Source organism: Petromyzon marinus, chromosome 18 (genome assembly GCF_048934315.1).
Source record: "Petromyzon marinus isolate PM22_M1 ecotype Great Lakes invasive population chromosome 18, UKy_Petmar_22M1.pri1.0, whole genome shotgun sequence".
In the NCBI taxonomy this organism is placed as follows: Eukaryota; Metazoa; Chordata; class Hyperoartia; order Petromyzontiformes; family Petromyzontidae; genus Petromyzon; species Petromyzon marinus.
In genome coordinates this window covers 3,096,185-3,218,080 of record NC_133684.1, presented here as the reverse complement: position 1 = coordinate 3,218,080, position 121,896 = coordinate 3,096,185, and the positions used below count along the sequence as shown (strand labels likewise).

The 121,896-nt window shown below is 47.1% G+C and overlaps 4 protein-coding genes across 10 annotated transcripts; 2 read left to right on the top strand and 2 right to left on the bottom strand.

Moving 5' to 3' along the window:
- Positions 1-9,123: 9,123 nt before the first annotated feature.
- Positions 9,124-59,931, top strand: LOC116943459 (ligand of Numb protein X 2). 2 transcript variants are annotated; one of them, XM_076067793.1, is made up of 11 exons: positions 9,124-9,629; positions 20,139-20,443; positions 25,704-25,817; positions 32,671-32,873; positions 33,687-34,202; positions 43,493-43,654; positions 45,672-45,809; positions 48,173-48,350; positions 51,918-52,212; positions 54,462-54,620; positions 56,139-59,931. In XM_076067793.1, the coding sequence occupies exons 1-11, from the start codon at positions 9,421-9,423 to the stop codon at positions 56,272-56,274; spliced, it is 2,415 nt and encodes an 804-aa protein (XP_075923908.1). In that variant the 5' UTR covers positions 9,124-9,420; the 3' UTR covers positions 56,275-59,931. The 2 variants fall into 2 exon arrangements, with proteins under 2 accessions (XP_075923908.1, XP_075923909.1); XM_076067794.1 differs by lacking the exon at positions 25,704-25,817.
- LOC116943568 (uncharacterized) lies at positions 59,932-100,359 on the bottom strand. Of its 5 annotated transcripts, none has more exons than XM_076067796.1 (15): positions 99,789-100,359; positions 91,927-91,978; positions 88,002-88,050; positions 84,936-85,099; positions 81,347-81,420; positions 80,128-80,238; positions 74,547-74,680; positions 71,613-71,722; positions 70,134-70,242; positions 69,352-69,526; positions 67,830-67,893; positions 67,496-67,542; positions 65,924-66,095; positions 62,725-62,880; positions 59,932-61,994 (listed from the first exon to the last, which is right to left on the bottom strand). In XM_076067796.1, the coding sequence occupies exons 1-15, from the start codon at positions 99,829-99,831 to the stop codon at positions 61,868-61,870; spliced, it is 1,587 nt and encodes a 528-aa protein (XP_075923911.1). In that variant the 5' UTR covers positions 99,832-100,359; the 3' UTR covers positions 59,932-61,867. The 5 variants fall into 5 exon arrangements, with proteins under 5 accessions (XP_075923911.1, XP_075923913.1, XP_075923912.1 ...); XM_076067798.1 differs by having other exon boundaries at positions 88,007-88,050; XM_076067797.1 differs by lacking the exon at positions 99,789-100,359 and adding an exon at positions 98,979-99,498 and having other exon boundaries at positions 88,007-88,050.
- An 893-nt stretch (positions 100,360-101,252) lies between these two features.
- MTIF3 (mitochondrial translational initiation factor 3) lies at positions 101,253-114,084 on the top strand. Its single transcript, XM_076067799.1, has 6 exons — positions 101,253-101,346; positions 102,695-102,994; positions 107,221-107,541; positions 111,669-111,826; positions 112,337-112,723; positions 113,691-114,084. Exons 2-5 carry the CDS (start codon positions 102,742-102,744, stop codon positions 112,700-112,702), a joined length of 1,098 nt encoding a protein of 365 aa, XP_075923914.1. The 5' UTR covers positions 101,253-101,346; positions 102,695-102,741; the 3' UTR covers positions 112,703-112,723; positions 113,691-114,084.
- On the bottom strand, positions 113,051-120,161 carry LOC116943569 (transcription factor IIIA-like). 2 transcript variants are annotated; one of them, XM_032956507.2, is made up of 10 exons: positions 119,902-120,161; positions 118,588-118,659; positions 117,901-118,001; positions 116,230-116,326; positions 116,026-116,114; positions 115,474-115,547; positions 115,296-115,379; positions 114,526-114,755; positions 114,090-114,143; positions 113,051-113,985 (listed from the first exon to the last, which is right to left on the bottom strand). In XM_032956507.2, the coding sequence occupies exons 1-10, from the start codon at positions 120,016-120,018 to the stop codon at positions 113,497-113,499; spliced, it is 1,407 nt and encodes a 468-aa protein (XP_032812398.1). In that variant the 5' UTR covers positions 120,019-120,161; the 3' UTR covers positions 113,051-113,496. The 2 variants fall into 2 exon arrangements, with proteins under 2 accessions (XP_032812398.1, XP_032812399.1); XM_032956508.2 differs by lacking the exon at positions 118,588-118,659 and having other exon boundaries at positions 119,902-120,160.
- Between the last annotated feature and the right edge of the window lie 1,735 nt (positions 120,162-121,896).

The window sequence follows — 121,896 nt, the reverse complement described above, 5'->3', positions numbered from 1 at the left end:
TGCTCACTCACCCACCAGCCCACTCACTCTCCTGCTCACTCACCCACCAGCCCACTCACTCTCCTGCTCACTCACCCACCAGCCCACTCACTCTCCCGCTCACTCACCCACCAGCCCACTCACTCTCCCGCTCACTCACCCACCAGCCCACTCACTCTCCTGCTCACTCACCCACCAGCCCACTCATTCACCCACCAGCCCACTCATTCACCCGCTCACTCTCCCGCCCACTCGTCCACCAGCCCACTCTCTATCCCTCTCACCAGCTCGCTCACTCTCCCACTTACTCGCCCACCCACTCATCCGCCAGCCCACCCTCTCTCCCTCTCACTAGCTCGCTCACTCTCCCGGCTCACTCGCCCGCTAGCCTACTGACTCTCACGGTCGCCAGCCCACTCACTCTCCCGCTCGCCCAACCTCAAGCATCCTTGTAGCTCTTAAATACATTGATCTCATTCCTCCATCGCCATGATGGACATCCTGTTGGGCGCGTTTCATCTGATGGTTGCCACTCTCTTATTTGTTTTGACCACCGGCTATCATCCATTGCCGTGATGTGTCCTGCCCATGATATCTTAATAAATAGACAATGCTCCTGCCTCTTTCGCATATATGCCCCTCCATGTAAACAAAATCGAAGTATTTTTTTTTAATTCTACATCCCATCAGCTACACAGTCTTCTTGGAGAACACAATTTCAGCAGCATTGGTTTAACACACTCATTTGTCTCAATGGCAGAGTTATGTCTTTAAATTATTTACGTTCGTCCTCTGATCCACATGTTCCTCCTTCCGTCTCTTAAGTGTGATTCCAAGCAAGCGCCTCTCAATTTTCCTCTTCACACTCATCAGCTTTTGTTCCATTTCTATGGACAATGTCCACATTATACAGCTGGTAATATACGCTGATTTAAAAAAAAAAACTGGACAGTGTTTTTTTCCCTGATTAAATGACATTATTATTATAAATTTACACAAACTCATTAATGTGAAGAATTGTGGGTAACAACAAATACAAATATATGGTCGGTCTGCTTCTGAAGATCCAAATACCTAATCTGTTGTCATTGCCCTATTAGCATTTGTTGAAGCAGGAAAATCCTGGACAAAAACGGGCCCAGAGTTCGTTTGCTTCGACAAATGCTTTTGGGCAATATTGGTCTAGGAAGCCAATAGACCGATGACTAAAACACATTGCATTCGTATATGTGGAGACGCAGAAGGAAGGTGCGTTATCCATTATTGTTTTCATTATAGCCCCACACACACACACACTGACTCACCCTGACCCAAAGCGGCACGGAGATCTCCGGTGCCGCGCTCAATCACAGAGCATGGCGAGCACGTGACGTCTCACCGAACAGCGCAGGATCTCGCTGCCGTCTGCTCAAAATGCGTCGTCGCACCCAGGGTTGTCACACAGAGTATCCCCCCCCCCCGCCCCGTCACCGCGTCCCCACGGGAACGTACGCGGAGTGCCGCTTTTCACGGAATGAAAAAAAGTTCAAATGTCCTGGCGACACGCCGGAGAAGGGGCTTACGGTTAAAGGCGGGGGTCAAGGTCAGAGTTTGTGCGAGGAGACGGTTGGCTCGCTTGTTAGGGCGAGGGCACGTGATTGGTCGGCTATTGTGCTGAGTTCCCTCGCAAGTTGCCACCGCCGCCCATTGCGAAATGCGGTCCCGTTTTGAAGTTCGCGTTCACCTCTCAGGTGCCGTGATTGCAGTGATGCGTTACACTTAAGCAAAAACAACTGGGACGATTATTCGATGAAACGTATTCATCGAGAGCAAATTGAAAAATGTGTCACCTGTTTTTTCGCGGGTCGATTATTCGGGACCCTTTAAATATGGCGGGCCGCCCCGACATCCTGTCTCACGAAGGAGGGAAACCCCCCTTGCAAGCCACGCCCCAACAAGGACTCGGCTGAACATGCCGATGAAGTCACCAAGCCCCGCCCATCTCATCCCGCCCAGCGGCACACGTGGGGACAGTAGCAAGACCCGATTCCCCCAACTATTTTAGTGTTATCCGACTAGTAGAGTAATCTAACCGATAATCGGTGGAGTAATCGATTATAGTAATACCCCCATCTAGATCCCCCCTCTTACGTTGTTTAGCAAATACGTCATCACTTTATTCTTAAAACCGCTACTTGATTTCCGTTGCCTCCATCCACACTTACGTCGATGATAGCATCTTGGCGTCGTTTCTCGTATCTGTCGCTTCTCAGCCTTCACCACCACCACCACCTACCCTGTAAATCGCAGTGATTCACGTCATTTCAATATTCGTCGTCGCACATCTCAGGAACGCATCCGCGATGTAACCCGGGCTATTGCTGTACTTACATAATTGGACAGCCCAGCTGTGTTGCCCTTACTTCTCCTGTACTGCAATACTGGAGCGGCCGACACATTTATTATGTTACGTCTAACCCTGTTGCACTGACAAAAACTGCACTGAGACGCATTCCATAGTCACACTGGAATTAACGCAGGTGACGCCAAAACCCGCACTGGTCAGCATGGTGAAATATGGTGAAACAACTCGCTTAACCGACATGACATGGGGAGACCTACATCCACCGGTTGATTGACAAAAGGCTGAAAATGAATATTATCATTATTTATTATTTCATTCTAACTAAAATCAGGCCATCCCTCCATTCCGCCATCACCTCCCCTGCAACCAAATAAGCATAAATAATAATAATGAGTTTCTGTCCTACGTTGTTATTTGCGCGAATATTTTGACTCAATTCCGGCCGTTAGTGCTGTGCACATCAGGAGGCTGCTTGACTTGTACCGAGTCCAGCAGACTTTGCCCACTCCATTATGGAACATCGTGTGTGCCTCTATTAAGCTCCAAGCAGGTTGCAGTCTGGTGCGATTGGTGGACTAACAGATGCGAGAGGGCTCACACAAGCCCGTCGCTTATTTAATCGTGGCAGAGAGGTGGCTCGGTGCAAGGGGCATTTGTTTCGTGCACAGGAGGGTCCTGTCCGTTAACTGGCGTATTTGTTATCGGAACGTTTATATATCGCCCGTAGATCGCTGGGCTCCATTGCAAGGGGGCGATACGACACCAAGCTATATATAGACATTAAAAAAACATTCAATTAGTGCGCAATTGATTTTGTTAACAGTTGTGTCCTATTATTAATGGACAAAAATAAATAGGTTAAGAGGTCACTGGATGGCTCAGGGGGATGATGCCCATGTCCCCGAAGTGAGCCAACAAATCTGGAGATCCTGTATTGAAACTCGAGGATGGACACACGTGTTAAAAAGATAATGAAACAGCACAGGCCCCCAGGTCTACTCGGCGCAATGCTCACGAGCGGAGATTGCAACGGTCTCGGCACGGGCGCGGATGGCTAGGGACCAGCACTGACCCGAAACCGATGTCTGCAATCGGTTTATTCTGCATCGGCTTCAGAGAGCCAACGCAGCCTCACCGCGATTTTTGGGGATTAGCGACTGGTTCAGCGGCGGACGCGCCACGTCACTGGCAGCCAGGGATGAGGCTCGCCGAGCAGCCTTCAAAGGAAGCCCCTGAAAGTGCTGGTGGCCGCATAGCAACGCTAGCTCCAACCAAGTTAGGAAGGAATCATGCGTACACACGGATTATATGCATTACTTTCCAACATGTGTTTGTCTTTGTATGTACAGCAATATTTGCATGCATGTTGAACCTCTTTCGTGCCGTATGTAGTCAACCGCGCTAATCGGAGGTGCAGGGGAAGGACAACAAACTAAACACAAAAAGCAGTTCTAAAGAAATGAGCTTTCAATCTAAATGATTTAAAAGTGCATAGCTCCAGTGGCTTCCTAATATCGGAAGAGCATTCCAGACGGCCGCAGAAGTGCATCTGAAGACGCGCGTTGCAGTGACCATCTTTGTTTGATGGCGAGACAAAAGCAGCTTCTGCAAAGATGACCGGACGACATTATTACGGTCATATTACAACAATACCGCTTGCGTTTATTGCACCCATAGTGCAACAAAACGTCTCACGGTGCAGATTTTTAGCCGAGGGGACCCCCCTTCATGGTAGCTTGTCCCTGTGTAGCACAAGGTGACTCAGCACCTGGTCTGCAAGCGGTCATTAGTCTGCGTTTAGGGGGCGATGATAGCTATGGGTAATCCCGACGGAGTAATTTGCAGGTAATCTTTTGAAAACCTGGCAAAGTGGGATGACGGTGCTGGCACACAAGTCACGGGATCTTTAACCTTATCCCATTTCTGATCAGTTTTTTTTTTCCGATTCCGTTCCGACTCCATACGTGTACGTCATCGGAACAGGAATCGATTCCGAACGGAATCGGAAGTAAAAGGCCAAGCGGCAGTTTGGCGCCAGCTATCATAGAGTGCGGTTGTGTCCAGGGGTGGAGCCACAGGGGGGGCTGGGGGGGGCCCTGCCCCCCCTGAAATTTTGGGAAAGTCGGTAATCGGGATAACCGGATATCTGGCTGCTGCAAAATGCTGCAGGTTGCCACCTTGTGCTGCTGCCCTGCAGGCTGCCACCTTGTGTGCTGCCCTGCAGGCTGCCACCTCGTGCTGCCCTGCAGGCTGTCACCTCGTGCTGCCCTGCAGGCTGTCACCTCGTGCTGCCCTGCAGGCTGCCACCTCGTGCTGCCCTGCAGGCTGCCACCTTGTGCTGCCCTGCAGGCTGCCACCTCGTGTGCTGCCCTGCAGGCTGCCACCTTGTGCTGCCCTGCAGGCTGCCACCTTGTGTGCTGCCCTGCAGGCTGCCACCTTGTGTGCTGCCACCTCGTGTGCTGCCCTGCAGGCTGCCACCTTGTGCTACTCTGCAGGCTGCTACCTCGTGTGCTGCCCTGCAGGCTGCTTGAGCGGCAGCCTTTCGAACTTATCGAACTTTTTATCCACATCAGCGGCTCCGACCTATTAATAAACTCCGTGTTCAAATCCAATAAATTTGTTTTATACATTTGTGACGCGCATTGGAAAACATAAACACACTGGATATCTCAGAATATTGAAGTCAGCCCTCCCCAAAGTCAAAATCCTGGCTCCGCCCCTGATCGTGTCGCTAGTTCTCTGTGTGCGGTGAGTGTTAGTTCATTTTTAGTTCATTTATTTGGTATAGCCCTGTGAGCCATTCGGCTCTTGAATCGGGTGCAACCGCAACAAACAAAAACATGAACAAGAAAAACATCTTAAAGTGACTATGTGACTGTGCAAACAGAAAATCCAGGAAAAAAAAACATCAAAATATTCCTGAAATAGCACCGTACACCAACGCTGTGTGCAAAAAATCTCAGTGGGATGCAAGTCAAACAACAACAACAACCACAAGACAACTTAGATTAAGGTCATCAGTCTAACTCCGTACTACAATAAAAAAAACATGGCAGTACAATGTCTGTAAAAACTAACGGCGCCATGCGTCTCTAAATAAAATTAGCGCTGAACCGCTTGCATAGTTCCGAGATTGAGCGGTGAACGGGACACCCACCACCTACCCACCACCCACCCTGCAACTTGCAGACGTCTCGGACCGGGAAAGGGTTAATGTGCACCGTGAAGGCGACGGTGCTTCATTTGTACGGCCGATACAGCCAAAGAGTGTTAACCAGGGCCGCCTGCCGTATTCCAAACTGCGAACCTCTTACACTGGTGCACGCGCCACCACTCAGCCAATGGCACCCGCCACAGTGCGGAAGCCGGCGGGGTAGCTGTCGTTCTTCACTCGAGTTTGTTGTGTTTTCCGGGTTTTTAGGAAAATCTTCCTTGCAATTTGGCCGGTTTTCAATGGGCCGACATCCGACTAGGAATACCATGAGTCCACCAGACGGAGGGTCGAGGCGACACAACCCTCTTTATTTCCCACGCGCTCACTCTGCGCGCCAATTACTACGCTCCAAATACCGCCGAGAAGCGCCCCGATCGCCCCGCCCCATCCGGTGACGTCACAAACCTCCCTCCTCCTGGGCGTTCCCTTCTCGCTCGCTCTGTCTCTCATGCCCCGCCTTCTCTGTCTTATCCTTCCCCGATCGCCCCGCCCCATCCGGTGACGTCACAAACCCCCCTCCTCCTGGGCGTTCCCTTCTCTCTGGCTCTGTCTCTCATGCCCCGCCTTCTCTGTCTTATCCTTCCCCGATCGCCCCGCCCCATCCGGCGACGTCACAAACCTGGGCGTTCCCTTCTCTCTGGCTCTGTCTCTCATGCCCCGCTTTCTCTGTCTTATCCTTCGTGACGTCATTGCGAACGGTCACCTGGGATCCCGTGAGTATTTCTACCCGCAGGTAGTGTTAAGTATTTGCCCTACAAGAAGACGACTTTACAACCAAAGCTACAACCCAAATTTGGATCATCCTCATGAGAGTTACAGTGTTAGGGACGGATGCACAAACAGAGCCGATGCTTTCACACTCGCAAGGTCTGAAAGAATTTGGATGTAAAACAAAAAAATCCGATTATCCAATTTGATGCTATACTCTGTAGACATTTTCATGCGGATTACATCGAAAGATGTCTTCCTACAAAAACGCCAGCACTTTGGTTAATTTGTCTACTTTGAGTTTATCCTGACTAACAGGCAAGTTCAGTAACATCACTTCGAGTGTTACTCAAGACCACAGCGGACGTTAATGGTTTGGACAGGATAATCCAAGTCATCGAGTTATATTCTTTGGGTCTTTCGATAAAGTGACGTTGATAGGTTCAAAGATCGCAACACAAGGTTCAAAGATCGCAATACCCTTGTGTTGCGATCTTTTAACCTATATACGTGACTTTACTTTACCGAAATACCCAATTCCTGCAGTCAAGAAAGCTTTAAGTCAAGATCATCATAGTTCATAGTTCATTTATTTGGTATAGCCCTGTGAGCCATTCGGCTCTTGAATCGGGTGCAACCGCAACAAACAAAAAACATGAACAAGAAACATCTTAAAGTGATTATGTGTGACTGTGCAAACAGAAAATACAGGAAAAAAATATCAAAATATTCCTGAAATAGCACCGTACACCAACGCTGTGTGCAAAAATCCCAGTGGGATGCAAGTCAAATAACAACAACAACCACAAGACAACTAAGATTAAGGCCATCAGTCTAACTCCGTACTACAATAAAACAAAAACATGGCCAAAACAAAAAAAAACCGTTTTCGAAATCACCAAAATAAAGGCCATGAATGTAATGTAACAGTGATCATAGGGACTGTGACCGAATTTTTAACAATAAACTACATAAAAAAATTATAACACCAAAATCTAGAGCCATATTTTAGGCCACTGAATAGCAGTGGCAGCTAGGGTTGTACAACTCCTCTCTAGAGCATCGAGTTAGTCTTTACATTTTGGATACATAAATGGAACCCATTATGTTTTGGGCCACATAGGCCTCACGGAATGTGTTGTGTGCCCTTAATCGAAAGGTTTGCAAGTTCATATTCTGGTTGGGGTTTGACTAAGCCCATCATCCCTCCACGGTCAATAAAGTGGTAACCACTTTGTGGGGAAGTCAACAGTGGTTGTCCTATGGATAGCCTCACCCCCACCATAGGGACGTGGAATTTCCACCACTGGCTTTGTGGTGTAAACAGGAGATGAGCACCGCCTCATTGCTCATCTGAGCAAAAAAAAACGACTGACTTCACGCAACTTCACGTGTTACTTTGTTTGCCTCGAACGTCAGGCGACTCAGCAGCATGTGTTTAACTGGCAACGCCCTGCTGATGAGACCCCAAACGTCGAAAGCAGTTCTGGGTTCGCCTCCCTAAACAAAACCTGCTGGGAAACGTTATTTTGGAAGCGTAATAGGCCAATTGATCAATATTTAATCGTATTAAACGTTTTCCATGGACGTACAGACTCTTGTTTATGTATAGATATATCTGTATTAAGAGCTGGTCGATCAGCAGGTCACGTGGGGTGGGGTAGAGTATGGTTACTACCACCTCTTCCAAAACATCTGACTAGGATGGAAGAGTAGGCCCAATACACTCGGGGGGGGGGGGGGGGAGGGTGGAGGGGTCTCTCGAGAGCTGCCTTCTAGTGGAGACCTTCCACCAGCAGGTAATTGCAGGGCTGCACCTTTACCCATCGACGCTTCACTTTGCCGCAATGTGAAACTGCACAGAAGCTGCCATTTACGTCTCGCTTGAGAGCGCCTGAGAGGGAGACAGGGTTGCGGATAGCCGGTGGTTTCGCACCGACCCCAAACGCTGCCCCGGATAATAGGACTCACGGGCAATAGGGCTGTGAATTCGAGGAGTTGTCCCGGATTCATTGCCAGGGTATCTCGGGCATCACCGGAGGAGCAAAGCCTACAGAGAGAGGGGCACGGGGCGAGTTCCGTTTGTGGGTCACGCAGGGTCAATCATCACAGTCTGGGTCTCGTGTACAGGTTACGCGTCCGTGCCTGTACGACGTAGAATTTGTAAGGCAACTCGTGACTTATTTAATACATTATGACGACATTCATTTACAACCCTTTGTCAGTTCACTGCTCACCATGCCATTTTCGGTCATGGGGGTTGTTTGACCATACTTCACCACGCTGGTCAATGTGGGTTGGTGAAGGAGTGGTTCAGTTATCACTCACCACTGATGTTAGCCATGGCCCTCAATCGAACTCAGATCTTTAGTAAAATAAAATAACACAATAATATTCTCAATTTATTATTTTATTATCATTCTACGTGACTTTACCGAAAGAACCAAAGAAGATGAATCATTGCAGTCACGAAAGCTTTAAATCGAAAAAAATCAGATCTTTAGGTTCAGAGCGCAGCGCGCTAGTCACCGTGCCACCGGTCCACCCGGTATATAATAATGTTAAGAATGTTTCACGTGTTAATCCTATTGATAAGTAAAACTGATCTTAATTGAAAATAATGAAGGCTTAAATGCTCCAGTGGCATGATTGACCTCTGACCACATTTTTTTGATTGCATACCAACGTACTTAAAGTGGTGGAGAACCAAAGCGGACTTTTACGGAAACCTCTTCGGTACGACTTGAATCCAACAACATCTGCAACCGCCGTCCCTCTCAGAAGGTGCTCGAAGTGGATCGGTCGTTCGGTCAGTCGGTCGGTCGGTCGATCAGTCGGTCGGTTGGTCGGTCATCCGGTCGGCTGGCCGGTCAGTCGGTCGGTCGCTCAGTCGGTCAATCGGTCGGTCGATCGGTCGGTCAGTCGGTCGGTCAGTTGGTCAGTCGGTCGGTCGATCGGTCGGTCAGTTGGTCGGTCGGTCGGTCAGTCGGTCAGTCGTTCGTCCGGCCCTGAACGTTCCATTTAGCTTGTCGGGCCGTGCTGGCGGTCGGTGAAGTTTGCTGCACTGCCTGAACTCTTAAAGGGATTTGTACGGTCGAGTGCTAATCCACGGGGTGTCAAAGCGGCCCACGCTTACCCCCCCACCCCACCCCCACACAGCCATTCTCCAAGTCATATGACCATGGCGCCCGTAATAAGCGGGGTGCGTGGGCACCGCCGCTCTCACGCAAAAAAGGGGGCGAACGGAGCCGGTGAGCGCACGGAGGCAAACGCCATGCTCGCCAACTACGCCAGCGCGTTCCTGCAGCACATTCTGTGCAAGACGGCCAGGAACGATCGCGATCGCGCTGCGGACAACTCGCACGGTCGGCGGGAGGAGCCGAGGTTCGTGAAAGGGAAATGACTCGGTTTGCCGCTTTGCTTTTTTGGCTTTATCTTCTGCTCTTCCTATTTTTAGTGTTGGGTCGATCTCCCCGGTGCATTCTTGTCAGCTTAAAGCTAATGTCACAAGTCTCCTGTTTTTTTTACATTTTTGTGAGTGCGAGGTGCGTGTGTGTGTGTGGGTGCCGTACACCGGTGTCTGTGAGTTGGCCATGGCTCGTGCGTCGTTACAGTAATTATCATCTCCCGTGAACTGGTGGCGAGACAGCGATAAAATAAATAAAAAAATTTAACAGCGAGAGAGGGGAGGAAGGAGAATCAATTTCACAGTTATTACAACGAAGGGAACATTTTTCTATTTTTAAACGCTCTGTTTACGGCAGCTGATAATGGTTGTTATACGTTGTGTGTGTGTGACGCTATAATGATTACCGTTAAACCAATGGTAACGCGAACCCACCATGTGTAAACATGCCTAATGACCAGATCCTTCCCTTTTTATACGGTGCGATTCCTTTTTCTTAATTACACAATGTAGTTATTGATGTGTATCACTATTATTATTATGAAAGACATCTTCAACACATGACGGTATTATCCGGTTGATACTTGGCGACTCGTTTGGCGATGCCAGTACCTGTAAGAGTTAACCGCGGTTCTAATAAAGCATCAGTGTAGTGGTGGCTCAGTGGATAGCTCACGATGATCCCAGAGACCTTACTTACGATTCCGATGTGTCTATCATCAGTGGTGGGTGATGTCCGAATGCGTCCCTGGGGCTCCCTCCTTCAGCAAAACCCCGCACTTTCCAACGTGGTGAAGTATGGTTAAACAATCCGCGTAGACCAACACGGCGTGCGGAAGCCTTCATCCAGCAGTGGATCGCCAACAGGGCATGCACGTGTCCAGATAAATAGGCACGTACGTTTCGTTGAACTTCTTTCGAACCGTGCTCGTCGGCGGTGCGGGGGAAGGACAACTAACACACACACACAAATCAGTTCTAAAGAAATGGAAAGGTGACCTCACCCTAAATTAATAAGTTAATAATAACAAACAATTCATGAAAAATAAATGTTTGTGGACTAAACACATACCTTGGATGAAACACATGCACCTATTTACGTCAATTGCCATTCTATTACGAATACAGTAATGACATAACCCTTTTTAACATTCTGAGCTGCACAGCCACGCTTCCAGGTAGATGGGACAGTGGCATGAATTGTGTCCAGTTAAGCAAAAACTGTTTGAACTGCACCCAATAACCCAAACAACGTTGCTCACGTCAGTCTTGGAAGCTGTCAACATCTCTCGAGAAACTATTAATTGCATTAATTGCTTCCTCCGAAAACTTTCCGATTGTTGCAAGTTTTAATTGGTGATTAGGCGACTAACATATAATTAAGCCATGCAATTACTGCTTACGACATTTAATATTTCGATTTTTTTTTGCAAGAAAATGTAAAGTTTGTAAAAAAAAGAGGATGGGTTTTCTGCTGCTGAAAATATCACTGATTTCACCACTCATGTAGAAAACTCTGTCTACCAGACTGATTAAAGTCTCATCCACACTGTACTCAACCACTCACTCACTGACTCACCCACTCACTGAGTCACCCACTCACCCACTGACTCACCCACTCACTGACTCACCCACTCACCCACCCACTCACCCACTCACCGACTCACCCACTGAGTCACCCACTCACTGACTCACCCACCCACTCACTAAGTCACCCACTCACCCACTGAGTCACCCACTCACTGACTCACCCACCCACTCACTGAGTCACCCACTCACCCACTGAGTCACCCACTCACCCACTGAGTCACCCACTCACCCACTGAGTCACCCACTCACCGACCCACCCACTCACCCACCCACTCACCGACCCACCCACTCACCCACTGAGTCACCCACTCACCGACCCACCCACTCACCCATTCACCCACCCACTCACCGACTCACTCACCCACGCACCCACCCACTCACCGACTCACTCACCCACTGAGTCACCCACTCACCCACTGAGTCACCCACTGAGTCACCCACTCACCCACCCACTCAGCGACTCACTCACCCACTGAGTCACCCACTCACTAATTCACCCACTGAGTCACCCACTCACCCACTAAGTCACCCACTCACCCACTAAGTCACCCACTCACCCACTAAGTCACCCACTCACCCACTGAGTCACCCACTCACCCACCCACTCACCGACTCACTCACCCACTGAGTCACCCACTCACCGACCCACCCACTCACCAACCCACTCACCCACTGAGTCACCCACTCACCCACTGAGTCACCCACTCACCCACTCACCCACTCACCCACCCACTCAGCGACTCACTCACCCACTGAGTCACCCACTCACTAATTCACCCACTGAGTCACCCACTCACCCACTAAGTCACCCACTTACCCACTAATTCACCCACTCACCCACTAAGTCACCCACTCACCGACTCACTGAGTCACCCACTCACCGACTCACCCACTAAGTCACCCACTCACCTACTCAGCCACTAAGTCACCCACTCACCCACCCACTGAGTCACCCACTCACCGACTCACTCACCCACTGAGTCACCCACTCACCAACTCACCCACTCACTCATTCACTCGCCACATTGCAGGTGAAAGTGCTCTCTGATTCTTCTCTCGCGTGGCTCAACCATGAAATCCCTTCGCATCCCCCCCCCCTCCCCCAAGTTCTTGCATCTTTGCTCAATTCAAGAAACACGTCGATTCTCATCGATTACACCTTCGGCGTTGCTGTTTGTTTCTGGCCTCTTGGCGTTTTAGGCCTTTGGGCCCTGTACTCAACAACCGTGATATGTACAGGGTGCTTAAAAAAATGTTAACACTTACATGAGACTATCGTTCTTAATGGAAAAAGAACGGATAATATACTGTAACATGAAAGCAAATGTAATGTTAATAGTTTCAAAAAGTCAAAGAGTCTCCACTTAGTTCGCCTTCGTTGTCAACACGTGGCCTGGAATCTTCTCCAGGTGGTCTCCAGAGCCTGGAAGCAGCGGCACATGTCACGTGGTGTTGTTGCAAATTCTCGGAAGTGTTAACATTTATTTGAAGCGCGCTGCCTTTGGGACAGTAAAGGTAGTGGCACGTGTTGCAAAGTTCTGCGTGGGAAGTGCTCTCAAGAAGACGCCTTCTGCCAGGTTTTATTTCGGGATGAACGCGGTGGTGTTAGGCAGGGAGTAAATAATGGCTCCTGGAAATCCCGGAAAATGCAGTGAGCTTGAAAATAGAGACATCAAGGCAATCGACGCTTTTACCAATAGTTCCACCACCACATTCCATGGTGCCTGAACTATTTATTTGCCGCCCCCGTAAACGAACGCTCAAGACAAGACAATTACCAATCGTGGTGATGACCCATAAGCCAAATAATCTGGCCAATTCCCCCCCTCCCCTTGCCGCTTTATTGGCAGTAAATCAAAGCAATCACAGACACACCCATTGATCAACACAGCGAGGCAGTGCTGCTGAATTTGTTTAAATTATATCTACAATTGTTCGCTTTCATTGCAAATGCAAACGAATTCATTTTCTTTGAGTAGCGCTCAATCAAACACGTAAATTGTTATAAGGGGAATTTTTTTTTTAATAAAAAAAATCTAATTATAAGGGATTCCTCACGCGGAGTGCCTCCCGTTTCTTATTCCTAAATACGTGTTTTTCTTGGTGAAACACATGCAACGTTTGAGATATTTGTGGGATTGTCTTGAACGTTTGAATAACGTTCAGCTTGGACTGCATCATCCATTTAGGATCGTGTAACGGGTAGAACACTGGACTTTCGCCATCAGTGGCATCGGCGGACATTTTGCACGGCTGCACCTTTTTTACCTTTAATCCTTTTTACCTAGAGAGAGAGAGAGACAGAGCGGGAGCCTCTGCTGAGATTTATCAGAGAGTATATTTTGCCCCTTCTGAGGCACGGAGAGGCGGTTTCCCGCATTCAAGAGGAAGCCTTATCAGTTGCGATCCAGTGCTGCATTCAATAGAGGACCCTGGGAATGGTGTGATGCTGCACACAGTTTAACCGTCGCTCGCCGGCTAGCAACAGCCTGTGGTGTCAAGATCATAATAGCGCGGTGAACATGAGTAGAATTGAAGTCGACTGCCGTTCCTGTGACCAGTGTTCGCTTAGCAGGGTGGCCAATCCTTGTGTCGATACGTTGAAAGCTAAAAGCCATCACATCGCTAGGCGTCGGCCCTCCAAGCGCCAATGGGCCTCGAATGAATTGTGAATATGTAACCAGTGAATTACCACCAGCCCACCAGCCAAAAGTATATTTCAGTGATGTGTGGCCTTTCGCGAGAGGTCAATTGAATGGAATTAATTTCAGGAATAGATGCGTGCGATTGATCACACTTGGGAAACTATGGGTGTGTGTGTGTGTGTCTTCGTTTTTTTTTTGTCTGGGCGATAATATTCTGGTGTCTCGGTGAAACTCGGTGCGGTGTTTCCACGATTGTGAACAACCTGACCCAAGGTGTGCTGGGTGGTTCTCGGCACACCCCGCAATGCCTCACCCATTGCCCCAATGTGGCAAGGCCAATTCAGCTCCCCTCTGCTCATTGGCTCGTAATTCTCGGTGGGTTTTCAGCGGTGTTTTGTTTTTACCATGGGCAGAGTTTGCAGGAGAGGGGGGGGACATTTTTATTCATTTATTCCCAGAAGTTTACAATTACGATTTCAAATTAATTAATTATATGCACCCGCGATTCCTAATATTAGGCACGAAGCAAACTCCTGACCCTCCCCCCACCCCCCCCCCCCTCCAAAACAGAGGGTGCTTGAAAAAATGTAAACGCTTCTGAGAATGTGCAACAATGCCACGAGAAAATGTGCTGCTGCCTCCTGACTCAGGAGACCAACCTGGAGAAGATTCCAGGCACGCGTTGACAACGATGGCGACTTTTTTTAAAAAAACTATTAACATTACATTTGTTATCACGTTACAGTGTATAATCCGTTTATTTTTTTTCCATTAAAAACAATCGTCCCGCAAAAAGCGTTAACATGTTTTTTTAAGCACCCTGTAATAGAAGTCAAACTCCGCCAAATGGTTTTTGCCTTCCTCTTTTTTTACGAAATGTAACGGGGCACGGCCCCGCAATGTCTTTCCCACGCCACCGGTAGCAGAAGGGCCTCCCCCGCGGCCAGAGCCGCAGAGAGGATACGCCACCTTCATGGAGTTTCCGGCCTGCTCTTCCAAAGCTGGCCAGATGTCTTGGAAGAGGTGGAAGTGCCCACACTTTACCCCACCACATGCAAGCGGCCAATCAACTGTCTTGTACCCATTTACAGCACTGGGTGGAGAGAGGCGGGGTGGGGGTGGGGGGATGTAGAACAAAAAACCTGCCAATTATTCTTAACTGCCATGACGGGAGATTGAATCGGCGACCTCTGGATTGCGAGCCATTACACACCATCCTAATTTATTGGTTGAACCTTGACTTAAAGCTTTCGTGACTGCAGGATTTCATATTCTTTGGGTCTTTCGGTAAAGTCACGTAGATGGGTACAAATTAATGGAAATAATAAATATAAAATGAACAAAAAACTACGACGTTTTGATCACAACACAAACGATCGTCATCAGGAGGAAAGAGAGGGAAAGCTGCTGAATGCAGACTGTTTTATAGGTATAGGGTGTAGGAGTTAGTGATGTTAATGTGAGAGATCAGCGTGTTAATGTGACAGATTAGCGTGTTAATGTAAGAGATTAGCAAGTTAATGTGAGAGATTAGCGTGTTAATGTGAGAGATTAGCTTGTTAATGTGAGAGATTAGCGTATTAACGTGAGAGATCAGCGTGTTAACGTGAGAGATTAGCATGTTAATGTGAGAGATTAGCGTGTTAACGTGAGAGATTAGCGTGTTAATGTGAGAGATTAGCGTGTTAATGTGAGAGATTAGCATGTTAATATGAGAGATTAGCGTGTTAATGTGAGAGATTAGCATGTTAATGTGAGAGATTAGCGTGTTAACGTGAGAAATTCAACCTGTTAATGTGAAATCGGAGAGCCGAAGCCACGGGGGAAAAAATAAAATTTAACATCAGAAGGGGCAGGATGAAAAAATCTCGGCCAGTTAAGACTTATGCTAGTTGATGACGGTCTTTCCGATGATTGCTGAGTTTGTACCCATCCTCTCGGTTGAAATTGTGTCTGTATATATGGATGGCTTCATGAACGAATCTTTGTTGATAGCCAGTTGGCTTACTAAGACGAGGGTACTAATTATCTTTCAGAGAGAATTAGATTGCTCCGAATTGAACTAGACCATGTAGATAAGACACTTGAAATCACACTTAACATTGGCAGAAAACATTTCTACATCTGATTGGGAATATGTAGATAACATGAAAGCTTCGTCAGCCGCTGCAATGTCAGCTAAATGTAAAGATAACCTGATTTCCAAGTTCCACCTCCTTTCCAAGAAGAAGCCAGATCAACACATTAAAAATATAGACGTTGACAAGGTTGTTACTAATCTGAGTAATAATCCAATTTCCCACGGCCTAAAATTGGTTTTGCCTAAAGGGTTGAACTTTGCAGTGACCCCTAAACACATCCCAGTGGATGATATAATTGCCCATGTCGATGTAGCCCTTAAGGGTTTGGGACACATCGCTGCAGACGTAGCCAAATTGGAAATTGCGGCAATCCTCAAAGACGCCAAGCCACCAATTATCAACATCAGTAGGATGAACGTTTTGAACTATCTCAATTAAAAAAGAGGGATGCCATGGTCATCCTCTCAGCCAACAAGTGCAATGCCACGGTCATCATGTACAAAACCACATACAATAACAAAATTCAGGACCTACTTAATGATGGTGGGTACACAAATATTGAAAGAGATCTCACCAACAGCTTCGTCACAAAAAACAACAACATCATCACTGATTCGGCTTCAATAATTGAAATAACCAAACGGGTTTCCTTAAAACCCTCTGCTGCTAGACCTCCCAGATTGTATGGCTTACCAAAAATGCATAATGAAGGTACACCCCTTTGTCCCATCGTCTCCACCAGTGACCCACCCACCTACAAACTGGCCTGGTTTCTGTCTGAGACCTTGCAACAATTCATCTCATCTGTACTTAACTCAGCTCACTTGGTATCCTTAATTAAAAACATCTCACTATCTCCAGGTAATTTGGTCGTTAGTTTCGATGTAGTTTCTTTGTTCACCAAAGTTCCTGTGCCCGACACCATTGCAATCATCGAAGATTTATTCCAACAAGGATTGAATGCTGATGTACCGGCCCTGGTTAGACACTGCCTCACCAATACATACTTCACCTGGAATGGAACATTTTACAAACAAGTTTAAGGCACTCCAATGGGTTCTCCCTTATCTCCGGTTGTAGCGAATGTTTTCATGGAAAAATATGAGAAAGACGCCATCCAGGCATCCACTCTACATCTGTCCTTGTGTAAGAGGTACGTAGATGACACGTTCATCATCTGGCCACATGGCCGACCAGCTCTGAACCAATTCCTCAACCACATTAATTCCATACACCCAGCCATCAAATTCACCATGGAGGTGGAAAAGGATGGCAAGCTACCATTTTTGGATGTTCTAATCGAAAAGAGACCAAATGGCTCAATGTGACACTCTGTCTACTGAAAAGTAACCCATACTGACACCTACCAAAAACCTGACTCCCACCACCATCCAACCCAGAAGAATTCCCTCATCAAAACTCTACACTATAGAGCTCGATGCGTCTCCGACCATCATCATCTAGCTAGTGAACTGAAACACGTGCACCCAGCTCTCAAGATAAATGGATATTCGGACCACAAAATCCGTAAAGCTGTCACCCCAACGATTGGGAAAGAACCATCTGAGGACCCAATCAAACCATCACTTTGCCATACATAGCAGGGGTCACCAAAAGGATCTCCAAAATCTTGAGCAAACACAAGATCCAGGCTCGATTTAACACAGTACATAAAATTTGTGAACTGATCGCAATCTGTGAAGGATAGGATCCCTGATATGCAATATCCTGGCGTTTATGAACTAAGCTGTGTCTGTGGCAGTAGTCACATTGGGGAAACAAAGCGACATGTCTCAGACCGTGTTCGTGAGCATAAGGCAAATCTAAAACACGGTAGGACCAACGCATTGGCCGTGGCTGATCATTGTTTAAATGCGGTTGGCTCACACGAAATAGATTTCTCTAAGACGATGGTACTTTGTAAGCCCACTGGCTATCAACAAAGATTCGTTCATGAAGCCATCCACATATACATACACAAACACAATTTCAACCGAGAGGATGGGTACAAACTCAGCAATCATTGGAAAGACATCATCAACTAGTATAAGTCTTAACTGGCTGTGATTTTCCCATCTTGCCACCTTCTGATGTTATTTTTTTTATTTTTCCCCCGTGTCTTTGGCTCTCCGATTTCACATTAACATGCTAAACTCTCACATTAACTTGCTAATCTCTCATGTTAACACGCTAATCTCTCACATTAACATGCTAATCTCTCACATTAACATGATAATTTTTCACATGAACACGCTAATCTCTCACATTAACATGCTAATCTCTCACATTAACTTTCTAATCACTCACATTAACATGATAATCTCTCACATTAACTTGCTAATCTCTCAAATTAACATGCTAATCTCTCACGTTTACACGCTAATCTATCACATCAACACGCTAATCTTTCACATGAACACGCTAATCTCTCACATTAACACGCTAATATTTCACATGAACACGCTAATCTGTCACATTAACACGCTGATCTCTCACATTAACATCACTAACCCCACCCACGTCGTTTATGACCCTAGGACTACACCCTATAAAACAGTCTGCAGTCAACAGCTTTCCCTCTCTTTACTCCTGATGAACGATCGCTTGTGTTGTGATCAAAACGTCGTCGTTTTTTGTTCATTTTATATTCATTATTTGTATTAATTTGTACCCATATACATGACTTTACCAAAAGAACCAAATAATTATTGGTTAAACATTCGCAGGTCACAGGTACCGGAGTGCCAACACCCAACCGTATACTAGCTTTGCTTTCAATGCATCGACAGGAGGGTTGGCCACCCTGCTAAGCGAACACTGGTCACAGGAACGGCAGTCGCCTTCAATTCTACTCATGTTCACCGCACTATTGTGTTCTTGACACGCAGGCTGTTGCTAGCCGGCGAAAAAACGGTTACGCTGCGTGACGAATCAAACCATTTTCAAGGTCCTTGATTGAACGTAGCACTGGATCGCAGCCGATAAGCCTTCACTTTCGAATCCTCGAAACCGCCTCGCGATACCTCACAGAGCCAAAACGTACCCGCTGATAAATGACGACAGAGGCTCGATCGGCCTCGGGTAAAACGATAAAAGGTAATGGTGCAGCCATGAAATTCCTTTCTGCCGGCAGAATGGCCTGCTACTCGGCAAAGCTGTAGAGAGTAGAGAACACCTCCGGAAGGTATTTGGCCTACTCTTTCATGCTAGCCAGACACCTTGGAAGCGTTGGGAGCACCCACACGCGAGCCCACAACACGTGACCTGCCCATTGACTGCGGTGAACCCACTCATACAGCTGGGTGGACAGAGGCACCCGGGTGGACTTAAGAAACGTGCCCATCCCTTTCGAGGTTGACTAAAAGGGGGTGACCCCTGGATTACACGACTGGCAGTAACCAGATCAGCTGCACATGAGCTAAATTCGGTCTCTGTGGAAACAGTGGCCGTTGTGTTGAAGAAACGGCCGTACTGGAGCAACCCACCTTCGAGTTAGCCCGCACACACTGGAAATCCCCGTTAAGCGACTTTTCCGCGTATTACTCGGCCCTATTTCCCTCCGCAGTGCACTGTGGTTGCTGCCTCGAACTAGTGGTTGTCCCGAGAATGGACTCAGCCCCGCCATAAGATCGTGGAAACGTCACCACTTGAAAAGTGCTATGAACAGGATATTGAGCACCGCTTCAATGATCTTTGATGAATAATTAACTTTTTAATTGTATGTATGTATGTCAAACTTCTTTCACACCGTGTGTAGTCAACCATGCTAATCGGATGTGCGGGGGAAGGACAATAAACTAAACACAAAAATGGGTTCTAAAGTAAAAAAAAAAAATGTCAAATCTCAATTGAAAAGTGCATAGCTCCAGTGGCTTCATACTATCGGAAGAGCGTTCCAGACGGCCACAGAAGCACATCTGAAAGCGCGCGATGCGTTGACCGTCTTTGTTCCATGGCCAGCCGAAAGCCGCTGCTGCGAGGATGACGGGAGTTCGCGTGATGACCGTATGTGGGCCTTGACGAGACCATCAAGGCATTTGTGGTTCATGTGCGGCGAGCACTTCGTGGGCCTTGACGAGACCATCAAGGCATTTGTGGTTCATGTGCGGCGAGCACTTCGTGCGCGACTTCGTAATGATCCTCTCCGGCGCGCTGCTCACCATGCGCGCAGGTGCGTGGGCATGAGCCAGCACCACGCGGCCGAGGAGGGGCTGAGTCGGCGTGGCGCCATCTGCCCTGGCGCGCTCCACGCCGGCGGGCCGGACAGCGAGGCCCAGGCGGGCGGCACAGAGGGCTCCTCCTCCTCCTCCTCCTCCGCCGCCGCCGCCGCCGCCGCCGCCGCCGCGTCCTCGTCCCCGTTGGGGCCCGACGAGCCAGGGTCGCTCGGCGGCTCCAACTGCAGCGTGAGCGGCGGCAGCGGCGTGAGCGAGAGCGGCCTGGACAACCCCGCGTTCGAGGAGAGCACGGACGAAGAGAGTGAGTGACGGCGACCGTGCGGGCGACGACGCGTGGCTCAACCCCGTGCCTCAGGGGTGGGAGGGGGGGGGGCTGGAGGGTGGCTGTCCCTCCCCCCCACCCCCTCTTCCACCACCCCCCCCCCCATCCCCCCACTGAAAACTCAGCCCGCCCCCATTATATACGTATTATCTATTTTTAAATTTTCTAAAATGATATATCCCGATAATGCTATCGGTGGAATGGCACCAAGAGGCGAAGTTTCCTTTCGGATGTCTCGAAGAGCAGTGCAACCCCTCGAGTTGGCGAATGGCCATGGCACTAGACATCGCAGAGCTCGCTCTGAGATGTCGCAGCATCCCTTCCAACTTATTTAGTCACACACGTTGGGGGTGAGAGCTCGAGTGGAATGTATGGTATACAATATCAGATCGTATTGCTATTCGGGTTGAGGGTCCCAACGTTTGTTTAAAGTTTGTTTACTAGTGACTGTGATTTCGTGCCCCCCCCCCACCCTGGTACCCGATTAGTAATGTTAATATGCTTGAAGTGATGGACAAATATCATTGTGGACCGTTTTAAAGTGGCAGACGTTATGTCACTACGGGGCGTATGTGTGTATGTTGAATCTCTTTCGTACCGTACATCGCCGGCCGTGATAATCAGAAGCGTGAATTTGTGGGTTGCATCCAGGCCATGCCTCTCTAGGTCCCCCATCCCTGATGTATGGAGAGTGTCTGTATTCTGAATTGATTATCCTTAACATTCAATACCAAACTTTACAACAGTTACTTTTTATTTTCTTGTGTCTTGTTCTCAAGTGTTGCGACTGTCGATTTAACTTTATTTCGCGCGTGCAATTTCGCCAAACAATTGCAGAGTCCCTTCCGGGCGTAATTGTTTGGTCGCCTCCTTTCATCAGGCGTCGTCCGCATTTGCAGTGCTTTCAGAAGGGAAACAAAGTCACACGATACTTTGTTGATCCAAATTATGCAAATGCCCTCTAAATACAATTCTGCTGGGATATCTCAGAAGAGCAGACCCAGAGGAAACAATGTAAACAGTACATTTTTCGAATCCTTGCACTGCTCTTGGCCACTTTAAGACGTTCCATTTTGTTTGCAACTCTCCCCTTCAAATGGCTTTCTTTTCAGTCGTCTGCAAATGCGTTCATTGTTGGAGAGCACTGGACAGTCGCAAATGTTCCAGCAGTGAAGCATTCAAAGCACAGCCGTCTGCATGGGCAACTCTGTGGTGATAGCGGCAGAGAAGAAATTAATACAATGCCAAAGCGGTTACAAGGAGGAACACAAATCGGCCCATGTTGAGAATATCAATGGGTTTAAATTCAAGCCGGTTAAGTGTGTGTATTAACGCAGGGCGTGTGTGTGTGAGCGTTGTGGTTAGCGCGCTGCGCTTCGAACCCAGCAAACCAAGTTCGAATCCTGCTCACGGCCAACACCAGTGACGATTATTTAAACTGGCCATGGGCCTCCCATTAGTCGGCTCAGCCTCAAATGAGTACCTTGGTTCGCTGTGTAAACATCGCCACTGGGGAGACAAAGGCGGATGGGCGCGGTGTTGGCCACCCACCCCCTAGCTGCTCGCTAACAGCACTTGCGCCAACAGTCTCTACAGCTGTAAGGTCGGGGGGGCGGGGCGAGTGTGGGGGATCTTTGTCTCCATGTGTTTGAATCCATGTATGCGCATGCCAATTCTGCATATGACAATACTGCGCATTCATGATGGGAGTTTGGGACCAAATCATCTGCACTAAACCTGGCTGGTCTCAACCGATGCCCACCCCGGGTGCCGTGTTTGCCCATTTTCAGGGCCCGCCTCCAGTTCTATCCACTTGTACACAGTTCCTACCCTGACCTTGCTTTGCCCCCAACGCCAGCTGATGTTACACAGCGTCTTGAGATGCGCCCGAGCTTAGGTGCTCGATTAAAACTATGATTATTCTTATTCTGCAAAAAAAAAACGGTACCTGGAACCCGCATCATTGCGCCATTGCATCCAGAGATTACGGTATTATGCGATTATAAAACAACAGCATTCGGTTTTTTTTTGGTTTGTATTGACAGGATCAACCTGTAAATACAAACCAACCGGTCAATACTAACCAAAAACAAATGCCAATATCTTTACAACTGCTTTTATTGTTTAGTTTGTTGTTCTTCCCTGCACCTCCGGTTAGCACGGTTGGCTACGTACGGTGCCAAAGGAGTCCAACATACATACACTGGGTTCCCTACCTGTCACGTGGTGGTACGCGTGGCCGCGTCTATGAAGTCGACGATTCGTGTGAACGTTCACACGGTGGCTCAGCGGTAGAGCCAATGGCTTGCGATCAGAAGGGTGCGAGTTCAAATCCGGGCTGGAGAGGTTGACTCGGCCCATCTATCCCTCCAGGGTTGATACAATGAGTAACGCTTTGTGGAGTGGTCAACGGTGGTTGTCCTCATAGATGGACTTCACCTCCACGAAGAGGCGGTGAGGACCACCTCAATGCTTATTCGAGCAGAAAATGTTCTTGACTTTTGACGAAGGGAATGGTCATCCATCCGCATCCAGTGAAACTCAGCCAACCCCCCTCCACTTCATCGCGATGTTAATTGGCTCGAATCAAACTGTACGGGATTTTTTTTTATTTCGTGAAAGTGTAAGTATTAATATTCTTGGTTCTTTCGTTAAAGTCACGTAGAAGGGAAACGATAAAATAATAAAAATATAAAACAATACAATTATATCGGTTTTTATTGTTTTATATTTTTATTATTTTATTGTTTCCCTTCTACGTGACTTTACCGAAAGAACCAATAATATGAATCCCTGCAGTCACGAAAGCTTTAAATCAAAATGTAAATATTAAATTATACATATTTAGTTGTTATTAAGTTATTCGGTGCTAATAATACGCACGAGGTTATAATTCAACGTAATTAAAATGTAGATTTTTTTTCTTCTATTCTTTAAATTGTATTTACAACGGATATGTTGGTAGGCGTAGGGCTATGCAGACAGCTGATGGTGCTGGTGGGGTGTGCGTGACAAGCTAAAGGTTGGGAATGACGAGAGAAAGAGAGAGAGCGAGAGAGAAAGTGAGCGAGTGAGCGAGTGAGACGAGGCGCACAGCTTCGAATTGCGCGCAAATATTTCTGAAAGAGCATTCACGTGTGCCCAAAATGCACTCGGCGTAATTACTGCGGAGCACGCGGCGTGAGGATAAAGCGCAGATGACATTTTATGGATGAGCGCCTCCAGACTCGTGATGCACATGCTATACCACGCCGGGTAAATCTCTGCACCAAACAGCAGCAGCAGCAAAAAAAACCAACCCCACACACAAATTGTACTTCCTTCTCAAACAGATGCCAACACCTGCGGGTTTAAATGCAATGCTTGTGAGTGAACACAATCTTGCTTTTGGCTGGTCATCTAACAAAAGATGGTCACCGCATTTGGGTGCTTTCAGATGCACGTTGCGACCGTCTGGAACGCTCTTCCCGACGATGTTGGGACGCCACTGGAGCCGTTGCACTTTTCAATGTAGATTGTTGCCTTAACCCCCCGCCCCTCCCCACCTCCGATTATCACGGTTGGCTACGTACGGTGCGAAAGTTCAACATACGTACGTACGATCTAAAAAAAAAGAATGGGAGAACCAAGCAAAAAAATCAGACATTGCTTTTAACGGTGAATGCATTGAGCATGTGCGAGTGTGTAGAAGTACCGTGGGCACCTTGTGTCGAGGCGTACCCTCTCGTTCGAGGCCTCATCAGTTATGTGTTGACACAGAATATGCATCCTCGCCGCCTGCATTATTCCTGTTTTGGCACGGCCGCGCGTACATTTTTCACGGGGTCCGACTGCGTTCCGTCTGACAACGTTTGAATTAAGAGCAGAGTACAACTACACTCGCACGATGCGGGGTGTCCATAAAAGTATCGACCGTTTTTGAAGAATTGTAATGAGACAGCAGTGTGAAACTGCGTGGTTAAACGGTGGAATTACATGAAATACAAAAAGTGTTTGCCACGAGAGAAACGACTGAGCGATCTTCAGCAGCTCCACGACAGAAGCGATTGAAGTAATCGCGGCAGTGATGTTGGCAGACACTTATGGCTCTCAAATCTCGATGCAAAGGCCATCGCCGATGCTTTTTTTTCCGAACACGTGGGAGGATGAGCCCCGGACGGCAAAAAAAATAAAAAAAATCTTCACACGACCGGATTGTTGAATTGACCCAGCTCACACTGCGGTCCCAACTGAAATCTATTAATAATTGATGATACCTTTATGGACACCGTGTGTTGCATAGTTTGCCAAGGAACATAATTAGCAAAAAAAAGACACTGTAAGGCTCGCAGCATGTAGAGCACTCGTCAGCTCGAGCAAAATCAAACTAAAAGACTTTCTCCTTTCTGTTCACACTGCGAATGCAGTCCCACCAAGCCAATTGTCAACCCTAACACTAACGCAAGCACATGGTTGTACCCAGCATCTTAGGCTAAGCGCTAAATCACACACAAGCCGTGGCTGCTGGCCCAAAGCCAGCAACTACCAATTCAAAATACAAGGCTCTCTCCGCAGCCAATCAATCACACCTGTGGTCTCTGCGCCAGTCCTTCCCAAATCGCACGTTGGATATTAGACTGTGGTGAAATATCCACATGTGTACGATGTCCCCCTCCCTCCATTCACACCTGCGAAGAGTCGGACCCCTGCCAAGGAGCACGGTCAAACACAATGGACTGGGAGGTGACCAGGTGGCGCAATTGTCAGAGTGCTAACCTGGCACTGCTCTGAGATCCTCGGTTCAAATCCAGGCAGCCGCCTGTGATTAAGCCGGGTCCTCAAATGTAGCGGGCTGGTGGTGCAAACGCGCAAAAAATATCACCACATTAAATTCGGTTCTGCACTTTATTTGGCCAAATCCCATCTCTGAGAATTGAAATATCAACGATATTGCAGAGTGTGTGGGAAGCACTTCCCTCCGCTGTGTGTGGATCCCATTATCACTTGAAAAAGGGATTTCAGAGGTAACTCTGCGATATCCACTTCCACGGGCCGTTCTCTAACACTAAGGGTTGCACTGCGTAGCAAGAATTCGGGAATGGTACTTTGTCTACTAAAATATAAAACTAGCGAGGGGGGGGGGGATGGAAATTACTGAAAACAAAAGATGACATTTCATGGATGAGCGCCCCCAGACTTGTGATGCGCATCACCGCGGACCGCGTAACCTCGTCGCCGCTTGCGTCCCCCCGTCCCGCAGTCGCGCTGGAGCACCCCCTGTCCCGCATGCGCCGCCCGCTGTCCCGAGCCCTCAGCCACCTGAGGAGAACAAACAGCGGCAGCTCCGTGGGGCGGGAAGACCAAGCCGACGACGGTACCGGCATCGGCCCTCATCGGCGGCGTAGCCGTGGGGCGTGGCAGGCGGTCCAGCGGCAGCAGGGCCCGCAGGTTCCGGCGGCCCAGGCGCTGGGCTATGAGTGCGGAGAGGAGGGGGGGGGGTGGTGCGGGAGGCGTAGAATTGGACAGAGGGTGACCTCATTTCGTTTCCTACACCTAGACCTATGCACATCGTGCCAAGCCACCGCGTCTACGATCACCATGGTTGGCTACGTAAGGTGCGAAAGAAGTTCAACGTACAGTGCACATGCATACATAGACCCCCACAGTCCAACCCTATTTGGACCTTCCTTGTCGTCAGCCACGATCAATCCACTGCTGCATTAGCCACCCGAAACGTTACTTGGTTTTGCGATATAGCACGTGCTGATTTTGTCGCTTTATCACGGGCAAATTTCCCTCCCTTGACTGCCATTCCGATGTTAGTCTTGACCACTCTTCGTCATCCCTTGAAGCGATGTGTACTGCTCAAGCCCTTGGACCACCAACACATTCTTGTCTTGGTGGTCAACAGAAATATATTGTGAATGCTTGCCAGGTTTAGGGGCACACGCACTTAATCGTCTGTCTTATAGGCAGGGTTGGTGGGTCACGCACAGATGGAGCCTGAGTAACACATCTACTGTAGTCGTATTGTGCTTTCATAATAATAATAAACTCAGTTTTCCAGAGCGCTATTCGCACAAAGAGCTTGTATGTTATGCACTGACCGCTGACCTCTTGCAAAAAAACCCCAAAATTGAGCCAACTTGCCAAACATCTTGAAGCACAACCCTCCTGAAAAAAAAATATTGATACTTAATTCGGCTTTCCTGGGTAAATAAACCACATTCTTGCAAAAAAATAATTCAGTGGCTTGGTACGATGTGTACATGGTAAAGTAACAATAGTATTAACCTAAATCCCATGAGGTGCAAAGCGCTATTCATGATTCTCAACAAATCCTAATATGTTGAGCTAACCATAAACAAAATGGTTAATAAACAATGCTAATTCTAATCTGTAACATCTGTTTTGACATTAATGCATTCTAAATGCATCCTGTGTTCTCCCTCCTCTGGCTTTATCGGCAATACTTAGGCCCACATTGTTTTCCACAGTCCCAAAGTAATTATATTTAATTACGGGCACCTCTCTGAGCACAGGCAGCGGTGCACAAACATTGGCAAGTTTAATGGCCACTGCGAAAGAACGCCTCTGATTACCAAAGTAACGGAGAGACAGATAAGCTTTTAAAAAGGCGAGAGCAGTGATCGACGTTTGCATTTAGAATTATTGTTAAAGCCCTCGTGGTCTTCGTGATGTCACGCTGCGGGTGAACGTGGCTGCACAAAAGTCACGCCTCAGTGACCAATACAAGAACAATGTGTTGGCCATCAGCAGCGGCAGCAGCAGCAGCAGCGGCCTCCCTGGCCGGAGCTGTTGGGGCAGGCGTCTCAGCTTGATGTTGCTTTTTTTTCTTCTTCCATTAAACACATCCATGGCTTGAAGCGCATTGAGATTTCACGTGAGCAGACGCCACTGCGTTTTGTCCAGTGGCGTTCACAGTTAATATCGCAATGCTTAGGCGGTGACTGCTATTTATACCTGCTATTCCATTCCCCTCTCTTTACTTTATTTTCATATCGTTGCCAAGATCATAGCTGTTGACCCGCCCATACTGGGAATCTGTGAAAAAGAGCTTTATAGCTCATCAGATTCCTCCTCCTGCAGTCTAAATATAGATTGTGATTCTGTCGGCTGCTGCTGTCTTTTATTCCGGTCAGCTGGAAAGTTAGTTTCGTGGTTATTTGCCTTTAAAAAAAATAGTTGTTGGATACAGGCTCAAAGGCCCAATAATAACAAGCAGCCAGTAGCAATCAGCACCATAAAAAGTTGGAATGGATATATATCAGAGTTTCTTGCATTGAGCAAGGTTATTATTATTGTAAGGGATTTGGAGAAGAGACGATGGGAGGGAAGTCCCAAAGTGGAGCAGTGGGAGGCAAAGAAGCAGGATGGGAAACATCGTGACCTGCAGGTTGTCGGTTGAACACCGTGTGGATGAGAAGAAAAAGTAGTAGTCTTCAGCTACTTCAACGTCAACCAAATGTAAAGTTAACCTGATCGCTAAATTCAACCTCCTGTCAAAAAAGAAGCCAGAGCCACACATAAAAAAGTTAGATGTTTACAAGATTGTTATCAATCACAGTAACAGCCCAATTTCCGACAGCCTAAAATCGGTACTAGCTAAAGGGTTGAATTTCGCAGTCACCCCTAAACACATCCCAGTGGATGATATCATTGCCCAGGTAGACGTAGCCCTCAAAGGTTTGGGACACATCCCGGCAGATGTTGCAAGATATGAAATCGCTGCTATCCTCAAAAACGCTAAGAAACTCATTAGCAACATCAGCAAGGACGAGCGTTTTGAACTCGCTCAAATGAAAAAGAGAGATGACATTGTCATCCTCTCAGCCGACAAGGGCAATGCCACAGTCATCATGGATAAAACCACTTACAACAGCAACAACATTCAGGACCTTCTTATGATGGCAGCTATACCAAAATTAATAGAGATCCTACCACCCGCCTGGCCACAAAAACCAACAATATCATCACTAATTCGACTTCTCTAATCGAACCGACCAAGAAGCTCTCTCTAAAACCCTCAGCTGCTAGACCACCCAGATTTATGGCCTTCCAAAAATCCATAAAAAGGTCGCCTGCTCCATCCTATCGTCTCCACCATTAACTCACCAACCTACAAACTGGCCCAATTTCTGTTTGAGACCCGGCTTCCTTTCACGGGCAAGACCACCTCTGCTGTACTTAACTCAGCTCACTTGGTTTCTCTAATCAAGGACATCACAATGTCTCCAGATGATTTGCTTGTCAGATTCGATGTAGTCTCTCTGTTCACCAAGGTACCTGTGCCTGCCACCATTGCAATCATTGAAGACTTGGTCCAACAGGGACTGAATCCTGATGTACCAACTTTGGTGAGGCACTGCCTTATCAACACTTACTTCACCTGGAATGGTACATTCTACAAACAAAATGAAGGTACCCCTATGGGTTCTCCCTTATCACCAGTGGTGGCGAATGTTTTCATGGAGAAATTTGAGACAGATGCCAACCAGATCAATTCCATACACCCATCTATCAAATTCACCATGAAAGTGGAAAATGATGGCAAGCTACCATTCCTGGATGTTTTGATCGAGAAGAGACCTGATGGCTCGTTGGGACATTGTCTACAGGAAAGCCACCCACACGGATTCCTATCTAAAGTCTGATTCCCACCACCATCCAGCCCAGAAGAATTCCCTCATGAAAACACGACACCACTTAACCAGTGAACTGGAACACGTACGCCAAGCCCTCAAGATGATTGCATATTTGGACCGCACAATCCGCAAAGCTGTATCCCCAACCATAGGTAAAGAACCATCTGAGGACCCAATCAAAACCATCACCTTGCCATACATAGCAGGGGTTACCAATTTTTTTTCCAAAATCTTGAACAAACACAAGATACAGGTTCGATTCAACACAGTACACAAAATCCGTGACCTGATCCCATCTGTGAAAGATGTGATTCCTGACATGGAATACCCTGGTGTCTACAAACTAAGCTGTGTCTGCAGTAGCAGTTACATTGGGGAAACGAAACGACATGTCTCGGACCGTGTTCGCGAACACAAAGCAGATTTGAAACACGGCAGAACCAATACCTCTGCCGTGGTTGATCACTGCTTGAACGCGGTGGGCTCACACGACATTGTTTTTCCGAGACCAAGGTACTCTGCAAACCTTCGGGCTACCATCAAAGATTTGTTCATGAAGCCATCCATATATATAAAACAGACATAACTTCAACTGAGAAGATGGGTACAAATTTAGCAATCATTGGAAGGACGTTATTAACCAGGTAAATCCTTCACTGGTTGTTGATGTTTCCATCCTACCTGCCATTGTCAACAGTTATTTCTGACTCTCTGAGTTACATTACCAAGTTAAATGTCTTTACATTAATGGGCTCAATCTCTCACTAACAAAGCCAATGTTGCCCATTTCCCTCGATGGTGGCTCTCGTTTTTTAGCAGACTTCAACTGGCTGTGATGTTGTTGTGTGCGTGTCTCTCTCTGTGTGTGTCTTTGTGTGTGAATGTCTCTCGGTTTGTGTGTGTCTCTATCTCTATCTGTGTCTCCCTGCATGTCTCTCTCTCTCTTTGTGTGTCTCTCTATATGTCGCTCTCTCTTTGTGTGTCTCTCTGTGTGTGTCTCTCCCTGTGTGTGTGTGTCTCTCGGTTTGTGTGTGTCTCTCTCTGTGTGTCTCCCTGTATGTCTCTCTCTTTGTGTCTCTTTGTGTGTATGTGTGTGTCTCTCTCTGTTTGTCACTTTGTGTGTGTGTCTCTCTTTGTATGGGTGTGTGTCTCTCTCTGGGTGTGTCCCTCTGTGTGTGTCTCTGTGTGTGTCTCTATATATGTGTGTCTCTCTCTCATTGTGTGTCTCTCTCTGTGTGTGTCTCTCCCTGTGTGTGTGTACCTCTCGGTGTGTGTCTCTGTCTCTCCTTCCCTTGATGTGATGTTGTACATGCTCATCTCTCACAACACAATGGCCACGTCCTCAGCTCGTCGTCGTCGTTGAGGTCATCCTCCCTTCCCCCCCTATCTCTATTCCCATCTTAGGCACAATCTCTAGCCCCCACCCTCTTGCCCGATGCGGCAACCCCTCCCCTCCCCCCTTCTCGGCTCTATATATGAGGACTTGTTTCAGCAGCCTGTCTCTCTCTCTCTCACCTGATGACGGTTGCTTGTGTGGCGATCGAAACGTCGCGATCTATTGTTTTTTCTACCTACGTGACTTTACCGAAAAAACTAAATAGCAAGAAGAAGTAGTATCTGTTTTTGTTGTTGAAAATACAACAACAACAACAAAAGAGGGCCGGGGGTTGTGGGGGTAGATTTGAGTGACGGGGGTGGCGATTAGCAACTGTGCTTAACACGGTATAATCTTCAACGATGGGATGGTCATGTTCACGATATTGTGTGTTATGATATTGTGTGTTATGATATTGTGTGTTATGATATTGTGTGTTACGATATTTCACAATTATATAGCGTTGCTTCCCTGTACTTGAATCGCATCGTGACTGAATACACCTTAAACGATGTCCAACGGTAGTCCGCTCAAAAGAACATTCACGGGATAGGCGTTCATCCCCAGTTTACAAGCAGTCTGGAAATTCTACATTGCTATGGTGGTGGCAAGTCTAACCCAGAGGGGGGGGGGGGTGAGAAAAAAACACATCCCCCAATGCAACCTTACTCACGGGCCCAAACGTACGTGTTTGCACAGAGCGGGGTTGTCCATGCAGAGCCACTGGTCATTGTGTGGGGCTGGCGAGATTGAGCCGTGGAGTGTGGCGGCTCTGCCTAATTTGAATGAGGACCTCGTCCTCCTCCCTCCTCGTCCTCCTGCGGGCCCGTACGCTTTGTTCCCCGGCGCTTGTGTTCCCACAAACGTCTGGGAGCCGTGACCCCGTGGGCTGAGCCCTGTGGAGCACAAAGGAAACCTGGGTGAGAAAGAACGACCTTCACTTTGTGCTGACGAATCTGTCTCCGTGTTCAATTATTGGCTATTTTCCTTTCTAAAGCGACCGGCAATGAGGGTTAATATTCACCAAGCACAACGCGCCTCGGTGCGGAATTTGCACTTCAATATTAGCGGCGAATAGAATACAATACAAATAAACGTGTTTTGGAGTTAATGTCACAGCGATTTCCTGCTCAAATGACACCAGAAATAGTGCTTGTATCCAGTTTACATCCTTGAAGCCAGCGGTGGAAATTCCACATTCATATGACGTGGGCGAGTCTATCCGTATAAATAGAACACTGTCGACTTGCCCACAACGTGGTACTCTCTTTATCGACCCCAGACGAATGATGGGCTGAGTCATTCCTCAACCTGAATGTAAACTCACAATCATCAACATTACTTTATGTCGATGAGCATAGATGCAGTGACAGTAAAATCTGTGTTTGTGGGTTGGACCGCGTGTTGTTCAGCAATGTCTGATGTTTCACTCCTTGTGGTGTTGTACTGTACGTCGTTTTTGTTATCAATGACAACTGCCTGCTGTGCCATATATGGTTCAGAAACACGGTCATTATTGACAAAAGCTGAAAAGAGGTCAAAGAAGCGTTATAGAGATGCACGGTTGGAATTTCAATGAGAAAACAGAGAGAGAATACATGGATTAAAAAAAAAAACATACGCATGTTAATGACATCGCTCAAACTCTTAAGAAAACTAAGTTTGTTTGTGGGAGGACTCATGGTAAGAAGGGATGATGGCCGTTGAGCAAGACTTGTTGATGGAATGGCAGTCAAGAGAGAAAATGCACTGTGAAGATGGAGCGGTAATGTCAGTTTTTGTGCCGTAGTGAGATGGACTGTGGGGATGGTGGGATGAGCAAGGATCACAACAGCGTAGTCATGCCTTGAACCAGTAGTGAATAGACCATTGCTGACGAATGTCAATGATAATCATTGCTGTTCACCTATGTCATTGCGAGAAGGGTGCGGTGATGGCCTTTGGTGAAGAATAACAGCCGAGTAATGGAACGTGCCGGAGGGGAGATGGAGCGATGTGATCGGCTGGTGTGCAGGTGCTCATCGGATCGTTACATTGCAGGATCGTGAGACTTGACGGCAGCTTGGAGAAGCCTCGATCCGGCAGGGGAATGATCATGGATGATGATGATGATGATGATAACGACGATCACGACGACGACGGTGATTGGTCCGCGCGTCACCCGTTTAAATCCCGCTCGGCCCCAGACACGCCACGAGCCCTGGGGGGCATCCCGGACGGCGAGGTGACCACCATCGAGGTGGCGCGCGCCAACCCCTACATGGAGCTGGGCATCAGCGTGGTGGGCGGCTGCGAGACGCCGCTCATCACCGTGGTCATCCAGGACGTGTTCCGCGAGGGGGCCATCGCGCTGGACGGCCGCCTCCTCCCCGGGGACCAGATCCTGCAGGTGCGACCCCGCGAACGAGCTCGGGGATCGAGCTAACCGGGAACTCGCGTGCACCGGCTCTGTCCGTGAACGGGCAACGTATATCCACAGCTGGCACTAGACATCCAGTCGAGCTGCTTTTTGTGTTAAGTTTGTTGTCATTCCCCCCCCCCCCCCCCCACTTACGATTTGCACGGTTGGCTACGCGCGGTGTGAAATCAGTTCAACGTGCACGCATAGCAGTCTGCCCGTGCCTACTGCGACCTGCCAGCAAATTGGACAATGTCCACAACATGCACACCACATGCAGTCTACCTTTCGCTGTGGCTTTGGCTGCGACGAGTCATGTGCTGCCTACTCCTGTCAGCCAGAGAAACGGAAAACATTCCCGCGCCTGTCACACTGCACACAGCACTCCCCGAGGCGACCTTTGGTGTGTGACGGTGGGTAATAGTCACCCGTTGACTGGGACGTCGATTCATTGATTGAAATCGATTCCACACTCGAGAAAAGCGCATCAATTTCCGCATGTAGAAGAATTTATCATTTACACAAATGGCAGCTTCACGTGGGGTGAAGAGTGGGTACGTACTCCAAGCTATTCCAAGTCGTCGCGCCTGTGTGGAACAGTTGGCCAACAACCCTCGAGACGGGGCAAGAACTGGTTTGAAAGCCTTGTCAAACCGACGTCGTCGGGGCCAATGCTAACCACCGCGCCACCGCTTCAAGTGCTAGCATATACATCGATAATATTAGCACGCATTCATTCGTACGGCAATGTCGCACGGCGACGCCCGCCCCACCCTTCCCACCCCCCCAACGCCGCCCGCGCAGGTGAACGGCGTGGACATCAGCAACGTGTCGCACAACTCGGCGCGTGCGGCACTCGCTCGCCCGTGCCCCTCGCTCCGCCTCACCGTGCTGCGGGAGCGCCGCTACGGCACGTCCGGCACGCGCGCCGCGCCGCAGCCTCCGCCGGCGCAGCAGCTCCAGCCGGCGGCCGGCCAGCCCGCCCCGCCGCCCGGCACGGCCGCCCCCCCGCAGCAGCACGTGCAGGGCTCCCAGCGCACGGCGGCGCCGGCGGCGACGACGACGGCGTCGCAGCAGCCGGGTTCGGACGGGGGGCCACCGGCGTCGGCGGCGGCGCCGAGGGGACCTCGCTGCCAGGGGGGGCACCCGCCTCCTCCTCCTCCTCCTCCTCCGCCGCCGCCGGGGCCGCCGCCGGGGCCGCCGAGCGCCGAAGGGCCGGAAAGCGCCGCGGCGGCCGGCGGTGCGGGCGCCACGGACGACAGTTTCCACGTGGTGTTACACAAGCGGGGCGGCTCGGGGCGCGAGCAGCTCGGCATCAAGGTGAGGTCTCGCGGCGGCAGAGCGTCGCCGGCCGCTCGCAAAGTGGCGAGATGTTAACTGCCTCGCCGGGTGTACAGGGGGTCGTGGGTCGATCCTGACCCTGACGACGCCTCTTTATTTCGATTTTGCGTGTCTCTCTCTCTCTCTCTCTGTGTCCGTGGTTGGTTGCATGGAATTTTCTCAGGGTCCTTCAGTTTCCCCCCTCCACATTCAGAATCAACGTCACGCGTTCGGAGTATTTGGCTGCTTCGAATGTCACTTGGGCGAGCCATCGTTTGCGGCCAGGTGGCTTCTGGAAAAAAAGAGCTCTCTATGGGCTCAGTGGGCCTCACACCTGGTCAAAATAAAAATAGCAGACGTAGGAGTGCTCCAAAAAACGCCGAGTGCGGTTCTCCCGGCCGGGCTGCTCGCCGAGCGTTTCTGCTCTCGGGCTATCGCGTCACACAACTACCGCGGGCGAGGTCAGCTGTTTGAAACATCATTCAACTCCTGGAGGGGAGTTGACACCGATTTCAATTGACGGATCGGTGCATTGTAAATGTCTTCGAGAATGCTATTTAGAGGAATGCTATTTCACCCCGACGCCATACATGTACGTACATTTCCCTGAGGTTAATTATACCACTGATTGTAGAAGGGCCTCCACGAGATGGAGTTCTAGAGTGCCCCTTTGGCAGAGTATTTTAACCCCGATTCTTCCACACGGGCTGGACGTGTTGCATAGGGGCGGGATTATCTACACCTTATCCCACAACGCCATGCTTGGAACTGTTGAACCGGCAGCCTTTGAAGTCTGGTGCGCTGACCATTACCAAAGCAGCATCCAGATGTCCACTTCTAGTCGTAATTATAAGTTACAGAAACTCACTATATGAAAGGACATGCATTGTGTTTAGAAACTCGGGCATATGTTTTTTTTTTATTTGGCTGATATGAAGGTTTAAGGCTGCTCTCTGCAGTGTCCCTTGGTCTGGGACTTTTGTTGTTGTTGTTGTTGTTTTTCTGGCTTGCCCAAGCATATATCTTTGTTGAACTTCTTTCACACCGTACATAGTCCACTGTGCTAATCGGAGGTGTGGGTGGAAGGACAACAAACTAAACACAAATAGCAGATTCTAAAGAAATTAGTTTTCATTCTAGATAATAAAAAAGAAGCTTACATTAAAGCGTTGACAAACCGGCAGGTATGTGTTTACCTGTGCAAATTGTACATCTAGACTTTACGTATTTATCCGCAGCGACTTGCTTACCTTCTTGTCTATCTTGCTCTTATAGAATTGTTTGCATCGTTTGTTGATGCAAACACACTGACCACCGTGCCCCTACTGGACATCTGTGGGGGGGTAAAGAAACAATATTCGTAGGTCATCGGATTCCTCCAGCCCAAAGAAAGCATTCCAATTGTGATATCTCGAGAAGCAAGCACATGAGCGACGCTGCCTTCGCTGCATTGTGGCCCAGAGGGGCTCGCGCAGCTCACAAAGTTTGGACGCTTTAACAACACGAAGTTTTGCCCCGGCCGTTGTCGCACGATGAAAATCTCATCAAATGAAATATAATTGAAAAGTCCAAAATGATTTGGGCGACGCACACCCCTGAGAGAAGCTGCCCTGGGCTCGGGGTGCCAACGCCATGGTGCCCGGTGCGCGCGGCAAGGGGGCGGGAGAATCAACGCGAGAGTGAACGATCGGCTCGCAAAACAAACGCTCGCATACGCAGCACCCCCACCTTGGCGCGCTTAACCACTTGCAGTGCGCGCCGTGGCGTGAGCGGGCGACACCGTCACGTGTGTCGAAGTTGCCGTCTCATTGAACGTGCGTGTGTAATAGTAGCACTGTAGTAATAGTCAATCAATAACAACAGGTCCGTTATGTTAAACGTAATGACGGGGTGGGTGGCTCAGAGGTCAGAGCGCACAACCGGTTTCCCGCTGGGCTCCTGTGATCATTGAAGCCTGGTTGCCAGCAGAGTTTAATCCGGGTGTGAGTCTGTGGTCTCAGCCCTGTTGCCGGTGATTGCGCAAAATGCCAAAAAATATAGATCATCAAATTTGGTTCTGCACTGCATTGGGGTGAATTCCAGCTCTTTGGGAATTCAAAATATGGGATTGTCAAGACACGAACACTCTTCTCACATGGCAGGGCGGGTATTGGTCTCTGCACAGTTCAGAACACGTCACTTGAAGGGATCTCAGAGGTAGCCCTGTCATATCCACTTCCGTGGGCCCTTCTCTCACACAAAGGGTTGCACTGCTCTTCTTTGGAGCAACTCACATCTCAGGCTATCCAGGGTATCAGTTGACGCATATGCATGACAACCACTCTGATGGCAACCGGGATAAAACTGTCAAATATAAATTTTAAATAACTTTTTTTTTCCTGGCAGTGAGAGGGAGAAAATATTTTGGTATTTTGGCATTTGGGCCAGATATAGTGTTTTACAGAGGAAGCGTTTTCGATATACATAACTGAAGAGGGTAGCGTTGGGTAGCTGGTGATGTCAGACTCGTTGGAGAATGGATATCCTTTTCGAATGCCATTCTCGAAACAAACGTTAAGAACGGAATGTGAGTAAAACATTTTGAAGGCAGAAAACAACATACATGTTCCATTTCAACAGAATCACGGTTAACCACGCACCGGTGACACACTCGTTACGAAAATGTGTTTACACATGGTCTTAAGAAATCGGTCGTTAGCTGTAAAAGGAGCGAGTGGTTCGCAAGCAGAAGGTCACGAGTTGAAATCGTGACTCAACCCATCATCCCTCTGGGGTCGATAAAATGGATTTCCGTCCTTTGAAAAAAAAACAAGTCGCCCTCGCCATAGCAATGTGTAATCTTGTTGTATGTGGAGGGTCTTACAATATTTACGTATTATTTTTCTTGCAAGCTCGTGTCTAAGGGTTTTCTTACATTAATTATAAGACCTTCTCCACAATGGTCACCAGGTTCATAGATCCGCCCAGCAGTGCAGGCTTTTTCAAGCAAAATGACTCATGAAACAGAAATAAACCACTCGGACATTCAGTACACTACAAATCTGAGTATTTAATGGACCAAAGCATCAACTAGTGTCATAATCACGTCAACTCTGCACCATTATTCTTCTACAGTGTACACGAAAAACACGCAACCGATCGACGCAACCGTACGAACCAATGTATGATAAATAAAAATATGTCTAGGTGGATAATCAGCTAACGTATGAGCCCTCTAAAGTGTACTTCCCCCCCCCCACCCCCTTTTGAGTGACGCGATTAAGTGATGTAATAATTGTAAAAGATCTGTTACAACAACAAGGTAATCGCTAGATGCGCCGTCCATGAGCGAGCACCCACACCTCCCGTCAGTCTCTCGCCCCTCTTGGCTTGCAAGCACCGAGACAGTCCGGCGGCTGTCCACGCCTCTGCATTCACCGTCTCAAGGCTGCCAGCGAGGATGCATTTCGCTCCTTCGGTGCGTGCGCGCGCGTGCTGCACGGGAGCCCCAACCGCCCATGAGGCTCGAAGTCGACCGCTGGTCGTGCCCTCGCTGGCGTACACGGCAGATGCCCGTCACTCCGGCCGGCAGGGCCCCTCGGGGTGTCTCCGGTGTCGGGCACCAAGGTTCCTGCACCACTTTGACCTTTCACCTCTCAGGCGATGAGTCAGACTCGTACGTGCGTCTTGTGTCAGACTCACAAAATCAGAGACTAATAGATTACGCACTCATGCCATGCGTAACAATGTGCCCACGTACAGAGAGGGAAAAAAGTATTTGATCCCCTGCTGATTTTGTACGTTTGCCCACTGACAAAGAAATTATCAGTCTATAATTTTAATGGTAGGTTTATTTGAACAGTGAGAGACAGAATAACAACAACAAAATCCAGAAAAACGCATGTAAAAAATGTTATAAATTGATTTGCATTTTAATGAGGGAAATAAGTATTTGACCCCTCTGCAAAACATGACTTAGTACTTGGTGGCAAAGCCCTTGTTGGCAATCACAGAGGTCAGACGTTTCTTGTAGTTGGCCACCAGGTTTGCACACATCTCAGGAGGGATTTTGTCCCACTCCTCTTTGCAGATCTTCTCCAAGTCATTAAGGTTTCGAGGCTGACGTTTGGCAACTCGAACCTTCAGCTCCCTCCACAGATTTTCTATGGGATTAAGGTCTACAGACTGGCTAGGCCACTCCAGTACCTTAATGTGCTTCTTCTTGAGCCACTCCTTTGTTGCCTTGGCCGTGTGTGTTGGGTCATTGTCATGCTGGAATACCCATCCACGACCCATTTTCAATGCCCTGGCTAAGGGAAGGAGGTTCTCACCCAAGATTTGACGGTACATGGCCCCGTCCATCGTCCCTTTGATGCGGTGAAGTTGTCCTGTCCCCTTAGCAGAAAAACACCCCCAAAGCATAATGTTTCCACCTCCATGTTTGACGGTGGGGATGGTGTTCTTGGGGTCATAGGCAGCATTCCTCCTCCTCCAAACATGGCGAGTTGAGTTGATGCCAAAGAGCTCCATTTTGGTCTCATCTGACCACAACACTTTCACCCAGTTGTCCTCTGAATCATTCAGATGTTCATTGGCAAACTTCAGACGGGTATGTATATGTGCTTTCTTGAGCAGGGGGACCTTGCGGGCGCTGCAGGATTTCAGTCCTTCACGGCGTAGTGTGTTACCAATTGTTTTCTTGGTGACTATGGTCCCAGCTGCCTTGAGATCATTGACAAGATCCTCCCGTGTAATTTTGGGCTGATTCCTCACCGTTCTCATGATCATTGCAACTCCACGAGGTGAGATTTTGCATGGAGCCCCAGGCCGAGGGAGATTGACAGTTCTTTTGTGTTTCTTCCATTTACGAATAATCGCACCAACTGGTGTCACCTTCTCACCAAGCTACTTGGCAATGGTCTTGTAGCCCACTCCAGCCTTTTGTAGGTCTATAATCTTGTCCCTGATATCCTTGTAGAGCTCTTTGGTCTTGGCCATGGTGGAGAGTTTAGAATCTGATTGATTGATTGCTTCTGTGAACAGGTATCTTTTATACAGGTAACAAGCTGAGATTAGGAGCACTCCCTTTAAGAGTGTGCTCCTAGTCTCAGTTCGTTACCTGTATAAAAGACACCTGGGAGCCAGAAATCTTTCTGATTGAGAGGGGGTCATGAAAATGCAAATCAATTTAAAACATTTTTGACATGCGTTTTTCTGGATTTTTTTGTTGTTATTCTGTCTGTCACTGTTCAAATAAACCTACCATTAAAATTATAGACTGATCATTTCTTTGTCAGTGGGATCAAATACTTTTTTCCCTCACTGTATATGTGTTGCACTCCTTAACAGATATATCAAAACCAACCCACATTAGCAACTATAGAAAAATATGCAAACTCTATGATATAGCCTTAGCCTTAGCAAAATATGGAAACGCACTGGCGTTAGCACGAAAAAGTTCTCCAATAACTTAACAGTATACAAAAAGTCTGTGCACCACGCAACAGACCGAACAATTTATCAAAGAAACAATAATTCTACAGTAACATATCACAACAATAATATTGTTGTCAGTGGGTCCTCTTCGTGAGGTAGCCACTGGGAGCCCCATGCCCTTCGCATAGACGGACTTGAGAACGTAGAGTTAAATATTAAAAATGTAAATTTCAAACCTTGAAATCACGCCGCTTCTCATCGATATTAATTACCGTTAATGCAACCAGACCGTGGGACGATGTAGAACCTAAGAATTTAGACTAGGAGGCCGGATGTTATATCCATGTATGGCGTTTGCTACTCCTTGCAAGGATCAACATTTTAACAAACTTAATTCGGACAAAGGGCCGATGCCTCGTGAAGGTTTCAGGTGCGATATCACTTATTTATATATATGTGGGCGTGAGAATGGAAGCCTCCCTTTCTAGACCGTAACTCTGCTGATAGGAACGATGGCCCTGTCTTAATGAGCTCAACATATATGTAGTATAAACGAGAGCAACTCAAAGGCAGTTGTGATGAACACTTACAAATATAATATTAATCACGTATTCATTACCATGAAGGGGTACACACCCAACATCCTAACGGACTGCATCTCTGAACGTGTGAATGGAGCTGTGAGGAATGCAAACTGCTGTTTTTACCCCTCCCCCCCCCCCGTAAATGTAAAACAGCAAACGCCTCACACATTCCTCTCCAGTATAAATTAGACTAATTTCTCTGTAAACATAAGCAATGCCTGAAAATAAACATTTGGCAAAACACAAATCTATTTTTGCCTTCTTCTCATTGACAGTAAAAAAATGAAACCCTATTATTTATTTTATTATAATCTCTACAGCGTACAAGCAGAAGAGTGCTTATTTTTAGGAAATCTATCTCTTACTCCTCTATCCGCACCGTTAAAACTCAACGATATCCTCTTCTCCGCTGCCGGTTAATTTGTGGATGGCATCTTGTAAGTGAGCACAAACACACGCAATCGATACCATTCTTTGCTTGTGATTTAAGTCCCGGGGTTAGGGTTCGGCTTCGCAGTTACTCAACAATCAAATTCAGCCCTTCGTGTCAAGAGGCATCATCGCAGATGCGCTGGATGATTGTAACAAAACAATCATGAACAAACCCTTTGTCAGTTCACTGCCGGACGAAGCCCTCGCCATGCTGTGTTGGTTGTGGGGCTTGTTTGACCAATATTTCGCCAGGCTGGTCAGTGCCTCGAACCCAACGTGACGGTTCGAGGCAGATAAGCACCTGTGTAAGTTCCACCAATATTTGTAATCCCGTTGATTAAAGATGCGTTTTTCAAAAAAAGGTCCCAGTGCTCATCTCCTGTTTACAGCCCGAAGCCAGCGGTGGAAATTCCATATTACCGTGACGAGGGTGAGTGTGTCCACACAGTGGAACTCATTGTATTGACCGTGAAGAGATGATGGGTTGATTCAAGACTTAGGCTCGCAAATTTTCAGATTGCGATCCGCTCGCGCCTTTAAAATGTGACCGATTCACAAGCCCATGTATAAATACAATTTCATAACGAATGTGAAAGACGCATGGTTAACTGTGATTTTGTTAAATGAAATCCATGCGTTTCCAATAAAGGCTTTCTTTGCAAAATGTCGACACTGATGATTTGTGGAAACCAAATGGAAATGGGTTCCACGTGCATTACATATGCATTTTTGATCACGTCCAGCAAAGCCTTGTCCATTCTGGTTAATTCAACTGTGCGGTAATTCTACGTATTTTATTGTATATTCACTTCAATTCTGCTTTAATGTATTTGACCGTTGGAGCTAAGTATTGTTATTAAGACGTCATGTCGTATGTAATTGTGCAAATCGGCAGACACACTCCATGCTCGCAACAACGTTGGGCAGTCTGATTTATTTGACACTGAGCAGAGGTGAAATGGAGAAAATGGCCAAATTTGCCGAGACACAAAGTATGGGGCGCATGGGCAATACTTTGTGCCTCCTGAAGAACGCGCTCGAGTGATGATTATGGGGAGCCACGCGTGGTTCTGTTTGCTGTCCGAGCACCATCTCGGTTTATTTCCTTGGCCGTACAAATTATCCCATTTTTAATTTTCCGATTTCCAATTTAAAAAGCCGTCACTGTTAATGATTTCTGCGAGGGTCTTAAATAACGCGCGAAGCTTCCCGGATGAATTGAGAATAACAAGCGCCCTAAAGAGAGAGTTCAATTCCACCGCCAACACATCCAATTTCCAACAATTTCCAACAGCGAGGGTCAAGTCAGCTGCGAACAAGCAGGCAAACGCTGCTGCCTTTGCATTTACTGCGAACAGGCTGGGGAGAAAGACACAAGTGGAAGCTTGACTTAAACCACCCACGCTGCTCTAAGTCGAGCTGTGTTGGCAGATTCATTTTTTTTTTACCCTGCATGTGTTGGCGTTTTTTTTCTTCTTCGACCCATTGTACTCAGAAATGCAGAGATAAGAAATTGGATTTTTTTTTTCCTGCTGGGGAAGGCAACGAGCGAATCTTAGATGCGTTTACACCGAGCGGGCTGAGGTTTGACTCCATTTGATTCGTGGGAGTATTTCACCCCGAAAATAGGAACATAGAATAATCAGTAGGGAAGCTGCTTGCTATGAAATGGCCAGCACACCGGACTTGCAATTCAGAATCAGGATCTTAATTTAGACTGGAGGAGGAATCCGAAAAGCTATGAAGCTCTTTTTCTCAAATATCCAGTGTGGGCAGGTCAGCAAGTTCCAACAGCAATAAATATAAATAACGATAGGAATGCAAAAACAGTAAAAATAGTAAGCAAGTGACTGAATATGAATAATATAACATTATTATTTAAGTTAGATTAATCAATTCAAAGATTGCCGCTTCCATTTGATCTCCAGGCGTGGCAGTTGAGACAACGGTGCACATTTCTGAAATCCTGCCGCCTTTGTCCACGGAGCACTGTGAATGAATTCGCCACAGTTAGTTGATTGGCAGGTCGCACGTGGCGGGGTAAAGTGTGGGTACTCACACCTCTTCCGAGACGTCTGTGCCAGTGTTGAACAATCGGCTAAATGCCCCGCTATAGAAGGGCTCTCGAGTATGCACGTTGAGCTTCTTTCGCACCACACGTGGACAAGCGCGCTAATTTGGGGGTGCGGGTCAAGGACAACAAACTAAGCACAAACATGAGCTCTGAAGAAAGCGAGTTTTCAATCTACATTCAAAAGTGCATGGCTCCAGTGGCTTCCTAATATCGGAAAAAGAGCAAAAGACTCTCGTCTCGTCGGAGACCCTTCTGCTCGGAGCGGCGTGAGTAAGCAATCGCAGCGCTGCGCCTTTGCCCTTTAAGAAAACCATCGGACGCGAGGCTGTGAAATCAGCACGGACGAGGGTCGACGGCCCGCCAGTTCGCGGACGACGCGATGAAACAAGGGCCCAGCGGAGCGAGGGGCACGGCTTGCGGGTCCCACTCCCCCAAAGACAAAGACCCCCCCGTGTAGCCTGTAACAGACTGTCGGGGCAAGTGCTGTTAGCGAGCACCTATAAATGCCGGCACGGCACACGAGGGGGTGGGTGGCCAATACCAAGCCCCGCCGCCTTTGTCTCCCCAGTGGCGATGTTTACACAGCGCACCAGGTACTCATTTGAGGCAGAGTCGACCCAGGGGAGACCCAGGACCGGTTCAGACGATCGTCACCGGCGTTGGCCGTGAGCGGGAATCGAACCCGGGTCGCCGTGTTCGTAGCGCAGTGTAGCGCTGACCGCTGCACCACCACTCCCCACCTCCTCTTGCACTCGCGCGAGCCCCGCTCTTCGTGTCCCCGGCAGCTCGTGCGTTGCGGCGACGACTCGGGGGTCTTCGTCCTGGACCTGCTGGAGGGAGGCCCGGCCGCCGTCGACGGGAGGCTCAGGCCCAGCGACCGCGTGCTCTCCATCAACGGGCACGACCTGCGGCAGGGCACTCCCGAGATGGCGGCGCAGGTCATACAGGTGCGGCCACGTCCATCCCGCCACCTAAGGTGGAAAACATGCTAGCTTCAGCTCCGTCCGGCTGTCTGTCCGTCGTTGCACGATCGCCTGCGCCGTGACGTAGCTGCAGCGCCGGCTCCCAGCTTGCACTGCGCAGTGACGACCACGGAGATGCTCCTCGTCCCCCTTTTGCACAAAGCCAACGGCACGGTGAAGTGCATCTCATCAGCAGTCACGCAGCATGAGTCGCTTCGCAAATTAACACTTGACAACAGCCGACCAATGTTGGACAAATGTAAACCCATTGTTGGCTTGACCTCGGCGCGACCTTCAATTAATCACGTGCGGGCGTTTTTTTTTCTTTCAATGATCTTTTTTTTATGACGCTTAATTCATAATGCTTCAACTCGTTAACATCAGAGCGTGACCCGCAATAATTCAGAGCTGTGCCTGTCGTGCTTTTCGCGTTTGAACTTGGGGGGGGGAGGGCCGAGTGGCTTGCTGGCTGCAGTTCAAATCAAAGGCAGGGGAGGGCCGTGACAACGCGAGAGTTGTGCTTAGCATTTGCATTGTCTGCTTATTTAGAGCCTGCCAGCACTTGACAGGACAACAGCAACTCGGCATTCCATTGAGAGTGGCGAGCCCGGGTATGAGACTGGCATCTCAATGGGCAGGCATCCCCTAATTTTCCTTGGGGGGGGGGAAATAAAAAAAAACAGCACAAACCTCTCCGTTCCTCGCCTCTGCGAAGCATGTCCAACACCACTTCAGCGGCTCATTGTCACTGGGATAAAAAAAATGAGGCCACAGCCACGCGCGCGCGTTAATTATGTATCGTGTAGCGCTCGCCGGCGTGCGTACGACACTCCGGCGGTGGTTAGGAAGCCGACGGGGTAGAGAGGGCTTCCACAGGACAAACAATATACGTTTGCTCGTTTGGACAGTCCGTCAGTAAGATTGACAATTAGAACCGCTTTTGGTATTTAGTCTGTCGTATCCCCCCCCCAGCAACCTCCGATTAGCACGGTTGGTCACGTAGGGTGCGAAAGAAGTTCAATTGACGTACATACGAGATAAATCCGCAAATTTAGCGTGAAAGTTTGATTCATATTTTATTATATTTCAGAGAGTTATAGCGCTGCCCCACCCCCCCCTCATTTAACACTGCTTAGCACATGTCCACACCGTGTACACAACACGTGTTGTATAACACCGTGTACACAACGCGTGTTAGTAGGTAATACAGAATATTTAGATTCCTATCTCACAGTTCTCGATAGAATTCATCGTACAGCAAGTCAGGTTGATGATCCGGCACTCACTGATCCAATTGCCCGCTCACTGGCTGTCAGTCGCCTCCTTATCACTCCTCTCTTGCTGCTACCATGGTTCCCATTCCCGTGAACTTCACTCAATGATTCCTCCACCCAAAGTGTGTGGTCTACCAGACCGTTTCAACCCATCCATACTGTGTTCACCCACCGCATGAGGAAGCCACTGGAGCTATGCACTTTTAAATCTAGATTGAAAACTCATTTCTTTCGACCTGCTCTTTGTGTGTTAGTTTGTTGTCCTTCCCCTGCACCTCCCAATAGCACCGTTGGCTGCGTACGGTGCCAAAGAAGTTCAACGCACACGTGAAGAACACAACCTCGCTAAAAAAAAAAACACTCAAGCAATTCATTAACTCTCCATTGACCGCAACATTAACAGCGCGGACACGGTCTGCTGCTGGGCCGCTCGGCATTGTTTTTTTTTTGGCGAGCCTTCGGAAACCAATGCTCGGTAGCCGAGGCGCGATTAATGAAAAGAGACATTTGGGGCCACGCCCATTTCAAACCTTTATAAACAGTTTGCCTTTAGACGCTAACCCCCTGTTCCTGATGACGACCGCTTGTGTTGCGATCGAGACGTCGCGGTTTTTTGTTATTTTCTTTGAGCCTATCTACGTGACTTTAACCAATAGACCCAAAATAATACAAATGAAAATAGGCGCAAAGGTGTGAGCGGCGGCGGTGGGGGGCTGTGCGCGGCACAGGGAAGCGAGGACCGCGTGCACATCGTGGTGTCGCGGCCGGGGAAGCCGGGGCCGCCCGGCCCTGGCGGCCAGGACGGACGGAGCCACGCCATCCCCGGAGCCGCCCACCCCAGCCCGCCCAAGCCCTGCCACTACCGGGTACCCGCACGGCGGCGCGCGAACAAACACCAGCGGGCGGCAGCGGGCCAGGCGGCGCTTGGTAGCGGTGACGCGGCCGAGAGAGCGTTCGCCGCTCGTCGCGCGGGGTTTTGGCGGTTCAAACCCCGGCGGCCGCCCTGATTAACACTGACCGTGTAAAAAACAATACTGATTTAGAAGAGTAGGCCATTGCGTACCACCATCAGGGTCCAGATTTACCCAATTAGAAAAAATAACATCGCAAAAATGACTCAATTGGGATTACATACAAAAAGCAGCAGACTAATGCCCCATGTCATGCTTGCAAATACGACTATCCTGGCATCGTCGGTTTTCACGTGGTTGAGACAAAATAAACTGAACTTACACTTGTGCCACGCTAGGTGCAATTTAAGGCTGTTGCGTTAAGTGCTGCACAATTGTATTCTGGTATTTGTTCATTGTTGTACTTCCAGTGTGCATGAAGATTGCTTACAAGTTTGTCAGCAGCAGTTCGCTCAACATGTGCCTGCCAGGAGTCTTTCTAGCCATTACAATCTCTAAACGCCAATAACGTACACACTGTCAGTGAAAAAAAGATGAAATAAGTATAAGACCTACAAAACTGATGTCATATATATTTGCCAGGCTGTAGATTACTCAGAAGAAGAAAAAGCATTACCTTAATTGTTACACGATACATATTTGGTCGTAAATAGTGTTGTGTTCTCCTCGATACCTTATAACTTCTACATAGTGCATATCATACGTGTGCAGGTGCTGGGTGGATTATTAATATCGCGGGATTGTGAGAGATGGCGATGGCTTGCTGATGGCATTGGTGATGTTGCTGAGGCAGCACAAGGGCGAGTGAGCTGCCATTTGTTTGCTGCGGATTTCGTGAAGAGCCCTCGTAGCACACCAGGACAAGTGTGCCTCGCTTCGCGGTCATCGTTACCGGGAACGCGCTACTTACCGCTGTCATAATGTTTTTTTTTTACGTGTGGTCATAGTTAAGGTGACACTGGTTATCATTCCTTGTGAACCAAGAATAAAAATTTTGACGTGACAGAATTCCTTCAGGTTTTAACAATCCACTTGTGCTGGGCCAGAGGAAGAGTATAAGTCTTTTTTTATAAGCTTGTAAAAAATACGATTATTAAGTTGGCTTTGGTGGCTCGAAGCATGGGACTTATCCATTGATCCAGCACCTCGTGGGCGCTGGCTTTGGCCATGGAGGGAGACAATTGGAAAAGGGAATGACGTCATTTTTTTCGGATTGGAAATCCCATGAGTGTGATGAGTTATGTGCCCTCGGCATTGTCTCTGACCAAAAAAAACTCTACAAATGTGCAGTTTGATTTGTTTGAAGTTATATCCAAGAGAAACATTATGCCGTGGTTTTGAGTGAGACAGAATTGGCCCATTCAAAGCAAGCCACTGACATTTCTTTGATTCTAGGAATTAAGAAGAGACATTATTTGAGAGATAGTTTCAGAATTAATTGAATTATATGAATAGACATTATTCTACTTTCTTCAACGGCTACCCTGCTCAGATGAGAAAAGAATACTACGAAAATAATGATAATTCTCTGTATGCTTTTTAAAGCCTCACCGAGGCAATGCTTTGTAATGAGAGCCCTTCTTGATATGTCTGGCCAGTTTCTTAAGTATTTCTACGTTAGTGGCAAAACAGACGTATTGTAGGGAATACAAACGTAATCATGGGCTCTGCACTGTCATCAATGGCTGCACACATACTTTCATCATATTTGTTTCTTTTCCAAAGCAAATCTATTCCATTTTGATTACCATGACCATCCTGTCTCCGTAAAAAAAGGCACGTGACAAGGTACTCCACTTGCTGTGTGACACAAGAGGCAATTCGAGTAATATCAGAAGTAGTTCGATGATCTCATATTCCAGAGGCTGCGTTTTCCGCGTGTGTGTGTGTGTGCGTGCATGTGTGCGTGTTTATGCAATTTCCGTGTGTGTTTATGCTCGTGCGGACGTGCATGCACGCTTCCATGAGGAAGCGCGTTTTTGTGTGCGAGAATGTGCATGCACACATATTCACGTGCGTGTGTGGGAAGCGGAAATGTAGCGGTTAACGCGCCGCGCTATGAACCTGGCGACCCGGGTTCGATTCCCGCTCACGGCCAACACCAGTGACGATTATCTGAACCGGTCCCGGGCCTCCCCTAGGTCGACTCATGCCTACAATGAGTACCTGGTGCGATGTGAGACAAAGGCGGCCAGGCGTGGTGTTGGCCACCCACCCCTCATGCGCCGTGCCGGCCTTCATAGGTGCTTGCTAACAGCACTAAATGGGGGATCTTTTTGTGCGCGTCTGCGCACGTGCGTGTGCCACCTACACGGCAGGAGCTGTCTCAAGCGGTGTCGTGCCAGGAGAAGGTGGTCACGGTGCGCAAGGAGGCGAGCGAGTCGCTGGGCATGACGGTGGCGGGCGGACTCGCCAGCCGCAGCGGGGAGCTGCCCATCTTCGTGACGAGCGTTCAGGGCCACGGCTGCCTGGGCAGGGACGGGCGCATCCACCGCGGTGAGCACCCCACCACCCATCCGACGCCAACGCACGCATTCAAATGATCAGCATCATCAGCAGCCTTGCACAGTCCACCCCAGCCACCACCGTCACTCATGATCCTGATGGCGCCTGCACGTGAGCTAAATTTCACCGCATCATCTCCTCCTTGGACGCCCTCTCGGACGCATTCCATTGAAAATGGGCGCTTGAATATCACCCGCGCGACTTGGACCGGCTCTGAAAATTTCGGCACGGCTTGACTTTAGCAATAAAACTGATGATCAGCTTGTTTAATTATCAATTCGGGAACAATTGTTCGAAAGTGCATTTTTTATGATGCGTTTCTTTTAATGGGAAAATTTCATTGCAGACATGGGCTCTGTATACTTGCACCCTGTATCTGAAATTAAGGCTTGCCGGTTAGGCACCGGCCTTCAACACAAAGGACAATTGGCCTCTTTTAAGAAGGCCAGTTGGTCAGAAGGCCATTCTCTCCCTCTCAGTAATTCACAAGCAAACCAAGAGGATATTTTCCAATCTGCCTGGGAATTATTATGTCTGCCTTCTTGTCCGTCCATTCATCCCAAGATATTGCGTATATTTTCATGAAAACTACAAAATCAATGGCTACAATATTTTTTTACGCACAGCTCATCAACGCCATTATCCAGATCTCTAATAGTTTTTTGGGGGGGAAATTGTCGGCAGCAAAACAACTCTACCGACAAGTTTTTGACTTCACTTCGCAGTGTGACGGCATGACGCATTCCGCCGTCATTACCGCACTCTGGAGCACTTGTGCCACAGCGCACCACTTCCGCACCCAACATGTGCATCCGTTTGTGTGTACGGTTGAGCGTTTACGTGCGCACATCTCTCCTTTGTACGCTTGCATCGTGTGGCAAAATAGATCACTTAAGAGTGCTGGCCTGCCAGCTTGTTTTTTGTGACACCATCCCCATCTGTTTCCTGCCACTTTCCGCATGCCTCTGTTTTTCGCCTTGACCCTACCCCACTACCCCCCAATTCCTGTGATGGCTCTCATCCAGCTACTGTTAGGTTTTGATTAACCGCAGATACTAATAATATGCACTCAGCTCCTACCAATTAGTGCAGGCAAATGAGAGACTCATGCACAGAATATTATAACCAGCATATATATATGGCCAGTGCTCATCTTGGTTGGCAGCCCTGAGCCTGTGGTGGAAATTCGACATGACCATGGTTGAGGCCAGTCCTTTCCATACGATGAACGCTGCTGACTCCCTACAAAGTGGTAGGTATTTTATCAATCCCGAATGGATGATATGCAATCGCCGGCTGTGATTTAAACTCACAACTCTTCGATAGTGAAGCAAGTGGTCTTCAACACACCGCCACTTGTGGTTTTGTGGCCAGAGTGAAAGAGTCGCCCAAATAGCCTCATATTCGCTGTAATGAAGGCCCTTCTGCTAGTAGTGGCGTGAGCAATCAGTCGCAGACCTGCACCTTTACCTTTGTTATTATATACGTGAGAGTCTGGTGTACAAAACACACGGCAGTTACTGATGGATTGTGGTACACAATAGAAACAATCGTAATTCATGTACTAGTAAACTATTTACTAATTTGTCTATTGTAATATGTTCACAATACAATAACAAGTTTTTTCTTGCAGTAAAATGAATATATAATACATCAATGTATTATCATCTAATAATGAGTATGTCCTCTTGTGTATTTTCAAACCTTGTACTTTGGTAAATATTTTTTTTCCAATAGATTTGTAAGTGAGGGATATGTTCCTGATGTTTGGATGAATCCAGAAAATAAACAATCTGAATTCTGTGCTGATCCACTATACTCTGGGCTGCACGCTTGGGGGGGGGGGGGGGGGTCAGACATTTGTGACGATGTGTGACGAGGGGGGGGGAGTTTGAGAAATGTGACGTCACATCAAAATGCGCAACTTTAAATAAAAATATAAGTGTTAAAACAACACTAATTGTTATAACAACAATGCACTCTGATGTAACAATTACAACAATGTAATTGTTACATCAGAGTGCATCGCCACATTAAATACGCACTACAATGACAATAGTTTAAAGCGATTTGAAGCATGCTTTATTTTCAAAATGGAAATATGGTTTTGGGGGGGGGGGATCAAAAATCGTCCAAAATCGCGTGACGTCATTTATGGACGGCCCCTTACCTACAAACATGCATTGAGATTATTTAGATAATTTTGCTGCGATACATGTCCAAATGATGGGCCGCTTTGTTGAGCTATCATTTGTGGCCAGGTCGCTTCTGAAAAAAAAGTGAAAACCTCAGTGGGCTTTGCCTGTAAGGATGGGGATGGTTTCGTTTTATTCAGATGTGTTTTGGATGATGTGTTTCCCTTTGTTTTACTTTGCACTACTATCATGTTTTTGAACTGTTTGTTGTTGTAACGTTTTTTCAGTTTCAGTTTATTTATTTTGGTATAGCCCTGTGAGCCATTCGGCTCTTGAACAAGAAAACATCTTAAAGTGACTATGTGTGACTGTGCAAACAGACAATCCAGGAAAAAACATCAAAATATTCCTGAAAAAAGCACCGTACACCAACGCTGTATGCAAAAAAATCCCAGTGGGATGCAAGTCAAACAACAACAACCACAAGAAAACGTATTACTCGCCGCCGACTGGACATCTGTGAAAAAGAGCTTTCTAGCTCATCGGATTCCTCCAGTATTAATATTCTAATTCTGATGAGACGCGAGGTTGCTGAGTCGTGGGCGGGGTTGGCAGGCGGGTGAGCGTGACCTGACGGAGAGTGGGCGTGCCCAACTGCTGTGTGGGCGGGGCCCGGCAAGAGGGAGGGGCTGCCAGCTTGCCACGTGTTCCCTTGTTGATGTTGTGGGTTGACTCTCCAGCACACCGGCGTGCTGTAGTAGTAACGAATTGTGCATGTTTTGTTTGCGTGACAAACTCTTTGCAATTATGAATATTGGTCGCGAAAGCCTACTACGTGTTAAACTGTCCTTGCTGAGCCTCGTAGAAATTTGGATAACTTCTGAAGTAAATTAAACTAAACTACTTTTATTTGTTCTAGATTTGAAGCTTTCGTGACTTGCAAGGATCCATACTCTTTGGTTCTATTCGGTAGTCACGTAGGTAAAAAATTGAAACAACAAAAATCACGACGTTTCGGCCACCTGATGAAGGCCGCTTGTGTTGTGGCCGAAACGTCGTGATTTTTGTTTAAATTTTTTACCTACGTGACTTTACCGAATAGAACCAAAGAGTACTTTTATTTGACCTGGTAAGGCCCACTTAGCTATGAACCTCTATTTTTGTAGAAGCGACATGGCTATCACAAATGATAGCTCAACCAAGTTGCATTTCACGTGGAAATTTATCGCAGCCAAATACTCTAAACGGATGTTTCTAAATGCGGAGGGAAAAACCGGAGGACCATGGGGAGAACATGCAAGCTCTAAATATACAGCAGGCATCGTCAGGGTCGAAATCAAACCACCCACGACCTCCTGTATGCCAGGCGAGGTAGTTAATATCTCGCCACTGTGGCTGTCGACCCCACCCGCATGCGGCACAGGCGATGTGCTGATGAGCGTGAACGGCGTTGACCTGACGCGGCGCAGCCACAGCGAGGCGGTGGCGCAGCTGAAGGCGTGCGCCGTGTGCCCCGTGGTGACGCTGCGCGCCCTCGAGGTGCGCGTCCATTCCGGGCCGGGTGCCACCGTCACCGCCCCCCCCTCCTCCTCCTCCTCCCCACCGCCGCCCCCCAGTGCCGGCGGCGGCACCGGTGGCGGAGGCGAGGCCACCAACGCCGAGCACGAGTACGATGCCAACTGGTCGCCGCCGTGGCTCATGTGGCTCGGACTGCCCAGGCAAGCAGCCTCCCTCTTGCACGCCACTCACTCGCCGGGCTCAATCACCCAGTCACCCGGCGCCTCGTCAACCATCCATCTGTCCATCCGTCCATCTGTAAATCTGACCGTCCTTCAATCCGTCCGTCCTTCAATCCATCCATCCATTAATCAGTCCATCAGCCTGTCCGTTCATTGGTGCGTTCATCCTGTAAGTCTGTCCATTTGTCTGTCCATAATTCAAACGATCCGTCCATCTTCCTCCGACTCCACCGCACCCGTTCGTCAATTTGTCGATTCAAGTTTGTAGGCCGGGGTAAGGTGGGGGGGGGGGGGGGGTATTCTGGTCGAGATGGATTGTGCACAGCATGCTGCGTTGCTGCTCAATCTGCCCAAATCATATTATTGTGTGATCATCATCACCCATGGACTAGCCACTGTTGAATGAAGGCATGCCAGAGCTGTCACCAAACCTCATGGTCACACGATGCAACAATCCGTCTAGCACCGACACACAAGCTGATCTCGTTGCATTGCTTCATCCCTCTTCGTGAGTGTCCTCTCTGCCGCTGCGTTGTTAGTCTCATTCCCTGGCCAGCATCCCATCCATCTGTTTTCTGTATAATTTGTTCTAAATTATACCACTGGTGACTTCCTTCAAATTGGTGCTCACTTTATCAACCCGAGACTGACGCAAACTCGTATTCTTCCTGATGCGATCCGCACACTACGAATACTGTGCCGCTTTGCCGGATGGCTCATGGTCAGGAGGGCTTTTAACGTCAGGTTAAAGCACTGAGCTAGCACTGTTGAGACCATGGGTTGGACTCTGTAGATCCTTCAATGGCCGTACTTGGTTCTCAAGTCAGTCTCAGCTCATGATGTAGAAAATTCTGCCAATCCTAGTTTTTGGCGGTTAAATCTATAAATTGCATAAATTACATACAAAAAATATATTTTTTCAGTACACAAGAGTGTTATCTCGTGTTGAATAATAAAAAGAAAGATTACGTTATTAATGGGGTAGTTTTCAGGTGTCATCCTTAAGGGACATTGCTTGAAATCATGTGTCGATGTTCCAGCTGAGAAAATACGAGATTGATCTCTCAAAGCAATGATGCATGAGGGCGATGTAAGCAACAATCGTCACTGGTAACGCATTTCCTGTGAGCAACGGCGTATGGAGATGGCATCGCAACGGATGTGTCTGAAAAACAGAAAATTCTGGGGTAACTTTTACCGGTGAATTTTGTTGGTGGAAATTTGTTGTGATATTGCCTTTCTATATAGTGTGATTTCGCCTCATGATAAGACCCTCAAGTTCAATTTAAGAAACTTCAGGAAATACAATGCATATAAATGCAATTGTATAGCATCTACGTTGAACTTCTTTCGCACCATATGTAGCCAACTATGCTAATCAGAGGTGCAGGCTTATATATAAATACAGGACCATGCCATAATATTGCCATTCCTGTCAGATGTATCAAATTATACAGCCAAGCACTGCACACATTACATGGAAGTGTACCTCGTGCAAACATGTGGTCAAGTTTAATCTACTGGACGTGTGTGAAAAATAGCTTTATAGCTCATTGGATTCCACCAGTATAAATATTCTGATTCTGATTTGCAAAGAAGATTGTGACATGCTCTCTCTTCATTATCGGTTAGCACGAGCGAGCTCCTGTGAGATCTCTGGAAAATACGAGGGATGTTTACAATATCTTTGGAATTTAATCTCGTGGGAATTTCCTTGACAGTCTTAAATAAAAGTTGGATAATATTTTTGCCGTCTTGTTCATTGCTTAACCACACCAAAGCAAGGCACGGTGCACACCGATCAATAACACAGATACATACATGACCGTGGAGAGACATTACCATTCATATTTATCAAAATACGTTCATTGATGTGCACACTGCACTTAAAATCCGGCATCCTGAAATCAGTCTCCGAACATGGCTAATGTTTGTGGCGAGCGGTATTTGAACCGGTTCTGAGCCCCCACCATCGTTCACCAATCCACACTGACCAGCGAAGTGAAGTACGGTCAAACAATCGCCATGGCTAACACGGCGACCTTCATTCTACCAATGGATTGGCAAAGGGCAGTTGGTAAGAAAATGTTTTTACATTATTACGATTAGGCCGTGGATTGTGAATGCAATGCCACGTAAATTCCACAAGCCGCATGGGATTTCTCGGGAACGGTTTTGGCGAGGGTTAATTTTTTGTTTGTTTTGTATTCCTATTGTGCCTCCGGCAGCTTCCTGCAGAGCCGCAAGGAGGTGATCCTGCGCAGAAGCACATCGGGGAGCTGGGGGTTTAGCATCGTGGGGGGATACGAGGAGAACCACAGCAACCAGCCCTTCTTCATTAAGTCCATCGTGCTGGGCACGCCGGCCTACAACGACGGCCGCCTCAAGTGAGCGCCACCACATGCCACTCGTATTGCGTTCTCGGCCACTGCAGTCGCTCACTCACGGCAGTCTGTGGCCCTGACGCGGCGAGGTGTGACACAGGGCCAGGTGTGACACAGGGCCAGGTGTGACACAGGGCCAGGTGTGACACAGGGCCAGGTGTGACACAGGGCCAGGTGTGACACAGGGCCAGGTGTGACACAGGGCCAGGTGTGACACAGGGCCAGGTGTGACACAGGGCCAGGTGTGACACAGGGCTTGGTGTGACACAGGGCCAGGTGTGACACAGGGCCAGGTGTGACACAGGGACGGGTGTGACACAGGGCCAGGTGTGACACAGGGCCACTTGTGACACAGGGCCTGGTGTGACACAGAGCCAGGTGTGACACAGGGCCAGGTGTGATGAGGGCCAGGTGTGAAGGGGCAATCTGTGATGAGACCAGGTGTGACGGGGCCAGTCAGCTGGATGATTCAATCACCACTTGGTCTCACCCTGTATTTGGACTTAACACACACAGCTGTATTGGCTGTTGCAGCTGTAGTGGCTGTAGAGCGGCATGAGCTCAGATTTCCTCCGACATCCGTCTGAAGTGAGCGAACAGCAATCATCACCTCCCAAAGATCACAACATTCATGCTTCTGAAGCCCGCTGTTATTGTGTCCTTAAGCACACGCATTATGGCTGCCAGGCTTTGGTGTCGGCCCGGTACACATCCAGTATACCTCCCGCAATGGCTGTGGCTACTGCTAGTCACATGCTTACTCCAGTGTACCAGCGACACGGAAAATATTCAGTGAGAAACTGAGCCCTGATAACAGTGCAGAGTGATGTTATTTTTACACTTCCGGTGGCGCAGAAACATCGACAGGATTTTGTAAATGAAACGCAGTGATTTAATTCCCGGTTGGCCAGTGGTGTACCGTGGTTGGCAATGAGCCATCTTGGAAGGAATTACAATGCTCCCCCACCCACCCCTGTCCAACGTTTCCTCTTTTTATAGCCCACCACCTGGGCCCCTCTGGTCCACTGGCCCAGGGCGCAGATGCACCGCCTGCACACCCGAGAGCTAAACCCTGCTCTCGGTGCAACTCACAAACCGAATGCGCATTATTTGCCTTTAAAACACGAACTATATTGGCTCACGAAGCCTGAGAATTACACATCACTGAGCTAGGCCGCTGTGGTCGGTCAGCTATACCCTTCTCTTTCACATCTGAGTCGTGTGAGCGCGGGGTGCGGGGGGAAGGAAGGGGGGCCTTGCAGTACGGGTGGCTTTCCAGCAGCTATTAGAGGAGCCAATCTCAAACCCAAACTGTGAAACTGGCCTTGGGACCCATCTGAATCTGTCTCGATGACAAGCGGGGCCAAAGATCCTTGGTTAATCGCTTTCATCGTACACGCGACCCGACACCTTAATTGTGCGTTACATCAGCGGCACTATGACTCGAGTTCCGCCATGCAAAGAGAACCTAAACCTCCTTCCTCCTCTCCGCACACCGCCCCCCCCTCCCCCCCGTGGCAGGTGTGGGGACATGATCGTGGCCGTGAACGGGCACGGCACGACCGGGATGAGCCACGCGGCGCTCGTCACGCTGCTCAAGGAGCTCCGCGGGAAAGTGACGCTCACCGTCGTGTCCTGGCCCGGCAGCATCCTCTGAGAGTGCGGCCACAGCGGGCACGGCGGGCACGGCGGGCACAGCGGGCACAGCAACACAGCCGCCAGCACCACTGCCACCGCCACTGCCACCATCAGCACTACAACCACCACCAACGCCACCGACGCCAGTACCACTGCGGCGACCATCATCACTCTCACCGCCACCACCGCCACCACCGCCAACAATCAGGGGTGCAGCCAGACTTATTAAAGGAGTCCTGGACGGTAGGAATAGTCCCAGTATATATGTGTAGTTCAGTTACATGGCAACAAATACCGCAACTGTAATTTGAATATAAACAATTCCAATGAGGATTCTAATTGGAAGCCTCCTATATTTGTTACCAGAATAGGCAGCTAAAATTGAGCTTTTCTCCGCTGTATTATGATACGTACTTTTCACAACTGTTTAAAACCATTTTGGAAAAGCAGAGGTGACCTTTGGTATTAAGAAATTGGTGTGTGAGGCAGGAGACATGTCTATTACTGCGATTATCAGACGGCTGAAATTTTTAACAAACCAGAAATGAAGCATCTGGCCTTTGAGTGAATACACGTCCAAACAATGTACTGTTCGGGGAGAGGATGAGCAATGCTGCAATTCTAAAGAGAACACGGGCAAGGAATTGTCGATGTAATCAGGAGGTCGTTAGGCATGGGACAAGTGTGCAATGCAGAGGGACGGTTATTGGGACAGGTGACGGGAGATTGGCGATCAAGGGGAATATCTAAAGCCAGATAGTGGGAGAATCTAAATGCTGACCTTGGATGTCAACAGCTTTGAGAGGAAAGCAATGGAGATGTCTGATGACCTCTTGACCTTGAAGCGATTATACATACAGTGCACAACATAAAATGTCATGGTTACAAAGGCAGAGTATGCTTCAGTGGAGGAAATGGAATAAAATTATTGGGTCTAATATGAAAGAGGAAAATTATATAAAGTGCCTCTCCAGCCAGTAGGCTCATTCACAAGAGTGAGCAGCTCGCAACCGCAAGGTTCCAGAGTTCACATCCTGGTTGGGCGCCAATCATCTCTCCGGGGAAAATAAAATATGTACCACTTTTGGGGGAAGTCAAGAGTGGTTGTCCGATTGAGAGGCTCGCTCCCGCGATAGGAATGTGGAATTTCCACAACTGGCTCAGGGCCGTAAACAGCAGATGAGCACCATCTCAATGCAAGAAATCACTTCAACTGGACCTGTTACCTGTCTGGACAATGATTTAAAACAAGCTGCGACATTTATCTGTGTGCACCGAATCTGGCTATACCCCCAAATTACCACCACAACCACCACCACAACCACCCCAGCATGATCTCATGAACTATGTCACTTTACTTGACCGATAAGTATTTTTCTATCTTGGATTGCTCTACGTGTGGATAGCTATCGTGTAGTATACGCTATTGTGGCTAGCTGCCTTACAATGCTTTACCATGCAGCGGCGGATTTATTTTCCTTTTTCAAATGTATGAATTTTCCACAAACCGGTTCGTTTTATCAGCGTCGGTGTTGCAGGCACAGCATTCACAGCCGGGTTCAACTGGAGGCAAGTTACAAAAGGTTACAAAAGTGGTGAATGCAGCTTGCAAAGATTTTCAAGCAAGACTTCCAGTTTTGCATTACCGTTTGGAACAGACCGCCAACGAATACGTTTCGACTGAAATTATTAATTGCTCCATGATTTTATCTGTAAGTGGTAGGTACCCAAAAAAACAATAACTTTAAAGAGCGGAATAGCAGTGCGGTGGTGAGCACACTGCACCATTACCCTTGATGACCAATTTAATTTGCTGGCTACAACGAACATCAGTGGTTATATCCGAATCAGTCCCGGGCTACCTCTTCGTCACCAACTCGCAGTGACCGTGAAGTGAAAACAAATAACACCAATGACTGGCATAGCATTCATCTAGCAGCGGATTGACAAAGGCCTGCAAAGTATTTTCTTTAAAAAGCGCCACTCACGTGAGCAACATCTTGGACGTTTCCTCGACCAAAATAATTTTAAAAGGAAATACTTTAACGTCATTATTTCACATTATAAGAAGGCCAGAGGCAAGAGCCGGCCGCGGTTCTGATGCCACTCGCAAATAGGCTCTTAAATGACTCTCCGTCCTTATCAATTTTGGGGTTTTAGGCTTATTAGGGTGCAAGGGCCGCTGCTGTGGAGTAATGGCGAGTCCAATGGACTTAAACTTGCCGATTCGATCTCCCACTTGCCTCTGTCCAGCCAGCACCACCGCAGTCAAGGGATTTGCAGGTCGCGTTTGGTGGGGTCAAGTGTGGGTACTGCCTTTCTTTCCAAGACGTCTGACCAGCGCGGAAGAGTAGACTCTTCCGCCAGCCATGGCATGAGCAAAACACATTGCTGGGCTGCGCCCCTTTTACCCTATTAGGCACAAGGTCTAGTTATCAGATCACAGCGATATCCAATGGTTTTATGGGTCCAAATGAAACTCGTAACAGTGGACAGGTGTGGGAAAATAATTTCCCATGTTAGCTGCTGAATTGTTCCCATTATATTTTAGCCTTAAACAAAGTGCCAAACAAACCTTACTATTTTTCGGCTACTTTTCATCCAGCTGATACACGAATCCATCAAACATTGTGTCGATGTATGCGCATATTAAAGAGATACCTTTTTAAGCTATATGCTGCATACCGTTGATCGTTTTAAAGTGCTTTGCCACCAATCGTTTTTACTGATCAATGGATAGCGAGAGAAACTAAATTGTGACCAAATGTGCACAGCAAGTTTTTTAAAGAAACATTCGTGAATGTCAAATGGTGAAAATCACATCTTGAAATGTCAGAAAAATACTCCCTCAGCTATAATAGCAAGTTAGCAGAGACGGTGTTCACTCGGGGTGACATTATTTAACCCCTCCCCGATTCTATGCCTTCTTCCAATTTAGTATTCAATCCCGTTTTAGCATTGTGGCTGCATACGAGCCGATGAATTGTTGCCATTCAAGAGGTGATTCTTAACTTAAATGCTTCGTGAATGACAGCACCTCCAGTGACTGCATGGGTCACCTAGACCCATCCCCAAATATACGCGGGGAAAAAGAAAAGAAAAGATGGAATTCGATGCACGTTTCGCGAGCTTAAGACTCGCTATTAAATCGCCGATGCAATGCATCGACGCATCCCGAGTGCTCTGCCGTCTGTCTCACGGCACCGGGGACTGGCCCTTGGTGTCTCTATTCTAGCCTCCCACAGCAGAGTTCTGGTGGAGTGCGGTCTGTAGGAGGTCGCGCGTACGTGCAAGCCTCATCGCCGTACCCGAAACAACAAAAAAGCGTGACTCTAAATCATGCAAGCTCAACTGTTTGCATTTTCTGTGATGCGAAAAGGACATTTTTGCTTGTGGATTCAAGAAAGTGCGTCCAAGTATGTGGCTGTAAATACTTTCATATGCATTCTGTTACATTCCTCTTCGCAGAGACGCCCTGCGTTTTTATGTTTTTAATGGGATTTTTTAATGCGGATGGCAAAAATGCTTAGACCTTAAAAAAAAAAACCAGGGCTTTGCTATTTAACATAATAATGTAATAGCTAATAGTGACCTTTAACACTCTCTAAATGTGATGTAATTATCATCTGTAAATTGTTTGCAGAGTTGGGACTTTTATTAAACACAACGCAGAAAATATGGCGTGGGCCTTTATTTATTGTGCTCCAAATACAAAGACAGCACACGCAGTTACTTATAAATACGTCTTAAAGTTAATGCAAACACGTAACAACGGGCACACACACACGCAAACCACGGTATTTTTTCAATAATAACACTAATAAATTTAGTTGTGCTCATTCAATGGACGTGACAGCAATATCAAGCATGGACAATATTAACCCCTACACATCCGTTTATTTGAGATCGTCTCTAAAAGCTCTTTTATTATCCGTGTTACGTTAATATATTTTTTCTTAATTTAATAAACTGAAAAAAAAAACATTCAGAAGTAACCTTGCATTATACGACATTTTAACGATTACATTTTAACATCCAGAATCACGTTTGAGAACGTATAATGAGCACGCTCCATTAAAAAACAAATAGAATACATATTCTTGGTTCTTTCGGTAAAGTCACATAGAAGGGAAACAATAAAATAATAAAAATATATAATTTAAAGTCACGTAGAAGGGAAACAATAAAATAATACAAATAAAAAATATATTTTTATATAAAATAAAAAATATATTTTTATAATTGTATTGTTTCCCTTCTACGTGACTTTATTTTATTGTTTCCCTTCTACGTGACTTTACCGAAAGAACCAAGAATATGAATCCCTGCAGTTACGAAAGCTTTAAATCAAAATAGAATACAGTCCACGCAGCAAGGTCGAGCTATAAGTCCGCCCCGCGTGTTAGCACGCATGCACGGATGCATAAATGTTGTTATATACACACCCTGCGCTGTGGCAGGGTGTACATAGTCCACCAATGGCGCTCCACGTGAAGATGTGTTTTTGAGAATAATTGCTGCTTTGGGTCCTCACAGCTCCAGGTTCCCACAAGGCATTAAAGGCGGGAAATGTTCACACGAAACAGACACACGCACGCACGCGCGTGCCTCCGGACCTGCCAACTTCCTCGTGAAAAATACAATCAGCCAAAGAAGTCAACCTTATAAGGCACACAAAAAATATATATATAATTATAACCATCAATATTTGTTTTTTTCCTTACAGAACCCAGTACTTTTACTGCTTCATTTGAAGCTTTGTACCAACCCCCTTAAAACAATCTGACTTTTGCTCTTCAGTGGGAAGATGCGGGTAACTTGAAGCGAGCGGCAACTCTGACCTTTGGTCGGACAGCCTCTGGTCGAGAGGTGTCCTCTCAGGCCATATGGACACCGTCCATTGTGCCGCCTTGGTTGAGCATCAACCCCACGGTGTGTACGATTGGGTGCGGTGTGTGGAGTGGGTGAAGTTGGTGCGGTGCGTACGATGGGTGCGGTGTGTGGAGTGGGTGAAGTTGTTGCGGTGCGTACGATGGGTGCGGTGTGTGGAGTGGGTGAAGTTGGTGCGGTGTGTACGATGGGTGCGGTGTGTGGCGTGGGTGAAGTTGGTGCGGTGTGTACGATGGGTGCGGTGTGTGGAGTGGGTGAAGTTGGTGCGGTGTGTGGAGTGGGTGAAGTTGGTGCGGTGTGTACGATGGGTGCGGTGTGTGGAGTGGGTGAAGTTGGTGCGGTGTGTGGAGTGGGTGAAGTTGGTGCGGTGTGTGGAGTGGGTGAAGTTGGTGCGGTGTGTGGAGTGGGTGAAGTTGGTGCGGTGTGTGGAGTGGGTGAAGTTGGTGCGGTGTGTGGAGTGGGTGAAGTTGGTGCGGTGTGTGGAGTGGGTGAAGTTGGTGCGGTGCGTACGATGGGTGCGGTGTGTGGAGTGGGTGAAGTTGGTGCGGTGCGTACGATGGGTGCGGTGTGTGGAGTGGGTGAAGTTGGTGCGGTGCGTAGGATGGGTGCGGTGTGTGGAGTGGGTGAAGTTGGTGCGGTGTGTGGAGTGGGTGAAGTTGGTGCGGTGCGTACGATGGGTGCGGTGTGTGGAGTGGGTGCGGTGGCCAGCCAGCCGCTCCGCCTCAGCACAGGCTGTGCTCCTCCGAGCCGACCAGCTCCTCCCTGTACCGGAGCCGGTGATTACGGTGTCTGCGGTGCCCCGCGGCCGTCACCTCATCACCGCCGCCGCCTTCTTGCCGATGGCTGCAACTAATGACAGAGACAGCCGTATCGGCATCCCGCCGAACTAATCGCCGCGCTCACCGCTCACCGCGTACAACGGATAAGGGGGGGGGGGTACCAGAGAACGACATGAATAATTCATGCTGCTACTGTCATTTCTCCACCACTCCTTGGTTTTCACTTTTATAATTTGGACGTGCAGTGTTAATATCTCACTTAGCGGGTGAAGGTGTTTTCTCCGTCGCGCCAATAATTTACGCTTACTGTATTCTCCGCATGATAAAACCCACTCTGGAAAGAGAAGATGCACGCCAGAACTCTTGTCCAGGGTGTCTGCGTACTTTGAATTTCTTGCGCACCGCACGTAGCCAACCGTGCTCATCGGAGTGTCAATGCATTATGAAGAAATATTGGTCTCTCGCCAGCGAGCACCTACACTTAACGGATTGTGACAAACCCCTCAACTTTTGCTTTACAATAGGGAGCAAGAAAGTGATTCATAATCCGCAGAATATGGCAGTTGCCCGTCGAATGTGTGCACAATTAAACCACGATCAGCCTTGCAGGAGAGGAGGAGAGGGCATGGCGGGGAGGGGGGGGGGGCAAGCCGAGGGTGGAAGCGAAGAAGGGAAGGGTGACGGGTGAGGAAATTTTCACAACATTGATCGTGATTGGGGGGGGGGGGGGTGGGCGGTGGTGGGGCCACCAGCAAGCGCCTCCACACAGAGTTAATGAGCGTGCGAGAGGCGACACGGACCTGTGGAGCTGTTGACAGCGGCTGTCTGCCCTGTTGTCCCGGTCGTGACGCTGCTTCTCCCACGCCCTGTGCTGGCCGCGCGCCTGCTCCCATTGGTCACGGCCGCCGGCGAAATCCCCCGAGCTCGACGCGACGGCCTCGTGTCCTCCGTGAGCTCTGCGGAACACGCACCTCCTGAGATCTCACCTCCTCCTCCACCACCACCTCCTCCTCCTCTCCCTCCACCACCACCTCCTCCACCTACACCTACACCTCCTTCGTCTCCTCCTCACTGCGGGAGGCATCCCTACGCGCTCCCCCGCCCCCATCGTTGAGCGCAAATCACAAACCAGAACCAGGACTACCCTCCGGCACGGTGACTTTTTATAAATTATTTATTTTTTTATGTTTAATGGCTTAACTTTTAATTGCCGAATAAGCGAGTCGTTTTGGCATAAGTTGTGCGCTTTCGTTGTGTGTATAATGCTTTGCTTTGAAGGTAGATTCAAATATTGTTCATTAGCCATTAATATATTTCTATACTGGGAACAAATTCCATACCGTGACGTTCAAAACACTTCCCTTTTCATGCCATTTCTCGCTCTGCTCAACAAGTTCTTATCACCTTGCTCATATGAACTCTCATTGAATACACCTTAGCGGTGCTGTTTATTGCTGTCCCGCTTGGGTACCTTTCGACATTTTGGCCTGTGCTCAGCGACCGTGATAAAAAAACACATATTTTCTAATTCCTGCACGGCACGCTATGCTTCTGGGCTGCTAGCATTACAGCCTGCTTGGCACCATTAGACTGTACGTACGTACGTGTGTTGAACTTCTTTCACACCGTACATAGCCAACTGCGCTAATCGAAGCCTGGTTGGCATCGCAAATAAACTGCCCTGTAAACGAAGGTTCAGCGGATTCATAAATTTTGGAGTTATACTGCATAAGTAAAATGCTGTGTCGTATAGCCTCCTCCACCCCGACACAGCCAATAAATAAAGTTGTCACGTGGTGAACTATCGTGCCAATTTATTAACTGCTTCAGCCGTACCACCGGTGTTGTTTGAGAGGGATCCACACCACGTTTAACAATTCAGTGTGGACGTTTCGCTGCTAGTTACAACCAGCATCATCAGGCAGTTGCCAGAATTTTGCGCACATATCAAAGAGTCTTGAGTCTTGGGGGGCCTTAAAATAGGTATAACTGCGTGATATCGCGCAACATAATTTCGAAAGTCAATACAGCGCAACTATATATTATGAATGTCCGTGCCCCTCAAAACATGTATTTTGTGCAAGAGGGTCATCAACAAAGGGACTAATGTAGCCTGTTCCACCACAGGCCCTTTGCGTCAAGAATTCAGTGGCTGCAGAAGAACATTGTGTGTTTTCTTCCTCCGCTTATGTTTCCATGGCAAAATGTATGGCCGTGTGTGCTGTTGTTCTGTCCGGGACAACATTTAACTCCCCCCCCCCCCTCCCCCGCATGATTGCGGAAATCGGTGGCCTTGGTCTGAAGCGGCCCACGTTGCTCAAGGAAAGATGAAATTCTGCGATCACGTAGCAGTCACGGCGTTCCATCACTCAAACGAGAACCAAGCGCACGTAAAAGCCAGGACATTTCCCTCGCTTTAGAATTAGATATTGATGGGAATAAAATTATATTGCACTGCGCCCAAGCAACCTAATACGGTGCCGCCCGTTACCCCGTTGACACTGGACGCAATTCACGGGTTCGCTTAAGTGGTTTTTACAAGCGCTTTACTGTAAAAGCAACCGAATTTACCACTCCCAATGAGCTTCGCTAAACTCTTAACTGGGGAGCAATACGTTTTAATGCAGGTGTCACTTCATTAGTAACAACCCTCCCAATGCCCGACTTGTCCTCAGAAGACTCCTGCACACCGAGACAATAAGCCACGAGGACTTAACGTAGACAGAGCCACTCGCAGTCGAGGCTAAGATTGCGTTCACCTCGCTTGCACTCCAGCGGTGCTCGCAGAACCTCGCGGTTGGTGAACAAATTACCGTTGCTAAAAAAAAACACCCCTCCCCCCCTCTCTATGCATGTGTGTATGTTGAACTTCTTTCGCACCGTACGTAGCCAACCGCGCTAATCGGAGAAGCTCCTCTAGAAGATTCCTCTAGTGGAGGCACCTCTGCTAGCAGTGGCGTGAGAGAAAAGTGAAATCCTGCAACTGCTTGCCCGAAAAATAGAAACAAAAATAGAAATGTAGACAACAAGTGTACAATCAGGAAGTCCCAGCATGCTTTACATGTCAAGATATCGGCGCCTTTCCTCCGCACACTGCACACAATCAAACTATAAACTAAACTATTTTTTATTTTACCAGGTAAAGCCCACTGAGTTATATAGATATTTTCAGAAGCGACCTGATTGATAGCTCAACGAAGTTGCTTATCACGTGGAAATGTATAGCAGCCAAATACTCTAAATGCATGTTTCTAAATGTGGAGGGAAAAACCGGAGGAGCCAGAAAAAAATCCACCCGACTACGGGGAGAACATGCAAACTCCAAATATACAGGCGTCCGGGTCAGGATTGAACCCACTCCTGTATACCAGGCGAGGTAGTTAACATCTCGTCACCTCGGCGCCACCACACGGCTTGCGATGGCTTGAGCTGGCGGCCTGGCGTTTTTATTTTAGGCAGAAAAGGATGGTGATGGGGGGAACACTCAAATCTCAAATCCTATCATGCAAAGCATGCTAGGCCTCCCTGCTTTGGGCTTTCTAAAACACCCGACTGTGGATAGCCCTCCGATGCGTTTTGTGGTTTTATGATGCCATGTGCTGTTTTTCGGCACAATGTTCGACATTTCCCGCCACGTGACTGAAGTGTCTGCTTCAGGAACTCAACGGAATTCAAGAACTGAAGTCACGGTCGGAGAGAGCCATGCAGCGCAACCGCAAAAAATCTACTCAGCAGCAGCAGCAGCACCTTATCGCATATAATCATCCTTTAATTTCTGGACCGCGTTAATTTTTGCAAGAGGCCGACCAATTTCCACATTAGTTGGAGAAAGTGCTTGAATTGGAATGGGCCGGTACTGGGCATTCTCCTTGCCCCCCCCCCCTACACCACCCCCCACCGACATGCCCCCCCCCCGCCCCCTCGCTCCCTCTGCCGCCATTAACCGTCTGCGCCGAGAAGAAGCTGAATCTGGAGCGCGGGAGGGGGTCAGGATGGTACCCGTTGTTGCACGTGGCGGGCATGGCGCCGCTCATCTGGCCGGCGAGGGCCGCGTCGCGGGCACACTGCTGCATGTAGAGGTCCCAAACGGCAGCGGCGCCCGATCTCCTGAGCAACGACGGCCAGGCCAGTGGTGTCTGCCCGGGGCTGGGCGTGTAGCCCATCCCCAGGGCTACGTTCGTTGCGGACGAGAGAAAATGAACAAAATGTGAGCCATCGCCATTAGGCGCGTAGCAATTCACGTCGCCCACACACACCAGCAATTGAGTGAAATGTCACGATTCGGTGTCACGTTTTTTCCATTCAAGAGCCCTGTCGTTATTTTTGTGTTGCTCGTTTACGGAGCCTCGTCTCTGTACCATCTCGTACGCGACGTGTGACTCAGGTGAAGAGCGGTCGCGCGTTGCGGCCAAGGACGGGAGTTTGATTCCTGGCCATGGCTAACATAAGTGAGCGAATTATATTTTAACCAGTCCTGGGCACCCACCTTCCCCCGTACCAAATTCGTCATGTGGATGAATGGGGCGAAGTATGTTCATGACCGGGACAATGCGCAGAGACCTTGATCAAGAAGTGCATTGATCAGAAGCGTTAGATTATATAATGTGTCTCGTTTGTAATTTATATATTGTGTTATCGCTTTATCCTGCCTCATTTTGTAGCGGTGCATCTCGAATTGTATCGTCTGTCTAGTTCATACTGTACTTTCTAATTTGTACGATTATTTAATTGTCTATATTGTACCCTTTCACTCACTTATACTGTTAATTTCCAATTTTCTTAATCGTGCGTCTCATTTATATTGTCTATTATATTTAATCAAGCTAGTATTGTCCAACTCAATTGTTCCATTAGCCAAAATGTATTTGAGTACTGTAATTTACAAACTGTTTGTACGAATCCCGAATAACCAAACCTTGCACGCACGATTCTACGCTCGTACCACGAACAAAAGAATTGACGCTTCGAGAGACAAAACGTTATGCGGTGAAATCATCAGCGCATAAACGCCCACCTGAGTTGCTTAGCGCACTCACTCGCTTAGCCAAATTTCACGGGACGTGGGGGGGGGTCGCGATGCTGCGATTCCCGGCAGCCGCGCGGTAATTTCTGCGGGGAATAAGCGAAGTGAGCGGTCTGCTGTTGTAAAACGGATGTTAAATACCCCGTGGCATCGTTCGCCAAAGTAGGGGTTTACGTTTCGGCACTGGAGTGTGCAATCCCAAGATGAAAGACCGCTCGCAAATTGCTACAAATTGACAACATTCGCTGCTTAGCGTATGCCTGCTTCCTCCGTGTGGCTATGTTGCTCGACTACATTGGCGTGCAAACCTTAATCCACCCCGCCGCCACTCGGAAGCAATGAGTGCACACAAACAAACACAACCACTTAAATATTAATGACCTCAAGAGATACAATACCATTATACATTAGAAATTAGGGGTCGGTTACAAATATCCGAGTCGTGTTTTAATGATGATAAAAGTAAGAAAAGAAAAATACACAACGTAACGTACAACACGCACCGAGCAATTATTTTTTGAACGAATGTAATTTATGGCAGCACTTACTGTTGTAGTCGTACGTGTGAGCCATCGCACCATCATAGCTCGGGAAGCTTTAAAAAAATAATACAAATAGCATCTGTGCACTTTGGAAATCAATTTATCCAGCACGTTAATCCATTGGAAAAGATGTCACATGCAGCGTGATACCGCCGTGCGATTCATATTTTCAGCGTTTTTTTTTTTAAATATAAATCCGTACATCAAATAAAAATTCTAATCGCCACGTACGATTGTGAAGTAAATGGTAATGTAGAGTGAAACGGTTGACAATCCTGGACGCATTTAAACGATTGTGAGCGCGCCGTATAAGTCGGATGTTATTTTAATTGAAACTCACCTTTCCGCGGCATTGAGGACAGCGAATAAATTGGATGGGGAAATACCTGTGAAAGCCACGTGCCCTGAAACAAATGAAAACGGCGATCGGTGAGAAGGGCACATACGCCTAATGAAATGGGACTTCGTGCAGAAACTGCCGCCTCGGCACCAAAGGCGGTATTAAAAAATTGTAACGGGATTAAAATGGCACTAACGACTGAAAAACACGACGCGGTCCATGTTACGGCTTAGAGGGCCCTCCCCTTTTAGGGCTCCGTTGGGAACCTTGATGGAAACCCTGTCCAGCAACTATTGACAAAAGCAACTGCTAATTTTATATGTTGTTTGTGTTTGCAGAGGTGTGCACGACGCGAATTGGGTGCAAGCGCAGACTTGCCGCCTTTGGTGATTTATTCCACCTGTCCCGTTGCAATACTCAACGAGTTAATCGCCTTTCCGCACGCGCGCGGTGACCAGCCTCGGTGTTCGGCCACCGCTAAGTAAGCCGCCCGTGCCGTCTGATTGTGATTGATGCGACGGCGCGGCCTGACCCCGTGGAGCGAGCGGCGGTCGCTCACTCGCTCGCTCGCTCGCCAAGTGACAGACGCGGGGGCAAAACAAACCCGGCTCGATTTTTATTTCATTTCGTTATATTCAAGTTTTTTTGTTTGTTCCTCTCTTCCCTTTTCCCCCCCCCCCCCCCCTGTCAATTATATTCCAGTTGCGCAATCGGTGTCGCGTCACGAGACGGAGACGCGCTCGCGGGCAGCGGCGCAGCGTCTTCCCCGTGACGGATAACGGCCTCTGGAAAAGGACATCGAAGAACCACCTCCGAGGTCGATCGAGTTGCCCGTTCATCCATGTTCCACGCCGCGCGTCCTCGAGTGCGATGCCAGAGGCGTCCGTCTCACGGGGGATCAAGCCCAAATATTCGTTTTTGTCATTCTATGCCCAATTGTCAGCGAAAAACCACGTTCACTATCGTGGTTGTTTTGTGCGTTTCGTTAACGACGACCCGATTGAGTAATCACAGCACTGCACTTCAATCATGCATGGGTGGCCATCTCTGTATTTCATCTCAGGATCTCGGCAGGTGCTGGGCTCAGTGTTCTTGCACAATGAAGCCCTGTGGCCACCAAAAGCCCTCATTCCACCGGCGTGTCCGACCTGTGCCAGCGCGGAGGCCCTCGGGGTACAGGTGGTTTTCCCACTGGCTATTTTGCCCTGCCAAGCCGACATCTCAATCTGGCATGGGGTCAAGTAAGGCCAGGGGTAGGACAAACAACGCGGTTGTCGCGTGCGACGTTAGTCGGCACGTGGGCACGGCGTCTCCGTGACGCCTGCATGCGTCTCAACTCGTCACATTGTGTGACGTCAGCGCATGGCTCGGCTTCTGCTGTGGACAAAGTAAAAAACAACAACCTGGCACCTCGTGAGCTGCGCTGGGCTGGGCAAGCTCGGCACGGCCGTGGCACGCTTTAGCAGTGGATGGGGCGAACGGCGAAAAAACCGGAAAGCCTGCCCACACGTGACGCACTCACCTGCTTGATGCATGGTCTGCAAAACCTCCGAGGTGAAAGGAGAGGGTGGCAGGAAAGTGGGTGACAGCACAGGGAAGGACTGCTGATGAGCTATGTTTGGAGGGAAGAAATGTGCCGCGTTCTTGTGCACATCGAATTCCAACTGCTGCATGATCTGCTCCAGCCCATCTGGAATCTGCGCGAAAGGTTATCGAAGCATTGCAAGTGAAGTCCCTGAGTGCAAGAAAATCCTCTGGTATGCAATATCAACTGTGTGGAACGTTTTTAACATACACATTTTTTTTGGACATATAATAGTAACGCCCATTATAATTTACCCAGGAAAGCATGGCTGAGTCGCAAGGCATTGCTGGGCTTGTGGAAGGAAAACCGGAAAACAGAAATCCCACCACATCACTGTCCCAGCGGGCTCACGGGCACAACACGCAGGTGTGGTGTGCACTCATTACACACAAAGTGCTCGTCATAAATGAAACCCCAATACCTTGATGATCTCATCCCAGGAGCATAAACAATCATCACGTGAACTCCGGTCATCCTCGCCGCAGCGCCGATTGGCTGGCCATCGAACAAAGACGGTCCGCCGCACTGCACCCTTTCGGATGCGCTTCTGCGGCGGTCTGGAATACCCTTCCGATATTAAATCTAGATGGAAAACTAATTTCTTTCTAACCTTTTTTTGCGCGTTTAGTTTCTTCTCATTGCCCCCACACCTCCAATTAGCACGGTTGGCTACGTACGGTGCGAAAGAAGTTCCAACACGTGCGAGTGTGCGAGCTCACCACGTGCGCGTGGGCCTGAACCGCGCTGTCCTCACACAGGCCTCCGTTCACTTGCACCATCTCGTCCACCGCCCCGTACCTGCTGCTGCTGCTGGTGCTGCTGCTGCTGCTGCAGTACAAAGTCACTTGGCGTTACTGACATGGCAGATGGCTTCAGTGACTCGAACATGGCAGGTAAACCGTTTAGACGAATGGTACATCACTAGACTACGAGTGCGCACCTTCGATTAGCACGGCTGGCTATGTACGGTGCGAAAGAAGTTGAACATACATACGCATATCACGCTCCCTCTCTGCCCGCTACCACTCCACCCTCCTCCTCTTGTCCTATGCGGAAATTGTCGGGTAAAATACCACCCCCCTTTCATTCGCCGAGTGGTGACACTTAAGCTTACAGAGGTTGAAACGCACGCCTTTGGATAATAAAACCACAACTCGGGAAAGGCACTGCTCACTCTGCACCAAAACAATGGACGGGCTACGCGTCGAGTGTGATGGAACTGGGCGTGCCAGTTTCAAAAACAATGCATATATTTCGATTTAAAGCTTTCGTGACTGCAAGGATTGATCTTCTTTGGTTCTTTCGGTAAAGTCACGTAGAATGAGAATAAAATAATAAATTGATCAAATAAAATAACACAATAAAATTCTCACGACGTTTCGGCCACAACACAAGCGGCCTTCATCAGGTGAAGGGACGAGACTGTGTGGAGGACAGTTATTTTATCAATTTATTATTTTATTCTCATTCTACGTGACTTTACCGAAAGAACCAAAGAAAATGCATATATTATCATAGTATGTTTTTGTTTGCATTTTGACTGCAGGTATTGTGGTTAATGCAGACATGAATCCTTGTAAAAAGGTTTCAGTTTTGTTGCCAGAAAAAAAGGGGAAAACCCCTATTATTAAAACTGTTTCATTTTCGATCCAGCGGGAACGACTTAAGTCGCTATTCCCGAGCCTCAGACATTTCCCTCCGAATCAATGAGGACCTTTATTTTTACTACGGCAAGTCTCTTCAACGTTGCGTACATCCATCACCGATGTGAAAAACGCTCCGCAGGGTTTGCTCCAAAACCCTTAATTGCTAAGTTAAATGTAATTATATTTCGCACCGAATTCATCTTCGCCACTGTAAAAAAATCTAAAACGTGTGTGAGTTTGTGTTTGATGGCAGTGGGGTAGTGGTTCACACACTGCACAATGAAGCCGGCAACCCGAGATCGATTCCCAGCCATGGCTAACATCAGTGGAGTTTATCGACACTGATGTTATCAACATTGGCACCGAGGAAACAAAGGCAGGAAGTTGTGGTCACGGCTGACCACCCCACCCTCCACGTGTGCCATGTCGGCCTTCATTGGTGCTCCCTAACAGTACTAGGCCCAACAGCCTATATATGAGACTGTGCGCAGAATCTTTGTATTTATCTTTGCCTGAAAGTGTACACTCACCTCAGCGTTGATAAATTATTACCTCTCTGAGAGTAGGCCAGCCTTGGCTTTGGCCCTGGATACATCAAAGTGCACCTCGTTTCGGTGTTGCACATCGTTAGAGACTCCATTGTTCAGCTGCTTCGAGTTGGCCTGATGACACAAGGCGGTAAAAGAGGCATCAATCATTGCCTTCATTTACTGCACCTTCACTTGTGACCAATTCGCACTTGAGATTGCTTTTCGCGTGGCAAAGTTCAACGAACTTTTCTCCGAGTACGTGTCAATTATGGTCGGTCTCACTATGCCGTGTCAGATGTAATAAAGCGGACTCGGACTTTTTAGCTTGCTCAGCACCAAGTGGCCTTTTATCGCTCTCTTTATTGTTGAAAGATCCTAATGCCGTGCGTTTTTTGACAGAACTTATTTCTTACCGCGGCGAGAAACGCAGATTGATACAGGGACTTTCCCACGCAGCCAATGAAAGAACCTCACTTTTGTCCGCATTCCCAAGTGGAGCCAACCACGAGTCCGCTTGTAACATCCTCACTGATATCCCCCCCACCACTACCACCGCCACCCACCCCAGTCTCATAGCCAAGTACGGGGTTATACATTTCGAGATAGTTAAAACCTACGATGTGATCTAGCTCAAATGAGCAGAGGTGGTGCCCTCTTTCTCCCGCTTACAGCCCTGAGCCAGCGGAGGGAATTCCACATTCCCCTCTTTCTCCCGCTTACAGCCCTGAGCCAGTGGAGAGAATTCCACATTCCTCTTGACGACAGCGAGTCTATCCATGGGACAACCACTGTGGACTTCTGCACAGAGTGGTGCTCATTTCATAGACCCAGAAGGAAAGATGTGTGGAGTCAATTCCCAACCACCGCATCCGCACGCTTTCCGATACGCTTCTGCGGCCGTCTGGTACGTCCCGATATTAAGACACCACTGGTGCAGTGCACTTTTAAATCGTCTCAATTGAAAACTCATTTCTATGGAACTGCCATTCGTGTTTAGTTTGTTGTCCTTCTGCCGCATCTCGAATTAGCAAGGTTTGGTGACGTATGGTGCGAAAGAAGATCAACATACGTACGTACATACGTACAACCGTGAGTTGAATTCACTGCTTCCAATTGAGGGCCGCTTGCTCTACCGCTGATCCAACTGGCCGGATTATAGATGCCCCACTGAATTATAAATACCATCTTACTTCCTTCTCAACAAGTAATTTAATATTGTGAAGGTGATTGCTCCATATCTTATGGGGGGGGGGGGAGGGCTAAAATATTTACTAAGTGTTCTGAGATCAGTTGGTGAGGTGGAGAGGCATGGAAATAAATTGCAGCTTTTGCTATAAAATGTCTTCCCATTATTTTTAGTGGGATATCGATGAATTAATAACACTGCACGATTGAATCAAGATTAAATGCAAAAACAAATGTCAGACTCTTTGTTTCAGCTTGTGCAGAGACTAGGCTTGTGACCATCCAATCAAATGCAAATAAGTCTGTTCAATTCAAGTCGGAGGTGGTCTTTGTTTTTAGGCCGAATCCGCAATCGAAGAGAGAATGGGCTCAGCTGACCAACATTATTCTCTTCAGCCACCAAAAAACAGCCAGGGGCAGAATCTCACTATTCTACACACACAGACACACACAACATCAATACAAAAACTACAAGAACGTTCTACATTTCACAACATTCATGACAGCATTATATCTCACTCAACACACCGACAATATATTTTAACTTCAGAGTATTAAAAATGCGATGCATTCAAAACCAAGTCCATTCGTAATCAACTTATCTTTGGAAGCTCTTCCACATAACAGTCAAGTGACATGAGCAACGCTAATGAGTTGGGACCTGACAAGGGCCTAACCACGATGCAAAGAACCCCGTGCCAAATATTTAATGCACCGTGTTTTATGGGACCGCAATGTTAAGACAATGTGACCGTGCTACATTGCACAATGTCATTCATTTTCAAAGGGTAAAAGCAGGAAAGGGACAGCTCAGCAATTGCTTGCACACGCCACCGCTTTGGAGGCTATTTTGGCCTACTCCTCCAAGCTGGCTAGATGTGTTGGAAGCGGTGGCAGCACCCTAACTTTACTGCGGTGGCGAGATGTTGACTACCTCGCCTGGTATGCAGGAGGTCGTCGGTTTGATCCCGACCCTGACGCCTGCTGCTGTATATTTGGAATTTGCGTGTTCTTCTCGCCCATTGTCACGTAGATTTTTCTCGGGGCCCTCCGGTTTCCCCCCTCCACATTTAAAAACATGCATGTTTAGAGGGTGTTTGGCTGCAATTAAATTCCACGCAATAAGCAGCTTCATCGAGCTGTCATTTGTGATAGCCAGGTCGCTTCTGAAAAAGAGCTATACAGCTCAGTGTGCCTTACCTGTAAAAATAATAGTTTAGTTTTAGTTTCTCACCATAATCGACCTGCCGATTGACGGACTGCAATATGCCATTCATACAGTATGGTGGAGAGAGGCAAAGCATTTTAAGAATTTTTCCCATTCCATCGCGTCAACTGCCACACCAGGTGATTCAACTGTGGCAATCCCCTCTGGATTGCAAGCCGAGAGCGTGCTTCTAAGAAAGAGCTATACAGCTCAGTGTGCCTTACCTGTAAAAATAATAGTTTAGTTTTAGTTTCTCACCATAATCGACCTGCCGATTGACGGACTACAATATGCCATTCATACAGTATGGTGGACAGAGGCAAAGCATTTTAAGAAATTTTCCCATTCCATCGCGTCAACTGCCACACCAGGTGATTCAACTGTGGCAATCCCCTCTGGATTGCAAGCCGAGAGCATGCGTCACCGTTACGTCACGGAAGCTCTCCTTGCGGTGCACTTAGGGATGAAGGAAAACACCGGCGAGTACAATGAGAACGGAAACTACCGTCAAATAGCCGTGCATCGGTGTTTGAAGGGCCTGCACACGAACGGGGGCCCCATTACCGTTGTGCCCACGAAGCCGCAGCTTTTGGCGGGGACGTGGTCGAGACCCATGCGCAGGTGCCTCTGCTTCTCGCAGTACGTGGTCCACGTCTCCTCGGTGAAACCAAAGTTGAAGAAATCGGATGGGTCGGTGCCTGTACGCGAACAAGACGATGCACCCCCATAGCCATCATCATCATCATCGTCGTCGCCGCCACCACGGTAACAATAATCGACTAGTTGAACACGTTGGCTTTCACGACCAATATCATCCATAAGGTTTTTTTTGGGTTAGATCGCATAAATGTGTGTTGTTAAAACCCGCCACCATCCGCCACAGCCAACTAGTAAGGGTTGTCATGTAAACAGAACGTGGCCAATTCGTCACTCGCACAGCACACCGGTGTGTTGGAGAGTAAACCCACAACATTTACAATCTTGAGTACGACGTTTTGCCAGTAATTACAACCAGCTTCATCAGGCGACAGCCAGATTTGTGGAGAAGTCCACCTGTTTTCGTTTCTTCACAAAATCACCCCGCACAGAAATCTGCTCTTATCAAGATGCTCATTTATTGAGCTAAGAAAGTGTCAGATGGTGACAGTCTGAGAAGTGAAATTCAACATGTTAAAGAAGCGCTACAAATGAACAGTTACAATGATACACAAATCAACAGGGCATTGAATGCCAAAACCAAAATCAAATAAGACGAGCATTGAAACTGCCCAAGTAATTAAAACAATTAAAATACCGTACATTGCGGGAGTAACTGATGAACTAGCCAGATGTTTGGAAAAACAAAACATCCGAGTCAGATTTGGCACGGTACATAAAATACAGAATTTAATATCTGGTACAAAACATGTATTATCGAAACTATCAACAGAAGGTGTGTACAGGATTAACTGCACTTGTGGCAAATGCTATGTTGGGCAAACAGGACAAATGATCAGCATGAGACAAAAAGAACATCAGATAAATATTAGATTCTCCCAAATACAACCATCAGCAGTAGCAGAACATGCGTGCCAACAAGGACACTCAATTGATTTTGATAATGTTGAAGTTATGTGCAAAACTAGCTACTACTGGCCAAGACTAATTAGATGATCTATCGATATTGAAAAAAATACAAATAATTTTAACCGTTCAGATAGATAGCGACTTAGTGCTGTGTGGAAGCGAATCATCAAATAATACATTGTTTAAATGCATGCCTATACAGGCCACCATACTTGAATAGGGATTGCCATTGCTACGGCTATTTTAATACACACAATGGACAGGAAGGACAAGATCAAAGGGCTCGCATAGCGTGCATGCATCATGTACGTTGACTCATTAATCCCCCCCCCCCCCACTTTGCCAAGAGCGCAGAAGCGTGGTCACCACATCTACGCCTCTATATAAAGAACGAAGCAGGTGGACGTCTCCACAAATCTGACTGTCGCCTGATGAAGCTAGCTGTAATTACTGGCGAAACGTCGTACTCCGATTGTAGATGTTGTGGCTTGGCTCTCCAACACAGCAGTGTGCTATACTAATGACGAATTGCCCACGTTCCATTAACTTGACAACCCTTACTAGTTGGCTGTGTCGGGTGGTGGCGGGTTTTAACGACACCTTCATATATTTACGCGATCCAACCGAAAAAAGGACTCTATTATGAACAATCGACTAGTGACGCGCCGCTGATCAAAGTTCACTCTTCACAAGAGGCATGAGGAACCACTAACGAGCAGGAAGCAAAGCCACGTGGCTGACCAAGTATAAAAAAATTGCCCAAGCTCTGTGGACCTCTACATATTAAAGTCTCATTGGCCAATTAATGAGTGTTTGCACGAGGGAGGAAACCAGAGAAAACGCACGCATGCAAGGAGGCAACACTCTATCCCGTACAGACAGAACAGGTGGAGTCCACATTTCGCTGTACAGCCTTCTCCTGGCAAGCCAAATCGTAGCTGCTCAATACCCACGGTAAAGAAGTTTAACAACATCAGAGCGATCCCACCAACCCTTACCTCCACAGTGCAGGATTACAGGCGTGCGCCACCGTTGCCCGGCTAGCATCACCATCGTCAGTTGCAGCTACGTTAAAAAACACACTCTTGTGCTACGATGCTTCCTGTGTATTAAACACACACACACATATCGTGGGAGGTCTCATGATGTCGCTGCTCAACCCGAGCTCTCAATGTCCTGATGGTGGCACTGTCTTTGTGCCATTCGCCTTTTGGCGTCCTGTGGTCTAACACTGTGTGAGACTAGGCTCTAAAGAAAGCCGTCTCTGGTGTGGACCAATCAGTTTAAAAGACAATGCATCATATACTATCAGAGCATGTTTTTTTGTTTGCATGTTCACCACAAGTATATGTGGTTAATGCAGACGTGATTCCTTGAAAAAGGTTTATTTTTTTTTTTACATCTTAACGGCTGTTTTTATTGTCAGCAAGGGTAAAACCTATTCTTACACGTACACAAACTTTATCAGGATCATCAGCAGTAGCTGCAGTATCGTCAGCATCATCATCATCATCACCTTCAGCTATGTAAAATACATCCATGTCCTATGCTTAAATAAGCACATTGAGCACCCACCAGCATCATCTTCAGAATGTTCTTCATCATTGCTATCATGTTTAGTTTGTTATTTATGCTTTTCAGAAGAATACCTGCCACAAACCTTTATAAATACCAAGTTTATCAGAAACGTGGAAGTTTCCTGCTCAAAGGAGTATTACTGGTGCTTATCTCCACCTAAAAACTCTAAAACGGTGGTGGAAATTCAGCATTCCTATGTCAGGCTGAGTCTATCTAAAAGACAATCCCTGCCGACTTCCTACAATGTTGGCGTTCGTTGTATTGTAGCCTGGGGGGGATGAAAATCCGAGTCAACCCCTGACCGGGATTTGAACTCTCCAAATCCTCTGATTGCAAAATCATGAGCTCAAAACACCCGCAACAACTCTCGGCTAGATGCATTACAATAACGCGTTGGGTAAAATAATAAATATATATAAAAGAATCACGGCGCATGTCTTCGTCATGCGGCAGTCTGTAGAGCCTGTCAAGTTTTAAACAACGGAATGACAACACACCCATCCAATCACACCTACGCATTACGAATGAGGAGAAAATATATACAATGTCCAAGTGGACAGACGACAGTCTAGGTGACGATACTATTAACGAATGTGTGGCAAGTGGAAGGAAACTTCAGATTACCCAGAATAAACTGGCACGCAAGAATGGATAATAAGACTCGACACAAATGGATTCAATAATTCATTGCTGTGCTACGTCTGCTGGCCACCTCGCTGTGAAACCCTGCCACAATTTGTTTTAGCCATGTGACCCAAACATTGCCAAGATATATTTTTCATGCCAAGCTTGCGGAATTTCGCCCGGCCGCACACCTCGTTGTCCGCTTGTGGGGAATGTAGCCGCCACCCAAGGGTTAACACCCACCCATAGCGTACGCTTGTGGACGGGGCGGCGCACACGCCTTTGCATTTAGAGATAACGTCACATCTCTTGGCCATCAGGAATCACAATAAGGCCGCCACTGTACGTACCGGTGGGGCCATAACCCAAGAACAATGTGCCATTGCAGCCCCCCCCGTGCATTAGGACACCGCATTGTGTTTTCCACGCCGTTAAAATGCGGGCAGCATCTCCAAACGCTGCGCAGATTAATTACAGGGATATTCGTTAAATTGGCAAACAGCTCAGCGGAGGATAAAAAGACTGGCAGAAGGAATATAAAACAGCGTTTGTTAGTTATAGTCGGTGGAAAGAAGCCTGCATACGATAGACAGCGAGGGGGCGTCACAATAAAGAGTGGATTCCTCATCACAGAAAAACTAAATCCACGCGGAAGGGAGTGTCTGATCCATCTAAGAGTAACAATTGATGTCAGAGGAATATTAGCTTCTAAAGATAATGGTGCGCTAGGTTACAGAGCCCTGTGAAGACTAATGGCGATCTTATAGTGACTTTTGCTCGTGCCCCATGAGCGAGGTTCATTATAAATCCTAATTGTATACAGAAAAAGGAGCAATCGCCAGAACCCACAACTGGCCACATTGGGTGTGGCGAATAGATCATGCGCAAATTTAACGGAAAACTATCAGTCATTCCTCTAATGGTATTGGTAAAGTCCATCAAATTCCAATGCTTTGGGCAAGAATCAATTCCGAATTATGCCAAGATGCAATTCGAAGGCTGCATTTCAAATCAATTCCAATCCATTCGGTCAATGCTTAGGTGAACGGTAAACACACATTGCTCAGTAAGATTAATGTGCATTTTACTCACTCACATGCCAATCCGGGGTCGTGGGTGTAACTGAAAGCACAGATGGCTTAATTGTTTAAATAGGCTTCATATTCGCTGTGTAATGTTTTAGCTAGCTGCCTCCATATCCCTCGCCAATATAACACGCAGCTACATTCACTGCGCAAGCCACCAGAATTGATGTTGAGCTAAAGCCAATTATGTATTATCACACACAACAACAAGACCTAACAAGCGCGTTTGCACACATACACACAGAAAACCCAACAGCTACATTACCAACTTAAAGTCATCTGCAATTGATTACCAATTAAATGTGTTTTACAATGCTATACAATGCACCGCGAAGAGTAACAATGTAAGCCAAGTGCCGGCCATGGACACGAGTGTGGGTATTTATTAAAGCTCGGCTGCCTCATTTGGCAGCACACGATGAGAATTCGAAATTAACCTCGAGATGACCGAGGTGCAGTGGTGGCGGCGGTGGCGGTAGCAGCGGCGGTAGCAGCAGCGGCGCTCAACAAAACCACAAGCGGCGGAAACGTGAAGGTGCACAAGCGACTCCCCGCACGATGAGCAGCCATGTGCACGTTCGTCAAAACCAGTGGAGCTTGGCTACCGACCCTGCTGAAGGTAGAAATAAAACTAAGGCAGTAAAGAGTTTGGCGCTACCTGTATGGTGGGCGTTGGTTAAGGTGCTTGCCACACATCGCTCGGCACGAACAACCTCATACAAGGGCGCAGCCAACTTTGAGATGGCGTTTAGTGGTCATCAGCAAAAACAAAGTTTGGCCCTCAGGTTGTCCACAGGGAGGGCCTCAATCTCCCAAGACTTTGCCGATGGAAGGGCGGTGTGTCTGCACACTTGGGCTTGCGATGGGTCAAGGTGCGACAAAAGTGTAATGTCTTTGTTTGCGGTGTTTATTTACGTGAATTTCTAAGTGGGACGTTCACACACGGGTGGACTGGATGGCACGGTCCCACTGATCGGCCGCCAAGTTCGCCAGAGTTCACGGCCTCTCGACTTCGGTGTGCGGGGGGCATCTGTGGGGACGGCCGTCTACGCCGATCGTCCCGCAGACAGCGGAGAACCAACGAGCGTGCACCGCGCTCGCTGTAGACACATCGAGGAATGCCCACGCCTCGTGTGTGAAAGAGGCCAAGGCGTGCTTTCCTGGCAAACGGCGCGCAGGTCGAGTATCAGCTGCAATACGTTACTGTGCGGACGCCTGGTCCCGCGCATCCTGTGTGCGTGCGCGCGTGCATCGTCCGCTCAGGAACGGCATTGTACAGGCTCTCCCCGGACCTGGCTTCCTCCACGGCTTCTCTTCCAGTGAGTCGAGGTTGAAATCCAGGACGGGGACACCACCGATGTTCCCCAAGGCATTCATGTCCACCCCCTTCTTCTGCTTGCCGGCTGCGCACACACGACGACAGTTCATCGTTAATCACCGGCTCATCACCGGCAGATAGGCCACCTGGGGCCATCAAGAAGCCACGAAACTCATCAAACGTGCGAACGCGTTCAGCTTTTTTTTTTGTTCCATCCCACTTGCTTCATCGCAGGCACCCGAGGTGTCTCGCTCAAGGTCACTTTCCAGACAAAGAGCGCTCTTTCCTCCACCGTTATGTTCTTGACAAGCTGTTCACATCTAATGACATCAACAGCACAATAACGCACACAATCTTTTTTTGTTTTGTTTACGGCGAGGTCTGCCGCGGCTTGTTCATTAACGCGACTTCGGGGGATCGTCCCGTCTAGCACAATGGAGACTCGCTCAACCCAGCGCTGCCATTCCTGCCACAATGAGTGGCTTCGTCGATGACCTGTGGGTTCTGACGTGTGAACCCTTATCAATGCTACAAAACACACGCGGTTCCCGAAACTGCCCGCATTTGGCGTACACTCATTACCAGCCGTCCAGATTTTTACGCTTGTCATCCAGCATCTGACAAGAATGACACAAACTAGGCCATTATAATTTGACTCCACGTCGCCAAGGACATCAGGTTGGGTGTCACTTTTGAAAATCTCATTATTGAAACAATAGTTTTTTATTGCCTCCTGTAAAGCAAATCTGAGCCTCGCGCATCCAATTCTACCTTATCGTGCAAACAATAAACGTGCGCAGGGTTCGTTGTGTTCAGCGGAAAAAAGTGTGGCTGGCATGGGCTCTTGCGCAAAGGAGTACGATGGGGGGTGGGGCGGGGCGGGCCCCCCCCCCCCACCCATCCAATAACCTTCCCCTCCTCCCCCCTACATAGACTGGACGCTGGAGCCCCCGCAGAACCACCAGTGGTCTCTGGTTGAGTTGCACCGCCGACACAATTGATAGCTACGCCACTGCTTATGCAACGGCGTGAGCCAATGCACGTTTATCTGCCCCCCCACAATGTTTGAACTGTCCAATGCGAATTTCACACATCGAGGAAATGGGACGGTGGGATGCGCCGTGAGCAACAGCGTAGGGCGATACGTGGAAACATCAGGCACGACAGTCTTGCATCGAGGCACTTTTTTTTACCTGCAGCAGTGTTGACACACGACTGGGTCTGGGTCTTTATATTGAGGCTCACGGGATTGCCACTGTGAGCAGAGCTGTAATGAAAGAGCAACGCCGACATATTCACATTGCCTGGTGTCTTCATGGAGACCAGGAATAAAAAGATCGTAAGATTAACGTCCCATGTCATTCTACTGCCTCTGGTTGAAGGCCACTGCAGACCGTGTTGGTCATTAGGGTCCTCTGACTATACTTCACCACAGGGACTCATGTGGACTGGTGATGGAGGAGGAGCCAGCACCGGTTCAATAATCTCAACTGGCTGTCACGTTAGCTGTACTTGGGATTGCAACTCATGTGTGTTCATATGTTTTCTGTATTTAGTTTGCTGTCCTTCCCCCGCACCTCCGATTAGCATAGTTGGCTATGTACGGTGCGAAAGAAGTTCAATATACATACATATAGGTCACTGGGTTTGTATCGAAATATTGAACACACTGTGCTCCTCCCCCCCCCCCCCACCACCGCCCCATTAATATGGTACGAATCCAGCAATAACACAGCTGCCTTAAACACAGCCGTAACTTACGACCGTGTTAAATTCACAGTGATAACCGTTCCATTTGTGCTCCGCTGAACGCGTTGTAAATCGCACACTTGCTCAGCCATTAAGGTAAAAAAAAAACCGAACCTCAACCCCCACTCTGGCTGCGGCTGATGCCGTCATTGCTCCCGAAAGCTTTAACAAACGGTGCGCATCGTTCGGGAGTAAACGGGCGAGCGGTCGTTGTCAGCAGCGGTGCCTGCAACTGCTCCCACGTGAGCAGAGCGCATGCGTTCCAGGGCACTTGGCACATTTGCGGATGCAATCGGGGGACGCATCCCCACAATACCCGCTTTATAGGTGTGTAATGATGCCATCAATCAATTAAAATGGATTCTAACGCACACGACACATGGGCAAGATCGCACGCGTGCGGGTCTATTGCTCTAGATACATACACGTTGTATGTACCGAGTTTCACGTAAGCCCAGCAGCCACCAGAGGCCCCTAAATTCACAATAATAGTAAAGTCTTGAATATAAATAAGAATAAAGTCTTGAATTGAATCGTGACCCATAATTCTGAATATTAATTTAATCACAGGGGGGGGGGGGGAGGGATATCATTCCATATTCATTTAGAGTTACATTCAAAATCAGTTTCTTGGCTGCTGAGTTTGCATTGATTGTTGAAGAGTGTTGAGGTTGGAGTGCTGGCTGGAATCACTGAGATCCTGGGTTCTCTAGTGTAGCATTTGAGTTAATGGTCTCAGCAGGTCACCAATGGCTGCACCAAAAGAAACCGCAGACTAAATTTGGTGCTACACAATTTCGTTGAGGTCCAGCTGACAATTTAATATGACCGTACTCCGATAAACCTCACTGTCATTTGCACAACGGGTGAGAAAGTACTACTCCCTATTGTGCAGACCACAGGTTACTTGAATGTTTTTTTTCCGAGGTAGCTCTCTGTGGTATCTGCTTCCGTAGCCCATTCTTTTGGCATTAAGAGTTACACCGCCATGGACAATCTGAACAGATATGACACTGATGGTACAATTGAGATACAATTGTGGAGACGCACGTTTAAAAAGATTGTTGCTATTCGTCCACTTATAGTCAGATAAAAAAAATAGCTTCATGAGCTGTGTGCGTAGGTTATGTGCCGAGTACGTGCCTCCGGGGTTTGAGGCACTACGGGCCGAATGTTAAGAGCCTGCCAAGCTCCAACCCCGAGGCTTCATTTTATCCGATACATTAGTGGAAGGAAATTATAATCTACCATTGTTCTGTAACTAAACTATTGCCCATAATGCACGTGTTTGGGACAATTCTAGTGATTAAATATTTTCCCCAATTTTACTCCCATCACGCTCTCGGTGTCGCTCCATGAGAGAGGGTGTCTCGTCAGAAGTCGTGCAATGTGGCGCGTCACAACGTGTTAGAGAAAAGCCCGCAGGAGGAGGTGGTAGCGCACCGCCACATCGGAGATCACTTCCACTGACCTCTTGCCCGCACCAAGCGCGCTGCACTTTATCACGTGCCCTGCTATAGATGTTCTTTGGGTATCAATAAGAACCAAATGTGTTTTTCTTTCTTTCTCAGAGTTGCAATTTGAAAAAACACATGGATTTATGTGTATTTGAATGCAGTCGTTGGTGACCCGGGTGAGGTCATCAACTCGTTCTATGCTTTGTAAGCCCAAATCTACAGGACCCGTTTTGCCAGCAGTCCATTTACCATATTGTCCAAGTCTGTGTTTGAACATCTTATTCTTGGTTCTTTCGGTAAAGTCACGTAGAAGGGAAAAAAATAAATAATAAAAATAGAAAACAATATTGTTTTATATTTTATATTTTTATCATTCTTTTTATTAATTTATTGTTTCCTTTCTATGTGACCTTACCGAAAGAACCAAGAATATGAATCCCTGCAGTCACGAAAGCTTTAAATCAAAATCTGTATTATTGCCAGGAAGAGTAAAGCATTTTCCTTCCTTTTAATCAACTTGAAAGGCCGGTTTAACTATTTAACTTTTTTTTATTTCACCAGGTAAGGCGCACTGAGCTATGAAGCTCTTTCTCCGAAGCGACCTGGCCACAAACGATAGCTCAACAAAGCGGCTCGTCGTCGCGTGGATATGTATAGCAGCCAACGACTCTGAAATGCACGTCGAGTCTAAATGTGAAGGGGAAAATAACCAGAGGACCCAGGGAAAAAGGCACGTGACCATGGGGAGAGAGAGAGAATATGCACATTTGAAATAAACAAGTGTCAAGTGGACAGCTGAGCCACTCAGCCACCTTCCGATTAAAGCACCCACAAAAGGATTCTGTAAAGCCACCCTCTTACACAAGCCCCCATAGCACGCACATGGCCAGGTCATTCACGTCACATTTCTCCTATTATCAGAGCCTTCACACGGATACATAGAAAGTCTCCGTTAACTCATCGTATTGTCAAGAGTCATGGTGCAGGTGAAGTAGTGACGACAATGGAGTGGCCATGCAATACAATTATTTAAGCATTTGTTTACACATGACAAACCGACTTGGAAGTAGTGGCAACATCCTGTGTGCTCATCAGAACCTTTGAACGGATGAGCTATGAAGACCCGGACGTGACAGAGGAGTCAAAGCGGGGGCCACTTATAATTGTCAACTCGATATTTTTAGATATTTTTTTGATATTTTTAGATATTTTTAGCGAATGTATCTACTTCATCGTCACAGCGCATTTAGAGTCACGTGCAACATTTGGAAGCAGAACAACTTATCGCATGTGTCATGCGAATCAGTAAATGCATATTATGATTATTCTTGGTTCTTTTGGTAAAGTCACGTAGAAGGGAAATAATGAAAATAAAACATAATAAAATTTAATTCTCTCGACGTTTCGGCCACAACGCAAGCAGCCGTCCTCAGGTGAAGAACAGAGCTTATTTTACTGTTTCCCTTCTACGTGACTTTACCGAAAGAACCAAGAAAATGAATCCCTGCAGTCACGAAAGCTTTAAATAGAAATCATATTATTATTGTTGTTTTGTCCAGGACGAGTGGCCACACACCTGCGGGTTTTGGTTCCGGTGCGGATGTTGCCGATGGTAACTTCAATGTCATCGTCGTCATCGTCGTCGTCATCGTCGTCGTCGTCATCGTCATAATCGTCGACATCAAAGCCTCCGCTCTCTCTGAGATGCTGCTTTAATCCACCGACATCAGTGCCGACCTCCTGCTCGCCCAACAGTAGACAAAGCACAAGTGCGGAACGCGATCAACCATGGGACGCACGCTCAAGTCTCCACGTCGTCCAAAAAAACCCTCCTGGCCAATGGCGGAGCCAGGATTTTCAGGTAGGGGAGGGCAACCCCTCCAGCAATGAAAAATGATAGAGGAGTTATTAGTAAGTAAGGACTTTATACTCTTTGGTTCTATTGGGTAAAGTCACGTAGGTGAAAATAAAATAACAAAAAATCACGACGTTTCGGTCACAACACAAGCGGCCTTCATCAGGTGAAGGGACGGGACTGTCTGGAGGACAGCGCTGGAGTGAGAGAAGCCACGCTTAGATCACGACCTTTAAGCTGTGTGAGATGAAAACAAAGCGCTTTGACAAAGGAATTAGCATATAATTTAGCATTGAAATAGCTCATTGAAATAGCTAAGTTTGTCAAGGCGCTTTGTTTTCATCTCACACAGCTTAAAAGTCGTGATCTGAGCGTGGCTTCTCTCACTCCAGTGCTGACCTCCAGACAGTCTCGTCCCTTCACCTGATGAAGGCCGCTTGTGTTGTGACCGAAACGTCGTGATTTTTTGATATTTTATTTTCACCTACGTGACTTTACCCAATAGAACCAAAGAGTATGGATCCTAGCAGTCACGAAAGCTTTACATCTAGAAGGACTTGTCCCTTGCTTTTTATTCGACGCGTGTGCGGCGATGACGCAGCCATCGATCGAGGGTCGAATTCGAACCGCGTTGTGTGATCGGCATCGCGCTCGCTGAAGGTGAATGCCTTCAGGGAAGTCGTGTACTGTAGACGCAACTGCGCACAATTCTGTGAGTTACTTATAACTGCTTTGCCATTACTTATTGCCAATTATGGACTCAGACTATTATCCTATCATCTCAGAGTCACTGGCACATAATAATATGCTTCACAGCGGCAGTCGCAAACTGCCGATTTATTACTAATAAACCCCAATGATCCGATCGAAATGAGGGATTTCGATCGGATCATTCGGGGGGGATGTGCCCCCCCCCCCCCCCCACTGGCTCTGCCAGTGCTCCTGCAAATCCGCGGCTTGGATGAGGGATACCCAGCGCCGTGCGAGTCACGGGGGGTTATTTGACCGTACTTCACCAAGCCGGTCGGTGCGAGTTGGTGAAGGCGGGGGGAGGATAGACGTAGGAGAAGTACAGCACAATGGATGTTGATGCACTGCCCTGTGTAGCCCATCATGTGGCACAGCCCCGGAAATCCTCACGCAGGTTTGTAAACAAATGACCGAGACTATTGTCTATGTGTGAATATATACAGGGAGCTTCAAACATTGTTTTTTTAACACTTACATGGGACTATCGTTTTTAATACACTGTAACGTGATAACAAATGTATGTTAATAGCTTAATAAAGTCAAAGAGTCTCCACGTGTTCGCCATCATTGTCAACACGTGACCTGGAATCTTCTCCAGGTGATCTCCAGAGCCCCGAGGCAGCACATTTATTGTGGTATTGTTGCTTCTGAGAAAAAAACAATTCTCAGAAGTGCTAAAAACATTTTTAGGCACCCGGTATATATGTATATATAAACCAAAAAAGAACGTACTAAAACAACTTTTTCCCACTGCTTTTGCAGGCGAAAGTGCCAATTAACGTCAATTCAACTTTCATGGAACGTGGCACTCGCAATGCCCTCGTGCAATCTCCTGTTCGTTCTGCCTCTCTGCTGCCCACGGACAAAGTGGAGAATCTGCCGTCTACCGCCTTTGGCTTGGTTGAGTGGGAAAACTTCTCTGCTCACCCCTCGCTGCTCAGCGACTTCACCAACTTCGGATCACGCCCTCAAACCTCTTTATTCTACTGGCACGTCCAGGCCGAGCCAGTGCAGGCCCCCCCCCCCCCTCCTGGTGCGGGGTTGCTTCTCCCACCGGATATTTGCCGTGCCGTGCCGGGCCAAAACCAAACCGCGATACGCTGAAGGTCTCTCAAGACAGCTGAACTAGGATCGGGTCCAAGCAGGGCCAGGGGTGGTATAATGAATGATCCATTGTGTGTGAAGTCAGTCGGTGTACTAGGAAGGGGAGCGGTGGTGTAGCGCGCTGCGCTACAAATCCGGCGACCCGAATTTGATTACCGCTCACGTCTAACACCAGTGACGATAACCTGAACTAGTCTTGAGCCTCCCCTAGGACGACTCAGCTTAAAATGAGTATCTGGTGCGATGTGTAAACATCGACACTGGGGGAGACAAAGGCGGCCGGACATGGCATTGGTCACCCACCCCCTCCGAGTGCCGTGCCGACCTTCATAGGCGTTACTCGCTAACAGCACTTGCCCCAAGTGTGTTAAGGCTATACGGGAGATCTTTGTCTTCGTACTACGAAGATAAAGTGTCACCGTGCCACTTACATGCACTTCAAATATTATCGCGGTGAGGTTAGCGGCACAAATTGCAGTTGTTGCTCTGCATCTACATCAGCCAAACGAAAGACGAAGTGGCACGGTTCCAGTTCTGCAGTGGAAAATTCACTCGGGGCCCCCACCGAACCTTACGACCCTATTAAATATATACATCTACACACATGTATTGATTTAAGCATAATAATGTTAGCACGCAGTTCATATTTAACCTCCAGACGGGTCCTCATTGCAAAGCTTTACGTTTTTAAAGAACCAGCCGACGAGGCAGAATTCACCACGTGGTTCAAGGGCGTGAGAAATTCAATAGCCTCAGCGACGGTGCGAGCAATCGGTTATTACCGATTTCACGGCTCGTCTTGTACGGCTCACGGACTGTTTGAAAATGAATGCACTAAGAGGCATTACTAACCATATGAATCGTTTTTAATCTCTTCCCCGGCAAGCACATCATTTTAATTTACAATGGCAATTTAAGGTTATGCAGGTCTACCTTACTGTCATGTAGGCCGGTAATGCTCGATAAATCCAAGCAGCTGTCTCTGGAGGGCAGGGCGATACGAAAAAGGGACAATCACAAACAAACCATTACAATGACAACAGAGGCATTGACTCCACGCCACAATGGAGAGCACATTAACCCTTACAAATCGGAGAACATTTCAAGACCATTCGATGGTCTTTAAATTATGTGGATGGGTAGTTACTGCCTGGGACCACAAAACTCGCGACCAAAGTTAGAGGCTTGGCCATGGCCAACATCAGTGGTGAATGAACCGGTGCTGCTGCCAACGCCACCGCCTCCCTGACACCACCCCCCCTCTCCCCCCACGGCCCCCCACATTCACCAATATGCAGTGACCAGTGTAGTTGACAATGCTCAAACCGAACCCAATGACCGACAGACAAGGCATGGGGAGGAGGCCTGCATCTAGTTGTGGATTTAAATGGCTGTGAATGATTACAGTCGAGCACGGAGTCATTCACTGACATCAAATCGCAGATTAACAGTTATTTTATTTATCATTATGTTTGTTTACCCAGGAAAACGTCACTATCAGGAGGGTCGTGACAAGTTTTGTTTTGTTTTTGCAACAAGGGGCGATGTTGCACTTGCATGCAATCCCAATTGGGTGATTTAAAAGTAAAAAAAAAAAAATTCAGCATTGGGATGTCTTGGCCAATACCTGTTGCACTACACGCTTTTTGTAATCTACGTGAGGAAACCGGAGAACCCGATAGAAAACGCGTGCACAACAGGGGGAGAATCGTAGAGTGCGAGATTGTGGCACCGCGGTGGCTAGGAGATGTTAACTACCTCGCCTGGGATGCAGGATGCCGTGTGTTCGATTCCGACCCCTGTCACCTGCTGTATATTTGGAGTTTGCATGTGTCTCTCACCGTGGTTGTGTGGTTTGTTTTTTTATCCGGGTCCTCAGGGTTTTCCCTCCACGTTTAGAAACATGCGTTTAGCGTATTTGGCTGCTATAAATTTCCACGTGATAAGACACTGCGTTGTGCTGTCATTTGTGGCCAGGTTGCTTCTGAAAAAGAGCTACATAGTTCAGTGGGCCTTACCTTGTAAAATATAAAATAGTTTACTTTTAGTTCAGTTGAGTACAAAATCCACACACAAAGGCATCCGAGTGGGGAATCACAGCCAGGCCCTTCTTGACATGAAGTACAAGTGGTAACACTTCACCACCCTACCGCCTTAAAGATCGCTTGTAAAAACACCATTATTGATATAGATTACAGCACCCATAGTGCTGGAGGCCCTGCTAACGACTATTGCGTAACTGAAAATTAGACCAAGCTTTGCTTAAATACTTCAAGGTTCTTAAATCGCCAGGCAATTCCCCAAGCAGTTAAAGGTGGAGTTATGGGAAATTGACGGAATGCAGCAATATAAAACCAATAAATCAACACCAACAGATAATCACCACAAGTACATTTTACTTTGTTATTATTACAAATAATACGTGGTATCGTTATCATTATCTTAACCTAATCTATTTTGCGCATTGATCGAGGCACTCTACAGAAAATTAACAAACATATGTAACGGTAAAAATGAGGTGAATGAAATAGACGAGAGGAAGTAATGGGGCGAACCTGAGATGCATGAATTAAGTAAAAGCAAAATTGATGAGAGTAAATGATGACGAATGGATTGGATGGATGGGGAATGAGTGGAGGAGGCCATAGACAGAGATTGTTAAGAAGGAACAGGAGCGGAAGTGGTGAGAAGAAGGAAAAATATTATGGGGGTCGTAGGATTAGCCCTGGGGAAAAAAAAATAGTATTGAGGGCGGAGCGGGAAAACTAGTGAGCGTAGTTGACTGCTTAAAGTCCTCAACGACTGCTAAACATCTATCCACTGCTGCATGAAGGCCTCTCCAAAGCTGCAGTCATCCCTCGCGATCACGAGACGCCACACACATCCATCTGGCTCCCGCGCAGGAGCAAACTCTCATCGCTCCACCTCCACGGTGGACGTCCGGTTTTTTTTCGGGCGCGGCCCCCTCCCTTGAGTGGTACCCTGTTGTGCTGGGCCACCCTTGGGTGCCACCCCGTTGTGCTGGGCCACCCTTGGGCGCCACCCCGTTGTGCTGGGCCACCCTTGGGTGCCACCTCGGTGTGCTGGGCCACCCTTCGGTGCCACCTCGGTGTGCTGGGCCACCCTTGGGTGCCACCCCGTTGTGCTGGGCCACCCTTGGGTGCCACCCCGTTGTGCTGGGCCACGCTTGGGTGCCACCCCGTTGTGCTGGGCCACCCTTGGGTGCCACCCCGTTGTGCTGGGCCACCCTTGGGTGCCACCTCGGTGTGCTGGGCCACCCTTGGGTGCCACCCCGTTGTGCTGGGCCACCCTTGGGTGCCACCTCGGTGTGCGGGGCCACCCTTGGGTGCCACCCCGTTGTGCTGGGCCAGCCGGTCATCGGCGTCCCTAACGTTCGGTGCGTTCCCTGCTCAAGCCCAGTTACTTTTCTCGAACAATCTACAATTGTCCATAATATAAGTTTTATTTGGGTAACATCACGTAAATATAAATGTGTCGTTAAACCCACAAACACTTACAATTCGACTACGACACATTTATATTTACGCGATCTAATCCAAAAACCTCTATTATGGATAATATTGGTAGCAAAAGCCTACTTGCATGTTAAACCAATCTACAATGTCCCTAGCTCGCTTGCGCGCCAATCCTGTTCCTCTTTATGTCTCTCGGTGTAACGCCAAGCGTGCACCTCCCCAGCTTTCTTTGCACACTTTTCAGATTTGGTTCCATTTCATTTCCAGTTCGGTAGAAAAGACTAATGAATGTCAACTATCATTACGTCTAGCCTTTGGAGACTAAAAAAATACATGTAACTCTTCCAATGTGGTATAAAAAAGGAAATTTGGTGCATTAATAGTAACACAAAATGACACAAATAATACACTTTGTATCATTCCCATGAATGCACTCACTCTTTTTGAAGACCTGTCAATTAAATTTCGATTTAAAGCTTTCATGACTGCAGGGATTCATATTCTTGGTTCTTATTATTTTATTACTTCCCTTCTACATGACTTTACCGAAAGAACCAAGAATATGAACACCTGTCAATTAGTCCATAACAGACGATTCACTTGTCAATACCACCCAAGGTGACATGAACTAAAGTGGTAGCAATGTTTTTATGTGGCCAAGAATAGTGATATACGAGATATCTACTTAAAATGAGTGGGTGTTTTCCAATAGTTAACTCATTCAACGCATGAAATAAATTGGTAGATAGGTTATTTGAACCTATCAACGTGACTTTACCGAAAGACACAACGAATTAGAATTCCTGCAGTCACGAAAGCTTTAAGTCAAGAACTAATAAAGTTGTTCTACCTTCGGTGGTACCAATATCCGCTACCGCCCATGAACTAAATACAGAAATTCATCATTTCACACATTTCCAATGTACATTTTTTCTTGCATATTGTCACTTAATTTGTAAAACCATTATTTAGAAAATTGATGGGACAAATAGGAATGGTCGCAGACAGGATATAAATATAAACACCCTTTACATTTCATCAAACAATTCACCTAGGGGCACACTGAATAATTTATATGTCAAAATAAGCTACACGTGACCAATTCCGTCCAATCACAGATAGTTAAAATAATGACACTTTGTCAAAGTAACATGTAATCTTAGCACACGGTGCCCCAAAAACTAGTACGAATCACAAGTTATTTGTCTTACTTCCTGAAGGAAACTCAATATGTGTGTGCTACATTCTGATAAGAGTTTGAAGCAATTTATAAACGTGCACATGACAATAAAAAACATCTAACTCAATTATGTCCAGCATTTACAAAAACTTTTTATATTCCACCTGAATGCACAAAATGTAAATAATTAAAATATTTATACTCAAATAGATAATCTGAAGCTGCATCTTCTTCGTATGTTCCGTCATGATTATCTGGAGAAATAAAAACAAGAAAACATTAAAAGTGGTTACTACATTTTTAGTACCTTAATTTTTTAAAACCCAACTGTAACAAGTCCATTATTATCTCACTCATTAAACTTGAAGTTAATTTTCCATTTTCTGGTGGAATAATAGAAGCAGAATATCTATACCACAATAATAATAAATGTAAGCGATGAAGCATAAAATTAACTAAATCTTTAGCCATTTCATCCATGTAATTACTTTATTAAAATACACTGTAAATGGAGAGGTATTGTAACATTTTCTGCATTTCTGAGCTTGGAATTAAAAGTTTTGAATTGACAAGTTCCTACTTCCCTCGGTGTCAGCGCAAAAATACGATACCTTCAGTAATTATAGCCTCCGCATATATAGCTGTTATGTTAAAGCGTGAACGATATTTTCAAAGTTCAACATAACCACATTTCATAATAAATGAGCAAATTTGTTTGATTTAAAACCCGTTATTCAATAAAAAAAATGTGCCATGGTACAATGGTTAGCACACTGGATCTGCAATGCAATCTTTTGGTGCAGCATCTGAAACAATGGGGTAGTTCTCTTAAACCCCTCTGGCCTTTGCCCACCCAGCTGTATAAGCGGGTACACATCACGCAGCCGTATAAGCGGGCATACATCACAACAAGAGGGTACACATCTCAACCTCTCCTGCCTCTGCCCACCCAGCAGTGTAAGCAGGTACACATCACAGCCAGTCGATCGATCGCCAGGTCACGTATGTTGGGGGAAAAAGGTTGGAAACGCTCACATTTCCTAGGATGCATGGCCAGTGTGGAAGAATAGGCCAAATACCCGCTAGACGGCTCCCTCTAGTGGGAGGGCTTTTCGCTAGCAGTGATGTGAGCAAGCAACTGCAGAGCTGCACTCTTAACGTTGATAATAAAAGCCATGACGGATGTGTATTTACGTTGAGGATGTTGCCAGTAATCAGTAGACATGTAAAGATGAATAAATTGATTGATTAAAATGTATTCTTATGTTTAGGATAAAAGCACGTTGCATTTTGTATGATAAAATATGATTTACCATTTTGAGTAAAAATGATACGTGAAGGACATGCCAATGTTACATATAGACCAATGGAGTGGACAAAACTATACCAATGAGTAAAAACATAAATAACACAAACAAGATGATAACAGCTAGACCAAAAAAATAACTCATTCTTGACTTGAATCATGACCAAAAATCGTGACAATCCATTTCGGATTGCCGGGAGGCTGAATAGTTTCATGTCTTGTAATCAGTCAACCTTGGAATTATCAGCACCATTCATTTTGTAGGCAGGAAAATGGATTGCAGCCGGATCACCATTTCACAAAGCAGATTACGTATTATGCAATGTGAATAACTTCATGTACAGTGCCAGCGCAGTAGGTCCAAGAGAGGCAGGGAAAAAAAGCAACGCAATATCCCGCTAAATCTCTTTTTGAAATGCTGAAATGTAAAATTGGCGAGCGGGCGAATGTGCCAAAACGGCGCTGATAGAGCACAGGGGGTAAAAGTGCCTTTTCGCAAAACGACGGTGAAGGATGGTCGACGAGGACCCCGCGGCAATTGGGAATGCACCACGCGAGTGGGCCACGCGCGTCTGAAGACGTCGCCGGACAGGCTTCAGAAAAAAAGTGGCGACGGTCACTCGCCTCCGCCGTCCAGACTGGCCGGGATAATGCCACGCAGCCGCACTTAGGGATTCAGGGGGAACGCCTCGAGTGTTTCATGCACACGCGCGCGCGCGCGGTGCCAGGAGCGCTTGACACCGATGGGATTTCGCGACAGCGACAAGTCGGCCGTCGGGACGGAGGGCACGCGCGCGCGCGCGAAACGTTTCGCGCGGCGGATTCGGACGGAAGCCTTCTCGAGGAATTGGTCGCCATGGCGGGGAAGAGAAGGAAAAGCGATGGGCAATGTCACTTTCAACAACAAATCCACGCGCAAGAAATGGCACGCGAGAGATTCCAGCAAAATTGCCCTTTCGTACAAAATAACACTTGTCATTATCCAGCCTCATTAGCGCACCCTAAATAGGTTGACCAAGTACCGTACTCGGCATTATCTAAGAGCTGTACAACAAAGGATAGGCAGCTAATTGAGCAGCTCCAAAATACCACGAACTTTGTTTTATAATTCCAACGCTACTCTGTGCCACAGTCCCCCCTCCCCCTCCAATCATTTCACTTTAGGCCACCACACGGAGATAGCATAATTGGTCACGCATAATCGCCAGGCAGGTTTCAAACTATTTAGGATGGCCCTCGTGGGCATGATGCGGACCTGGAAATCTCTGCAAACGCTCGTACAAGACGCCCCCCCCTACCTCACTCTGCACCTGTGTGTAATTACTCACGAGTTGGCAAGGCTGAACAGGCCTGGCATAATTAGTGGGCATGTTCATGTACCGCTGGTTATTTAAATTGCGTTAATTCAACGTGACTTTATGCAATAATAGCCGTTTGAAAGAAAGTGCTTATTTCTCCACAGCCGTGTCATCACGAAGCTTAGTACAACTATAGGTGGATTCTTATTTCACACCAAACAAAGCGGGAAACACTTGGCATAAATATATACATTGAAAATCAAGTGCAGCAATGATGCTCATTTTTGTTAAAACCGCTTATTGTCGAGCTTCTGTATTGAACACAGATGAGATAAAATGAGAAAGAGAATGAAAGTAGAGAATCATTATTGTCTACAGTGCCATGAACTCTATAGATTACCCGAACTAAAATAAAACGGAGACATTACAGAACGTATTATTGCAAAGCCTCCACAGGACTCCCCACTAATCTCAATACAAAGAGTATTACAATAATTCGTTTAACTCTCCCGATGCGCTATTTCAATGCGGCCCAGTCTCATTTTCGTACAGCTTTCGACGGTGCGTGTCTCGCCGCTCGTTAGAAATCAAATGGAATTCTGCTAATTCAGCCGGGCGGCGGTGGCGGTGGTGGTGGCGGTGGTGGTGGCGGTGGTGGTGGCGGCGGCGACGGCGCACATCGGTAATCCAGCACTGTGGATGCGAGGGTTGGTGGCCCACGCACGTGTTGCGAAACTCCCTTCCCGCGGGCGTCGAGGAGCCACACACTCTTGGCTCGCCAGGAGAAGACGTTACAGCAAAAGGTGGACTCCGCCCGATTCATCTAGACGGGATAGAGAGCTGCCCCATCGCACGAGTGGGTTCTCTCCTGTTTCCTTCTTTACTCGTTTACCCATTTGAAATCATCTTAATATAGAGGGGCCACAGAGCTTGGAAAATTGTTGGCACGTGCTCACGAACCGCCTGGCTGCCTTCCCACTTGTCCGCTGTTCTTTGCGCTTCCGCGTCGTTCTCTCTCAAGTGTGAGAAAGTCACCAAACACATCATCATCTTTATATACGCACACCGCAACACGGTATATGTATTGTTGTGTGCACAGTACAATACACTGCAGGAATAATGATAAGTAGTCATCAGGAGCAGCCGTGGAGAGCGAGGGATTACTGTGCGCGTTACAAGTTGAATTATAACGAAATGGAGCACCACCCAAACATAGGTACAACTGCAGTACTGTACACTAAATACATTGGTCAAACGTCAAAATAACAACCCACCAGAAAGAGTCTTGAGACTCAGTTTGGCTCTTCTGAAATTGCTGGATATTAAGAGGCAAGCAATTTATATTTTATATGTTTACTGATTGCAATTTTCATTATAATGGGCCAAGACTATCAAGAAAAGCAACTTCCCATCTGTTGCAGTTAGGTGTTGTGAGTGGGAGCTTATGTATAGTTAAAATCGTTCAAAGTGCAGGCTTCCATTACGCCTTCGTATATACACATTGATGTATGGAATTAATGCTGTAACCGCTGTACTGTGTCTAGATGCAACTCTTATATTCTATTAAATCAACCAACTGCACTAAAACTAAAAAAATTATGTCAGACTGTTTTGTTGCATCAATAATCACGCCTTAAAGATGATAAGTTACTTTGTCATTTTGAAAGGAGGCGATAATGTAAATCTATTTCTAACATACTAAACATGCTATGTTGTAGTAAAGAGCAATTAAAATACCATAAAATGTGCAATGGCATTTTACATTTAATGGCTGTGATGATAACAATAACAAACACTTGCACATAGCCACGATGAAAATTGCTTCCATAAAGCCTTTTAAAATGCAGTGCTGCACTGATATATTCAAAAAATTCACCCAGACCACTCATTGTAATGAAATGTAGATGATACCAGCTGTGCAACCTGTTGTGATCCATTAAATATCAAGGACAACGTGGAACTTGCTTGAAAAGACAAATTGCTAAGAAAGCGACAATGCTCCATGCATTGGATTAATCCGAACAAAATAAATTATAATCGGAAAATAAAGCGTAGACATGAAATTTGGGACAATCTGAACGTAACCTCTGTTTCAGATTAATTAGAAACCGGGGTGACGTCTCATCACTATTTTTTAAATGTCACTTCAGCGTTTTCCTGACCAAAACATGTGACATTGGGTGGACAGTACTACCGTAAAATTGCAAACACATAAATATCCAATGTCATGTAAATGGTCTGAAAGTCCACAAAAAGGTCGGAAAATTGTCCTTACTAATCAGACACGCCAAAGTCTGAAGCTTTCGATCCAAAACCCATCCCTAACGAGCACTAACCTCAGCCAACGTTCGGTTAACCAGGTGGCAATGGGTTTATCATGCTATATGGCATGCTAATGATATTGAATTAAGTCAAAACCAAGATTGCCTTTCTTCAGACAATTGCTGGGATGAATGACTCCTGGGTCTGTCTGCAGATGGATTGCGTGTTATTTACCTTTGGCGATTAAACAAACTCCCTGCGGCTCGTTTTATTTTAGGGAAGACACCAGTCTTATTACGTGTCACGTATGACCTGTGATCCTAGTAAAGCTTGTTTATTTCACATCAGCCGATTATTTACACATCCGACCGGTGTGCTTTTCATTCACCACATCAAGCAATGATGTTTCCCGCCCCTTCTTATTTGTGTTCATTACACGATTATTCATACCAGACGGTTTTTTTTCTCTTTCTTCGGTCCCTGACTCCTGCAGAGGCAAATATATTCCCTTGAGTTAAAACACTATTATTAAAACAATTTTTATTTACATGGCACCTAAACACAAAGCCAAAATTAGACTCAAAAACAGTGTGATATGCGCACCATGCGGATGGTTTTATATATATGGGCTATATATACATACACACACAAGGTACTATATACAGCAGTGTAAGGAAGAGATGGTGAATAATAGCCAGAAGAGAAGAGGAAGGTCCTGAGACTGGATGTGAACAGGGGCAATGGAGTCGATAGCACATACGGCTGGAGGGATGGAGTTCCGTGTTGCATGGGCATGTATGTATGCTGAACTTCTTTCACACCGTACGTTGCGAACCGTGCTAATCGAAGGTGCAGCAGAGGATTAGGAGGGATATCATCCAATATCATGAATGCCATTATGGTATTAGCTAATTAGTCCTATAATGGAAGCAACATTCAAAATGATCCTCTTACTGACCTGATAGCTCAGGGGCATGTTCCCAGTAGCCTGCTGTTATCACTGCGAAGCCAAGTTGCACCAGCTTATAAGTGTGAACAATGTCCAGCTGGTGCACTCAGTATTATTTTTTTTGTACAACTCACTAGATTTTCAATTAGCTTTTTTGTATCAAATCTGAGTCCTGTTTACATGAATTTGAAGCAAAATGTGCAATATCTATGCAATGGATAAATATACTGAAAACAAAGGGATACAAACGCTATGTCCTTTAAAGTGTCCATAACATAATTAAATAGATACTGTATTCAATATTTAGGGCACACTTAATGTGCAGGATGGGAAATTGTTTTTGAAATTCATATACCGTACTGCAAGGGATTAATTTGCCATACTTCTGATTTAAATCCCATGACTTCTGGCAACGTTTCCCTTTTGTATACTGTCGTCTTTTGTCAATGCACTGGTGGATGAATGCCTCACCATACTTCACCACGCCGGATCAAAGGGGCCGGTTGGTGAAGGGTGGGTGGGTACAGTGTGGGAATCTTGTACCGTCTATCTGAAAAATGTCTTCATCATTTAGAGCCCATTATTTTAGTGCCCATGTACACTATTTAATTTTTTATGTATTACATGGAAATAATTTCTGTTTGTTTAACGTGTTGTCAATATGTACATAATTATGTGACACGGGGGGGGGGGGGGGGTGGGAAATAGGAAATAAGTAATATCGTACCGATGTCTTTCAACTTACTTGAGAATGTTTTTAAAGGCCTCCAAATTACAGCGAAATCAATACGCGTGCTCCCAAGCACATTCCCTGTCGTTTTAATTATCGCAGGTATTTACACCTAAGTGCTAAAAAAAAAGTGTGAAGAATTCACCAAAAATACAATAAGCTGTACATATGCTCACCGCAACACGGCGCTGTATATATAGTGTGTGCACACTACAATACACTGCAGGAATAACAATGCATCATCAGTAGCAGCCATTGGCAATCCATTGCTGGATGAGGACAATACATCACCACCCTGCCACGTAATGAATAACAATGGAATAATTGCAGTATTTTATAACCACGAGCAAGAGTATTTCCAATAACATTCTATACCACCTATCGTATCGTTATGTACGCATCTACTTAACTGACAAACCATTTGTCGATTTTAACAATTGCTTTTCCTAGTAGTTTTTACAAATATTGTTATCGCCCTGAGATTTGAGATAACCATTTGCTCCTCCCGGGAGACTCTTTGTTCTCGTCTCTAAATGAACGTATCCACCTGGTTCGCAATACAATCACATTCACGTCGCCATGTATTCCTGTTAAGGCACACAACACCATGACACGTAAAGTAATATCACAACGCAAGGGTCTAATTAAAATAATATATATATACACAGCACAAGTATAACAATTTCGCCTCGAGACACGCGTGACTTACAGATGCACAGCCAATCTAAATCTTGTGGGTTCAGATCCCGGAGATTCAAGACTTCGCCTGCCATCATCTTGCCGTCGGGTTAAAGCTTAAACCCACAATGGCAACAATTAAAATGCCCAATTATAAAGTTGCCGACAAGAGACGGGAATCTTGGGTTTTTAAAAAAAAGTTTTTTGTGTCCCCCTTTCATTCAAAGTTTAAAGGAACACGCCCTGCACTGGGAGGGAGAGAGAGGCGGAGAGAGAGGCAGAGAGAGAGCCACACACACCACGCAGTTGCGAATGAGAAGGGATACTGACTCCGGCCCTACAAAACTAAAAACTCCGGCCCTATACTGACTCCGGCCCTACAGGACTTTAAACTCCGGCCCTATACTGCCCTCTCGTGGCTATGGCCAGCAATCATCTCTGCTCACTCTCGCTGTGTGTGTGTGGTTTGTGGATTGTGACCCGGTGGTTGTTCCAGCGTCACGCTCGCGTCACGTCTCCTTCCTCTCGGAAGCGATTTGGTAGTTTCTCTCTCTCTCGTTGTTGTTGTTATCGTCGTCGTTGAGACATTTGGTTCTTAGTTTATAATTCAGCTTACACGCCTACGCCGTCGAAAGCTGCTTCTGCAACAGCCTCGCTGCACGCACGACCGAAGCGACACCACCCACCCACCACCATCACCACCTTGAGATTATCCAAAAGGCAAAACAAAAGTACACAACATTGAACACGACGTTAACCCTAATCGATTACGAACCCTCCAACCCTCTCGCTACCGAACTCGGACGAGGTTTGGTGAAACACAACAGACGTCTTCACCTACCTGGCTTCGTGTCCGCTGCGTGGGATGGGAGGAAGCCCATCATCCAGCGGTGGATTGACAAGGGCACTGTGTGTACATTAGTATTAGTATCGTTGTTGTAATGTGGCACAATTGCTGGTGGCGTCTTTGCCGAGCGCTTGTTATGTTATCGCATCGTGACTACGGGATCGTTGCCAGTGCCCGGATTAAGCTAAACACGCAAATATTAAAACGCATACATTTGTAACTTGCAGAGTAAAGCAATTGTATTTTTTTCATTTGCTATACAGCCAGATAATACGACAAATCTCTAACCTTAAACGCCCAGTCGTTCATAAAAGTTGAAGGCGGTATAGTACTATAGTGATAGAGCAAGTGCTGAATCACTGAACCGGAGTTGATAGCTTGAAAGCGTTTAGCGCGGTGCCCTTGAAAGTGCGGAGCCCGTAGCTACTACTACACATGTAGTCACTACTACTACACATGTAGTCACTACTACTACACGTGTAGCTACTACTACACGTGTAGTTACTACTAACACGTGCAGCTACTACTACACATGTAGCCACTACTACTACACGTGTAGCTACTACTACAAGTGTAGTTACTACTAACACGTGTAGCTACTACTACACATGTAGCCACTACTACTACACGTGTAGCTACTACTACACGTGTAGTTACTACTAACACGTGTAGCTACTACTAATGTGTAGTAGTTACTACTACATAGTAGTAGTAGCTACTACTACACGTGTAGTTACTACTACTGCACGTGTAGTAGTAGCTACTACTACATATGTAGTAGCTACTACTACACGTGTAGCTACTACTACTATGTAGTAGTAGCTACACGTGCAGCTACTACTACACGTGTAGTAGTAGCTACACGTGTAGTAGTAGTAGTAGCTACTACTACACGTGTAGCTACTACTGCACGTGTAGCTACTACTAACACGTGTAGCTACTACTAACACGTGTAGCTACTACTACACGTGTAGCTACTACTAACACGTAGCTACTACTAACACTTGTAGCTACTACTAACACGTGCAGCTACTACTAACACGTGCAGCTACTACTACACGTGCAGCTACTACAACACGTGCAGCTACTACTAACACGTGCAGCTACTACTAACACGAGCAGCTACTACTAACACGTGCAGCTACTACTAACACGTGCAGCTACTGCTACACGTGCAGCTACTGCTACAAGCGCAGCTACTACTACTACACGCGCAGCTACTACTACTACACGCGCAGCTACTACTACTACACGCGCAGCTACTACGACTACACGTGTAGCTACTACTACACGTGAAGCTACTACTACACGTATAGCTACTACTACACGTGTAGCTCGTTGCTTGTACGTGGTGGTGGTGGTGACACACCACTGCTGATGGATTCGTTAAGGCCCCAGGGCCACCGTTAAACTGGACCACGATGGGCTTGCGGCTTTTGCTGGTTGGGTTTCTCGTGAAAATGTCATCTTTCCTTGTTGCCAAACGCTCACAAATCGGTGATCTCGGCCAAACGTCCCAACCCAGAGAGTCCACGCTGTGTTAGTCTGACACGTAAGTGTAAATAAGTTGGAATCTCAGAAAAAAAAGATCCCCGGTTAAGCGAGCATCGACGCGGTTGTTGTAGCCCCGCGTCGGTGGTGGGAATTCGACAGTTATATGGCGAGGGCGAGTTCACCCAGTGCTATTACTGCAGTGGCAATTGGAGACGCGTGTGGTGTTTCTTTGAGTATGAAGGATCACGTTTGAGGACAAAAGTCCCCGGCAGAAACCGCAGGTCACACTGCCACGAGGGCACTTGAATCGTACCCGCGACAGTCCCCGGTTGTGGTGATACACTGTTAAGGAAGGCATTTGATACGGATTCTGACTTAATTTGCCCACGCTAATTCATCATTGCATTGGGCTCCTCAAGGGAGCGACGGTACCGTGGCCACAAAAACCTGGCGCTTTAAACATTACCGTAATTGGCCTCGCAGAATGCTGCGCTGTCCCATGCAGGCACGCGCATGGGAATTGACCGGGGCTTGGGACATTTCCAGACCTGCTTTGATACAGACATTCCGTGTTCGCCCCCTTCGCGAATCGGTGCTGCTTCGGAGCCGTGGCTGTGGACCATGATAAATGAAACGCTAACATTTTACAGCCCTTTGTCATCCACCCGCTTGCATGAAAAATATTTTTGTTAGCGTAGGTGCAAATTGTGGTCTTGGTGCTAAAAGAAAGATACACTGGAGTCAAAAGGTTTGTCATATTAGGTGTTCTAGCAGCAGACTCAATTGCATGTTTTGGTGCATGGCGTGTGGTCTATTGTGGAAATTGTGTGGTTGATAGGCCTTCCCAGACATGGTCCTAAAGATCATTCAAATGTCCAATCGGCCTATTTCAGTCTTCACTTCCTGGAGATCTTGACTGAGTGACCGATGTCAATTCTAATAGTGGCTAATGTAAAAGTGTATTTGATGGAATGTTTTTCAGGATCCAGCTGTCATCATAGCCAGTGACTTTGATGCCACTACACCTCGCCATTGTTTTGTATCCTTTGTTAACCAGCAAAAATCTGAAACCCAAAATGTCGACGTTGGACTCTTAAAAATAATGGTCCCAGAGCTTGATTGGTTTCACACTCAGGGAAGGGTCAGCCTAAAGTTCTACATGGTTTTAAGTCTCGTGATAAACAATCATCAAACCAAGTAATTAGCCTCTCATGGAGTGTGTCACTAGAGCTAGTAGAGAGTGATTAAAGCCTGCCACTGGTCACAAGCGTGGTATCATATATTCTTGTACCCTTATACACACAGTAAGGGCAGTGGAATTGCTACCGTGCACACCGGCGATAACGTAATTGTCACTGCTTGAACTTCCCGTCGGGATATTTTGCGTTTCTTTACGTGCGCTGCAGTCTGCCGCCGAGAGCACCAGGCTGTGCCTGCTGTTAGCGAGGTGGCAATGGTGGCGTCCTGCTTGCTGCAAGGAGCGTCTTTGGGCCTGCTCCCCCGGCTGACGTGCTCCTGTCCGCGGGCCTGGCTGCGCAAGTCGGCGGCGGCGGGGGGGGGCGGCGGCGGCGGCGGCGGCCGCCCCGTGTCGTTGGCGCGGGGGCTGGCGGGACGCCCGTGGCGTGCGGCGCTGCCACCCGCTACTGCGCCAAAACAAGTGGCGCACGTGCAGTGGCAAACGGCGAGGCCGTACGGGAACGACGCGGGTAAGCAACCGACAGCTGCCGATGTAAATAACCACCCCCCCCCCTCCGCCGCCCCTTATCACTGCCACATCCGAGCTGAGACAGCGAGGGGCACTCGCAGTGCGGGCGGTTTTCCACTGGCTGTTTGGCGTGCCAAACACCCAGTGGAACAGACGATTGTGTTGCGATCGAAACATCGTGAGCTATTATTTATCTACCTACGTGACTTTACCGAAAGACCCAAAGAGTATGGAACAATACCGTGGTACACCGGCCTCACAAGACATCTGCATCTGGCTCAGAGCTCAACAGGGCCAGGGGGTTGAGTTTAATGCTGCGTTAATTGCTCGTGACGTAGTCGGTCAGTTCGCTGTGAGGATATTCACGGCGTCATCTACATGCGTCAACTCATTTGTTGCTTGAAGACGTCAGTGGCACGGCGCGGCTTGTGCAGTGGAAAAACAACTTGGTGCCTCCTGACCCATGTCAGGCTAACTCTTAAACAGTTCCAGCGCAGCTGTTTTACGGTGGGAGAGCTGTATATTAGATTTGTATGAGATTGTTCAATATTTTCTTTTTACATTTTATAGAGTATTAGAGGTCATATGTTTTCCATCTTGATGGCATTATCGTTTGCTTTGAAAGCGTTCATTAGACTGCACTTTCCTCCCCAATTTCTTCAGTCTGTACCTGCCTAAAATGTTGGTGGGTCGTAGCAGTGGCACAGGGGTAAAGAACATTGCGCTATGAACCTAGTGACCTCGGTGCAACTTTCAGCCACGGCTAATGCGAGGAGCAAGTGAATTTGTCAGCCCACGCTGACCAGCATGGTGAGGTATGGTCAAACAATCCGATGAGCAACATAGCATGGGGGAGAACCCTCTTCAGTAACGCATTGACAAAGGGCTTTCAGTTATTATAAAATTATTGAACTATTTGATACTGGTAATGAATCCCATACAAAAATTGTAAATGACATTTTTCACTGAAACAGTCCAAATATTTAAAATTCACCAAGCATGTCTGTCGCCAGTTGCTCATTTACTGTCGTTTGACATAATTTGCAGGGTTTTCCACGTTGGTGTGCTAAACTCATTCCTGCGGAGGGAGCTGATAGGAACGTTGGGTTGCTCGGTCAATGGCCAGGGTCAACGGCGGCGTGGCCAGGGTCAACGCGCAAATATGCCCGACTGTGAGGGCGGGCACAAGCCGGCGTGAGTAGGTTAAACGTTGAGTTTTATAAGGGCACCACGGGGTGACCAGCCTCTCCCCACCCAGCCCCACCCCTCCCACCCCCCACCCAGCCCCACCCTCCTCACCCACCACCCAGCCCCACCCTCCCCACCCAGCCCCTCCTCACCCTCCCCACCCAGCCCCTCCCCACCCTCCCTTCCCCACCCTCCCCAGCCCCTCCGCACCCTCCCCTCCCCACCCAGCCCCTCCCCACCTTCCCCTCTCCACCCAGCCCCACCCCATCCTCCCCTTTCCACCCAGCCCCACCCCTCCCATTTTATCCGGGTGTCAGGATACACGTGGACAGACATCCACAGACATACACAATTAATCCCCTGCGTCCTGTGAATTAATCCCGGTTGGGCTTCCAGTCCACTACGTTTCCTACCAGTAATGCCCACTAGGAGCGCATTTGTTATATATCCGGGTGTCCGGATACACGTGGACAGACATCCACAGACATACACAATTAATCCCCTGCCTCCTGTGAATTAATCCCGGTTGGGCTTCCAGTCCATATAAGGGCACCACGGGGTGACCAGCCCCTCCCCACCCAGCCCCACCTCACCCAGCCCCACCCCTCCCACCCCCCACCCAGCCCCACCCCCCCCACCCAGCCCCTCCCCACCCAGACCCTCCCTACCCTCCCCTCTCCACCCAGCTAGGCCTCGGCAAGGTAAGGTAAAAGGTAAAAACAACGAGCCTACCTTTACCCTACCTTTTACCTTACCACAATACAATCACTCTACCCTACCTTTTACCCTTCAGCAGGTAAGGTAAAAAGGTTAAAAGCAACGAGCCTAACTTTATCCTACCTTTTACCCTTACCCCATACAAATTACCCGATTACAGGGTCATTACTGGGGTACTACACATGAAAAAGGTTTATAACAGGTAAATGCTAGGTAGAGTGCTTTATTCATATAGAATACTCTCGATTATTCCAATTTTACACGCTTTCTTTAAACTCACTCTGTTGTATCCTCAAATCTTGTAACTCAATTTTAACCCACTTCCCAATGTGGTTTCGACTGCAAACTTGGTATACTTATGTCATACTGATGATATTAAAAATAAAATAAAAATATTTTAAACATTATTTTTTACGTTATGTTTCGGCTTGGGTCTAATTGTCCACTGTCAACTGACGTTGGCTGTAACTGGCCACGGCCCCTTACGTCATGGCAAGCTTCGGGGCCACCTCCTGGAGTCGTGGAGTTCTTCCATTACTAGTACGGTACATTTCATAACAGCGTGTTTTAAAAAAGTAAAAAAAATATTACTTATTAAATGGAGGCCACGGACTGCGCTACGGCGCTTTTAGCAGTAAACAAGGCACCGTATTTACCGGGTAATACTTCGTGCTACCTTTACCCTACCGGGTAATTCTTCCGAGCTACCTTTACCCTACCCTTTACCTTACCCCTTTGCATGTCGACCCCTTTACCTTTACCCTTTTACCCGGTAAAAAAGCTAAATTACCTTACCTTGCCGAGGCCTACACCCAGCCCCACCCCTCCCACGTGGACAGACATCCACAGACATACACAATTAATCCCCTGCCTCCTGTGAATTAATCCCGGTTGGGCTTCTAGTCCACTACGTTTCCTACCAGTAATGCCCACTAGGAGCGAATTTGTTATATATCCGGGTGTCCGGATACACGTGGACAGACATCCACAGACATACACATTCCCATGCCTCCTGTGATAATCCCGGTTGGGCTTCCAGTCCACTACGTTTCCTACCAGTATTATTAGGAGTGTAACAACACATTAATTCAACCATTAAAATCAGTTTTCACACTCAGAATATATGGATCACACTGTGCCTCTGAGAATTATTGATGATATACAGTTTACGCAAATTACATGCACATAATATTCTTATGTTATAGTTAGGCCAACGTGAACAAAACTGAACAAACTAGAATAAAAAAAATAAACGAAATGTCGTATAAACAAGAGAGTAAAAATAAGTAAAAAAAATTGAAGTACTTAGATCGAAAGTAAGAATGGTGACAATGCATCAATTACCGACGCATCAACTACATGCCTACTAATGATGCCAGCTACCAGTTAAACCTTAATGTCCATGTTCCCTTGAGGCACCACATGTACAGCTTTTCCATCGAGCTCGAGCGTAGAACACTGCAACCGTTTTTGAACAGTGGACATGCTGCCACATCTAGTTTAAAAAAAAAAATCAGAGGACTGTTCTGCTCCGCTCGGCCCGCACTTAATATTCCCCCCTAGGAATGAGCGGATCAGGTGCAGACGCAGCCGTCTGCGAGTTGGGCAGAGCCCCATCAAACTCACTGGACTGAGGAAATGTTCCCTCCTCAAGCAGCCCGTCCACACGTGTCACTCGGAGTTGCTTGCTCAGCACTGTTGACACGCCCTTCGGACGGGCGAGCGATGGAGTAAACTTTTGCGGTCGGGATTACCGCCATCTCCGTGAGTTTTAATAAATAGATGGAATTTACAGCCGTTTGTCAACGCACTGTTGGGTGAAGGCCTCCCTGTGCTGTGATCAGTCACAAGCGTTATGACCATACATCACCACATTGGGGAATGCGTGTCGGTGCAAAGGAGTTTGATATCCAACTGCGTGTGTTGCCACTCTACCCAAGTTTACATGCATAGAGAATTTTTGTTTTCATAAAGGATTGCTAATAAATAGCACATGCATCAGAATGTTTAAGTGTTCCTTCTGTAAAATTTTACATTTAATAATTCTCATGCTGACATATCACATTAACACTTCAACAAAAAATGCTCTTATCAGTAATTAGAGTGACTCGGAATAAAGCGCGTGACGTTGCCGTGCTAGACGTAACAATGAAATGCCAGCCGAATTCTGAACGCTCAGAATGATTTATTGCATTGCTCCACTTGTTTGTTGTGCCGTGCATTTCATAAAGTATTTCCGAGGCATTTGTCATTCGATGGCTCTTTTCCATTCCCCCACTTTGCAATGCGTCCGACTGCCCTCCTTTGCCAAACCTCTGCCAGAGACGGGAGGCACGGACCGCGAGCAACACGAGGCGGCGGGGAAGCCCAGGAAAAAGACGCCCCCCCCCCCAGGCAAGCAGACCGTGAGCAGCATCGGCCGCAGGATCGACGCGCGGGTCGTTCACCTCGTCGACGAGAACGGGACCGACCTGGGCCACGTGCACCGAGCCAACGCCATCCGCATGATGGAGGAACGAGGGCTCAAGCTGGTGGCCCTGCGGGAGGACGCCGACCCGCCGTTTTACCAGCTCATGTCGGGCAAGCAGATCTACAACGAGCAGCTGAAGCTCCGGCAAAAGCAGCAGGACAAGCCCCAGAGTGGTACGGTGATGAGGGGGAGGGGGGGGGGGCGTACCTCGCACACAACTATAATGCTCATATGAAATCTTAATAAAAGTAAGATACGTACAGGAATACATTTTTGGTTGGAGAAACCTGAAGGAGTTTGCACACATGTTATAATAATTATTTATTGCCCTTTGTCCACTCGTGGATGAAGGTTTCCTGATGACGTGAGTTATGATGTTTTATTGACCATACTTCACCACGCTGGCCAGTGTGGGATGGTGAACCGGCGGCCTGGACCAGGTTATATAACGCGTCACTGGAGTTGCCTGTGGCCGGGTATCGAACGCGCGTCGCTGCGCGGTGCTCGAACCACTGCGTCAACGCACGGCCCCAGTAGTAATGATGATGTCAAGTATTTACCCAGGAGAGCTTCACTTGAGTCTCAAGACTCTTTTTTTCCAGAGGCTTCTGCATTGTGATCCCAAGACCATTGACGAGCATTTGGCTTAATTTGAGAAGAAACCGGAGTACCCAGAGAAACCCCACCACACTCAGCACTCGGCACCTCCTGGCCACCTCGCAGCCCCACAACCTCCGGCAAGCCCTGACGGTCATCCATTCAGGCGCCAAACCAAGCGCGACCCTGCTTAATTTCCGAGGTCTGACGAGAGTCAGCTGATCGTATGGCGTCTGTTCCGACGAGTATTTTCACTTGCCACTGAACGCTGGCACACAGCGGACACCTTTAGCATCTTTGCCAAAGTATTTCTGCTGCGGGTGTATTTTGTATTCTACATGGGTAATCACTTGAGATGGGAGCATCTCGTTCGCAAGGGTGTAAATTGGGAGTGGAGATTTTAAAACGTAGGCTTTCGCGACAAATATCATCCATGAGAGATTTTGTGGGTTAGATCGCGTAAATATAAATGTGTCGTTAAACCCGCCACCATTCATTAACCCGCCACCCACCCTCCGGCCTTCGCACGTGAGGTGCTCACAAGTGACGCCATCACATCTATCCCTCTATTGAAGGAACGAAACAGGAGGATTTCTCCACAAATCTGGCTATCTGCCTGATGATGCTAGTTGTAATTACTGGCGAAACAATGTTGTGGATTTACTCTCCAACACACCGGTGTGCTGTACTAGTAACGAATTGGCACGTTCTGTTTACGTGACAAAACTTAGTAATTGGCTGTGTCGGGTGGTGGCGGGTTTAAGGACACATTTATATATTTATGCGATCTCACCCAAAAAGCCTCTTGTGGATGGGAGTGGAGATTTTGTCAATGAAGATACGGTTCACTACCCCGAATTAACGTTTTTCATCACGTGAGATGTCAGCACGCAACGATTAGCCACCGCTCAAGGTTAAACGGCTTGTCCGAGATGTTGAGCATCACAAAGCAATTCAAGAATCAATTATTTTTCTTTTTTACTTTATATCGTGCTGAATGTATCTCGTGGCTGCAGGGGTAAGATGAATCAATTGCACGCAATGTAATATTTAAACAACATTCTTACGTCGATTCTTACCCATGTATCATGAGCATACTCAAATAATTAGGATCGATGAATCGATCCGTTGTTTTGTGAAAAACTTAGAAAAATGTCATTCGAACTGTGGCACTAACAGGAAAAATATCTAAAAGGTAACATTTAGAGTAATGCCCTTCTTCAGAGCACATTGTTACATGGTTAATGAGATGAAAGATATCTGAACAATGCAATGAGAATAAATATTCGCAAACACGAGAACCTGGACCTAACATCTTAGTTTAATGAGCTAGACTTGTTCCATCGTAGTAATGGCCTGATTACATTTTAAAGAACACTATGAAGATTAAAAGCTTTTTTCTTTTATCCGCCGCAAACAAAAATAACTTCACGTCTAAAAATTAAAGCCCCACTCTGTACAATGGTAGCCGCTTTAAACAAAAAAAAACGAACGCTTTGTTCCTCGGATGTTCCGCGTTTAGTTTAACACCTCTCACTTAAGAGTGCATTTCCATTCCGATAACGTGTTGTGTTTCATCCGGCTCCTTTTCCCGGGGGGGGCCTCGTCTCGAGCACCCTTGCAATTCCCACGTTGTATCGACGCGTTTCATCCACCTCCACCAACGCTCCATGGCACACGTGGAATGACAATACGCGAACACGACGATTTGTGTAAACGAGTCGACACGCCAACAATGGCGATTGGCAACCCAATGATTGCTTCGCGCGTTGTCCCGCCGCGCTCACAATGCTCATCCAGCGCATCCAAAGTTGCACGCAAGCTTTATGCCCGCATCAATCACGAAAAGCGTATCCCGCAACAAAAAACCAAGACCGTAAGCTTTTTTTGAGATTTACCGTATTTACTGGAACAATTTTGACGGCTTTCAAAAATAATCCGCCTCTCAAGTGGTTTATTTTTTTGTCGCCCAATGTTAAATGGCCAATTTGCTGTTTCAGCGCACAAATGTGCCGGGCCTCTGCCGCGACCAGCACGTGATGGGGCTAATAGAAATGCACTCTGCAACTGGAAGGGCCTCCCTCCGTTCAGTCGGCACGCCGGCACATCGATCGCATCTCTTGCCGCGGAATTGTGGAGGTGGGGTTAAACCAGCTGTGCCTCTTATCCTCCGTGATCCACCTCTGTGTGCTTTGTTAACAACGATACGGTTGTGTTTCTTAGATGTGGTGCAGAACGCCAACAACACAGTGTATGATATACCGTCTGAATGCAACCGCATCTAAAGACACTTTTATCATCATCATCGGCCATGATCAATCCTTCCCCGAGCCGTTGCCATACCTGATGCAACAATAAACACTTCACACAACCGCGACATCAATTAGGTTAGAGCAAATAAGGATGGGAGTGTGATAGGGAAATAATAATCTCACACACGGCACTCCCAAGTAGGAATAAATTCCCAACAACACAACAAAAGCTGATATTATCTCCACTCGCAATACAGATGAAGAAATACAAAACCAATAATAATGATCATAACAATAGGTTTTCAAACTAGATTTAAAAGTGCGGACAGTCACAATTTCTGACATAGGGATAGCAGCATACCATGGTGTTGGTGTTTCGCAGCAGCATGCACGATTATCCAGCAGCGTTCGACTCTTTGACGCATGTACGTCGAACTTACTTTCGCACCGTACGTAGCCAGCCATGCTAATCGAAGGTGCGGGGGAAGGAACTCCAGGGAGTGTAAATAGCGAGGGGGGGAGTGCAGCGTGAGAGCGGTTCACCGAGGTAATCAGGAAACATGGGAGAGAGGAGAGAGACCGGCACTGCGGCACTGTCCTGAATGAAGAAACAGGGACAGCTGGATCAGCCAGGGCACCACACCAGTGAGTCCCACGGTATCCTCAGGGAGCCAGGCCCATCGCAAATCTCAGAGCAGTGGTTAAGCAGCGGACGGCTGTCTGCTCTGCAAGAAGGAAATGACGATGAGTACCTTCCACATTAGATACAAATGCCGAGGCTGCATGCATTACCGTTTTGTACAGCGCTGAGTTGCCACAGGAAAATATATATTAGTGCTTCAATGTCAAAATAACTAAAGCCTGCCTCGTTGATACCACATCAAATTGTTCTCCCCTTGATATCATTAGTATAGCAGGAGTATGCGTACAACACCTATCTGATTGGCGTGTTATGATTCGCCTTCACTTAAGTCACAGCTCGATGAAAGTGAATGTTCTTTGTTGGGAAATTTGTACCGCCTGCTTTGAACCGGCTCATTCTGATGTGTTTGTGTTGTTCTTTTATTTACGTTCGCCTTGAAGGTAACATTTCAATGTAATTTGTCTAAATTTAAAAATGTATTCGTACGTTTTTTCTGAATAGCGTTCCACACATCTACTTATGAACAGACCTCTGGAACCGAACTCGTTTGTAAAAAGAGGATTCCCTACAATCCTTCCCAACAGGCCATTGAATATTGTCAACGCTATTAGTTCCATATTCTACAGAATGTCAGCATTCAATAAATGTATTTAATTCATGTGTATTGAGATTATAGTGGAGGGGCATCAATTAAAGGAATTGCCCTGTAATTTAAGACCCGTTTTTTTGGAGGGTACGTTCGGATTAAGACAGTAAAAATGCTTGCGCATTTAATGCTCAGTTCGTATTTTACATTTACTCGCTTTAGGCCAGACGCAGATCAAGGAAATTTCATTCTCGGCCGACATCGGGAAGAGCGACCTGGAAGTGAAGGTGCGGAAAATCCAAGAGTGGGTGCTGGAGAAACGACACCACGTGAGGGTCAGCATCAAGAACACCAAGAAGAAATCTGACACCGATAAAATGGTCAGTTGTGTTGGTCTAGCGATTTTATTTTTTATTTTCTTCCATTGTTGCGGTAAACCAGAAGTCTGCAGCAATTAACCCTTGACCTTTCCGAGACGTCTGCAAATTGCAGGGTGGGTGTCTCTTTCACCGCCGAATCTCTAAACGTGCAAGCGGTACAGCATTAATTTTATTTATAGGCGTTGCGCCGTTAAGACGTTCTACTCACTGCAGAGAACTATCGCGACACTACCACACTCTATGGTAGCTGGCGCAAAACTGTGCCACGTCCTCCCGCATGACCTTCCGATTCCGTTCTGATAACGCACACGTGCGTTACATGTTTGGAACGTGTGGGCACTCTCCCTACAGAATTTTGAACGCTTGCCCAGTGTTGAAACCACAATGTTACCTCCGAATGTGGACTAAATGCCACTGCTAAAATCAAGATATAGTTCACAAGCGCATAAAAATGTAAGGCTTGGAATACGACGACGATTACGATGCTGGCAAACCCTTCTCTCAATTCAGTTGGCGATGGCAGGATCTGTGCTGGAGCCCATCGCAGACAACGCCACGTACGTGTCCGCGCCGCGCGCAGTCAACGACGGTGCCACCGTCACGTGCATCCTGCGGCACATGTCGGAGCGCGAGCGAGCCGAGCAGCGTCGCAAGCACGGCGCGGACGGCGCAAATGCGACCAAGAACCAGCCGAAGAGGGAGGCTCACAAAGGGCCAGAGGTGGTGGCAGCGCAAGGAAGGGAGGCGTCTGGAGAGGAGGCCGACAGCCCGGCTGCTGGTGGAATTGGCTCAACAGCACAGGAGCAAGCCCCGGAACAAGCCCAGGAGCTTGCCAGCCAGAACACACCGCGTGAACCCAAAGATGGGAGATCCTGACTCTATATTTAAAAAAAAAAGGTGCAATATTTTTCCACGTACGCAGATTATTCTGAAAGCGTCGCTTAAAGTATAATTGAAACTGTCCAGATTCCACCTTTCGTTACTCGTATGACCTTGCAATTGGTAACAAGTCTCTCTTGGGCTTTGATGGGTTGTCTTTCCGCACTTTTTGTTTGCACAATTACTCTCTTGATTTGCGGCCAAATTTACTCAGAATGTCACTTAAGAGAAAAAAATGTTGTACTTTTACTATATGTAACTTTTGTCCAATAAAAAAAATTGTCCAGTCGTTACGAATAGCTTCAGAAGTTGATTTATAAAGAACAAATAATCTGCAGAACAATCTCTACTTTCATGTTTATTCACTGCAAGTGGACAAGGGAAATTTGAAACAAAAAACATTTACTGCACTACTTATGCAGTATTCAGAAGATAAATTGTGAAAAAAATATAACAGCTAGGCATGTGCAAATGTACAAGTTCTGTTTTGATTTACAATGCAGGCATGCAATTACATATTACACAGCTGTAGCCATTAACGTGTATTCACAAGTACCTTTTGAACACAGTAACTCACCCAGCTGGAAATGCAATTTGGCTTCAGACTCGAATACATAGCGGGTTTTCAAATACATAACAAAATTAATGCAAAGCACACATTATTCGTTTAAATTAATATTACCTTTATTCATATTGACGGTGATGTATATGCCCACTTTCAAGATGCTTACATGACCAGAAAGCTTTGATTTTGTAGCGTACAAAAACCACACGCCCAAGGGGTTCACTCCTCACATGGAGGCTTCATTGTCAATCTGGTCTTCGATTGGCGATATTTGCAGCCTATCGACTTTGCAACCAATCGGAATCGGACCACCTCGTTCGTCTCTGCTACACATTTTAATGACGCTATTTCTCTGCAAACCAGAATCTGCTTCGACTGTGTCAATCTCGGAAGTAAGCGCCGTTTCGTTTCCCTCGTCAGGCACGATCGCAGCACCGCCGTCCACCCCGGGTGCGGACGGAGCGTCCGGTGACCGGGCAGCCGCGTTTGTCTCGCCGCATCGCTCCTCTGTGGGGTCGCGAGAGCCGCAGCGAAGGCCAGCTGTTTCGGGCGAGCAGCAAGGAGGCGGGGAGCCGATGCTCGCCTTGCCAAACAGAATTTCTGGCAATTCCCCGTCGCATGCTTCCATCTCCAACACCGCCTCGGAGACCACCGCGGTGTGCCGGATCCCACTGAGCCGTGACACCAGCGTGCGTCTCCGACAAGAGCGCTTCTTCTGCAGACGTCACGAGGAGGATTACGTGATTTTTTTTTCTCTCCGTGTAAGGCATATACAGTGTATGAATAAACAATGGCGATGATTGTTGAACGATAACTTACTTTGAGTTTCTTCTTTTCGGGATCGTGCATTACCCCATGACGGTCCAAGCTTTGCTGTAAAGGCAAGGTTTGTGACTTGACAATGAAAAATGTAAACACTCGTAACACTGGCTGTGATGTCAGCCTCTATTTTGCAACAGGTGAATAGAAGCAATCGTAACTAAATTAACAAAAATGCTCCATTCAGTTTTCACGTAGCACTGCGATTAATCCGCAAAATCTTAAAAATCATTATGCACCGGCCTCATGTAACTGAAACCGATTTTCATGTGGTTTGTGGATCATTTCAGCATAAGCAAAAACGTAGTTTATTGGGCAAATTCTGAACCTTAAACAATCTTTATATCTTTCACTTTGTTGGTGGTTCTGTTTCGACTTCCAAAAATGACACGAATGCCATCTCATCACTCGTGTAAATCGTAGACTTTAGATTCACCTTCATAGCAAATTTTCGTCCGCAGCCAGGATAAGGGCAGCTGTGTGGGCGCACGTTTTCATGGAAGGAGATCAGGTGGGACCGCAGGTTGAACGCCGTGGTGTAGGTTCGTTCGCAGCCGGGGTTCGGGCAGGCGAACACCTCTCGCGACTCGGCATGCGTTTGCTCATGCTCGTGCAGAAATGCCCGTCGTTTGAACGTCCGCCCGCACTCGTTGCAGACGTGACAGCCTGCGACGCACAATTGAATCGTCCACCCCTTTTGCTGCTGGAACATCCGAGCCACGCAAACCCGGGGCGTCCTCACGGCTAAAGATGGGTTTTCCCACCGGACATTTTCTGCGACGTTAGTCGGTGCACACTAATTCCCAACAATTGTGCCATGGAAAAAAACAGCCCGATGCCTCGCGAGCCATCCTGGGCTGGCTCGGCATGGCCTCAGCCCAGCTCAGTTGTACAGTGGACAAGGGATAACCTTGTAACCGAGGTCAGAGTGTTATCAGAATTATGTAGGTGTACAGCCCTTAGTCAAGCCGATGTTGGCGGCCTTCCCACACAGTGATGGTAGGTTATTTAACCATATTTTAACCACGCTGCCCACTCTGGGTTGAAGATTTGAAGATAAGCGTAGATGTAGGAACATATGCGTAGAGTACAACAGTGTATTATTGCTGCACTGCCACCATGCACTAACCAGCATGAAGAGGCCTTCATCTAGCAGTGGATTGACATAAGGGATGTAAATAATTTAAAAAATGAGACGTCACGGACCTGGATGCTGCTGTGCTGCGTGTGATCGCACCTCGCTCCAGGTTTTCGCAACAAAGTCACAGCCTTCCCTTTTGCACGTATAACCTGCACAACAAAAATATAATCAGGGGAAGTAATACACAACAGCTGCTACAGACATTCCAACAAGCTCACCGAACCTAAACGTTCCAGCACTTACCCAAGTGGGTTTTTTCATGTCTCTTGAGTTGCCTTGCCTGAAGGAATTTCTGTTCACATCCGCTGTGGGGGCACCTGTTTGGGATAATTGGCAAAGATGAAATGCCTGTGCCAAAGGACGTCAACAAACGATTTACCGTGGGTTTTTTCCCCTTCAATACCATGACAAATACGTGGCAAAATGCATAGATTTTTACATATTGTAAACAATGTAACGGGTAAAAAAAAACATCACTTCTGACATCCGTGAGCAAAACTAAATTCTGAAATAAGTTCAGACGGGAACATCTTTAATGTTTTTTAGGGGATCAATAAAAACGTTAAAACAGGGAAAAATTACTATAATTGTGTCAATGGGGTTTTTTTTATTACTTAAAATGTAATGTTAAGACATGAGTAAAAATACAGTTATCATCAGACTATTATAGTACAAATCTTATGACAACCACTGGTGACTTCATGGTAACTGGCAAGCAAACTTGAACTCGGAACAATATTTTAAACACTGCATATATCTTTCAACGTAACAGTTTTGCAGATGGGAATTACATACTCAAAGGGCAGCTCCTTTGTGTGTTCATACTGATGAGTCTTCAACTGCTGGTGCTTTTTGAAAACCTTGCCGCAGCTGTCAAATTCGCACTGACAACAAACGCGTGAACATTACGTCACTGAAATTCACATTAATGATGTAAAAAAACAACTGCCGTGTATCAAGACACGAATGGACACCCATATATGTATAAGACATGCTCACTTTGTACGAGGGATTTTCCTTTTCATGTTTTCGTTTCACGTGCTTCTTTAAATTGGCGTTTGTGGTGAAGCCTTCACAGCATCCCTCGAACACACATCTGCACGGCAAGCAGAGAAGGCAATTCAATGCACCGACAGTCCAGGTAAGCACGCAGTGGGTGTTTTCACCAGCATTTGTAAGTTCAATCTTGATTTGAAGCTTTCGTGACTGCAGGAATCCATACTCTTTTGGTTCTTTCGGTAAAGTCACGTAGGTAGAAAAATAATACTTCACGACGTTTCGATCGCAACACAAGCGACCATCATCAGGTGAAACAAACACAGCAGGAGAACTGCTGACGTAGGAGAAAGTTTGTAAGTTGTCTGTCTTGAATTTCACAAATAAACAAAATAGGTTTGCATCAAAGTGCCCCAAAACATATATACTACTTAACATGTTGAATATAATTATTATATTGCAGATGCGCACCGGATCTTTTTTGTCAGCGAATGAATCTCACGGTGTGGTTTTGTTCTTTTAGCCAAAAGAGATATGTCGGTATCATTTCCACAAATATAATTAATTCTTAAACACGACTCGATGCATGCATTGTACGCATAAGAATTTATTTTCATAGATACACCATTAGATGCCTACCAATGTGGACCATATTGCGTACGTGTTGAGATAAACCATGACCTCTTTCAAGTGGCCTAAAAGGACACACCTTGACGAGAACACCCATGAACATGTTAACAATTACGTATGCAATTCATCATGCATTCCTGAAGCACAGGGCAATACACACGTACCATCTCAAGTTAATAATATAATTTCATTTCCAGCCACGGTTTGTTATCGTTAAGGTCGGTTCCTATGTATGGAACTCGTACAAAGAAAAAATAAATGAAACTTGCCGAGTTTAAACGAGTGAAATCGTAGACAGAACACGACCTGAGCGAGTGCATGCTGTGTACACGTGACTGCACAGTTAGAGCAACACGTGACTGCACAGTTAGAGCAACACGTGACTGCACAGTTAGAGCAACACGTGACTGCACAGTTAGAGCAACACGTGACTGCACGGTTAAAGCAACACGTGACTGCACGGTTAGGGCAACACGTGACTGCACAGTTAGAGCAACACGTGACTGCACGGTTAGGGCAACACGTGACTGCACAGTTAGAGCAACACGTGACTGCACAGTTAGAGCAACAGATGTGGAGTGATGTGTTGGTCAGGACCACGAAGATTCTGCAGCTAGCACCTCCGATTAGTGTACCTGTCAACCCATACGGTTTACCCGTATTCTTGTACAGGGAAATTGAGTTTTCAGGCCCATACGGTGTACAGCCGTTTCAATACGGGCAAAAAAAGCCCTGTGTTTCTAGCTTGTGATGGGGACTTTGTAGGATGAACGTTGAGATGTACCAGGACACGAGGTGACCAATGAAGTCTGCATTGGTCTGTAATGGTGTAGGCACTGATAAGGGGTGGACAGGTATAGATTAGCGCGGTTGGCTACGTAAGGTGCGAAAGAAGTTCAACATACGTACATCGCTGCAGCAGCAGCAGCAGCAGCTTTGATTTCCCTTGGTGTACTAGCGTGGCTGCATTGTCCTCCCGAACATAAATAAAGATGTAAAAATAAATATGTGCATGCGAACGGAGTGTGTCAACGAATCCGTTACCGATATGGCCTATCTCCCGAGTGAGTCAGCCTGTGCCTGGACAGGTGAAATTTCCTCGTAAATCCCTTGGTACAGCCTTCATAGTCGCACACAAACGGCATCTGGAGTAACACAAGAGATATTTTGATTGGTTTTTTAAACGAGAGTTAAAACAGCATATACTTGAAACGCATGTATTTCTGTACGAAATTAAAAAAAACAACAGTATACTGTGACAGAACGTTTCATGAACACAAACTTGTGATCTCCAATAGAAAATAGTCAGAAACTGATTCGGACTGACAGAAAGAGTCATGGGAGGTCTGATGTGATATTAACTAGCCTGACAATTTCTGACAAGCGCCTCTGCAAGCCTCTTACAGCAACGTGATTTGAACACATTTCCTGTTAAGTATTAAAGGTATAGTGCAAATAACAGTCCATATTTAGAAGGTCCCAGGGGGAACTTGTATAAACTACTCCTGAATATGATAATCGCAGATGTTAAGATACACAAAGTTAAATATACAGAGGGCCTGTAAAATATTGTAATATTTGGTAATACTGCTTTGGCATCGTCCTATTATGGGCCACCGTTCAAAACGTCTCCGATTACATACAATTTTCCTTTTAACGCAACATTGGCAAATGTTGAGTATTTATTAATTAAATATTGTGTCCAGTGTTTGCCTCTTCAGGCCCTCGTACCCGAGCCAGTAGTAGGAATTCCATATTCTCATGGCGAGGGCCATCGCTTCCATTCGGAAAACCAATGCTGTCCTAAACATCAAAAGGATCAATCTTACTTTAGAACAGATGGGGAAGACACGCGTAATAAACTACCCATGGGTAAAACTTGATTTGGCGCTTTCATGACTGCAGGAATTACTCTTCTACGTGGTGGTGACTTTACCGAAAGAACCAAGAATATGAATCCCTGCAGTCACGAAAGCTTTACATCAAAGTAGGTTAACTGATAAAATCCAGCAGCTCGCCTATGAATTCCATTCACTCGCTCACCTGCGGTCAGGCGCCACCTTTATCGCTCATATCGCTACTACACATAACCGCAGATATATACAGACCCTAAGTAGAGGGAATTAACACAGATACAACAGATACACCAGGGGATACAGAGAGATTTAGTGTGCTCCTCCGTCTCTCTCAGTATCCCCTGGTGTATCTGTGTTAATTCCCTCTACTTAGGGTCTGTATATATATCTGCGGTTGTGTTTCCTCTCTCTCTTAAATTTAGCTCTTCTGTACCTGATGATGATTGCTTGTGTTGCAATCGAAACGTCGTATGCTATTATGTAATTTTATTATTTCTTATTTCTACGTGACTTTACCGAAAAAAATCCAAAGAGTAATACCCATGGGTACACATGCCCGGCCCTTTTGTTAACGCACGACTGAATGTTGGCTAACTCACGTCATACGGATGGTGGGGGTTACTTCGCCAGTCCGTGGGCAATGAAGGCGTGGAGAGCAGCGGATGGAGCAAAGGAATTGCTGCACTGCCCTCTGCTGTCCACTAAGTAGCACCGCCGGCGCAGATTGCACCCTTGTTATATACGTGGCCACCCATCCCAAGGACTGTCCAGGCGAAGACCTGCTTATCTTATGTCAGCAGCAGCAGAGGGAAGTGCAGCAAAAATCCATGGTTGTACTGTACTTTCTATGCCGCCAGTACTCCCCGCTTTTACCAACCCACTAACCAGCGTGATGGATAAATGGAAATTGGCGTAATTGTGTTTGGGTGGCAGCAATTTGTTTGTACCGCTTTCTGGCGGTACACGTGCAAATTGCGTTGAACTTTGTTCCACTGCTGTGTAACTGTACAGCGCAGTTTTGACAATGGGCCTGCAGTCTTGGGGAAACATGGCCGAGGTTTGGTTTCGTTGGAACGGGTAGCAACCGCAGTGGTGAAGTATGGTCACGCAACCCGGCACTGCAGCGTGGAAGAGGCCTTCATCCAGCAGTGGCGAGAGGCGTGCTGGCGCCCAGACACTCCCGACTCACCAGGCCCTCGTGCCGGTACAGATGCTCCATGAGGCGCCACTCCTTTGAGAAGGTGGCCGAGCAGCCCTCGTGCGAGCACAAGTAGAGCTTTCCCCGGACACTCGCGGCGACGGACATGATGTGTTTTTTATTTTTCTCTTTTATAATCAGAATGTAAGTTTGACAGCAAACAAAAATGAAGAAAAAGCCGCGCGCAGGCCGTGCCGAACACGTGCTCGGAGAGAGGGGGGAGGCGGAGCGAGGTTCTCGCCTTGCGATTGGTACGCGCCACACCACGTGACCGGCTCCGTGACAGTAAGTGCTGCCAGCTTAGAGGTTTTTTTGTTTGTTTAAACTACTAAATGTAAAACTTATTTGTAGCATAATAATTAGGGGTTTTTTCCCTTTATTTTCTGGCAACAAAACCGAAACCTTTTTTACAAGGATTCATGTCTGCATTAACCACAATACCTGCAGTCAAAATGCAAACTAAAAAATACTATGATAATACATCCATTGTCCTTGAAACTGATTGGTCCACAATCAATTTCAAGGACAATGGTCCACAATCAATTTCAAGGACAATGCCACATATATTATCATAGTATGGTTTTTTTGCATTTTGACTGCAGGTATTGTGGTTAATGCAGACATGAATCCTTGTAAAAAAAGGTTTCAGTTTTGTTGCCAGAAAAAAAGGGGAAAACCCTATTATTATATTTTGGTACTGGCAAAGGAGGTCTAATGATGTAGCAGTCAATACGTAACGGCTTTAAAACACCCGTGTTTGCAGGTCCATGCGGCGTACAGGCCTAACAATACTTGTCTTGCAATTACATTTGTTTCTACGTTACTTTACCGAAAGGACCAAAGAGTAAGGTCTGAGTTGGTCTGTAATAAGGTAGGGGACTGATATGTTTGTGTATTTAATATACCGGATTATAAGACGCACTATATATTCCCTTCCCTGGGCAGCCACTATATCAAAACTAAAAGTTGGGAGTGATTTTTGTTTAATAATCAGGATAAGTGACCAGATGTGTCTAGGGTTATTCACGCCAACGACTCAATTTTATCATAATTGCATGTTTATTTTTGTCTTTGAATTCAGTGTAAGTAAAAAAGACACGTTTAAAACGTTAATTCGTGTAATTTGTAAACATCCCATCCCCATTTTCGCAAAATTCTGCCCTGAAAGAAAAACGCATATTCAAAAGGCGACGTTTCGGGCAATGACCCTTCATAGCACTGGGAGGCCAGATATATGGAATATACAGTATGAGGTGACTGCTCTATACTCCATGGGTCCCCAAATAGAAAGTAAGAGCGAATTAACTTTTTAATGACTTCCAAAGTTTACATGAACAGAGGGACCAGCAACGAACGGCACTCTCGGCACAGTTGTAGGATAAACACTTTTATTCAATTGAGCAAGGTTATAGAAGAGCTTGGGAATAGCGACGGTGGGAGGAAAGAGGCAGAAAGATTAAGACATTTAAGCCTCTATGTCACCTGCAGCTTTGGTCAATCACGGCAACGGTAACCGTGGTAGTAGCGATATGAGCGATAAAGGTGAGCGAGTGAATGGAATTCATAGGCGAGGTGCCGGATTTTATCAATGAACCTACGTTGATTTAAAGCTTTCGTGACTGCAGGGATTCATATTCTTGGTTCTTTCGGTAAAGTCACCACGTAGAAGGGAAACAATAAAATCATAAAAATATAAAACAATAAAAATTCTCACGACGTTTCGACCGCAACACAAGCAATCATCATCAGGTGTGAAACCCACAGCAAGAATTTTTTTAAAAAGTGGCGGTTATCTTGCTGTGGTTTTCACACCTGATGATGATTGCTTGTGTTGCAGTCGAAACGTCGTGATAATTTTTTGTTTTATATTTTTATTATTTTGTTTCCCTTCTACGTGACTTTACCGAAAGAACCAAGAATATGAACCTACTTTGTGTTGAAGGGCCGTTGGCCGAAAAGTCGCCTCTTGAATTTGTGTTAAATATA

What these genes read in the sequence shown, in the direction of transcription:
- LOC116943459 (XM_076067793.1), top strand. Translation starts at nt 9,421, where the DNA reads ATGACCATGGCGCCCGTAATAAGCGGGGTGCGTGGGCACCGCCGCTCT. An exon ending in GGAGAGCACGGACGAAGAGA is followed by an intron (nt 20,444 to 25,703) that starts GTGAGTGACGGC and finishes CCCGTCCCGCAG; the next exon opens with TCGCGCTGGAGCACCCCCTG. An exon ending in GGACGGGCGCATCCACCGCG is followed by an intron (nt 48,351 to 51,917) that starts GTGAGCACCCCA and finishes CATGCGGCACAG; the next exon opens with GCGATGTGCTGATGAGCGTG.
- LOC116943568 (XM_076067795.1), bottom strand. Translation starts at nt 99,045, where the DNA reads ATGATGGCAGGCGAAGTCTTGAATCTCCGGGATCTGAACCCACAAGAT. An exon ending in GCGGCTTCGTGGGCACAACG is followed by an intron (nt 71,723 to 74,546) that starts GTAATGGGGCCC and finishes TTGTGTCATCAG; the next exon opens with GCCAACTCGAAGCAGCTGAA. An exon ending in TTCAGGCCCACGCGCACGTG is followed by an intron (nt 69,527 to 70,133) that starts GTGAGCTCGCAC and finishes CCTTTCGCGCAG; the next exon opens with ATTCCAGATGGGCTGGAGCA.
- MTIF3 (XM_076067799.1), top strand. Translation starts at nt 102,742, where the DNA reads ATGGTGGCGTCCTGCTTGCTGCAAGGAGCGTCTTTGGGCCTGCTCCCC. An exon ending in GCCGTACGGGAACGACGCGG is followed by an intron (nt 102,995 to 107,220) that starts GTAAGCAACCGA and finishes AACCTCTGCCAG; the next exon opens with AGACGGGAGGCACGGACCGC. An exon ending in AATCTGACACCGATAAAATG is followed by an intron (nt 111,827 to 112,336) that starts GTCAGTTGTGTT and finishes CTCTCAATTCAG; the next exon opens with TTGGCGATGGCAGGATCTGT.
- LOC116943569 (XM_032956507.2), bottom strand. Translation starts at nt 120,018, where the DNA reads ATGTCCGTCGCCGCGAGTGTCCGGGGAAAGCTCTACTTGTGCTCGCAC. An exon ending in TCGGGAGATAGGCCATATCG is followed by an intron (nt 116,327 to 117,900) that starts GTAACGGATTCG and finishes CTTGCCGTGCAG; the next exon opens with ATGTGTGTTCGAGGGATGCT. An exon ending in ACATGAAAAAACCCACTTGG is followed by an intron (nt 115,380 to 115,473) that starts GTAAGTGCTGGA and finishes TTTGTTGTGCAG; the next exon opens with GTTATACGTGCAAAAGGGAA.